This window comes from Aulonocara stuartgranti (genome assembly GCF_965226115.1).
Source record: "Aulonocara stuartgranti genome assembly, chromosome: 9".
Taxonomy (NCBI): domain Eukaryota; kingdom Metazoa; phylum Chordata; class Actinopteri; order Cichliformes; family Cichlidae; genus Aulonocara; species Aulonocara stuartgranti.
In genome coordinates this window covers 31,580,661-31,705,645 of record NC_138960.1, presented here as the reverse complement: position 1 = coordinate 31,705,645, position 124,985 = coordinate 31,580,661, and the positions used below count along the sequence as shown (strand labels likewise).

General features: G+C 41.8%; 3 protein-coding genes and 1 long non-coding RNA gene across 9 annotated transcripts; 2 read left to right on the top strand and 2 right to left on the bottom strand.

Annotated features, from left to right (window-relative positions):
• Positions 1-7,708: 7,708 nt before the first annotated feature.
• Positions 7,709-9,097, top strand: LOC309714615 (piggyBac transposable element-derived protein 4-like; the record flags this gene model as incomplete). Its single annotated transcript, XM_082547160.1, has 2 exons — positions 7,709-8,522; positions 8,612-9,097. The coding sequence occupies exons 1-2, from the start codon at positions 8,007-8,009 to the stop codon at positions 9,095-9,097; spliced, it is 1,002 nt and encodes a 333-aa protein (XP_082403286.1). The 5' UTR covers positions 7,709-8,006.
• Positions 9,098-14,181: 5,084 nt separating this feature from the next.
• LOC309713805 (uncharacterized protein) lies at positions 14,182-23,904 on the bottom strand. Its single transcript, XM_082545669.1, has 4 exons — positions 23,248-23,904; positions 21,680-21,785; positions 16,356-16,952; positions 14,182-14,880 (listed from the first exon to the last, which is right to left on the bottom strand). The coding sequence occupies exons 2-4, from the start codon at positions 21,695-21,697 to the stop codon at positions 14,305-14,307; spliced, it is 1,191 nt and encodes a 396-aa protein (XP_082401795.1). The 5' UTR covers positions 21,698-21,785; positions 23,248-23,904; the 3' UTR covers positions 14,182-14,304.
• Positions 23,905-55,102: 31,198 nt separating this feature from the next.
• On the bottom strand, positions 55,103-109,500 carry LOC309713793 (uncharacterized protein). Of its 6 annotated transcripts, XM_082545647.1 has the most exons (6): positions 109,252-109,500; positions 107,103-107,208; positions 103,789-104,385; positions 84,186-84,782; positions 58,113-58,709; positions 55,103-57,561 (listed from the first exon to the last, which is right to left on the bottom strand). In XM_082545647.1, the coding sequence occupies exons 2-6, from the start codon at positions 107,118-107,120 to the stop codon at positions 56,986-56,988; spliced, it is 2,385 nt and encodes a 794-aa protein (XP_082401773.1). In that variant the 5' UTR covers positions 107,121-107,208; positions 109,252-109,500; the 3' UTR covers positions 55,103-56,985. The 6 variants fall into 6 exon arrangements, 4 of the variants coding, with proteins under 4 accessions (XP_082401773.1, XP_082401774.1, XP_082401776.1 ...); XM_082545648.1 differs by lacking the exons at positions 84,186-84,782; positions 103,789-104,385; positions 107,103-107,208; positions 109,252-109,500 and adding exons at positions 59,715-60,311; positions 64,885-64,990; positions 66,395-66,700; XR_014278683.1 differs by lacking the exons at positions 55,103-57,561; positions 58,113-58,709; positions 109,252-109,500 and adding exons at positions 78,366-79,465; positions 82,612-83,208 and having other exon boundaries at positions 107,103-107,714.
• LOC309713820 lies at positions 86,126-86,949 on the top strand. Its single transcript, XR_014278692.1, has 2 exons — positions 86,126-86,518; positions 86,597-86,949. It is a non-coding gene; the product is annotated as an uncharacterized lncRNA (long non-coding RNA).
• Positions 109,501-124,985: the final 15,485 nt, after the last annotated feature.

Here is a 124,985-nt window from a genome sequence, read left to right as displayed (position 1 = left end):
TCCTGCTGATCAGCTGGGACACAAAACAGATCTTTGTTAGGCTCCACACTGCACTGAAGAGTCAAAGTGTCTCATATGTTCATCTGACAACACAAAGTACAAGTTTCACTCTGATTGCTTGTAGAAATCTTGTGAGACGTGTTGTGCTGCAAAGTGAGGAAACTCTCTCACTCACTTATACTTCAGGAAGAACTTTGTGACATTGGCTCTAATATTCTAAGCAGCCCTTTACTATGACAGGGCCAGAAAGTCCTATTTGAAGGTTTGGGAGAAGGACCATGTTAAAGGTGGATTGGGGTTTATACACTTTGTTATGATACAGGTAAGGCTGTAAGAGCCTGAGAAGGTGTCCTGAATGAACCTCTAAAACCAGTTTTCAGCTAACGACTCTGCTTCAGTCTGGAAAACAGCAACTACAAGTTTAAAGACTCCATCAACAATTCACACCCAGCAACAGCCTGAACAGCTCCTCCTGTGGTTTCCACAAACAGGGACAGACCTGTTACTCCCCCACCCCACACTTTCCACACCTTCAGTCCCACCACCTCCACTATTCCCCAACAACCACTGATTAAAGCTCATTGATCAAATGCTGTGATTGCAGCGACTCACTCACTGTTGTCGGGATGAAATATTATTTACTGTTACTATTCATAATCATTAGTAAAGCGCTATATAAAAATACAGGCCATTTACCATTTACAGGCCATTATTATTATTGTTGCATCATTTATGATTTATCATTATCACTTCATTGACACATTTATTGAAACTGTTGATGTTATGTTAAAGTCTGTATTTCAGGTGTTAGTATAACTACATTATAATCTTATATACACATATAAGCTCGGTCAAGTTAATTAATGGTTTGAAGCTACAGCTGGCGCGAGTTCGACTGATCTATGGAGCAAAGTTCAAGTTGAAAGAATTGCCCTACATGTTTACAGTACAATTTACCACATATTGAAGGCTGGTGTGTATGCTCAGCAGCCTGCTGCATTGAAGTTTGCCTGGTAATAGATGACTCAAACGGAGTCAGGAAGTATCCGGTTGTTCAGTCTGACGTCACTAGCCGTGTCTGGGCCTAAACTCCGCTGCAGGTCCATATATCAAATGATCACTATGGCATTACTGAGAGTTGAAAAACTGTCTAAAGTCTTTCATCTTTAATAAAATGATCAGCGTTCTGCTCTACCAGGTGTAACAATTGAGTTTAACATCCAGGCATCCATGAAAATGGAATTTATGACATTTAACGGAGTTAGAAGTTAGCAGGGACTTAGCTCGCTAGCTTCTATCTAAATACAATATAGCATGTCCTGACTGCGGGGTTTTGGAAACAAATTAAAACGTACAGCTCTGTTATCACTTCCAGCATAAATGAAGACAGAAAACTAAACAGCAGTGACGTTTGTAGGGTTACTGAAGTTGGGCTAGCTGGTATATAATGACGTGCTACGTGACCGCTAGCAACACAGCTATGTTAGCATAATATAAACAAGCTAACTTTTTTTCCACTCGATAAAAGTTAACGTGAGTGTTCTCGGTGGTCAGGAACAAATGTAATCGCATGGCAGGATGCTGTAAAAGGACCAAACTTTTTTAGAATATGTCCTCGCTGGAGTTACTGGAACATGCATCTGCGGTGACGCATATTACAAGTATAAATATCACACCCACCTATTGTTCGCGGGAGATCGAGGCTGATGTTTTGCAGAGCCCATCTTCACCACATATATGTGTTTTAATAAAATCATTTGTGTTGACCCACTATGGACTTTCAGTCGTATGTCTCTTCTCAAATTCGAACCACAACACTGAACGGTAATCATGGCCATTGATTAATGAGCTTTGATCAGTGGTTTAAGTGCTTTCCTTCCTGCTTTGACTGCAGCTGTGTTTGACACAGGAAGACATTTTTACATTCTTCATGATTATACTTTATTCTTTTTGGGGGAAGTGCAGCTTTAAACCTTCACATGATTCAAGTCAACCCAACAAATCAATCTGAACGATCACAAGTGGGAAAAACTTCTGTAGACAAAATGAAATCAAACCCAACATTCAATCCACAACATGATTAAAAACATGATTCTCCCAAATCACCAAGAGCTGCACATTAACCAACACAATATATTTTTATTCTCTGTGCTTTCAAATATGAACACTGTTTACTTTCATCTCTGTTTCATTAGTTTTTGTTAACATCTTCCTGTGCATCACTTTACAGCAGCCACACTCATTAAAATGAGACTTTGTAGGAGTTCACTTCCTCTCATGTGTTCATCCACAGCAGCTGGACTCTTCTCTCAACGTGTTCACAATAAACTGTGAACAGACACCGAGGAGAGCAGCAGAAGACCTCATTCAGGAGCTAAACTCAACATGAACTGAACTCACAGTAAAGTTAGCTCGGTGCTTACCTTTAGATGAGCCCACAAACCGAGAGAAACTCCGCGATGAAGCTGCAACTCTTTCCAAACACAGGAAACAGATCAGGGAGCAGAGACCCACGTGGTTCACGCTGATCTCAGCTACGATCCAGGAGACAAGGGTGGGCAGATCGATGCAGATATCGATCCAAACGCTGGTTTAGTTTGTTTTATCATCCAAATTCCCTACTTTACTCGCTTAGGACGAAACGGTAGCTCCGTCTGTGCAAACTGTGTACGGCATATGATCCCGGAACAGGCTTCTTCTTCTTTATATTGTTTGCACCATTTTGTTGTTTGGCGGTTGTTAAACAACAAAATGGTGCATTACCGCCACCAACTGCTGTGGAGTGGAACGTCGACACACAAATCCTCCCTAAATGTATACTCTGTTTTAAAAACTGGAATAAGACCTTAAAACGTTCACTTCTTGAACCCTTTTGCAGTAAACTTACATTTTGAACAGCAGGCGCGTCAACATTATCCCCCTATTCAGCTTCTCGGCGACTCAAAGGTTTGACAGTCACCAATACTAGTGATCAAACCAATATTTCCAAATCTTATTCCAGATATGACCACCTCCTCTCTCCTACTCGTTCCTGTGCTTCTCATTTCTCCTACCCTCCTTAAATTTCTTTCTCCCTCCCACTGTTTTTGTCATGTTTCCTTTATTTCTCGCCTTATTATACTCTTTATCTTTCTGACAGAAGTTAATAGCCAGTTCAGTTAACCCCATGTTTTGTGGCTTTCTTCACAACTCTGTCGTTTCATCTCCTCTGACTCCATAGTGAGCTGGAATCCATAAAAAGCCAACTATAAGTCCCATCATGTGTATTTCGTTAAATGTTTGCTGAACCTCTGTTAGTACATCTGCTCTACTTTCTGAGTGGCTACACTGTAAACTGGCCAATGAAGAGCTTCAGTCTGAACAAATGCCTGATTGTAACGGTCACATGTCTTCTACCCACTGAACAGCTGACAGTACTGGAAGCATTTCTCCAGTGTGTACTGACGGTCCACCATTGATCCTTTTCAGGGACCACAAATGCTACCCCGGTTTGACTGGCTGTATTCTTTGATGCCAGCCCCCAGGCCTCTGGTAGAGGACCTGAGCTTGAATGATAAACCACCTGCACGGGCGAGAGGGGAATTTATCATCTTTCTGTCTGGTTGGGGTTTTTTTTAGCATCTATTTTTTATTATTTGGTAAGAGTGAATTCTGGTCCACACTAGTTAGTGGTGGCAATGCCCCACCTCCTTATTTGCAAACCGTCAAAAAAAGTGAGCATGCACCAGGAGAGGAAGACTGTGTCCAAATTCAGGGGATTGATACTTGAAATGCCGTATTTGTAGGCAATTATGTCACAGTGATGCGATGAAGGCTTTCCAAAGTCGAAGAGTCCTCCGAATGTGGTGACGAACGTGTCCTACTTTTCCACACATTTCAAGGATGGGTCTGGTGTATCCTTTGTGGCCCACCATATCCGAGGATTCACTGCGAGTCATACAGGAGAATTTTTCCTCATAAGAATAGCAGACAAAGTAGGAGTTACTGCTGGAGAGGAATACACTATTAAATGAAGTATACGAAAATCTGGTCGTATAAAAGTTACATTTTTGTAGTGGTTGTGTTGTTAGACTTTGGGCATTTGCATATGGTTTTTTTTAAAAATTAATATAATCTTTGTAAAAACTGCTCGTAGACTCGCTTGTATGGTGGGTCCTGTGATTTTTCATGTATTGCCGCTAACACACAGCTGATTTAGATTTTTAGAATTAACCTTTTTGTGATATGCTTTGGTACCAAAGAGCAAACGGCTCAATTTATTAAAATCAGGCAATAACAATAACCTCTTCACTGGGGTGAAGAATCCAGCCACTGTGGCATGGAGGTAAAAGAATAAATCAATTTACACATCATATTGATTTGGGTACGGTTTATTAACCCTCATGCTGTACAGAACCTGTGGTGTCCAGATTGTAGATGGATTTAGGGATAGATATTTGATGGCACCTGTGTGTGAAGTCCAATAGACTTGGACATAGAGGATTGGGTCAGGGTCCGAGGATTCGTGCGATCTAAGGCAGGATCAATAACACAGTTTAAGTAACCACCCAATATTAAAAGATGGCGAAGGACCTCATTGAAAGCCACACGGGCCCGCGCTGTCTTAGCAGTGTGGTTGGTGAACACAGAAATGGTCATATTATTTATCTGAACCGTCTGCAGCTCCCTGGCCTTCTGGAGAATCCTAGCACAGTCCGCGTAATAGTGCAGCTTCACAATCATAGCGCGGGGACTGTTCCATCTCCGTAACTGTGCTTCTGAGGCCAGCGAATTCCTGCTGCATGGTCATTATGTCTGAGGAAAGGTCAGTTTTTAGTTGCTGTATGTTGGACCTGATAGACGTGAGATTCTCTGCAAATGCTGCCGTCAGTTCCTTTTTAAACAGTGCTGAAATTTCTTTACGAAGTTCAGAGAAGAGTTCAGCCTTCGTGAACGTCTCCGTATCGACGAGCAGCGTGTTGGGCGACCCAGGCAGTGGCGAAGTTTTACCATGAGGCGGGGATGCAGTGTTAGCAGCAAGCCGCAAGTTTGACTGAGAGGTGTTTGCGCTCTTATTAACCTTACGCGACATTCTAAACGCAAAAAGCAAAAACATTCTTGTCTCGGAACTATACAAAACAGTTGATATATCAAAAAAACCAAAAAAACGTCAAAATGTGCTTGGAAATACTCGATAATAACTAGACTCTGTAGGAACTACTAGGGGAGGTAGGATCTAGATTCTGTGTTTTTAACAGAGGGGTTACCTCAGCATGTTTAAAATAGGACGGAACACAGCCTTGCCTCAGTGAATTGTTGATGATGGATAGTAGTGTGGGACCATTGCTGGTGAGAGTCCCAGACAGGACAGAGGGAGGTAATATATCTAAGGAGCATGATGAGGATTTCATTTTACCTATTACTGCAATTAAGTCATTGAGTGTGTTTGGAGAAAAAGAAGTAAATGACCCGGGACAACAAGGGGCATCTTCATAAGGGGAGGCACTTGAGGAGATTTTGGATCTCAAGTCCATCAACTTATTTACAAAGTAATTGAGGAAAGTGAGGTTGATCTGATCACAACCTGGTGCACCTTGTCCCTGTGTATAAGCCCTTAGTGCACAGGGAGCCACCAGCCACCCGCACAGTGCAGAGATGGTCAGAGGAAAGCGAGGAGGCTCTTAATGACTGTTTTGAGTCTACTGTGTGGGAGGTGGTCTGTGAAACCACGGAGAGGACATCGACAGCCTGGGGACATGCATTACAACAAAACAATGTTGGCAAAGTCTGGAGAGGCCTCAGAACCATCTCAGGGTACAAACGTCAGAACTCTCTGCCTGGCAGGGATGTGAGGTGGGCAAATGAACTGCATCATTTCTTCAACAGGTTTGATTCATCCATGAGGCAGTCTCCAACATCGGCTGCAGACTCACCCACACCCACTGCTGCTGTTCCACCTCTGACACCTCAGATACTTAACACCTCCTCTACTCACCCTGGTCACTCCTCCCCACCCCCAACAACAGCATCCAATACACACTTAACACAAGGCTCCAGCCTGCCTCTCTCAACCACCCAGCTTAGGAGGGAAGTGAGGAGGATTAAAGCCAGAAAAGCTGCAGGTCTAGATGGCATCAGCTCAAGGGTTGTCATGTCCTGCGCAGACCAACTGTGTGGGGTGATGGAGCACCTCCTCAACCAGAGCCTGAGGCAGCTCTGGAAAACCTCCTGTGTTGTACCAGTGCCAAAGACCTCAACAGCTATGGGCCGGTGGCTCTGACATCCCACTTGATGAAGACCCTGGAGCGGCTGGTCCTGGCTCAGCTTCGGCGCCTGGTGAGCTCATCACTGGACCCACTTCAGTTTGCCTAGCAGCAAAAACTGGTTTGCAAAAAGGCTGCAACTTCAGTGGTGTGGCTTTGTTCCGTCAGATACACAACAAAGCACTATTTTTGGTAGCGCATGCTAGCGGGCCGTCGTTATTACCGTGTTTTTTTGGAAAATACGGCACACTTAAAATCAATCCTTTGATTTTTCTGAAAATCAACAGTGCCACTTATAATCCTGTGTGTCTTATGTATGAATTCTGGTTGTGTTTACTGACCTGGAAACGATTTTATGTAGTACACGGCGCTCGAAAAGGTTTTAGTATGACTTTTCTAAGCTACGAATCCGCACCGCTTGATGGATTGTTGGAGCATTACGGCTATCGTAGGCAGGAGCCTCGCGGGGTGATAAAAACTGTGCTTCAACATAATATTACCGTATTGTGTGTGTATAACCTCCTTTTAAGTTTTGTGGATATTCTACATGGTTATGCTGAAGATATGTTGGCCATTTTCCACTGGAAATGCCTTTTGGTTAAACTGTCAGCAAGGAATTAGCATTTGCACTGTTAATTTTTATATAACTGTAATGCACATAAAAACAGCTGCTTGTTTATGTGAAAATACATTGATGGGGTTTTTTGCACTAATAAAGTTGTAAAGTATTTTGTCTCGTGTCAATGATATCGTCAGTCACCTGGATTTTGGACTACCTCACTGACCGATCACAGTATGTGAGAACTCAGGGCTGTGTGTCGGAGAGGGTCGTCTGCAGTACGGGGGCCCCACAGGGAACCGTTCTGGCTCCGTTCCTCTTCACCATCTACACTGCAGACTTCTCCCACAACTCCACCCAGTGCTTCCTGCAGAAGTTCTCTGACGACTCTGCAATAGTCGGCCTCATCACTGATGGGGACGACAAGGAGTACAGTACAAAAGTGCATCACCCCATCACTAGGAGTCCCAGGCTTCTACCTTTCTACCTTTAAAACCCGCCTTCCAGCCAAATGAAGCTTTAGCTTCAGCCAAGTGGAAGCTAAATTGGCTAGTCATTCATATGTAAATTAGGTTGTTACCTGGGAATTCTGGAGGGAGGGGAGTGGGGGTATGTGATTGAGGGGGTGGGGGAGCTGCTAAAAGCTGTGAACTTCCTTTTGTGTTCGCTTTGATGCATTCTCAATCATCCAGGGAAATAAATCTCCAAAAGTCACCAACTTGGAGTGTTTCAGTTTGCCATCTTAGGGAGAAATCAACACACATGGGTGTATGTCCTTTGTTGCTGCGATTTATTGATAAAAACAGTACCAAAAACCAACCATTTGTACACATATTTACAAATAATAATAAAAAGTGAGTGAGTACATTTCAACATTTTCAACATTATACCAGTGGTCTGATTGATGCCACAATGGATTGCCCTGAAGAATTCTGTGGTGTACGGACCTCCTCTCCAAGGAAAGAAAATGCAGAGAAGACTCACCACTCAGCAGGCCTTGGAAATGATCCTGAGGGAAGTCGACCCTTGTGACTCGGATGGAGAAGACCTAGAAGTTCAGCCGGATTCGGACTCAGAGCTGTCTGATCAGTCTTCCGGTTAGTTTCATTTCATGTTATTTCCTAATACATTTCAAACAAGTAAGTGGATGTAGTTAGTAAGTAAGATATTTCAGACATTATTCTGATACAGAGGAGGAGGAGATCATGCAACACCTACGCTTTGATGACAAGTCCACCCGCAGTGATCGAGCAAAGACTGATAAGTTCGCTGCAATTTCCAGTGTGTGGGGATCATTTGTCACCAACAGCATCACGTGCTGCAACCCTGGTCTACATATCACTGTTGATGAACAGCTTTTCCCATCAAAGACTCAGTGCTGTTTCCTGCAGTATATTGCAAGTAAACCTGACAAGTTTGGGATCAAGTTTTGGGTGGCTTGCGACCTAAAATCCAAGTACATTTGCAATGTCTTCCCATATCTTGGCAAGGACCCCAATCGTCCCACTGGGGAGAGACTTTCTGAAAATGTAGTAATGAGGCTGATGGAACTATTCCTAGACAAGGGCAGAAATGTTACCACGCACAATTTCTTCACATCGCTTTCACTTGCGCAAAAACTTCTTAGACGGAAAACCACCATCCTCGGCACAGTCAACAAGATTCGCAGGGAAATTCCTCAATCCACTAGACAGACAGATCGCAATGAATTCACCACTCAGGTATGTTGCAGGTCTTTTGTGGTTCTATGTTTATGTGTTTCATTGTGTGTAAAAGGGCTATGGAAATAACAATTTATCTTATTTCTTAGGTGTTTTCAACCTCTGCTGCCACGCTGACGGCGTATGCGGCCAAACGGAAGAAGACAGTCTATATTCTTAGCAGCATGCACAGAGTGGTTCAGACTGATAACACTACCAAAAGGAAGCCAAACACTGTCACCCTTTACAACAAAACAAAGTGTGGCGTGGATGTGATGGACCAGATGGTTCGGGAGTACACTGTCCGCAGAGGAACACGGCGCTGGCCAGTTGCCGTGTTTTATAACATGATTGACATGGCAGCACTGAATGCACATGTGCTGTATCAAGCATGCACCGGGACGAAGGAAAGACGGGTGGACTTCCTGGTGGAGCTTGCAAGAGAGTTGGCTCACTCTCATGTAGCTGAGAAGAAGGCAAGAAAAGAACAGTTGCTTTGGACACAACCCTCCACACCTAGCCCTGGAAAAACTATCTCTATCTCTACTTTTAAGATTAGGCTTAAAACTTTCCTTTTTGCTAAAGCATATAGTTAGGGCTGGACCTGGTGACCCTGAATCCTCCCTTAGTTTATGCTGCAATAGATGTAGGCTGCCGGGGGATTCCCATGATGCATTGAGTGTTTCCTTTCCAGTCACCTTTCTCACTCACTAGTCAAAGTCAAAGTCAAAGTCAACTTTATTTGTCGATTCTGCCACATGTACAGGACATACAGAGAATAGAAATTGCGTTACTCTCAATCCCTAGATAAATAGCAAATGAACATTTAAATATATTTAAATATAAAAGTGATTAAAAATGCAAGTAAAATAATTAAAAAGTAAAAATTTAAATAAATACAATTTTACATATAACAAGAAAGCTATATAATATACAATATAATGGGTAAGTGACATTGAGTGTAAACCAGGCAGAGTAGTGCAAATAGGCAAATAGTGCAAATGGAGATTTAGTAGTGTACGGTAAGAGAAAGTGTAACAACAAAGTCTTATGAGGTAATGGCAGTCCAATGCTCCACAAAGTGACTGGTAACTGGTGCAGGCCAGTGAGTGAGTCAGAGAGTGTGTGTGTTTGTGTGTGTGTGACAGAGTTCAGTGAGACCGTGGAGGAGAGAGGGGAGAGGGGGCAGAATCGGGAGGGAGTTAAGCTTCCTGACAGCCTGATGGATGAAGCTGTCCTTCAGCCTGCTGGTCCTGGCCTGGAGACTCCGCAGTCTCCTCCCCGACGGCAGCAGCTTGAAGAAGCTTTGCATTGGGTGCGTGGGATCAGCCGCTATGCAAAGGGCTTTTTTAGTGAGACGGGTGCTGTAAATGTCCTGGAGGGAGGGGAGAGAGACACCAATGATCCTCTCTGCAGCTCTCACTATGCGTTGGAGGGTTCTATGACAGGACGCATTGCAGGCTCCAAACCACACAGTGATGCAGCTCGACAGGATGCTCTCGATGGTGCCTCTGTAGAAAGTGTACATGATGGGGGCTGGTGCTCCTGCTCTTCTTAGTTTGCGGAGAAAGAAGAGACGCTGCTGTGATTTCTTGGCCAGTGCTGTGGTGTTGTACGTCCAGGAGAGATCCTCTGTGATGTGCACACCCAAGAACTTGGTGCTGCTCACTCTCTCCACAGACGCTCCGTCAATGGTCAGAGGAGCATGTTGGGTGTGCATTCTCCTGAAGTCCACAACAATCTCCTTCGTCTTCTCCACATTCAGAGAGAGATTGTTGTCAGCACACCACGTGGCCAGGCGTCTCACCTCACTTCTGTAGTCGGTCTCATCCCTGTTGCTAATGAGACCCACCACCGTTGTGTCGTCCGCAAACTTGATGAAGAGGTTGGAGCTGTATGATGGAGTGCAGTCATGGGTCAGCAGAGTGAAGAGGAGGGGGCTCAGCACACATCCCTGCGGGGCCCCCGTGTTTAAAATGATGGTGCTGGATGTATTACTGCCAACCTGTACTGCTTGAGGTCTTCCGGTGAGGAAATCCAACAGCCAGTTGCACAGTGAGGTGTTGAGCCCCAGCTGGACCAGTTTTTGAATGAGCTGTTGGGGGATTATGGTGTTGAATGCTGAACTGAAATCTATGAACAGCATTCGAACATATGAGTCATTTTTGTCCAGGTGTGTGAGTGCCGAGTGGAGTGCAGTGGAGATGGCATCATCGGTTGAGCGGTTGGGCCGATACGCAAACTGGAAGGGATCCAGGGAGGGGGGCAGGACAGTCTTGATGTGTTGCATGACTAGTCGTTCGAAGCACTTCATCAGGATGGGAGTAAGTGCAACAGGACGGTAGTCATTAAAGCAGGAGGGAGATGACTTTTTTGGAACCGGAATGATTGTGGTGGCTTTAAAACATGTGGGGACGACAGCCTGGATGAGTGATATGTTGAAGATGTCTGTGAAGACATCAGTGAGTTCCACTGCACAGTCTCTCAGTACACGACCAGGAATGTTGTCAGGACCCGGAGCTTTACGTGCATTGATCCTGCTGAGGGATCTCCTCACGCTGTCCGGTGACAGAGTCATCACCTGGTCACCAGGAGGGGGTGGGGTCTTCTGTGCAGTGGTGCTGTTTTGGACTTCAAAGCGAGCAAAGAAAGTGTTCAGCTCGTTCAGCAGGGGGATAGTGCTATCACAGGTCTGTGGTGGGGGCTTGTAATCTGTGATGGTCTGAATGCCCCGCCACAGGCTCCGTGAGTCTCTGCTGTCTTTGAAGTGATGAGATATTTTCCTGGAGTACTGTCTCTTAGCCTCTCTGATGCCACGGGAAAGGTTGGCCCTAGCTGTCCTCAGGCTTGCCTCGTCTCCAACTCTGAAGGCAACATTCCGAGCTTTCAGCAGCCTGTAGACCTCTCCTGTCCTCTCCACTATGTATTAACAGACCTCTCTGCATTGAATCATATCTGTTATTAACCTCTGTCTCTCTTCCACAGCATGTCTTTATCCTGTCTTCCTTCTCTCACCCCAACCGGTCGCAGCAGATGGCCCCGCCCCTCCCTGAGCCTGGTTCTGCCGGAGGTTTCTTCCTGTTAAAAGGGAGTTTTTCCTTCCCACTGTCGCCAAAGTGCTTGCTCATAGGGGGTCATATGATTGTTGGGTTTTTCTCTGTATCTATGAAGCGCCTTGAGGCGACTTTTGTTGTGATTTGGCGCTATATAAATAAAATTGAATTGAATTGAAAAAGAGCCATGTGTCAGGTCAAACACAAATGCAAGAACAATCATGCCACTGTGCGATGTGTTCACTGCTACAGATACACATGTGGTAAATGCAGACTACAGATACCATGGCAGTGCCAGAATTGTGAGTGATTGCTGAAAATGTTGAAATGTACTCACTCACTTTTTATTATTATTTGTAAATATGTGTACAAATGGTTGGTTTTTGGTACTGTTTTTATCAATAAATCGCAGCAACAAAGGAAATACACCCATGTGTGTTGATTTCTCCCTAAGATGGCAAACTGAAACACTCCAAGTTGGTGACTTTTGGAGATTTATTTCCCTGGATGATTGAGAATGCATCAAAGTGAACACAAAAGGAAGTTCACAGCTTTTAGCAGCTCCCCCACCCCCTCATTCACACACCCCCACTCCCCTCCCTCCAGAATTCCCAGGTAACAACCTAATTTACATATGAATGACTAGCCTAGCTTCCACTTGGCTGAAGCTAAAGCCTAGCTAAAAGCCATTTGGCTGGTAGGAGGGTTTTAAAGGTAGAAAAGCCAACTGGCTGCTCTCTGGGGCCCTAGTGAAGGGCCCACTCCTGAAGACCTTCTATGACTCTATGGTCGCCTCAGCCATCTTTTACAGTGTGGTCTGCTGGGGCGGCAGCATCTCTGCTGGGGACAGGAAGAGACTGAACAGGTTGATCAGAAGGGCCAGCTCTGTTCTAGGATGCCCTCTGGACCCAGTGGAGGTGGTGAGTGACAGGAGAATGGTGGCTAAGCTGTCATCCCTGTTGGACAACATCTCCCACCCAATGCAGGAGACTCTGACGGCACTGAGGAGCTCCTTCAGTGGCTGCGGCACCTACGATGTGGGACGGAGAGATTTCGCAGGTCTTTCCTCCCCACTGCTGTCAGACTCCACAACAAAGACTTCAACTGACTAAGCACACACATCCACACATGTGCAATACTCTTTCTGGCATCGTTGTATTATACTCAATTGTAAATAGTATTTGTATTCTATTTTATTCAATTGCATGTAGTATTTCATTCTATTCTATTGTGTACAGTATCTCATGGATATATTATTCCAGTGTTTTTTCTTAAAATTTTCTATGCAACTTTGCACTGTCTACTGCTGTAACAAAACAAATTTCCTACGCTCGGGACTAATAAAGGTTATCTTATTTTATGCAACCAAGACTATATATCTCCCGTACTGGCATCCTTACACTGGCTGCGAGTTAGGTTTTGAATTCATTTTAAGATTTTATTATGTGTTTTTAAGGCGTTGCATAGGTTAGGACCCTCAAACCTTTCTGATCTTTTAAATTTGTTCACTCCTGTAAGATCACTGAAGTCTGTGGATCAGATGCTCTTAGCTGTCCCAAGGTCCAGATTAAACACAGAGGATAAGAAAGGTCTGGCCTCTCTTATCTGGAAACAAAATTAACAAAATTGATTGAAAAACCTGTTGCAAAAATTCCTTTTTATTTTGTTTTGTGAAGCTACAAACTGATGAACTAGATTACTGGTAGAATGATGTATAAATTAAACATGATTTGCCGTCTTATGCATATTGTATTGATGTATCATGACCAGTGATGTGCAATACCACTGATTTCCTTTCTGATCCAATACCAAGTAAAATTCAGGGTGGTATCGACGATACTGAACCAATACCTAGTAGAAAAACGTATATTTTTTTTATTGTATCTCAAATTTTAGCGTCATCATGATTACAGGACATCAGACTACTTGTTCTTATCACATAATAAAGCTGAATTCATCATGGCTCCTTTAAGTTCAGTAATTACTATGTCCTCTGCCTCATGTAATTAGGAGCTGGTGTGTAGGAGCCATTTTTCTTATTTCCCTGTCTTTAACACTACTAGAAGGTTGTATTTCATTTTATGTACTGGTTATGGCAGAGGTAGGTACGGGGTTATTTAAGGTCAAGGGTAATTCTGTCCAGGTGTTGCTGATGAGAAGGGGAAAACCATTTCCTACTGTGCTTAGTCCAGTTACTTGTCTGTGTTTAAATGGATGTTGCAAAGGAAATAAAAGTCCCCTTAGGCCCCCTCCTTGATTCAGTCTTTCCCTTTTGACGTAAATGGTCTCCTTGACTCTGGTCTCAAACCGGCGTTCCTCCCTGTCCAGGATGTGTACTTGTGTTCCTGGAGGACAGGCGGGTCCATGGACCAGTCCACAGCTGGACACCGTACTTGGGTTCAACTTCCAGTGAAACTGAGGCCACAGCTCAGGACAATAGAAGATTGAAAAATGCTGCCTGGTCTAATGGGTCTCAATCTCTGCAACGTTCAGCTTTCAGAATTTGTCTTAAACAGCATAAAAGCATGGATCCATCCCACCTTGCATCAGGAAAACATTGATGAACTTTGAGCAAATGAAACCACAACTTTAAAAAATGAATTCACAAAATTAATTGTTTCGACATCTTAAACACAAAATCATAAGTTTTAATACCTACAGCAAGTTTAAGGAAAAATAAATTTTTTTTAAAGATCTTTCAACCTTTTTTCTCAAATATAAAACAGCTGATGACACTGACATGCATCTTACTATGATGGGAGTGATTTCAGCCCTGAGTGATCACGCTGATGTTTGCACAGAGCAGACAATGAAGTGAATGTTTTGGCACATTGGTAACAGTGAAAGAGTTTATTAGTAACGTGGGATCGTTTGTGGTCGGAGTATGAACTGAGATTCCTGAAGCTCTTGTCACACTGGTCACAGCTGTAGTTTCCTTCCATGTGTGTACGTTCATGCTTGTTTTGATTACCTGATTGTGAGAAGCTTTTGTCACAGTGTCTGCACTTGTATGGTTTCTCTCCTGTGTGGACTCGTTTGTGTCTTTTAAGGTCGACTGCAGTAATGAAAGATGACCCACACTGATCACAGAGGTGCTTTTTTGTCCCACTGTGAATCCGTTCATGTTGTTTTAATCCACTTAATGTGGGGAAGCTTCTCCCACATTCTTTGCAGTATTTCAGTTCCTCTCCAGTGTGTCTACGTTGATGTGTTTTTAGGGTGTATTGGTGACTGAAAGTTTTTCCACAAAGGTCACAACGAAAGTCTTTCCCACCACCACAGTGATGACAGGGTTGAGAACTGGATCCATCTGTGTCGCTCTGCTTCTAAACAAAGACACAAAGACGGTGTAAGTCAGTCCTTCAACACTTTTATCCTGAACGTCGCCTGAAATAAAGAGCAAATAAAAAACAAACAAAATCATAACTGAAATGAAAATCTGAATAATCACTCAGAGCTGCTTTTTCATGCAGTAGAATTGCCGAAACATCAGAATCAGTGAGCTGCAAACTTTCAGCCCCGACTGTGTCCGTGCTGTCAGGTGAGAAAGGCGACAACTCACTGATTCTAATCCGCAGGTCTGCGGTTTGTGCATAATCCGTGTACCTCCTCTAGTTTACTGTTTGAGCTGTTTGGTGGTTGTCAAAATTTTGTGAGGTTTCACCTGAGATTCGGGCGTTTTGGGAAAAATAAAATTATATTAAAAAACTCAATTCAGGATTTTAATGAATTGATGTCACGTTATCCAAGCCAGACTCGATTTTAATCGGTAAATCGATTATCAAAACCCACCCCTAGCTGAGACAGTTTAACCCTTTAAGACTTACCATAGAACCAAGTCCGCCAGAGCTTATATTATATTTTTACATGCTGTGGAGCCATTTTTGGGAGCATTTCAAGTTGCTATACATCAATACAACCATTATAGCCCAGATTTTAATAATATGTATTCATTAAGTGCATAGTAATTACATAAATTGCAAAAAAGTGCAATAAACTACAAAAAAATTGAAAATCGTTTTTGATTTTTTTAACATATATTTGTAGTTAGAGAAATTTAAGAGGCTTATCCCTCAAAACTGTAAATACAAAAAAGTTGCACAAAATAGTTTCCCACCACAGGAAATTTATTTTGAGTGTCTTCATAGTTTTATTTTTGAAATACACCAATTTTTATACACTGCAGGAAAAACGAAAATAAATATTATACTGCAAATTTGCAAAAAAGCAGCATATGCATCAAAATAAACTATTTCCAGCAGTGCAATATGAGTCCTAAGCATCCCAGAAACGACACAGAAAGTCATAAAGTCAAAGATAACTTTTAAAAAAAGCAGTATAGGCCCTGAGGCCCTGATCGCAAAAAAGACTACATTTCCGCGAAAATGATGTCACTTCCGGTTTCGGCCAGGTAATGGCGGAAATGCAAAAGTTCGCGCTGACGTCTATTCCAACGTAGGAAGTGTTTTGAACAGCTGATCGGACCGGCAAAGCGTGTTTCTGGAATATTATGTTTTTGTTCCTGCAAGCGCTTTTTATGCAGTTTTTGCAAAGCTTTATGTGGAAGGAAACCGTGACCTAGGACAAGCTGATGGCATCAGATGTAAGTACAACTCCTCCGGTTTCATATGCAAAAAAATTTTTTGCGCTAGCTTACGTGGTTGCAGTGCTACCGGGATTTAAAAATAGTTACGCATAACAGAGCGTTCCCGCTCCGATCGGCTCTAAAGGGTTAATGAGCAGAGTTCTTCCAAACAGTCAGGCTAAAATGACAAGATAAAAATATAATATAAAAACATACCTCACAGTAACTGCACTTGGAGAGTCTCTTTCTGGTGTGGATCTGTTGGTGTCGTCTCAGGTGATATGGAGTTTTAAAAGTCTTCTCACACAGGTCACATTTATAAGGTCTCTCCTCAGTGTGGGTAAACATGTGTTGTTGTAACTGCGTGTTGGTTATAAACTGTTTGCCACACTGTTCACAGCAGTACACATCATGTCTGGTGTGAATGCATAGGTGTGTATTTCTGCTCTCAATCCGGCTGAAAGTTTTCCCACAGATGTCACAGCTGTATGCCTTAATTCCAGAGTGGGTAACTAGATGACTCTGTAAGTGGCTACTGTGAGTAAAAGCTCTGCCACACTGATCACAGCTGTACGCTTTAACTCCACTGTGGATGAGTTGGTGTGCTTTTAGGGAAAGCTTCCAGGAAAAAGACTTTCCACACAAGTCACAGGTGAACGGTCTCTCTCCAGTGTGGATGACCTGATGATATTTTAGTGACTCCTTCAGAGTAAACTTCTTCCCACACTTGTCACAGCTGTATGTTTTCTCTCCCTTTCTTCTGTGAGGTTTGTCGGCCTCCTGAGAGCGCTGACTTCTCGCTCCATGTTGGTCCTGCAGTGACAGAGATACAAACAGAGGCAGTGAGTGAAATGCAGTCGTGGAACAAACTCAACCTTCAAACTCCCTCCATTAACACTAGTTTTAAACCTGAAGGTGGAGTGTGGCACCAAACACATTAAAGGTCTCTTATCCCCACCTGCTGGTAGTTCTAACACATTACATCCAACCTGCTGTTAAAAATAATTCATGACTGTTCAAACACTCTAAAATATTTTTCCTTTTTTTCCTTACTTTTACTCCCCACAGAAAAAAAAGACTTTCTACTCATTACATTTTCAAAACAGACTTTTTACTTTTGGTTTGAGGAATTTGAGGGGAGTTATTTCATCACTAAGGGCATCAAACATCAAACCGATTTGAGCCTGAAAAGTAACACATGAAAGACAATCCTGATCGTGTACTAATCACCAGGGTATGAAACATAAAAAGAGATGAAAGAGGCAAAACTGTGAGTCATAGTCAGGAGTTAAAGTGAGACGTTGTTCTTCTTTCTTTTTTGCATAGCACCTGAACAAACAGGTAATTTCAAATGCAGCGTTTCTATCAACAAACATCAGCAAACACACAAACTGTTTGTGTGCAGTTTGTCTCACAGTGTGTTGCTGGCTAAAGGTCCAGCTGCTGTACATCACAGGGAGAGAAAAGAAAGAGAGCTAACTTCACTCAGAGATGGAGAAAGATAAGACACACAGGACAGGAGAGGAAGAAGAGAGGTTAGATTTAAAGGGAAGGACTGCTCAGTGGGATTTGATCAACTGGAGATTAAAGCTTACATGCAAGTCCTCATGTGTTGAAATCAGATATTGGGTCTGTACATGTGACATTGTGTTTTTCCAGATAGTGAAAGATGCTGCAAAACAATCTGAGGCAGATTAACTGTGTTATTTAAAGACTGCATGAAGATCCTCTGCAGGTTAGTGCAGGATAAACAGGTTAGTTTGCTGAACTGTGATGGATTTAAAGTAAAGAACAGTGTGTGACTGGTGCACAGTGACTGTGGTGCTCATGTCACAGTTAGATTACATCAAGTGTAGCAGAGATTCATTTAAACTGAAGCTCATGATGCTGACATTCATTCACTGAGTTCCACCTTCATACCAACAGTATAGTGTCTAATATAAAGACAGTGTACTGTCAGTGTAGAGGATGGAAATCAGCCAGGACAGCTCATGAAACATCTGCTGACATCTGGTTGAATTCAGTTGTGTACATCCACAGAGAGCAGCAGCCTGTACTTTAACAGGGCTCTAGAGTGTGACCAATTTGGTCGCAAATGCGACCAAATTTTTCAGTGGTGCGACTAAAAAAAAAAAAAATTTGGTTGCACCTGTGCGACCAACTGTTCGGGTAACAAAAATAAAATAAAAATCTCTGCAACCTTCCCTGTGGTCAACAACAGACACATTATGCCCCTATCGTGGACTAAACCAATCAGAGATAGTAAGGGGCGGGACCTCTCTGATTGGCCATGGTCCAGTTGAAAGTGCAGGTGGAAGTGGGAGGTGAGTAGCTTGAATAAAGCGATATCAATTCATTAAATCCTGAATCGACTTTTAAATATAACTGTGTTTTGCCAGAAACACCAGATTCTCAGATTAAAGCTCACAAAACAATTTCAACAACAACCAAACAGCAAATGAGAGCAGGTACACGGATTCCACACAAAGACGTAAACACAGAGCGGACCGACGCATCAGAATCAGCTTTGTCTTTCTCGGCTTTCTCACCCGACGACCCGTAGACGGACACGCTGTCAGAGCTCTGTGTTTACGTCTTTTGCGCCGATTCTGAGCTGCAGGTTTTGTCTCTCTCCAACCAAAATTCACCGAGCCAGCAGCAAAAGAAGCAGCAAACTGCGCTTCACATTTGATCAATGTCGTCATGAATTTTGCTGTTTTGCTTCCACGACTAGGGATGGGTATTGATAAGATTTTAACGATTCCGATTCCATTTTCGATTCTGTTTAACGATTCGATTCCTTATCGATTCTTTTTTTTTAAAAAGGAGAACACTAAAGTCGATTAGCTTAGAACTGTGTTTTATATCTTCTCTTTGAACAAGATAGAAATTTAGGAGTAACATGGCCTTACAAACCCAACAGTGAGATCTTAAGAGATCCACAGCCTACGGCTCTTCAATGGGGTGTCACAGGGTCCCCAGGAAAAAAAATGTATATGTAAAATAATAAAATAAATATTCTCCTGTAGCAATAACAAAGTTTAACATAAATTATTCTGTAGCAATTACACAAGAATATCCAGTAATGTCCTGCCTACAATTAAACACATTCACTTACCAAAGTGAAATCGGGGGCATCTGCTGTGGCAAATGGGTGCAAGCCTTTGACCACAAACTTAGTCACTGCTCGGTGACATTCGTCTATCCTGGCCTGAAAGGAGACGCTACCGGTAGACTGCAGCGAGAACTGCCAGCATCTGAGCCAGACTCTGTCTCTCTCATAATGGTTATCTAGATGCACAGTAATAGCAGGTTTTGTAATAAGGTAAATCGCGCTAACATAATATGCAATGCTAATTGATTAGTTACCTGCAGTATTAACGGGAGAGGACGTGGAAACGCTACCGCTGCTGCTGGGTTGAGCTTCGCTAGTCCGGAGCGGATCAAAAACACGACATTCGTTGAACGCAATCGCGTGTTTTTTGAGCAAATGCTTTTGCATGTTCGTAGTGTTTCCTCCCTTTGATGAAATCTCTACTTTGCAAGTATTGCACGTTGCCCTGTTGTCATCCTTTCTCATAAAGTGTAACCAAACTTTTGAGCGTTTGTGCCGCTCAGGCGCCGTGTTTCCTACTGGGTAAAAGACGCTACTCAACGTGATGACGTCATTCGGGGCGACTGGAATCGATAAGGGAATCGTTTATAAAAGTGGCGAACGATTCCAAGGAATTGAAACAGTGGGAACCGGTTCTCAACAAGAACCGGTTTTCGATACCCATCCCTATCCACGACTATTAAAATCACACTTCATGCACAGCTCTCTCTCTCTCTGTACTTCAAGAACAGTTTCCCGTCTCCAATCTCTGTTTTCTGTATTATTCATTCGTTTATTACCCAGCAGTCTACCGTTGTTTACAGCGCTGTCTTTTTCTTTTTTTTCACTTAAATGACCTCGGACAAGAAAGCCTATTTTTCTGTTGTTCAATACTGAAGTAATTTAAACTTTATAGGCAGAATATTGCAGAATGTTTTTAAGGTTATCTGCTATAAAAAGCCAGACCAGAAAAATCTCCTTCATGTTTTTCTGTGTTTTATTCTCAGTTACTTTGACACAAAGGCATCTGCTGTGATGTTCACAATTCTGATGAAGTCTCACATGTATCAGTACTGATAAATGATCAGAATTATAATATTTCTGACTGTCTGAGGCTAAGTTGAACCGAATCGGGACTTTGAAAACCGGAATCGAATGGATTATAGAAATCAGTGATGATACCCAGCCATAGTGAGCAGCCTAGGCACGACAGAAGTGGATGTAGCTGTAATAGGAAAAGAAGTATTGATAACTTTTCTGTTAAGTTAAGGCCTGATCCTTCTGAAATTCATAGCCAGTGCTCTGACACGGTGTCATCAATCTTTGAAAGCTGAAAAAGCACAGTGTATCCAGAAAAACACATTATATTATGTCAATTATTATATAATTTGTGTGCGCCTAACTTTTGTGCCGGTACGCCTAACTTTTTAAAGTTAGGCGTACCGGTACGCCCATGGCAAAAAGTTAGTCTAGAGCCTGTACTTTAAGAAAATCTACTGGAGCTCTCAACAGAAATTATTGTGAGCTGTGATTCTTTTCCCCACGCTGAGCCACTACAGCTGATTTTAGGGTTCCCACCTGCTCAATCCCACTTTAACCTCTTCCCTGCTCATGTTCCTGTTTAGAGGCAAAGTCACGCTCTACAGTGTAGGCAACAGAAAATACACATATGTTTTATTTTCCTTCATTTTCTACTTAACTGATTCAAACAGAGAACCTTTATTAGAAATAAATAGTTCTTATTTCATTTACTAATCTTATTTTATTATTACATTAATAAAGCACAAGGTTCAGTTAACTTTGGATAAAAACATGTGGTTAAAATGTTCTTCAAGGAGCAATTTTACTTTTTTACTCTGATTACATTTCAGAGCCTGTACTTTTTCACTGTTACTTAAGTAAAGAAGGTGAATGAATACTTTTACTGAAGTATTTATAACACTAATATCTGTACTTCTACTTAAGTATAGAGTAAATGTACTTTTGCCTCCTCTGATCATTTCTATAATATTATTTATATCAGTGATGGCCAAATGAAGCTTTCTGAAACACTGAAGCTTGTATTGAAAAAGGTTCATTACTCGAAGCTTTTCAACAGTCCTCTTTGGTGACATCTGCTGGCCAAAAATATGAAGAGCAGCTTGAATCTACAAATGATAATATAGAGTTTCATTATAATTGCCCACTCTACAGAGCTCAGCTGACAGCTTCTGTCTGATATCGAGCTGCTGTTATGGTGCTTTGAACGTGTATTTTTGGGGATGATGAAAAAAATGTTTTGTCTATTTGATTATTAATAATTTTGATGAATAAACCTTCCTGATTTTAACATGTGCTGTGGTCTCTAAAAAACAACATAATATACAACACAGTCATATAACAGGTTGGGAGGATGAGAGTTTTAGACGTGACTGATTATTTGGTGAAACTGTGATATTTTCCTCACCTCCTGTGTTGAGCTCATTGTTTCCTCTGTAGTGACTCAGCTGAGTCCAGATGGCTGAAAATGTTCCTCTGCTGCTCCGTCAGACTCTTCTCCTCCTGCTGATCAGCTGGGACACAAAACAGATCTTTGTTAGGCTCCACACTGCACTGAAGAGTCAAAGTGTCTCATATGTTCATCTGACAACACAAAGTACAAATTTCACTCTGATTGCTTGTAGAAATCTTGTGAGACGTGTTGTGCTGCAAAGTGAGGAAACTCTCTCACTCACTTATACTTCAGGAGGAACTTTGTGACATTGGCTCTAATATTCTAAGCAGCCCTTTACTATGACAGGGCCAGAAAGTCCTATTTGAAGGTTTGGGAGAAGGACCATGTTAAAGGTGGATTGGGGTTTATACACTTTGTTATGATACAGGTAAGGCTGTAAGAGCCTGAGAAGGTGTCCTGAATGAACCTCTAAAACCAGTTTTCAGCTAACGACTCTGCTTCAGTCTGGAAAACAGCAACTACAAGTTTAAAGACTCCATCAACAATTCACACCCAGCAACAGCCTGAACAGCTCCTCCTGTGGTTTCCACAAACAGGGACAGACCTGTTACTCCCCCACCCCACACTTTCAACTCCTTCAGCCCCCCAGTCCCACCACCTCCACCATTCCCCAAACTTTGATTCTGTTCATCTTGACGTAGCTTTTGCAGTAGGAAAAACGTTTCGGCCCTCATCCAAGTGACTTCTTCAGTCTCAGTTGACTGCAGCTTTCCCCAATCTTCAACAGTGCATTTGCATAATGACTGAAACGAGCACCACTGAAGGAACAATGGGCTGGGAGGTCAGTTATTGAGCATTAATATGCAAATTCTCATGATCATTGATCAACAACCACTGATCAAATGCTGTGATTGCAGCGACTCCCCAACTCTCTGAATGGTACTCATGGCCACTGATCAGCGGTCTTTGATTAATGAGCTTTGATCAGTGGTTTCAGTGCTTTCCTTCCTGCTTTGACTGCAGCTGTGTTTGACACAGGAAGACATTATTACATTCTTCACACTCTCCTGCACATTAACCACCACAATATATTTTATTCTCTGTGCTTTCAAATATGAACACTGTTTACTTTCATCTCTGTTTCATTAGTTTTTGTTAACATCTTCCTGTGCATCACTTTACAGCAGCCAGACTCATTAAAATGAGACTTTGTAGGAGTTCATTTCCTCTCATGTGTTCATCCACAGCAGCTGGACAATAAAGTTTATTGTGACCCTGATACTGCAGCAGATCGCTCTCATCCATTTCCTGTTATCACTTCAAATAGAAACGAGGCTGTAGAGGTTTGGTGCAGGCAGAAAAACAGCTGCAGGGACAATGAAAAGACTTTTCTGCTCCAACTTCTCCCAGCATGCTGAGCTAATGGTTAGTTGGTGTTTTTCTCCAAACACTCTCTCACTCTTCTCTCAACGTGTTCACAATAAACTGTGAACAGACACCGAGGAGAGCAGCAGAAGACCTCATTCAGGAGCTAAACTCAACATGAACTGAACTCACAGTAAAGTTAGCTCGGTGCTTACCTTTAGATGAGCCCACAAACCGAGAGAAACTCCGCGATGAAGCTGCAACTCTTTCCAAACACAGGAAACAGATCAGGGAGCAGAGACCCACGTGGTTCACGCTGATCTCAGCTACGATCCAGGAGACAAGGGTGGGCAGATCGATGCAGATATCGATCCAAACGCTGGTTTAGTTTGTTTTATCATCCAAATTCACTCTTTTACTCGCTTAGGAAGAAACGGTAGCTCCGTCTGAGTTATCACTACCCGATCCGTACCGGAAACCCGATCGGTAGTGATGGGACGTTCTGTATCGAGGCTTCGGAGCGTGTGTCGAGTAATGGAGGGGGCGTTTCCGTGATGCGCGTATCGAGGCTTGCTTCATTTATGGGAGGAGCTGAAAATGATGACGTCCGAAGCCTCGCTGCCCGGCTGTACCACGTGACTGGTTCATGAAGTGGTTCGAACTTTGCCGCGAGATATGACAGCGATATAAACCCCTCAGACTTCAATCAAAATGTGGGTGTTTGATGGAGAGTTGCGGTTAGTGAGAGTTTGGAGACAGTTTGGAGGTTTATGAGAGTGAGGAGAGAAAGTCAGGAGAGAATGGAGCCAGCTAAGAAGAGGAGGATGTCCTCCCCTGTGTGGGAACATTTTGATCTTATTCCTCCCAACAAGGTATGTAAATTTCTACAGAAGACGTATTGTCATGATACTGATGGTGCAATACAATTTATGTTAAGCTGTCTTTACTTTTGTACAAGGTGAAGTGTTTGCTATGTGCCAGGGAGCTGGGATATAACAACAACACCTCATCCATGCTTAGGCACTACAGAGCTTTGCATGAGAATAAGGGGAACACCGATTGTGGAGCAAGACCAGGTGAGCCATCAAATGCAATGATAATATAGGATGCAGTAATGTTACTAAATGATATAACAATATTATACAACTGTTATAAGTTACGTATGTGATATTTATATATGTGCTTTATCTTTATTGTCTTTCCTCAGGAGAACAATCTCAAATAGATGAAGACCTGGTTAGCATGGTGATTGAGGACTCCCAGCCATTTAGCATTGTGGAGGACAAAGGATTTAAAAGATTTGTTAAATCATTAAATCCCAGCTATGTTCTCCCCACTAAAAAGGCCATAAAAGCAGTGAAAATTTAGTTTTTACAGAATAAAATGTGAACAGGCAGTGTGTAGCTGTCCATACCTCAACATTACAAAAGCACAACTACTGTCCACACCCCAACCACACCTCACCTCACAGTAAATGATCGTTTCCATTTCAAGCATTTCCAAATAATCATTTCCCATACTGCCACTATAAATATACACAGTATACTGCATCACTACAATATACATGTTTTACACACTCCTTTTGTTGTTGACATTTACAGGCTGTGTGCAAAATGCCACACTCTTCAAATTCATGCCAGCTATTATTTTTACGTCCAGTAGGTGTCCTACTAGAGCAAATGAAGCTTCATGAAGCTTCGCGTTGGGGTGAACCAATTGGATGAAAAGCTTCAGTGCTTCATGGGGCTTCATCTGCCCATCACTACCGATCGGTACCCCGCATGCGCGAAAGGTGTCTACTTCCGGTCGAAGCGTTTTACGATAGTTACGGGTCAGAGTATCTTTTTTTTAAAACTTTATTTAACAAACAATGAGTATACAACATACGAACAGATGAAGTATACAAAACAACAGAACATGAACACACAAAGCCAGGGGTAAAAGACGAAGGTAACAATTATAAGAATACACGCAAAAATTCACATACATATATTGTTTTGAGAGCCTTTTTGTTGGTGGAGTCTGATATTGATTGTATGTACAGTTCCACATCCTTAAAATAATGACAGAAATATGGTGTTTTGTTAGTAAACTTACATTTATGGATAAAGAATTTCGCTAAAGGTATTAACAAATTTATCATAAAAAAAACATTTATCATACTTCTTGGGGAACTTAAAGAAACAGAATAAAACATTTTCCCATCGTAAAGAAAACTCCCTTAAAATATGGACAATAACAAAGCTGCTAAATTCCTTCCAGAATCTCTGTGTAAAAGAACAGTACCAAAAAAGATGTGTCACAGTTTCTGGATGATCCCCACAGAAGTACAATTAGTATTTATGTCCCTTTTAAATTTTACCATGTAGTGACTGGCTGGATAACATTTATGTAGAATTTTAAATGAGACTTCTTTCACCTTATTTACAATCAAATATTTATGGGGGACCATCCAGACTGTCTTCCACTTGATATCTGGAACAAATCGGTTCCAATAAGATATTATATATGGGAGAGAGACGATATCTTCTTGGAATAAACTACGTATTCTCTTATTGCTGTTACCAAGTTCCTGTGAAAAGCAGATTTTTCCTATTGGTGACTCAGCTGGATCAGGGAGAGTGACTGAGGTAGAGATCGAGCTGTCAGTGTTTTTATATAACATTAAAGTCCCTGAGGGTATGGCACCAAGCACCATTGAGAATTCCTGAACACTGATTGGAAAATTATATAGTGCAAGAAAGTCGTCGTATGTAAGTAGTTGTCCCTCTTTACTAACCAGCTGAGCCACCAATAGGATCCCATTTTGGATCCAAGTTTCCAGGAAAAGTGATTTATTTTTCTATAAAATATCTCTGTTGTTCCAGATGAGGTATTTGTGAGGTGAGAAGTTGTGTTTATAAATGAGGGTCCACGCTAAGAGGACCTGCTTATGGAAGGATGAAAGCTTTACAGGGAGTTTCTCAACATTGTAATTACAATTTAAAATAAAATTAAAGCCACCAAAACGAGAGAAAATATGATATGGTATAAAGTTCCAGATAGAGATAGGGTTTTTAAGAAAATGTTTAGCCCAGTTAATTTTGAAAGTGTTATTTAAAGTAGAAAAGTCTAAGACGTTAAGCCCACCTGATTCGTACGTATTCATCACAACAGTTTTTCTAATATAGTGCGTACGGTTTTTCCATATAAAATTAAAGAGCATACGGTCAATATCTTTACTAATTTTCTTATCCAGATGTAAGGAGAGAGCAGCATATGTTAATCGGGATATCCCTTCAGCTTTAGTAAGTAACACTCTACCTTTCAAAGACAAGTCCCTTTGCAGCCACTGGTTGAACCTTTTTAGGGTTAATTGGAGTGAAGTTTGACGAGCATCTTGATTTTTGGTCTTTGGATATTAACAGTCCCAAGTATGTGACTTCTTGTTTAACAGAGATATTACAGATAGTATTTGCAGGACAGTCTTTAATTGCTAGTAACTCACACTTTTTAAGATTTAGGCATAAACCAGAGGCCTCAGAGAAATCACTAATCACAGTAAGAGCTGGAGGGATTTGGTTTGCATTCTTCAAGAAGAGTGTGGTGTCATCGGCTAACTGGCTGATGACGAGCTCCTTATCAGCTATGGTGATTCCTTGTACAACACTGTTTGAAATATTAGTTGCAAGAATTTGTGTACAAAGTAAAAATAAATATGGTGAAATAGGACATCCTTGGCGAATACCACGTTTCAGGTCAAATCTCGGGGTGGAGCCGTTAATCATTTTAATAGAACTATTGCCATTTGTGTATAAGGTTTTGACAGCTTTACAGAAAAACTTGCCGAAGCCAAATTTTTCCAAAGAGTGGAAAATAAATTGATGTTCAATTGTATCAAAAGCCTTATAAAAATCCAGGAAGAGAATGAAGCTATTGTCAGGTACCAAATCAGAGTAATCAAGTAAATCCAAAACCAGTCTAATGTTATTAGAAATGTGTCTGTTTCTCATAAAGCCTGATTGTGTCTCATCAATAATTGTGTCCAAAAACTCTTTAATTCTGTTAGCAAGTATTAAAGCCATAACCTTATTAACCTTGTCATTATTAAGCAGGGAGATGGGTCTCCAATTATCAATAAAGAGTAAGTCTTTGTTTGGTTTTGGAATAAGTGTTATGAGACCCTGAGTAAGAGAAGGAGGGACGATGTTATTCTCTATACTTTCTGTAAAAACCTGCAGTAAAAATGGAGCCAGGAGATTAGAAAATGATTTATAAAACTCTGCAGTCAAACCATCTGTGCCGGGAGATTTATTGGCCTTAAGTGCAGAAATGGAATTACAAACTTCCTCCACAGTCAGAGGGCTGTCACAATAACTTCTATCTTCCACAACAATAGATTTTAGGTTTTTAATATTATTGAAAAATCCTGTTGAGACAGCCTCATTATATTTTGAGTCGTATAGTTTAGTATAGAATTTGGCACAGAAATGTGAAATTTCTCTAGGATTGTCAGAGACAATGCCATTAATATTTAGTTGATGAATAGAGTTTGTTTTTGATCTGTATTTTTCAAGTCTGAAAAAGTAAGCAGAATTTTGTTCGCCCTCCTCCAGCCACCTCTTCCTGGATCTTATGAAAGCACCCTCAGCCTTGCGTCGATATAAACCGTCCAGTTTATTTTGAAGTTCTAGTAAACTTAATTTATCTTCCTCTGAGATTTCTTCTGGGGACTTCTAGTAATAAGAGGCAATTCTGCTTATTACTTCTTGTTCTTCAGCTTTCCTTAATTTAGCAATTTGACTCCCATATCTTCTCAAGAATTTGCATGCTTCAAATTTAAAAAGTTCCCAATTGGTACAAAAGGACTTCTCTCTGTTAGCTTTGTTCCAATAATAAACAATTACTTTATTAATCTGCATGTTAACTATTTTATCTTTTAGTAAAGAATTATTTAGCTTCCAGTAAGAGAATTTATGAGGTATAGTATCCAGTGTAAACATTTGGACGTTAATGTGAATTGGTCTATGATCAGTGAGGGGGGTGGCAAGTATATTAACAGTAATATTATCTTTATCAATACAGTCAGAAACAAGCCAAAAGTCAACACGTGATTGCCTGGATCCTGTCTTATTGCTCCAAGTAAAGAGTCTATCATCTGGAAATTTTTCTCTCCAAATATCCACAAGATTAAAGTTTGCACTGTATGAAGACTGCTGCCCTGGAGGCCACCTATCAACCGTATTGTCTAAAGCAATGTTAAAGTCTCCACCAATTAAGAGGACTGAATTTGGGTATTTGGAGAGCCAGAAATTAATTCTTTCTTCTAAGGAGTCAAGTAATTTATCATTTTCAGTTTTATTATTGTAACCATATATATTTACTGCAATGAAAGTACTGTTATTGTGTCTGATTAGTGAGCAGAGGTAGTGTCCTAAGGTGTCACAGTCAGAGTGTAACACATCTCCAGAAAAATAATTTTTAAGCGTGGCAACTCCAGCAGAACGCTCAGAGCCATGGGACAACCAGACTTCATTACCCCATTGTGATTTCCAAAAATTTGTATCAGCAGGTGTGGAATGACTCTTGGAAAAAGCAAAAATCTGTTTTAAATTGTTTGGCAAATAAAAACAAAGCTTTGCGTTTACATGTTTGTCTTAAACCCCTGGTATTAAGAGAAACAAATGAAAAAGACAAAGTTATTAGAAAAAAGAAAGAGAAAAAGTAAGTTCTAAACTTCTACAGCTAAGAACAGATCTATAGGATAAGGGGACCGGGTGCTGCACAATTTAGGTAGTAGAACAGTAAAAACCCTGAGTGACTAAGCTTATAAAAACACAGTATTTAACTATCTACTGTACTATGGTTTAAATATAGCATTTTATAGATAAACACACTCTTCAACACAAAATAAAGCTTTAACCTGAGGGTGAAAATATCAAGTTCACCATGTAAACAAGCTTACAGAAATGTCATTTCGGAGACTGAATAAGCGTCTCTATGAAGGAGGGAAAACTTCTGATCCACTGATGAATCCTCGGCCTCCCACGAAATAAGCCGGCTTACCCTCCTTACGAGCTTTGTCTATCATCGGCCACAGTTTGTCACGACGTTCTCTGTCCTCCCTGGACAGATCTTCAGCGAACCTCAAATGATTGTCCTGCAGGTAGGAGGATGTCTTGGCTGCTTTCCATACAGCATCTCTGTAGATTCGGGAGGTGAACTGCACGATGATGCCTCTAGGTCTGGTGCTACCTTGTCGCTTGGCTCCGAGTCGGTGTACGGTGTCGATGACGTCAGGCAGCCTATGATTTTGTTCTGGCAGAACAGACTGGCATATCACAGTCACCTTTCCCCTTACGTCTTCTTTCTCAGCCTGCCAACTGTGGCACGCGTGCCTAGGGTTGCCGACCCCTGGTGTACAGTATCTTATGGATATATTACTCCAGTGTTTTTTCTCAAAGTTTTCTATGAAACTTTGCTGTTGAGGAGTACTTGGTGAGGGCTAGTTCTTTTAGGTTCAGCAGCTAACAAGATGGTGTATCGGTCAGGATACAGGAGGACAACAGGCTTCCACTTTGCTGGATTGTCACCGCCAGCTGTTTTATTCCCACACAATATTGCAGAACATAGACATAAAACCCCAGAGCCTTTTATACATTTGCACTGTCTACTGCTGTAACAAAACAAATTTCCCACGCTCGGGACTAATAAAGGTTATCTTATCTTATGCAACCGAGTCTCCCATACTGGCATCCTTACACTGGCTGCGAGTTAGGTTTTGAATTCATTTTAAGATTTTATTATGTGTTTTTAAGGCGTTGCATGGGTTAGGACCCTCAAACCTTTCTGATCTTTTAAATTGGTTCGCTCCTGCAAGATCACTGAAGTCTGTGGTTTAAAAGCTCTTAGCTGTCCCAACGTCCAGATTAAACACAGAGGATAAGAAAGGTCTGGCCTCTCTTATCTGGAAACAAAATTAACAAAATTGATTGAAAAACCTGTTGCAAAAATTCCTTTTTGTTTAGTTTTGTGAAGCTACTAACTGATGAACTAGATTACTGGTAGAATGATGTATAAATTAAACATGGTTTGCCCTCTTATGCATATTGTATTGATGTATCATGACTAGTGATGTGCAATACCACTGATTTACTTTCGGATCCGATACCAAGTAAACTTATTTTATTTATTGTATCTCAAATTTTAGTGTCATCATGATAACAGGACATCAGACTACTTGTTCTTATCACATAATAAAGCTGAATTCATCATGGCACCTTTAAGTTCAAGAATTGCTATAATCTCTGCAACGTTCAGCTTTCAGAATTTGTCTTAAACAGCATAAAAGCATGGATCCATCACACCTTGTATCAGGAAAACGTTGATGAACTCTGAACAAATGAAACCACAACTTTAAAAAAATGAGCTCCCAAAATTAATTGTTTCGACATCTTAAACACAAAATCATAAGTTTTAATACCTACAGCAAGTTTAAGGAAAAATAAAAGATTTTAAAGATGTTTCAAATTTTTCTCAAATATAAAACAGCAGATGGAACTTACATGCATCTTCTATGGGATTGTCTAAAAATATCTAAATTCTGGCTGTGCATCAACAAGAAAATGAACTTGATACTAAACTTTAAGATATATAAACATCCGGGTCAATTCTTACCACAGTTGCTGCCTCTGAATAAAAATCTGGACAAAAAGGGATCCACATTATTAAATAAGCTTATGTTTAATGTCAGGAGATGTGTTATTGAACTGGATTATGGAGCAGCCCCCCTACTGTAACTCAGTGTTACAAGGAAACTTCATAACTTTCAGGTCAGATTTTTAATAAGCTGCAGGAACCCTGTTCAGTGTGAGTGGAGAACAGCCAAGTCTCCTCCTCTGATAAACCTCCATCTGTGCCACTGAAAATAGTTCATCTGACTTTGACTGTAAACATGTTTCCATTTGTCACTTCAGCCTTTACTCTGAAATACAGGAAATGAAATCACAGCTCAAACTTCTTCATCCAACTGCTGGAACAAAGCGAACCACTCGACATGAACACTGAAGCAGAACAGTTTAGAAAGCTTAAAATGAGACTAGGGAACCATTTTCATTCATAGTTGCCTCATCAGATCTTTATAGGAGATTCACTCTGAACTCTGTGGAGTCTGATCTCAAGGGTTTTGAGTCTGACCCTGAAACCAGAAGAGGATCTTTCTGTCTCTTCATATTCACTGTGATGGGAGTGATTTCAGCCCTGAGTGATCACGCTGATGTTTGCACAGAGCAGATAATTTAGTGAATGTTTTGGGACATTGGTAACAGTGAAACAGTTTTTTAGTAACGTGGGATCGTTTGTGTTTGGAGTATGAACTGAGATTCCTGAAGCTCTTGTCACACTGGTCACAGCTGTAGTTTCCTTCCATGTGTGCACATTCATGCTTGTTACGATTAGCTGATTGTGAGAATCTTTTGTCACAGTGTCTGCACTTGTATGGTTTCTCCCCTGTGTGGACTCGTTTGTGTCTTTTAAGCTCACCTGCAGTAATGAAAGATGACCCACACTGATCACAGAGGTGCTTTTTTGTCCCACTGTGAATGAGTTCATGTCGTTTTAATCCCCTTAATGTGGTGAAGCTTCTCCCACATTCTTTGCAGTATTTCAGTTCTTCTCCAGTGTGTCTACGTTGATGTGTTTTTAGGTCAGCTTTCCAACTGAAAGTTTTTCCAGAGAGGTCACAATGAAAGTCTTTCCCACCACCACAGTGATGACAGGGTTGAGAACTGGATCCATCTGTGTCGCTCTGCTTCTAAACAAAGACACAAAGACAGTGTAAGTCAGTCCTTCACCATTTTTATCCTGAATGTCGCCTGAAATAAAGAGCAAATAAAAAACAAACAAAATCATAACTGAAATCAAAATCTGAATAATCACTCAGAGCTGCTGAGATTCGGGCATTTCGAGCAAAATAAAATTATATTAAAAAACTCGATTCAGGATTTTAATGAATTGATGTCATGTTATCCAAGCCAGAATCGATTTTAATCGTAAATCGATTATCAAAACCCACCCCTAGCTGAGACAATTTAATGAGCAGAGTTGTTCCAAACAGTCAGGCTAAAATGACAAGACAACAATATAAATACATACCTCACAGTAACTGCACTTGTTGAGTCTCTTTCTGGTGTGGATCTGTTGGTGTCGTCTCAGGTAACGTGGAGATTTAAAAGTCTTCTCACACAGGTCACATTTATAAGGTCTCTCCTCAGTGTGGGTAAACATGTGTTGTTGTAAGTCTCTGTCTGTGACAAACTGTTTGCCACACTGATCACAGCAGTACACATCATGTCCGGTGTGAATGCGTAGGTGTGTATTTCGGTTCCCTAACCGGCTGAAGGTTTTCCCACAGATGTCACAGCTGTATGCCTTAATTCCAGAGTGGGTAACTAGATGATTCTGTAAGCTGCTACTGTGAGTAAAAGCTTTGTCACACTGATCACAGCTGTACGCTTTAACTCCACTGTGGATGAGTTGGTGTGTTTTTAGGGAACGCTTCCAGGAAAAAGTCTTTTCACACAAGTCACAGCTGTACGGTTTCTCTCCAGTGTGGATGACCTGATGACATTTTAGTGTAGACTTAGCAGGAAAATCCTTCCCACAATCATCACAGGTGTGTGTTTTCTCTCCCTTTCTTGGTTGAGGTTTGTCGGCCTCCTGAGAGCGCTGACTTCTCGCTCCATGTTGGTCCTGCAGTGACAGAGATACAAACAGAGGCAGTGAGTGAAATGCAGTCGTGGAACAAACTCAACCTTCAAACTCCCTCCATTAACACTAGTTTTAAACCTGAAGGTGGAGTGTGGCACTGAACACCTTAAAGGTCTCTTATCCCCACCTGCTGGTAGTTCTGACACATTACATTCAACCTGGTGTTAAAAATAATTCATGACTTTTCAAACACTCTAAAATATTTTTTCCTTATTTTCCTTACTTTTACTCCCCACACAAAAAGGACTTTCTACTCATTGTATTTTCAAAACAGACTTTTTTACTTTTGGTTTGAGAAATTTGAGGGGAGTTATTTCATCGCTAAGGGCATCAAACATCAAACCAATTTGAGCCTGAAAAGTAACACATGAAAGACAATCCTGATCGTGTACTAATCACCAGGGTATGAAACAGAAAAAGAGATGAAAGAGGCAAAACTGTGAGTCATAGTCAGGAGTTAAAGTGAGACGTTAGGGCTGCACAATTAATCGTTAGAAAATCGCGATCTCAATTCATACTTATGTGCGATCTCATTTACAAATGACAACGATTAAAAAAAAAGAAGAAACAAAAGATGACGATTGTACCGCATTTTGATCCGGGACATGAAAACAAGCGCTCACTCTTCCTGCTCAACAAATGACAAGGGCGGAGCCTTATACCACGTGATACAGAAGCCAGCTTGCTGATGCAGGGGAAAAAACAACGGAGAGCATGTGAGAGATGACGAAGCTGTAAAGGTCAAGAAAGTGACAGGAGAAAATCCGTCCCGGTCAACCACCCAAACACCAATAACGGGAACCTTATACAGCGCTGTCGAACTCCCGCAGGCACAAAGAAATTATGGAGGCTTTCACTTATCACCTGGCTAAAGATATGGCTCCCATCAACACTGTGCAAAACGAGGGATTTAGGAAAATGATCAACACCCTAGACCAGGGGTCGGCAACCTGCGGCTCCGGAGCCGCATGTGGCTCTTTAGTCCTTACAGTGCGGCTCCGCGTGGTTTGGGAAATAAATTAGAAGTATTTAGCTGAAGTGTATTTTATTTATGTTAGTTCTTTGTTAACTTGTAGTTCTAAATTGGAAGATTATTGTGATTGAAATATAAAATAAAATTATATTCTATTTTTTTTCCCCGCTCAAAATAAGCGTCACACTGGCGGAAGCCGATATACCCCCCGAAACGCCGTGCAATTTATCGAGACTTTCAACCCCATGTAGGACAATTATGGATCTTCGGATCCACATTATGTCAGCAGCTGTTCTCCACCGTGAACTATGTTAAAAACAAACACCGCTCATGCCTCACAGATGACAGCTTATAGTCCTGCGAGAAGATGAAAGTGACTTCGTACAACCCCGATCTGCAGATGCTGTGCGCAGAGGTTCAGGAGCAGAAGTCCCATTGTAAACATATCAGGGCAGACCCGATGATGTTTGTACACTCAACAAAAATATAAACGCAACACTTTTGTCTTTGCTCCCATTCCCCATGGGATGGACGTAGAGACCTAAAATTCATTCCAGATACACAATATAACCATCCCTCCCAAACAGTGGTCAAAAATCAGTCCAAATATGTGGTAGTGGGCACATCTGCCATATTGAGATAATCCATCCCACCTCACAGGTGTGCCACATCAGGATGCTGATCTGACATCATGAGTAGCGCACAGGTGTACCTCAGACTGCCCACAACAAAAGGCCACCCTGGAATGTGCAGTTCTTTGCGCTATTGGGGGTCTGGGGACCCAGAACCGGTCAGTCTCTGGTGTGACCACCATTTGCCTCATGCAGTGCAACACATCGTCGCATGGAGTCTATCAGATTGTCAATTGTGGCCTGTGGAATGTTGGTCCACTCCACTTCAATGGCTGTGCGAGGTTGTTGGATATTCGTGGGAACTGGTACACGCTGTCGTATACGCCGGTCAAGCACATCCCGAACATGCTCAATGGGTGACATGTCCGGTGAGTATGCTGGCCATGCAAGAACTGGGACATTCTCAGCTGCCATCTGCCCTGAACAATGTGAACCATGATTCATCCGTGAAGCGCACACCTCTCCAACGTGCCAGACGCCATCGGATGTGAGCATTTGCCCACACAAGTCTGTTACGGCGACGAGCTGGAGTCAGGTCAAGACCCCGATGAGGACGACGGGCATGCAGTTGAGCGTCCCTGAGACGGTTTCTGACAGTTTGTGCAGAAATTGTTTGGTTGTGCAAACCAATTGTTCCAGCAGCTGTCTGGGTGGCTGGTCTCAGACGATCTTGGAGGTGAACCTGCTGGATGTGGAGGTCCTGGGCTGGTGTGGTTACACGAGGTCTGCGGTTGTGAGGCCGGTTGGATGTGCTGCCATATTCTCTGAAACGCCTGTGGAGACGGCTTATGGTTGAGAAATGAACATTCAATGCACGGGCGACAGATCTGGTTGACATTCCTGCTGTCAGCATGCCAATTGCACGCTCCCTCATTGCTTGTGGCATCTGTGGCATTTTGCTGTGAGACAAAACTGCACATTCCAGGGTGGCCTTTTGTTGTGGGCAGTCTGAGGTACACCTGTGCACTACTCATGATGTCAGATCAGCATCCTGATGTGGCACACCTGTGAGGTGGGATGGATTATCTCAATATAGCAGATGTGCCCACTACCACACATTTGGACTGATTTGTGACCACTGTTTGGGAGGGATGGTTATATTGTGTATCTGGAATGAATTTTAGGTCTCTACGTCCATCCCATGGGGAATGGGAGCAGTAACAAAGGTGTTGCGTTTATATTTTTGTTCAGTGTATGAACATACTTTTCAGCATCTCTTTATTGACCACTTTTCACACACGGTTGCTGTACGTATACAGCCGGCTGTAGCTTTTCAGCTCACAGCCCGACACACACCAACACAACAGCATAGAGAGCACAGACTTTAAGGCGGCGAGGCGTGATTGCGGGTCCCGCTCAGATGCATCTGCCTCCCCTGCAGCAGCGCTGCAGACCACGCCCCGCCACACACATTAACCAGGTAAAATACATATTTAGGCAGAATTTTGCAAATATCTATTTTTCATCTTTTAGCAGCATAGTGCTTTTTTCCAGTTATTTTTTTTTAAAGTCAGGTCAAGGCTCCAAAAGCCCAAAGGCGATATAAGGGTGGCGGCTCACAACAGTTTTTCTTTGCTACATGGATCATTTTAGTTCAGCTGGGTGTCTTTCCTTTTGTTATATTTCTTTAAGAGTTCAAAATGTGTTAATTACAGAAATAAAATGTAATTTTCTCTGTAGCACTTCATGGACTTCATAAGCAACACACCTTAGTTGTTCACACAAAGCATAAAGGTAAAAACAATATATACAGTGTTATCTTCATTTGAGATGTCAAAAAGTATTTGCGCCCCCATCGTTTTCTTTTGCGTGGAACCCGGGTCCAAATGGCTCTTTGGGTGTTAAAGGTTGCTGACCCCTACCCTAGACAAACGCTACACAGTGGCATCCTGCAACTATTTTTCAAATGTTGCACTACCTGCTGTATACACGCAGTGTCGAGCAACGGTGGAGACGAAATTGTTCTTATGTTCAGTCTCAACTATTACGAAGTTGATGTGCAGTTAATAAGTGTAATAAATATTTATATTAGAAAAGAAAATCGTGAGAGAATCGTGATCTCAATTCTAAGCAAAAAAATTGTGATTCTCATTTTATACAACATCGTGCAGCCCTATGAGACGTTGTTCTTCTTTCTTTTTTGCACAGCACCTGAACAAACAGGTAATTTCAAATGCAGCGTTTCTATCAACAAACATCAGCAAACACACAAACTGTTTGTGTGCAGTTTGTCTCACAGTGTGTTGCTGGCTAAAGGTCCAGCTGCTGTACATCACATCAAAGAAAGAGAGCTAACTTCACTCAGAGATGGAGAAAGATAAGACACACAGGACAGGAGAGGAAGAAGAGAGGTTAGATTTAAAGGGAAGGACTGCTCAGTGGGATTCGATCAACTGGAGATTAAAGCTTACATGTAAGTCCTCATGTGTTGAAATCAGATATTGGGTCTGTACTAGAGATGGCACGATACCACTTTGTTATGTCCGATACCAATATCATAAATTTGGATATCTGCCAATACCAATATGAATCTGATACTGTGTGTTTTTAATCAATAAAACTGACCACCACTGGTGGTGGTCAGAGGGCCCGGTGGCGCCAGTGTCCGGCAGCCTCGCCTCTGTCAGTGCGCCCCAGGGTGGCTGTGGCTACAATGTAGCTGCCATCGCCAGTGTGTGAATGTGTGTGTGAATGGCTGAATGTAGTGTAAAGCGCTTTGGGGTCCTATGGACTAGAAAAGCGCTATACAAATACAGACCATTTACCATTTACATTTTTTAATATCATGCTCAAGTAAAAAAAAACCCCAAAAAAAAACACTAAATGTATTCTGTTATACCTGTATGCAAAAAATACACTGCACCCAAAATATTTCATAGTTCAGCAATACTGACCAATCTAATGAATGTAAACCTACTCCATCCTCCCTATTCTGGTATTTTAAAGAGTAAGCAACTTAACTAATAGGGCTCTAAAACTCCCAGCAAAAAAAAACAAAAACAAAAGGCAACCACCCACCCTCCACCTCATGATACTTGCAAGGAAATCAATTATTTTTCAAGAACATTTAAATAGATTCAACATCTTCAACAGATTTGCAGACTGCACAGATGGGACCTTCCCAAAGGAAAAAGTGCTATAGCTTACTAGGGTATATTAGACTTAACAGTTACTATATACAGTAATGAACTTCTATACATTTTACATCAGATTAAAACTTTGGGTGTAAGCTTCGTATAATTATTTATTAAAAGATAGACATTTTAAATGAGAATAAGAAAGAAAAGCATGTAAGTCCTCATGTGTTGAAATCAGATCTTGGGTCTGTACATGTGTCATTATGTCTTTTTTTTCAGATTATGAAACATGCTGCAAAACAATCTGAGGCAGATTAACTGTGCCGCCTCAGATGCAGCCTTTTCCAGGCAGTAGAATTGCTAACATGCTAACACAGTTTAATGAGCAGAGTTGTTCCAAACAGTCAGGCTAAAATGACAAGATAACAATATAAATACATACCTCACAGTAACTGCACTTGTAGAGTCTCTTTCTGGTGTGGATCTGTTGGTGTAGTCTCAGGTAATGTGGAGATTTAAAAGTCTTCTCACACAGGTCACATTTATAAGGTCTCTCCTCGGTGTGGGTAAACATGTGTTGTTGTAACTGTGAGCCTGTTGTAAACTGTTTGCCACACTGATCACAGCAGTACACATCTTCTCTGGTGTGAATGCGTAGGTGTATATTTCGGTACCCTTTCCGGCTGAAAGTTTTCCCACAGATGTCACAGCTGTATGCCTTAATTCCAGAGTGGGTAACTAGATGATTCTGTAAGCTGCTACTGTGAGTAAAAGCTCTGCCACACTGATCACAGCTGTACGCTTTAACTCCACTGTGGATGAGTTGGTGTCTTTTTAGAGCAACCTTCCAGGAAAAAGTCTTTCCACACAAGTCACAGCTGAACGGTTTCTCTCCAGTGTGGATGACCTGATGATATTTTAGTGACTCCTTCAGAGTAAACTTCTTCCCACACTCGTCACAGCTGTATGTTTTCTCTCTCTTTCTTCTGTGAGGTTTGTCGGCCTCCTGAGAGCGCTGACTTCTCGCTCCATGTTGGTCCTGCAGTGACAGAGATACAAACAGAGGCAGTGAGTGAAATGCAGTCGTGGAACAAACTCAACCTTCAAACTCCCTCCATTAACACTAGTTTTAAACCTGAAGGTGGAGTGTGGCACCAAACACATTAAAGGTCTCTTATCCCCACCTGCTGGTAGTAGAAACACATTACATCCAACCTGGTGTTAAAAATAATTCATGACTGTTCAAACAGTAAAATAATTTTTTCCTTACTTTTACTCCCCACATTAAAAAAAAAAAAAGGACATTCTACTCATTGTATTTTCAAAACAGTCTTTTTACTTTTGGTTGGAGGAATTTGAGGAGAGTTATTTCAGAATCAGAATCAGAATACTTTATTTATCCCTGGGGGAAATTATTTTTTGTTACAGTGCTCCATTATAAACCAACATTAAGACAAGACAGACAATATGCTAACTAAGAATAGTACAATATATACATACATAAGTCACTCATAAATAAATAGCTGGAAAAGAAGCGTGTAGTTGTAGCAGTAACCAGTGTGTTAAGTGGATGCGTTGTACAGGGAGATGGCCACAGGCAGGAAAGATTTCCTGTGTCGTTCAGTGGTGCTTTTCGGTAATCTCAGTCTCTCACTGAACGAGCTCCTGTGACTGACCAGCATGTCATGGAGTGGGTGGGAGGTGTTATCCAACATTGTCTTTATCTTGGACAGCATCCGCCTCTCCGACACCACCTTGAGGGAGTCCAGCTCCATCCCCACAACATTGCTGGCCTTACGGATTAGTTTATTAAGTCTGTTGGCATCTGCGACCCTCAGCCTGCTCCCCCAGCATGCAACAGCATAGAGGATCGCACTGGCCACAACAGACTCATAGAAAATCCTCAGCATTTTCTGGCAGATGTTGAAGGACCTCAGTCGCCTCAAAAAACTAGAGACGACTCTGGCCCTTCCTGTAAAGTGCTGTGGTGTTTTTAGCCCAGTCCAGTTTATTGTCAATGTTTACTCCAAGGTATTTATAGTCCTCCACAATGTCAACACTGACCCCCTGGATTGAAACAGGGGTCAAGTGTTTCCTGGTCTTCCTGAAGTCCACGATCAGTTCCTTGGTCTTTGCCACGTTGAGCTGCAGATGATTCTGCTCACACCACGTGACAAAGGAGTCGATCACAGCCCGGTACTCTGTCTCATCATCCCTGCTGATGCATCCAACCACCGCAGAGTCATCAGAAGACTTCTGAAGATGGCAGGTCTCTGTGCAGTGGCTGAAGTCTGTGGTGTAGAGGGTGAAGAGGAAGGGGGAGAGGACAGTCCCCTGTGGTGCCCCTGTGTTGCTGATCACCTTGTCAGACACACACTGTGGGAGACGTACATATTGTGGTCTTCCTGTCAGGTAATCAACAATCCAGGACACCAGAGAAGCATCCATTTAATCACTAACTGTGTTATTTAAAGACTGCATGAAGATCCTCTGCAGGTTAGTGCAGGATAAACAGGTTCGTTTGCTGAACTGTGATGGATTTAAAGTAAAGAACAGTGTGTGACTGGTGCACAGTGACTGTGGTGCTCATGTCACAGTTAGATTACATCAAGTGTAGCAGAGATTCATTTAAACTGAAGCTCATGATGCTGACATTCATTCACTGAGTTCCACCTTCATACCAACAGTATAGTGTCTAATATAAAGACAGTGTACTGTCAGTGTAGAGGATGGAAATCAGCCAGGACAGCTCATGAAACATCTGCTGACATCTGGTTGAATTCAGTTGTGTACATCCACAGAGAGCAGCAGGTCAGCTGATCACAGCCTGTACTTTAAGAAAATCTACTGGAGCTCTCAACAGAAATTATTGTGAGCTGTGATTCTTTTCCCCACGCTGAGCCACTACAGCTGATTTTAGGGTTCCCACCTGCTCAATCCCACTTTAACCTCTTCCCTGCTCATGTTCCTGTTTAGAGGCAAAGTCACGCTCTACAGTGTAGGCAACAGAAAATACACATGTGTTTTATTTTCCTTCATTTTCTAATTAACTGATTCAAACAGAGAACCTTTATTAGAAATAAATAGTTTGTATTTGATCTACTAATATTATTTTATTATTACATTAACAAAGCACAAGGTTCAGTTAACTTTGGATAAAAACATGTGGTTAAAAAGTTCTTCAAGGAGCTACTTTTACTTTTTTACTCTGATTACATTTCAGAGCATTTTTTCTTTTTCACTGTTACTTAAGTAAAGAAGGTGAATGAATATTTTTACTGAAGTATTTTTAACACTAATATCTGTACTTCTACTTAAGTATAGAGTAAATGTACGTTTGCCTCCTCTGATCATTTCTATAATATTATTTATATCAGTGATGGCCAAATGAAGCTTTCTGAAACACTGAAGCTTGTATTGAAAAAGGTTCATTACTCGAAGCTTTTCAACACAGTCCTCTTTGGTGACATCTGCTGGCCAAAAATATGAAGAGCAGCTTGAATCTACAAATTATAATGAAGCTTCATTATAATTGCCCACTCTACAGAGCTCAGCTGAGAGCTTCTGTCTGATATCGGGCTGCTGTTGTGGTGCTTTGAACGTGTATTTTTTGGGGTGATGAAAAAACTGTTAGGTTTAATGTATGTGTTGTAGGTTGCCCTTTAAAAAGCTACACAATGCCATTTAGAAAGCTAGAATGCTTCTGTTTGCTATCTAGGTAACCCACGCATATGACTACGTGCATGACATTGATAAGGGGAACAAGCAGCCTTGAGAAGAACAGATTCTACCAACAACAATCTGGGAGAGCTGCACTCTCATCATATAACCGCACACAATGTATAATCACACTTGCACAGCACAATCACTTCGTAACCAGTTATAGTAGTTTCTCATAGGTAATACAGCAACAAGCTTTATGAATATTCATGTGTGTAACCAATAAAAACAACCTGCAGGGGGAAAAGCAAGTTGAAGTGGGTTGGAGACAACTGCTTCCCCCTCGCGAGTGAAAACTAGAGCTCTGTGTGACCTCGTTCCTGAGTGAGTTTCTGTTTATCCAGCAGTATCAGGGGTAAAACTCTGACAAATGTCCATTTGATTATTAATAATGTTGATGAATAAACCTTCCTTATTTTAACATGTGCTGTGGTCTCTAAAAAACAACATAATATACAACACAGTCATATAACAGGTTGGGAGGATGAGAGTTTTAGACGTGACTGATTATTTGGTGAAACTGTGATATTTTCCTCACCTCCTGTGTTGAGCTCATTGTTTCCTCTGTAGTGACTCAGCTGAGTCCAGATGGCTGAAAATGTTCCTCTGCTGCTCCGTCAGACTCTTCTCCTCCTGCTGATCAGCTGGGACACAAAACAGATCTTTGTTAGGCTCCACACTGCACTGAAGAGTCAAAGTGTCTCATATGTTCATCTGACAACACAAAGTACAAATTTCACTCTGATTGCTTGTAGAAATCTTGTGAGACGTGTTGTGCTGCAAAGTGAGGAAACTCTCTCACTCACTTATACTTCAGGAGGAACTTTGTGACATTGGCTCTAATATTCTAAGCAGCCCTTTACTATGACAGGGCCAGAAAGTCCTATTTGAAGGTTTGGGAGAAGGACCATGTTAAAGGTGGATTGGGGTTTATACACTTTGTTATGATACAGGTAAGGCTGTAAGAGCCTGAGAAGGTGTCCTGAATGAACCTCTAAAACCAGTTTTCAGCTAACGACTCTGCTTCAGTCTGGAAAACAGCAACTACAAGTTTAAAGACTCCATCAACAATTCACACCCAGCAACAGCCTGAACAGCTCCTCCTGTGGTTTCCACAAACAGGGACAGACCTGTTACTCCCCCACCCCACACTTTCCACACCTTCAGTCCCACCACCTCCACTATTCCCCAACAACCACTGATTAAAGCTCATTGATCAAATGCTGTGATTGCAGCGACTCACTCACTGTTGTCGGGATGAAATATTATTTACTGTTACTATTCATAATCATTAGTAAAGCGCTATATAAAAATACAGGCCATTTACCATTTACAGGCCATTATTATTATTGTTGCATCATTTATGATTTATCATTATCACTTCATTGACACATTTATTGAAACTGTTGATGTTATGTTAAAGTCTGTATTTCAGGTGTTAGTATAACTACATTATAATCTTATATACACATATAAGCTCGGTCAAGTTAATTAATGGTTTGAAGCTACAGCTGGCGCGAGTTCGACTGATCTATGGAGCAAAGTTCAAGTTGAAAGAATTGCCCTACATGTTTACAGTACAATTTACCACATATTGAAGGCTGGTGTGTATGCTCAGCAGCCTGCTGCATTGAAGTTTGCCTGGTAATAGATGACTCAAACGGAGTCAGGAAGTATCCGGTTGTTCAGTCTGACGTCACTAGCCGTGTCTGGGCCTAAACTCCGCTGCAGGTCCATATATCAAACGATCACTATGGCATTACTGAGAGTTGAAAAACTGTCTAAAGTCTTTCATCTTTAATAAAATGATCAGCGTTCTGCTCTACCAGGTGTAACAATTGAGTTTAACATCCAGGCATCCATGAAAATGGAATTTATGACATTTAACGGAGTTAGAAGTTAGCAGGGAGTTAGCTCGCTAGCTTCTATCTAAATACAATATAGCATGTCCTTACTGCGGGGTTTTGGAAACAAATTAAAACGTACAGCTCTGCTATCACTTCCAGCATAAATGAAGACAGAAAACTAAACAGCAGTGACGTTTGTAGGGTTACTGAAGTTGGGCTAGCTGGTATATAATGACGTGCTACGTGACCGCTAGCAACACAGCTATGTTAGCATAATATAAACAAGCTAACTTTTTTTCCACTCGATAAAAGTTAACGTGAGTGTTCTCGGTGGTCAGGAACAAATGTAATCGCATGGCAGGATGCTGTAAAAGGACCAAACTTCAGCCAGGAGAACAACTGAGATAATCCATCCACAATACGAGGTTAGTCATTCATATACTGCTGCATGGGCTGGGCTGTAGTTACATCCTAAGGTTTTAAAAACTGAGCTTAAATAAATGATTAGCGGTAATAAAAGCCGAGGGAGGTCAACAGGGATCACTGACTGTTTTAGGAGCTTTTTGAGATCAAATAGAAGAAAATACATAACATTAAACATGTTAAGAACACAAAAGCCATATTAAACGCAGACTACTTTAGGCCCGGAAGTAGGATTCGTCGCGTCATCACTGAACAACCGGATACTTCTAAAATGTCTTTGTTTGTTGAGTGAGGTCATGTACTGAGGTTAAAACACAGACATAAGTCGGCCTGCACACATAGTAGACTTGTGTTGCTTGTAAACGGCATGCTCATGTTCTGTTTTGAAGTGCAGAGGGAGTGGAATAACAGGCAGCATCTGGAGGAACAGAGGAAGTAGCTGTTCTTTTTTAGAATATGTCCTCGCTGGAGTTACTGGAACATGCATCTGCGGTGACGCATATTACAAGTATAAATATCACACCCACCTCTTGTTCGCGGGAGATCGAGGCTGATGTTTTGCAGAGCCCATCTTCACCACATATATGTGTTTTAATAAAATCATTTGTGTTGACCCACTATGGACTTTCAGTCGTATGTCTCTTCTCAAATTGCAGCACCAAGTTCTTGGGTGTGCACATCACAGAGGATCTCTCCTGGACGTACAACACCACAGCACTGGCCAAGAAATCACAGCAGCGTCTCTTCTTTCTCCGCAAACTAAGAAGAGCAGGAGCACTAGCCCCCATCATGTACACTTTCTACAGAGGCACCATCGAGAGCATCCTGTCGAGCTGCATCACTGTGTGGTTTGGAGCCTGCAATGCGTCCTGCCATAGAACCCTCCAACGCATAGTGAGAGCTGCAGAGAGGATCATTGGTGTCTCTCTCCCCTCCCTCCAGGACATTTACAGCACCCGTCTCACTAAAAAAGCCCTTTGCATAGCGGCTGATCCCACGCACCCAATGCAAAGCTTCTTCAAGCTGCTGCCGTCGGGGAGGAGACTGCGGAGTCTCCAGGCCAGGACCAGCAGGCTGAAGGACAGCTTCATCCATCAGGCTGTCAGGAAGCTTAACTCCCTCCCGATTCTGCCCCCTCTCCCCTCTCTCCTCCACGGTCTCACTGAACTCTGTCACACACACACAAACACACACACTCTCTGACTCACTCACTGGCCTGCACCAGTTACCAGTCACTTTGTGGAGCATTGGACTGCCATTACCTCATAAGACTTTGTTGTTACACTTTCTCTTACCGTACACTACTAAATCTCCATTTGCACTATTTGCCTATTTGCACTACTCTGCCTGGTTTACACTCAATGTCACTTACCCATTATATTGTATATTGTATAGCTTTCTTGTTATATGTAAAATTGTATTTATTTAATTTTTTACTTTTTAATTATTTTACTTGCATTTTTAATCACTTTTATATTTAAATATATTTAAATGTTCATTTGCTATTTATCTAGGGATTGAGAGTAACGCAATTTCTATTCTCTGTATGTCCTGTATATGTGGCAGAATCGACAAATAAAGTTGACTTTGACTTTTGACTTTGAAATTCGAACCACAACACTGAACGGTAATCATGGCCATTGATTAATGAGCTTTGATCAGTGGTTTAAGTGCTTTCCTTCCTGCTTTGACTGCAGCTGTGTTTGACACAGGAAGACATTTTTACATTCTTCATGATTATACTTTATTCTTTTTGGGGGAAGTGCAGCTTTAAACCTTCACATGATTCAAGTCAACCCAACAAATCAATCTGAACGATCACAAGTGGGAAAAACTTCTGTAGACAAAATGAAATCAAACCCAACATTCAATCCACAACATGATTAAAAACATGATTCTCCCAAATCACCAAGAGCTGCACATTAACCAACACAATATATTTTTATTCTCTGTGCTTTCAAATATGAACACTGTTTACTTTCATCTCTGTTTCATTAGTTTTTGTTAACATCTTCCTGTGCATCACTTTACAGCAGCCAGACTCATTAAAATGAGACTTTGTAGGAGTTCACTTCCTCTCATGTGTTCATCCACAGCAGCTGGACTCTTCTCTCAACGTGTTCACAATAAACTGTGAACAGACACCGAGGAGAGCAGCAGAAGACCTCATTCAGGAGCTAAACTCAACATGAACTGAACTCACAGTAAAGTTAGCTCGGTGCTTACCTTTAGATGAGCCCACAAACCGAGAGAAACTTCGCGATGAAGCTGCAACTCTTTCCAAACACAGGAAACAGATCAGGGAGCAGAGACCCACGTGGTTCACGCTGATCTCAGCTACGATCCAGGAGACAAGGGTGGGCAGATCGATGCAGATATCGATCCAAACGGTGGTTTAGTTTGTTTTATCATCCAAATTCCCTACTTTACTCGCTTAGGACGAAACGGTAGCTCCGTCTGTGCAAACTGTGTACGGCATATGATCCCGGAACAGGCTTCTTCTTCTTTATATTGTTTGCACCATTTTGTTGTTTGGCGGTTGTTAAACAACAAAATGGTGCATTACCGCCACCAACTGCTGTGGAGTGGAACGTCGACACACAAATCCTCCCTAAATGTATACTCTGTTTTAAAAACTGGAATAAGGCCTGACAACTTTCACTTCTTGAACCCTTTTGCAGTAAACTTACATTTTGAACAGCAGGCGCGTCAACATTATCCCCCTATTCAGCTTCTCGGCGACTCAAAGGTTTGACAGTCACCAATAGTAGTGATCAAACCAATATGTCCAAATCTTATTCCAGATATGACCACCTCCTCTCTCCTACTCGTTCCTGTGCTTCTCATTTCTCCTACCCTCCTTAAATTTCTTTCTCCCTCCCACTGTTTTTGTCATGTTTCCTTTATTTCTCGCCTTATTATACTCGTTATCTCTGTCTGACAGAAGTTAATAGCCAGTTCAGTTAACCCCATGTTTTGTGGCTTTCTTCACAACTCTGTCGTTTCATTTCCTCTGACTCCATAGTGAGCTGGATCCATAAAAAGCCAACTATAAGTCCCATCATGTGTATTTCGTTAAATGTTTGCTGAACCTCTGTTAGTACATCTGCTCTACTTTCTGAGTGGCTACACTGTAAACTGGCCAATGAAGAGCTTCAGTCTGAACAAATGCCTGATTGTAACGGTCACATGTCTTCTACCCACTGAACAGCTGACAGTACTGGAAGCATTTCTCCAGTGTGTACTGACAGTCCACCATTGATCCTTTTCAGGGACTACAAATGCTACCCCGGTTTGACTGGCTGTATTCTTTGATGCCAGCCCCCAGGCCTCTGGTAGAGGACCTGAGCTTGAATGATAAACCACCTGCACGGGCGAGAGGGGAATTTATCATCTTTCTGTCTGGTTGGGGTTTGTTTTAGCATCTATTTTTTATTATTTGGTAAGAGTGAATTCTGGTCCACACTAGTTAGTGGTGGCAATGCCCCACCTCCTTATTTGCAAACCATCAAAAAAAGTGAGCATGCACCAGGAGAGGAAGACTGTGTCCAAATTCAGGGGACTGATACTTGAAATGCCGTATTTGTAGGCAATTATGTCACAGTGATGCGATGAAGGCTTTCCAAAGTCGAAGAGTCCTCCGAATGTGGTGACGAACGTGTCCTACTTTTCCACACATTTCAAGGATGGGTCTGGTGTATCCTTTGTGGCCCACCATATCCCAGGATTCACTGCGAGTCATACAGGAGAATTTTTCCTCATAAGAATAGCAGACAAAGTAGGAGTTACTGCTGGAGAGGAATACACTATTAAATGAAGTATACGAAAATCTGGTCGTATAAAAGTTACATTTTTGTAGCGGTTGTGTTGTTAGACTTTGGGCATTTGCATATGGTTTTTTTAAAAAATTAATATAATCTTTGTAAAAACTGCTCGTAGACTCGCTTGTATGGTGGGTCCTGTGATTTTTCATGTATTGCCGCTAACACACAGCTGATTTAGATTTTTAGAATTAACCTTTTTGTGATATGCTTTGGTACCAAAGAGCAAACGGCTCAATTTATTAAAATCAGGCAATAACAATAACCTCTTCACTGGGGTGAAGAATCCAGCCACTGTGGCATGGAGGTACAAGAATAAATCAATTTACACATCATATTGATTTGGGTACGGTTTATTAACCCTCATGCTGTACAGAACCTGTGGTGTCCAGATTGTAGATGGATTTAGGGATAGATATTTGATGGCACCTGTGTGTGAAGTCCAATAGACTTGGACATAGAGGATTGGGTCAGGGTCCGAGGATTCGTGCGATCTAAGGCAGGATCAATAACACAGTTTAAGTAACCACCCAATATTAAAAGATGGCGAAGGACCTCATTGAAAGCCACACGGGCCCGCGCTGTCTTAGCAGTGTGGTTGGTGAACACAGAAATGGTCATATTATTTATCTGAACCGTCTGCAGCTCCCTGGCCTTCTGGAGAATCCTAGCACAGTCCGCGTAATAGTGCAGCTTCACAATCATAGCGCGGGGACTGTTCCATCTCCGTAACTGTGCTTCTGAGGCCAGCGAATTCCTGCTGCATGGTCATTATGTCTGAGGAAAGGTCAGTTTTTAGTTGCTGTATGTTGGACCTGATAGACGTGAGATTCTCTGCAAATGCTGCCGTCAGTTCCTTTTTAAACAGTGCTGAAATTTCTTTACGAAGTTCAGAGAAGAGTTCAGCCTTCGTGAACGTCTCCGTATCGACGAGCAGCGTGTTGGGCGACCCAGGCAGTGGCGAAGTTTTACCATGAGGCGGGGATGCAGTGTTAGCAGCAAGCCGCAAGTTTGACTGAGAGGTGTTTGCGCTCTTATTAACCTTACGCGACATTCTAAACGCAAAAAGCAAAAACATTCTTGTCTCGGAACTATACAAAACAGTTGATATATCAAAAAAAACCCAAAAAAACGTCAAAATGTGCTTGGAAATACTCGATAATAACTAGACTCTGTAGGAACTACTAGGGGAGGTAGGATCTAGATTCTGTGTTTTTAACAGAGGGGTTACCTCAGCATGTTTAAAATAGGACGGAACACAGCCTTGCCTCAGTGAATTGTTGATGATGGATAGTAGTGTGGGACCATTGCTGGTGAGAGTCCCAGACAGGACAGAGGGAGGTAATATATCTAAGGAGCATGATGAGGATTTCATTTTACCTATTACTGCAATTAAGTCATTGAGTGTGTTTGGAGAAAAAGAAGTAAATGACCCGGGACAACAAGGGGCATCTTCATAAGGGGAGGCACTTGAGGAGATTTTGGATCTCAAGTCCATCAACTTATTTACAAAGTAATTGAGGAAAGTGAGGTTGATCTGATCACAACCTGGTGCACCTTGTCCCTGTGTATAAGCCCTTAGTGCACAGGGAGCCACCAGCCACCCGCACAGTGCAGAGATGGTCAGAGGAAAGCGAGGAGGCTCTTAATGACTGTTTTGAGTCTACTGTGTGGGAGGTGGTCTGTGAAACCACGGAGAGGACATCGACAGCCTGGGGACATGCATTACAACAAAACAATGTTGGCAAAGTCTGGAGAGGCCTCAGAACCATCTCAGGGTACAAACGTCAGAACTCTCTGCCTGGCAGGGATGTGAGGTGGGCAAATGAACTGCATCATTTCTTCAACAGGTTTGATTCATCCATGAGGCAGTCTCCAACATCGGCTGCAGACTCACCCACACCCACTGCTGCTGTTCCACCTCTGACACCTCAGATACTTAACACCTCCTCTACTCACCCTGGTCACTCCTCCCCACCCCCAACAACAGCATCCAATACACACTTAACACAAGGCTCCAGCCTGCCTCTCTCAACCACCCAGCTTAGGAGGGAAGTGAGGAGGATTAAAGCCAGGAAAGCTGCAGGTCTAGATGGCATCAGCTCAAGGGTTGTCATGTCCTGCGCAGACCAACTGTGTGGGGTGATGGAGCACCTCCTCAACCAGAGCCTGAGGCAGCTCTGGAAAACCTCCTGTGTTGTACCAGTGCCAAAGACCTCAACAGCTATGGGCCGGTGGCTCTGACATCCCACTTGATGAAGACCCTGGAGCGGCTGGTCCTGGCTCAGCTTCGGCGCCTGGTGAGCTCATCACTGGACCCACTTCAGTTTGCCTAGCAGCAAAAACTGGTTTGCAAAAAGGCTGCAACTTCAGTGGTGTGGCTTTGTTCCGTCAGATACACAACAAAGCACTATTTTTGGTAGCACATGCTAGCGGGCCGTCGTTATTACCGTGTTTTTTTGGAAAATACGGCACACTTAAAATCAATCCTTTGATTTTTCTGAAAATCAACAGTGCCACTTATAATCCTGTGTGTCTTATGTATGAATTCTGGTTGTGTTTACTGACCTGGAAACGATTTTATGTAGTACACGGCGCTCGAAAAGGTTTTAGTATGACTTTTCTAAGCTACGAATCCGCACCGCTTGATGGATTGTTGGAGCATTACGGCTATCGTAGGCGGAGCCTCGCGGGGTGATAAAAACTGTGCTTCAACATAATATTACCGTATTGTGTGTGTATAACCTCCTTTTAAGTTTTGTGGATATTCTACATGGTTATGCTGAAGATATGTTGGCCATTTTCCACTGGAAATGCCTTTTGGTTAAACTGTCAGCAAGGAATTTGCATTTGCACTGTTAATTTTTATATAACTGTAATGCACATAAAAACAGCTGCTTGTTTATGTGAAAATACATTGATGGGGTTTTTTGCACTAATAAAGTTGTAAAGTATTTTGTCTCGTGTCAATGATATCGTCAGTCACCTGGATTTTGGACTACCTCACTGACCGACCACAGTATGTGAGAACTCAGGGCTGTGTGTCGGAGAGGGTCGTCTGCAGTACGGGGGCCCCACAGGGAACCGTTCTGGCTCTGTTCCTCTTCACCATCTACACTGCAGACTTCTCCCACAACTCCACCCAGTGCTTCCTGCAGAAGTTCTCTGACGACTCTGCAATAGTCGGCCTCATCACTGATGGGGACGACAAGGAGTACAGTACAAAAGTGCATCACCCCATCACTAGGAGTCCCAGGCTTCTACCTTTCTACCTTTAAAACCCGCCTTCCAGCCAAATGGCTGGTAGGCTTTTAGCTAAGCTTTAGCTTCAGCCAAGTGGAAGCTAAATTGGCTAGTCATTCATATGTAAATTAGGTTGTTACCTGGGAATTCTGGAGGGAGGGGAGTGGGGGTGTGTGATTGAGGGGGTGGGGGAGCTGCTAAAAGCTGTGAACTTCCTTTTGTGTTCACTTTGATGCATTCTCAATCATCCAGGGAAATAAATCTCCAAAAGTCACCAACTTGGAGTGTTTCAGTTTGCCATCTTAGGGAGAAATCAACACACATGGGTGTATGTCCTTTGTTGCTGAGATTTATTGATAAAAACAGTACAGAAAACCAACCATTTATACACATATTTACAAATAATAATAAAAAGTGAGTGAGTACATTTCAACATTTTCAACATTATACCAGTGGTCTGATTGATGCCACAATGGATTGCCCTGAAGAATTCTGTGGTGTACGGACCTCCTCTCCAAGGAAAGAAAATGCAGAGAAGACTCACCACTCAGCAGGCCTTGGAAATGATCCTGAGGGAAGTCGACCCTTGTGACTCGGATGGAGAAGACCTAGAAGTTCAGTCGGATTCGGACTCAGAGCTGTCTGATCAGTCTTCCGGTTAGTTTCATTTCATGTTATTTCCTAATACATTTCAAACAAGTAAGTGGATGTAGTTAGTAAGTAAGATATTTCAGACATTATTCTGATACAGAGGAGGAGGAGATACTGGAATTATAATTAGTATCTATTAGGGATGGGTATCGAAAACCGGTTCTTGTTGAGAACCGGTTCCCACTGTTTCAATTCCTTGGAATTGTTTGCCATTTTTGCAAACGATTCCCTTATCGATTCCAGTCGCCCCGAATGACGTCACCACGTTGCGGAGCGTCATTTACCTGGCAGGAAACATGGCGGCTCAAACGCTAAAAAGTTTGATTATACTTTACGAGAACGGATGACAACAGGGCAACTTGCAATACTTGCAAAGTAGATATTTCATTTAAGGGAGGAAACACTACGAATATGCAAAAGCATTTCCTCACAAAACACGCGATGACCTTAAATGAATGTCGTGTTTTTAATTCCGCTCCGGACTCGTGAATCTCAACCCAGCAGCAGCGGTAACGTTTGCACGTCCTCTCCCGTTAATGCGGCAGGTAAATAATCAACTAACAGTGCATATTATGTTAGCGCGATCTGCCTTATTACAAAACCTGCCATTACTGTGCATTTAGGTGACCGTGATGAGAGAGACAGACAGAGTCTGGCTGGCTCAGATGCTGGCAGTTCTCGCTGCAGTCTACCGGTAGCGTCTCCTTTCAGGCCAGGATAGACGAATGTCACCAAGCAGTGACTAAGTTTGTGGTAAAAGGCTTGCACCCATTTGCCACAGCAGATGCCCCCGATTAACGGTAAGTGAATGTGTTTAATTGTAGGCAGGGACATTACTGGATATTCTTGTGTAATTGCCACAGAACAATTTATGTTATACTTTGTTATTGCTGCAGACGAATATTTATTTTATTATTTTACATTTACAATTTTTTTTCCTGGGGACCCTGTGACACCCCATTGAAGAGCCGTAGGCTGGATCTCTTAAGATCTCACTGTTGGGTTTGTAAGGCCATGTTACTCCTAAATGTCTACCTTGTTCAAAGAGAAGATATAAAACAAAGTTCTAAGCTAATCGACCTTAGTGTTCTCCTTTTTTTTTTTTTTTTTTAAAAAGAATCGATAAGAGAATCGATAAAGAATCGAATCGTTAAACAGAATCGAAAATGGAATCGGAATTGTGAAAATCTTATCAATACCCATCCCTAGTATCTATGCATGCATTTGTGATTTTGTTTGACCTTCCCATTGCTCACAATTTGAATTTGTTCACACTGCAGATGAGGAGACTGCTTCTCCACCTAAAAAGAGAGCTTGTTTGGGGACTGAGACAGCGAAACATGGCACAGTGTGGCGTGAAGAACAGGTGGGGACCTGTCTCCCTTTCACCCCAATAGAAGCGTACGCTGCAGATGGAGAGCCAACGGCTAAGGCCAGGAGAAGTATCTCGAGTCGCCTTCAGAGCTTCCTGTGTTTCATCACTCTTGACATGCTTCATAGCATTCAAGAATGGACTATTCAACATGCACAGCAAACGGAGCATGTTCATTGGTTCATGGACCTCCCTGAACTAATGGCATTTATTGCAATTGTCATCTTGCGGGGGGTTAACAGGGTTCCATCTCTACGTGACTGCTGGTCAGCAAACCTGGGAAACCCACAGATAATTGGAACTATGGCACGAAACCACTTCCAAGACATCATGCAACACCTACGCTTTGATGACAAGTCCACCCGCAGTGATCGAGCAAAGACTGATAAGTTCGCTGCAATTTCCAGTGTGTGGGGATCATTTGTCACCAACAGCATCACGTGCTACAACCCTGGTCTACATATCACCGTTGATGAACAGCTTTTCCCATCAAAGACTCGGTGCTGTTTCCTGTAGTATATTGCAAGTAAACCTGACAAGTTTGGGATCAAGTTTTGGGTGGCTTGCGACCTAAAATCCAAGTACATTTGCAATGTCTTCCCATATCTTGGCAAGGACCCCAATCGTCCCACTGGGGAGAGACTTTCTGAAAATGTAGTAATGAGGCTGATGGAACCATTCCTAGACAAGGGCAGAAATGTTACCACGGACAATTTTTTCACATCGCTTTCACTTGCGCAAAAACTTCTTAGACGGAAAACCACCATCCTCGGCACAGTCAACAAGATTCGCAGGGAAATTCCTCAATCCACTAGACAGACAGATCGCAATGAATTTACCACTCAGGTATGTTGCAGGTCTTTTGTGGTTCTATGTTTATGTGTTTCATTGTGTGTAAAAGGGCTATGGAAATAACAATTTATCTTATTTCTTAGGTGTTTTCAACCTCTGCTGCCACGCTGACGGCGTATGCGGCCAAACGGAAGAAGACAGTCTATATTCTTAGCAGCATGCACAGCGTGGTTCAGACTGATAACACTACCAAAAGGAAGCCAAACACTGTCACCCTTTACAACAAAACAAAGTGTGGCGTGGATGTGATGGACCAGATGGTTCGGGAGTACACTGTCCGCAGAGGAACACGGCGCTGGCCAGTTGCCGTGTTTTATAACATGATTGACATGGCAGCACTGAATGCACATGTGCTGTATCAAGCATGCACCGGGACGAAGGAAAGACGGGTGGACTTCCTGGTGGAGCTTGCAAGAGAGTTGGCTCACTCTCATGTAGCTGAGAAGAAGGCAAGAAAAGAACAGTTGCTTTGGACACAACCCTCCACACCTAGCCCTGGAAAAACTATCTCTATCTCTATCTCTATCTCTACTTTTAAGATTAGGCTTAAAACTTTCCTTTTTGCTAAAGCATATAGTTAGGGCTGGACCTGGTGACCCTGAATCCTCCCTTAGTTATGCTGCAATAGATGTAGGCTGCCGGGGGATTCCCATGATGCATTGAGTGTTTCCTTTCCAGTCACCTTTCTCACTCATTATGTATTAACAGACCTCTCTGCATTGAATCATATCTGTTATTAACCTCTGTCTCTCTTCCACAGCATGTCTTTATCCTGTCTTCCTTCTCTCACCCCAACCGGTCGCAGCAGATGGCCCCGCCCCTCCCTGAGCCTGGTTCTGCCGGAGGTTTCTTCCTGTTAAAAGGGAGTTTTTCCTTCCCACTGTCGCCAAAGTGCTTGCTCATAGGGGGTCATATGATTGTTGGGTTTTTCTCTGTATCTATGAAGCGCCTTGAGGCGACTTTTGTTGTGATTTGGCGCTATATAAATAAAATTGAATTGAATTGAAAAAGAGCCATGTGTCAGGTCAAACACAAATGCAAGAACAGTCATGCCACTGTGCGATGTGTTCACTGCTACAGATACACATGTGGTAAATGCAGACTACAGATACCATGGCAGTGCCAGAATTGTGAGTGATTGCTGAAAATGTTGAAATGTACTCACTCACTTTTTATTATTATTTGTAAATATGTGTACAAATGGTTGGTTTTTGGTACTGTTTTTATCAATAAATCGCAGCAACAAAGGAAATACACCCATGTGTGTTGATTTCTCCCTAAGATGGCAAACTGAAACACTCCAAGTTGGTGACTTTTGGAGATTTATTTACCTGGATGATTGAGAATGCATCAAAGTGAACACAAAAGGAAGTTCACAGCTTTTAGCAGCTCCCCCACCCCCTCATTCACACACCCCCACTCCCCTCCCTCCAGAATTCCCAGGTAACAACCTAATTTACATATGAATGACTAGCCAATTTAGCTTCCACTTGGCTGAAGCTAAAGCCTAGCTAAAAGCCATTTGGCTGGTAGGAGGGTTTTAAAGGTAGAAAAGCCAACTGGCTGCTCTCTGGGGCCCTAGTGAAGGGCCCACTCCTGAAGACCTTCTATGACTCTATGGTCGCCTCAGCCATCTTTTACAGTGTGGTCTGCTGGGGCGGCAGCATCTCTGCTGGGGACAGGAAGAGACTGGTTGATCAGAAGGGCCAGCTCTGTTCTAGGATGCCCTCTGGACCCAGTGGAGGTGGTGAGTGACAGGAGAATGGTGGCTAAGCTGTCATCCCTGTTGGACAACATCTCCCACCCAATGCAGGAGACTCTGACGGCACTGAGGAGCTCCTTCAGTGGCTGCGGCACCTACGATGTGGGACGGAGAGATTTCGCAGGTCTTTCCTCCCCACTGCTGTCAGACTCCACAACAAAGACTTCAACTGACTAAGCACACACATCCACACATGTGCAATACTCTTTCTGGCATCGTTGTATTATACTCAATTGTAAATAGTATTTGTATTCTATTTTATTCAATTGCATGTATTATTTCATTCTATTCTATTGTGTACAGTATCTCATGGATATATTATTCCAGTGTTTTTTCTTAAAATTTTCTATGCAACTTTGCACTGTCCACTGCTGTAACAAAACAAATTTCCTACGTGTGGGACTAATAAAGGTTATCTTATTTTATGCAACCAAGACTACATATCTCCCGTACTGGCATCCTTACACTGGCTGCGAGTTAGGTTTTGAATTCATTTTAAGATTTTATTATGCGTTTTTAAGGCGTTGCATAGGTTAGGACCCTCAAACCTTTCTGATCTTTTAAATTTGTTCACTCCTATAAGATCACTGAAGTCTGTGGATCAGATGCTCTTAGCTGTCCCAAGGTCCAGATTAAACACAGAGGATAAGAAATCTCTGGCCTCTCTTATCTGGAAACAAAATTAACAAAATTGATTGAAAAACCTGTTGCAAAAATTCCTTTTTATTTTGTTTTGTGAAGCTACAAACTGATGAACTAGATTACTGGTAGAATGATGTATAAATTAAACATGATTTGCCGTCTTATGCATATTGTATTGATGTATCATGACCAGTGATGTGCAATACCACTGATTTCCTTTCTGATCCAATACCAAGTAAAATTCAGGGTGGTATCGACGATACTGAACCAATACCTAGTAGAAAAACGTATATATTTTTTTATTGTATCTCAAATTTTAGCGTCATCATGATTACAGGACATCAGACTACTTGTTCTTATCACATAATAAAGCTGAATTCATCATGGCTCCTTTAAGTTCAGTAATTACTATGTCCTCTGCCTCATGTAATTAGGAGTTGGTGTGTAGGAGCCATTTTTCTTATTTCCCTGTCTTTAACACTACTAGAAGGTTGTATTTCATTTTATGTACTGGTTATGGCAGAGGTAGGTACGGGGTTATTTAAGGTCAAGGGTAATTCTGTCCAGGTGTTGCTGATGAGAAGGGGAAAACCATTTCCTACTGTGCTTAGTCTAGTTACTTGTTGTCTGTGTTTAAATGGAACTTTAAATGGACGTTGCAAAGGAAATAAAAGTCCCCTTAGGCCCCCTCCTTGATTCAGAGTCTTTCCCTTTTGACGTAAATGGTCTCCTTGACTCTGGTCTCAAACCGGCGTTCCTCCCTGTCCAGGATGTGTACCTGTGTTCCTGGAGGACAGGCGGGTCCATGGACCAGTCCACAGCTGAACACCGTACTTGGGTTAAACTTCCAGTGAAACTGAGGCCACAGCTCAGGACAATAGAAGATTGAAAAATGCTGCCTGGTCTAATGGGTCTCAATCTCTGCAACGTTCAGCTTTCAGAATTTGTCTTAAACAGCATAAAAGCATGGATCCATCCCACCTTGCATCAGGAAAACATTGATGAACTTTGAGCAAATGAAACCACAACTTTAAAAAATGAATTCCCAAAATTAATTGTTTCGACATCTTAAACACAAAATCATAAGTTTTAATACCTACAGCAAGTTTAAGAAAAAATAATTTTTTTTTAAAGATCCTTCAACCTTTTTTCTCAAATATAAAACAGCTGATGACACTGACATGCATCTTACTATGATGGGAGTGATTTCAGCCCTGAGTGATCACGCTGATGTTTGCACAGAGCAGACAATGAAGTGAATGTTTTGGCACATTGGTAACAGTGAAAGAGTTTATTAGTAACGTGGGATCGTTTGTGTTTGGAGTATGAACTGAGATTCTTGAAGCTCTTGTCACACTGGTCACAGCTGTAGTTTTCTTCCATGTGTGTATGTTCATGAAGGTTACGATTAGCTGAATGTGCAAAGCTTTTGTCACAGTATCTGCACTTGTATGGTTTCTCTCCTGTGTGGCCTCGTTTGTGTCTTTTAAGGTTGGTTGCAGTAATGAAAGATGACCCACACTGATCACAGACGTGCTTTTTAACCCCACTGTGAATCAGTTCATGTTGTTTTAATCCACTTAATGTGCTGAAGCTTCTCCCACATTCTTTGCAGTATTTCAGTTCTTCTCCAGTGTGTTTACGCTGATGTACTTTTAGACTGTCTTTTCGACTGAAATCTTTTCCACAAAGGTCACAAACAAAGTCTTTCCCACCACCACGGTGATGACAGGGTTGAGAACTGGATCCATCTGTGTCGCTCTGCTTCTAAACAAAGACACAAAGACGGTGTAAGTCAGTCCTTAAACATTTTTATCCTGAACGTCGCCTGAAATAAAGAGCAAATAAAAAACAAACAAAATCATAACTGAAATGAAAATCTGAATAATCACTCAGAGCTGCTTTTTCATGCAGTAGAATTGCCAAAACATCAGAATCAGTGAGCTGCAAGCTTTCAGCCCCGACTGTGTCCGTGCTGTCAGGTGAGAAAGGCGACATCTCACTGATTCTAATCGGCAGGTCTGCGGTTTGTGCATAATCCGTGTACCTCCTCTAGTTTACTGTTTGAGCTGTTTGGTGGTTGTCAAAATTTTGTGAGGTTTCACCTGAGATTCGGGCGTTTTGGGAAAAATAAAATTATATTAAAAAACTCGATTCAGGATTTTAATGAATTGATGTCACGTTATCCAAGCCAGACTCGATTTTAATTGGTAAATCGATTATCAAAACCCACCTCTAGCTGAGACAGTTTAATGAGCAGAGTTGTTCCAAACAGTCAGGCTAAAATGACAAGATAAAAATATAATATAAAAACATACCTCACAGTAACTGCACTTGGAGAGTCTCTTTCTGGTGTGGATCTGTTGGTGTTTTCTCAGGTCATGTGGAGATTTAAAAGTCTTCTCACACAGGTCACATTTATAAGGTCTCTCCTCAGTGTGGGCAAACATGTGTTGTTGTAACTGCGTGTTGGTTATAAACTGTTTGCCACACTGTTCACAGCAGTACACATCATGTCTGGTGTGAATGCGTAGGTGTGTATTTCTGCTCTCAATCCGGCTGAAAGTTTTTCCACAGATGTCACAGCTGTATGCCTTAATTCCAGAGTGGGTAACTAGATGCCTCTGTAAGTTGCTACTGTGAGTAAAAGCTCTGCCACACTGATCACAGCTGTACGCTTTAACTCCACTGTGGATGAGTTGGTGTGTTTTTAGGGAAAGCTTCCAGGAAAAAGACTTTCCACACAAGTCACAGCTGAACGGTCTCTCTCCAGTGTGGATGACCTGATGCTGTTTTAGTGAATCCTTCCCAATAAAACCCATCCCACACTCATCACAGGTGTGTTTTTTCTCTCTCTTTCTTCTGTGAGGTTTGTCGGCCTCCTGAGAGCGCTGACTTCTCGCTCCATGTTGGTCCTGCAGTGACAGAGATACAAACAGAGGCAGTGAGTGAAATGCAGTCGTGGAACAAACTCAACCTTCAAACTCCCTCCATTAACACTAGTTTTAAACCTGAAGGTGGAGTGTGGCACCAAACACCTTAAAGGTCTCTTATCCCCACCTGCTGGAAGTTCTAACACATTACATCCAACCTGGTTTTAAAATAATTCATGACTGTTCAAACACTCTAAAATATTTTTCCTTTTTTTCCTTACTTTTACTCCCCACAGAAAAAAAAGACTTTCTACTCATTATATTTTCAAAACAGACTTTTTACTTTTGGTTTGAGGAATTTGAGGGGAGTTATTTCATCACTAAAGGCATCAAACTGATTTGAGCCTGAAAAGTAACACATGAAAGAATCCTGATCGTGTACTAATCACCAGGGTTTGAAACATAAAAAGAGATGAAAGAGGCAAAACTGTGAGTCATAGTCAGGAGTTAAAGTGAGACGTTGTTCTTCTTTCTTTTTTGCACAGCACCTGAACAAACAGGTAATTTCAAATGCAGCGTTTCTATCAACAAACATCAGCAAACACACAAACTGTTTGTGTGCAGTTTGTCTCACAGTGTGTTGCTGGCTAAAGGTCCAGCTGCTGTACATCACAGGGAGAGAAAAGGAAGAGAGCTAACTTCACTCAGAGATGGAGAAAGATAAGACACACAGGACAGGAGAGGAAGAAGAGAGGTTAGATTTAAAGGGAAGGACTGCTCAGTGGGATTTGATCAACTGGAGATTAAAGCTTACATGTAAGTCCTCATGTGTTGAAATCAGATATTGGGTCTGTACATGTTACATTATGGTTTTTTTTTTTCAGATTATGAAACATGCTGCAAAACAATCTGAGGCAGATTAACTGTGCCGCCTCAGATGCAGCCTTTTCCATGCAGTAGAATTGCTAACATGCTAACACAGTTTAATCTGCAGAGTTGTTCCAAACAGTCAGGCTAAAATGACAAGATAAAAATATAAATACATACCTCACAGTAACTGCACTTGGAGAGTCTCTTTCTGGTGTGGATCTGTTGGTGTAGTCTCAGGTGATGTGGAGATTTAAAAGTCTTCTCACACAGGTCACATTTATAAGGTTTCTCCTCCGAGTGGGTCAACATGTGTTGTTGCAAGCTTGAGTCTGTTGTAAACTGTTTGCCACATTGATCACAGCAGTACACAAGATGTCTGGTGTGAATGCGTAGGTGTGTATTTCTGCTCTCAATCCGGCTGAAAGTTTTCCCACAGATGTCACAGCTGTATGCCTTAATTCCAGAGTGGGTAACTAGATGCCTCTGTAAGTGGCCACTTTGAGTAAAAGCTGTGCCACACTGATCACAGCTGTACGCTTTAACTCCACTGTGGATGAGTTGGTGTGCTTTTAGGCCACTCTTCCAGGAAAAAGTCTTTCCACACAAGTCACAGCTGAACGGTCTCTCTCCAGTGTGGATGACCTGATGACGTTTCAGGTGACACTTGGAAATAAAACCCATCCCACACTCGTCACAGGTGTGTGTTTTCTCTCCCTTTCTTCTGTGAGGTTTGTCGGCCTCCTGAGAGCGCTGACTTCTGGCTCCATGTTGGTCCTGCAGTGACAGAGATACAAACAGAGGCAGTGAGTGAAATGCAGTCGTGGAACAAACTCAACCTTCAAACTCCCTCCATTAACACTAGTTTTAAACCTGAAGGTGGAGTGTGGCACCAAACACCTTAAAGGTCTCTTATCCCCACCTGCTGGTAGTAGAAACAAATTACATCCAACCTGGTGTTAAAAATAATTCATGACTGTTCAAACAGTAAAATAATTTTTTCCTTACTTTTACTCCCCACATTAAAAAAAAAAGGACTTTCTACTCATTGTATTTTCAAAACAGTCTTTTTACTTTTGGTTGGAGGAATTTGAGGAGAGTTATTTTATCACTAACTGTGTTATTTAAAGACTGCATGAAGATCCTCTGCAGGTTAGTGCAGGATAAACAGGTTCGTTTGCTGAACCGTGATGGATTTAAAGTAAAGAACAGTGTGTGACTGGTGCACAGTGACTGTGGTGCTCATGTCACAGTTAGATTACATCAAGTGTAGCAGAGATTCATTTAAACTGAAGCTCATGATGCTGACATTCATTCACTGAGTTCCACCTTCATACCAACAGTATAGTGTCTAATATAAAGACAGTGTACTGTCAGTGTAGAGGATGGAAATCAGCCAGGACAGCTCATGAAACATCTGCTGACATCTGGTTGAATTCAGTTGTGTACATCCACAGAGAGCAGCAGGTCAGCTGATCACAGCCTGTACTTTAACAGGGCTCTAGAGTGCGACCAATCTGGTCGCAAATGCGACCAAATTTTTCAGTGGTGCGACTAAAAAAAATATTTGGTTGCACCTGTGCGACCAACTGTTCGGGTAACAAAAATAAAATAAAAATCTCTGCAACTCTCTGTGTGGTCAACAACAGACACACATTATGCCCCTATCGTGGACTAAACTAGAGATGGACCGATCCGATATTACGTATCGGTATCGGTCCGATACTGACCTAAATTACTGGATCGGATATCGGAGAAAAATAAAAAATGTAATCCGATCCATTAAATATCACGAAAGCACCTCACAAAACTTGCAACACGCCGTAACTCACCTCAGAACGTTAGCACGTCGGAGCAGTATGCATCACGTGATAGAGCGGCTGTGGCATGCGGGACCTGTCGGTGGTCTGGATAGCATGTGGAGCTTCGCTAGCAACCTGGCATTTCATCTCCGACAAAGTTATCCCGAGAGAAGTAAAGCAAGTGTGTAAGTCCATCTCTGAATGTTTGTAAAGCATTCCTGCGTTAAGCTTAACAAGCGACTGCCTCTCCTGCTGCTACTTCAATCGTGAAACTGCTTAACGATCAGCTGATCGGCTTTTCTGTCGCGAGTCCGTGTCTCTTGTTTGTTTTTGGCCCACTTTGCACCAGAAAGAGGAAACCAGCGGCTGAACAACAGCAGCACGTTTAAGCTTGATCAGCTGTTGTTAGAATTTATTTAATATTACTTTCTACACCAGGATCTTTTTCTACGTAGCTGACGCTGGTAACTGTGCAGGGGCGGATCTAGCAAAGTTTAGCCAGGGGGGCCGATAGGGCATTAACAGGGAAAAGGGGGCACAAAGACATACTTTTCTTTCTTATTCTCATTTAAAATGTCTAGCTTTTAATAAATAATTATCTGACACCCAAAGTTTTAATTTGATGTAAAATGAATAGAAGTCAATTACTGTATATAGTGACTATTAAGTCTAATATATATACCCTAGTAAGCTATAGTACTTTTTCCTTTGGGTTCAAGGTTCAAGGTTCTTTATTTGTCACATGCATAGTTATACAAGTATAACACACAGTGAAATGTGGGAAGGTACCATCTGTGCAGTCTGCAATTTTGTTGAAGAAAGATGTTGAATCTATTTAATATTTCTTGAAAAATTATTGATTTCTGTGCATTTTTTTTCACACTGCATCAAATTAAGGTTGATTACGTCGATTAAGCATCATGAGGTGGAGCGTGAGGGGTGGTTCCCTATTTTTTATTTATTTATTTTTGTTGTTGCTGGGAGTTGGAACCCTATTAGTTAGGTTGCTTAATATTTATGCTAAGTACTCTTTAAAATACCAGAATAGGGAGGATGGTGTAGGTTTAAGTTTATTAGATTGATCAGTATTGCTGAACTATGAAATATTTTTTTTTTGCATACAGGTATAACAGAATAGCTTTAGTGTAGTTGTTGTTTTAAACTTGAGTATGAACTTATACAAAATGCAGCAAGATATTAAAAAAAAACCCAGTTTTGTTGATTAAAAAACACTATCGGATTCATATCGGTATCGGCAGATATCCAAATTTATGATATCGGTATCGGACATAAAGTGGTATCGTGCCATCTCTAGACTAAACCAATCAGAGATAGTAAGGGCCGGGACCTCTCTGATTGGCTGTGGTCCAGTTGAAAGTGCAGGTGGAAGTGGGAGGTGAGTAGCTTGAATAAAGCGATATCGATTCATTAAATCCTGACTTTTAAATATTACTGTGTTTTGCCAGAAACGCCAGATTCTCAGATTAAAGCTCACAAAACCATTTCAACAACCACCAACCAGCAAATGAGAGCAGGTACACGGATTCCACACAAAGACGTAAACACAGACCCGACGCATCAGAATCACCTTCGTCTTTCTCGGCTTTCTCACCCGACGACCCGTAGACGGACAGGCTGTCGGAGCTCTGTGTTTACGTCTTTTTGCGCTGATTCTGAGCTGCAGGTTTTGTCTCTCCAACCAAAATTCACCGAGCCAGCAGCAAAAGAAGCAGCAAACTGCGCTTCACATTTGATCAATGTCATCATGAATTTTGCTGTTTTGCTTCCACGACTATTAAAATCACACTTCATGCACAGCTCTCTCTCTCTCTCTCTCTGTACTTCAAGAACAGTTTCACGTCTCCAATCTCTGTTTTCTGTATTAATCATTCGTTTATTACCCAGCAGTCTACCGTTGTTTACAGCGCTGTCTTTTTCTTTTTTTTCACTTAAATGACCTCGGACAAGAAAGCCTAATTTTTCTGTTGTTCAATACTGAAGTAATTTAAACTTTATATGCAGAATATTGCAGAATATTTTTAAGGTTATCTGCTATAAAAAGCCAGACCAGGAAAATCTCTTTCATGTTTTTCTGTGTTTTATTCTCAGTTACTTTGACACAAAGGCATCTGCTGTGATGTTCACAATTCTGATGAAGTCTCACATGTATCAGTACTGATAAATGATCAGAATTATAATATTTCTGACTGTCTGAGGCTAAGTTGAATCGAATCGGGACTTTGAAAACCGGAATCGAATGGATTATAGAAATCAGTGATGATACCCAGCCCTAGTGAGCAGCCTAGGCACGACAGAAGTGGATGTAGCTGTAATAGGAAAAGAAGTATTGATAACTTTTCTGCTAAGTTAAGTTTAAGGCCTGATCCTTCTGAAATTCATAGCCAGTGCTCTGACATGGTGTCATCAATCTTTGAAAGCTGAAAAAGCACAGTGTATCCAGAAAAACACATTATATTATATCAATTATTATATAATTTGTATGCGCCTAACTTTTGTGCCGGTACGCCTAACTTTTTAAAGTTAGGCGTACCGGTACGCCCATGGCAAAAAGTTAGTCTAGAGCCTGTACTTTAAGAAAATCTACTGGAGCTCTCAACAGAAATTATTGTGAGCTGTGATTCTTTTCCCCACGCTGAGCCACTACAGCTGATTTTAGGGTTCCCACCTGCTCAATCCCACTTTAACCTCTTCCCTGCTCATGTTCCTGTTTAGAGGCAAAGTCACCCTCTACAATGTAGGCAACAGAAAATACACATATGTTTTATTTTCCTTCATTTTCTACTTAACTGATTCAAACAGAGAACCTTTATTAGAAATAAATAGTTTGTACTTCATTTACTAATCTTATTTTATTATTACATTAATAAAGCACAAGGTTCAGTTAGCTTTGGATAAAAACATGTGGTTAAAAAGTTCTTCAAGGAGCTACTTTTAGTTTTTTACTCTGATTACATTTCAGAGCCTGTACTTTTTCACTGTTACTTAAGTAAAGAAGGTGAATGAATATTTTTACTGAAGTATTTATAACACTAATATCTGTACTTCTACTTAAGTATAGAGTAAATGTACTTTTGCCTCCTCTGATCATTTCTATAATATTATTTATATCAGTGATGGCCAAATGAAGCTTTCTGAAACACTGAAGCTTGTATTGAAAAAGGTTCATTACTCAAAGCTTTTCAACACAGTCCTCTTTGGTGACATCTGCTGGCCAAAAATATGAAGAGCAGCTTGAATCTACAAATTATAATATAGAGTTTCATAATAATTGCCCACTCTACAGAGCTCAGCTGAGAGCTTCTGTCTGATATCGGGCTGCTGTTGTGGTGCTTTGAACGTGTATTTTTGGGGATGATGAAAAAAATGTTTTGTCTATTTGATTATTAATAATTTTGATGAATAAACCTTCCTTATTTTAACATGTGCTGTGGTCTCTAAAAAACAACATAATATACAACACACAGGTTGGGAGGATGAGAGTTTTAGACGTGACTGATTATTTGGTGAAACTGCGATATTTTCCTCACCTCCTGTGTTGAGCTCATTGTTTCCTCTGTAGTGACTCAGCTGAGTCCAGATGGCTGAAAATGTTCCTCTGCTGCTCCGTCAGACTCTTCTCCTCCTGCTGATCAGCTGGGACACAAAACAGATCTTTGTTAGGCTCCACACTGCACTGAAGAGTCAAAGTGTCTCATATGTTCATCTGACAACACAAAGTACAAATTTCACTCTGATTGCTTGTAGAAATCTTGTGAGACGTGTTGTGCTGCAAAGTGAGGAAACTCTCTCACTCACTTATACTTCAGGAGGAACTTTGTGACATTGGCTCTAATATTCTAAGCAGCCCTTTACTATGACAGGGCCAGAAAGTCCTATTTGAAGGTTTGGGAGAAGGACCATGTTAAAGGTGGATTGGGGTTTATACACTTTGTTATGATACAGGTAAGGTTGTAAGAGCCTGAGAAGGTGTCCTGAATGAACCTCTAAAACCAGTTTTCAGCTAACGACTCTGCTTCAGTCTGGAAAACAGCAACTACAAGTTTAAAGACTCCATCAACAATTCACACCCAGCAACAGCCTGAACAGCTCCTCCTGTGGTTTCCACAAACAGGGACAGACCTGTTACTCCCCCACCCCACACTTTCAACTCCTTCAGCCCCCCAGTCCCACCACCTCCACCATTCCCCAACAACCAATGATTAAAGCTCATTGATCAAATGCTGTGATTGCAGCGACTCACTCACTGTGAATGGTAATCATGGTCATTGATCAGTGGTTTAAGTGCTTTCCTTCCTGCTTTGACTGCAGCTGTGTTTGACACAGGAAGACATTTTTACATTCTTCATGATTATACTTTATTCTTTTTGGGGGAAGTGCAGCTTTAAACCTTCACATGATTCAAGTCAACCCAACAAATCAATCTGAACGATCACAAGTGGGAAAAACTTCTGTAGACAAAATGAAATAAAACCCAACATTGAATCCACAACATGATTAAAAACATGATTCTCCCAAATCACGAAGAGCTGCACATTAACCACCACAATATATTTTATTCTCTGTGCTTTCAAATATGAACACTGTTTACTTTCATCTGTTTCATTAGTTTTTGTTAACATCTTCCTGTGCATCACTTTACAGCAGCCACACTCATTAAAATGAGACTTTGTAGGAGTTCACTTCCTCTCATGTGTTCATCCACAGCAGCTGGACAATAAAGTTTATTGTGACCCTGATACTGCAGCAGATCGCTCTCATCCATTTCCTGTTATCACTTCAAATAGAAATGAGGCTGTAGAGGTTTGGTGCAGGCAGAAAAACAGCTGCAGGGACAATGAAAAGACTTTTCTGCTCCAACTTCTCCCAGCATGCTGAGCTAATGATTAGCTGGTGTTTTTCTCCAAACACTCTCTCACTCTTCTCTCAACGTGTTCACAATAAACTGTGAACAGACACCGAGGAGAGCAGCAGAAGACCTCATTCAGGAGCTAAACTCAACATGAACTGAACTCACAGTAAAGTTAGCTCGGTGCTTACCTTTAGATGAGCCCACAAACCGAGAGAAACTCCGCGATGAAGCTGCAACTCTTTCCAAACACAGGAAACAGATCAGGGAGCAGAGACCCACGTGGTTCACGCTGATCTCAGCCACGATCCAGGAGACAAGGGTGGGCAGATCGATGCAGATATCGATCCAAACGCTGGTAGTGGTTTATGATCGATACTTTAGTTTGTTTTATCATCCAAAATCAGGATTTTACTCGCTTAGGATGAAACGGTAACTCCGTCTGCGTAAACTGTGTCCAGCATGTGATCCCGGAACAGACTTCTTCTTCTTTGTATTGGTTATTAGCGGTTGTCAAACACCAAAATGGTGCATTACCGCCACCATCTGGTGTGGAGTGAAACGTCGATACCAGAATCCTCCCTCAATGTATACTCTGTTTTAAAAACTTTCACTTCTTGAACCCTTTTGCAGTAAACTTACATTTTGAACAGCAGGCGCGTCAACATTATCCCCCTATTCAGCTTCTCGGCGACTCAAAGGTTTGACAGTCACCAATAGTAGTGATCAAACCAATATGTCCAAATCTTATTCCAGATATGACCACCTCCTCTCTCCTACTCCTTCCTGTGCTTCTCATTTCTCCTACCCTCCTTAAATTTCTTTCTCCCTCCCACTGTTTTTTTCATGTTTCCTTTATTTCTCGCCTTATTATACTCGTTATCTGTCTGACAGAAGTTAAAAGCCAGTTCAGTTAACCCATGTTTTGTGGCTTTCTTCACAACTCTGTCGTTTCATTTCCTCTGACTCCATAGTGAGCTGGAATCCATAAAAAGCCAACTATAAGTCCCATCATGTGTATTTCGTTAAATGTTTGCTGAACCTCTGTTAGTACATCTGCTCTACTTTCTGAGTGGCTACACTGTAAACTGGCCAATGAAGAGCTTCAGTCTGAACAAATGCCTGATTGTAACGGTCACATGTCTTCTACCCACTGAACAGCTGACAGTACTGGAAGCATTTCTCCAGTGTGTACTGACGGTCCACCATTGATCCTTTTCAGGGACCACAAATGCTACCCCGGTTTGACTGGCTGTATTCTTTGATGCATCTGTATATATTTGTACATAATTATAATACTGATCAATGTAAGTCTGTACTGTATGTAAGTTTAAATTAAATTCCCTATTCCTGTTCTTCTTCTCATGTAATGTGAAATCTACTGTGGCATCAGTATATTTGGCTCCAGGGGAATTTATCATCTTTCTGTCTGGTTGGGTTTTTTTTTTTTAGCATCTATTTTTTATTATTTGGTAAGAGTGAATTCTGGTCCACACTAGTTAGTGGTGGCAATGCCCCACCTCCTTATTTGCAAAACGTCAAAAAAAAAGTGAGCATGCACCAGGAGAGGAAGACTGTGTCCAAATTCAGGGGACTGATACTTGAAATGCCGTATTTGTAGGCAATTATGTCACAGCGATGCGATGAAGGCTTTCCAAAGTCGAAGAGTCCTCCGAATGTGGTGACGAACGTGTCCTACTTTTCCACACATTTCAAGGATGGGTCTGGTGTATCCTTTGTGGCCCACCATATCCGAGGATTCACTGCGAGTCATACAGGAGAATTTTTCTCATAAGAATACCAAACGAAGTAGGAGTTAATGCTGGAGAGGAATACACTATTAAATTAAGTATATGAAAATCTGGTTGTATAAAAGTTACATTTTTGTAGTGGTTGTGTTGTTAGACTTTGGGCATTTGCATATGGTTTTTACAAAATTAATATAATCTTTGTAAAAACTGCTCGTAAACTAGCTTGTATGGTGGGTCTTGTGATTTTTCATGTATTGCCGCTAACACACAGCTGATTTTGATTTTTAGAATTAACCTTTTTGTGATATGCTTTGGTACCAAAGAGCAAACGGCTCAATTTATTAAAATCAGGCAATAACAATCACCTCTTCACTGGGGTGAAGAATCCAGCCACTGTGGCATGGAGGTACAAGAATAAATCAATTTACACATCATATTGATTTGGGTACAATTTATTAACCCTCATGCTGTACAGAACCTGTGGTGTTGTTAAGGTTCAAAATTGAGGAAGGAGAGTACAAACCACCCTTGGTCCAGAAGCTCTTGGTCAAACAATGATTTTTAATTCACACGTGGGAAGATCACTAGAAACAGCAATTGATCTTCAACTTAATCAAAGCATAAACAGATATTTATACCGTCAGGGCTTAAATTTAATGACGCCCCTTCAACGTCACAGATACATTTTATACATAGATCAAATCAAAACCACAATGACTTTTGACACCGTTTAAAAGAACAATTGTCTTCTATCTTCATAACAGGTGCTTCCTGTCACTGCCGGATGCTCGCCTGTCATCCTGACACCTCAGCAGCAGTTCTGCGACAAACTGCTCTTTTTGCAACCCCAAGCAAAACATGATTAAACTTTCACCTATAAATGATTCTCTAACTGAGTGTGTGTGTGTGTGTGTGTCTGTGTGCTAACCACAATTGCACCCTGTTTCACCTCGCGACTAGCTCCTGACCTCTAACCAGACAGAGAGACAGAAGCCGCTCTGATATGTAACAACTGAAACTATGTATGTGTCCTCTACTAAATAAATGTTTTAATCAAGAACCCCTACTAAAAGCTTAATACAAGAATATGAACATATAAAAGATATTAAAATGAACTGTTGTGTAAGCATGTATTGCAATTCCTTCTATGTTCTAGTTTTCCCTCAGCATGGATCATCTAGACACTCTCACTAGGTGAAGCTTTAGACCATTAATGAACCTGAACATCAACTCAAATAAGCACAGATATGCATTGTGTATAAAATAGTTAGAACTGCACCTGGAATACAAAGTTAACATTATCATAAACATCTTAAGGCCATCTTAAAGCTATCTGTTACATTGTTAAAGCAATGATCAATTTGAATAACCTAGTAATTCAAATGGCCTCGTCTGGCCTAAACTACAGATTATATTATTAATGCAATGGTAATAATGATGATTATTTAACAATAGCAGTAAAATAATTTCCCTGCTCCACAGTGTCCAGATTGTAGATGGATTTAGGGATAGATATTTGATGGCACCTGTGTGTGCTGCTTGCCGTCAGCTGTTACCTGCTTTGTTTTTGCTAGCTTTGTTTACATCTGTTTTCTTCAAAAATGTCTGTACACTTCTGGTTTATGACTTCCAATCGCTACTAAATATCAGAGCCACTGAGGTAGAGCAATTCCGACTGGCCCAAGGACGTGAAGATTTTCATATCCCACCTGTGTTCGAGACTGTACCACTGTTCCTCCGGTGCGATCCACAATGCCATCCCACCAGGAAGAAATGTCAAAGAAGGCGAGGGCAACAGGGCAGTGTATTGGTAAAATTCAAAAATTGCATGGCTGCTTCACCAACGGCTAATCCTTACGCTCTTCTGAACAAATTTGCCCCGGAGATCAAGTTGTTCATCTACGGGCGATCCCTGGAATTGGTGCACCTATTGGAATTGGCCAGCAACCCTGTATTAGCTAGATTGACTCTGGTTAATGCGAGGTGCTAAAAAAAGATAAAACCTTTATTTTGAACGACTTCTTCACCACTCATCGCTTAAATCTTCTTCTGGTGACGGAAACTTGGCTAAACTTGGGTGAGTTAAGCTCGCTTTCGGATGTTGTCCCTCCAGGCTGTGAATATCTGAAGTCGCCATGAACTACTGGCCAGGCTGGAGGGCTCGCCATAGTTAATAAAACTATTTCAACTGTCAGCATTGGAATGCTCTTCTGCTAGATTAGGGGATACATTGTCCTCAAAAACCTAAATTTTTTGTGGGGTTCCCCAGCGGTCCATTCTTGGCACAGTTCTCTTTTCAATTTATATCCTCTCTATGCGCTCAATTTTTAAAAAAACATGGCATCTCACACCATTGTTATGCAGACAACTCACGGATTTACCTGCCACTGAAACATAAATCTGTGAGTCCTTTGAAGGGATTGCTGGATTGTTTGGAGGATGTTAAGGCGTGGATGGCTTTAAATGTTCTCAGTTTAAACGAACAGAAAACAAAGATCATTGTGTTTGGTCCCTGTGACCACTACGACTTTGGGCCCTTAGGAATTTATTTTGAAAGAGCCCTTGGGAGGAACCTAGGAGTGAGCTTTGATAGTAATCTAACATTTGATAAACATATTAATGCTGTCATCAAGACCAGTTTCTTTCATCTTCAGCTACTTGCAAAGTGAAGCCAATTCTCTGTTTTAGAGACTTTGAGATAGCTATTCATGCCTTCATTTCATCTCACCTCGACTTATGTAATAGTCTTTACTCTGGTGTTAGTCTGTCATCAGTTAGCCGACTGCAGCTAGTCCAAACGCTGCAGCACAGTTACTAACTGGCACATGGAACTACTTTGAACACCGGCGCCCCCGTGCGTGGCAGCTTGTTACAGCAGCTCCGCTCATTCTCAGCTTCTTTCTTATCTCCTCTTTACTTTTGCCATTTTTTTTTTGTATCTAAAGTTTCAGCTGTTAGATTCTGCAGTCATGGACTACCGTTTTGTGCTAGTCTTGGTTGTCTTTCTCTGTTTTTTTTTTCAACTTTTGTTGGCCGTGTTTGGGAACCCGGCACATGGATATGGATCCTTTGTTTAGTGTAGGTATCAGCTGTTACCGCTGCGTCCCGCAGCAGAGCTGCCGGTGGACAAACACGACATTCCCAGCAAGCTGAGAAGGACACAACGTGGGTGTCGTGCTGGGAGGGAGCGCTGTCGGCAGAGAAGGAGACGCTACAGACCATCTGCCCCTTCTGTAATCACTGGAAACGTAAGATCTTTACCAGGCACGTTCAGAGGGGGGGCGCAAGGGGCTTGAGCACCCGTCCCTTTCCTGATGGGAGCCCAAAGTGCCCGTTTGTTGAGGCATTTTTTTTTTATGTGTGTGTACTTGTGGAGTCCTGTCTGTGCCCCTCAAAAATAATATTTAACTATCAATCATAGTTTTTGCTAAATAAAAGGATCTGACTTGCATCAGTCACACGATCGCCATTAACCAATGATTGCCCTTGATGGCAAAACGCTCTGGTTACGAGCGTTCTGCTACATGGACCAGTTGTTGGAGAGGTATTCCAGTATAAAAATAATAATAAGCACAATTGGAATGTTTTGCTGCTGTCAGAAATTTATTATAGATTAAGTGCAGGAGTTGTTAGGTGTGGATAATTACATAATAGTTAATTGCAATAGCAAGTTGTGCCTTGTTCTCAAATGGACACCAAGTGGAGAGTGATAGATGAGATGAGGGGATGTCATATACTGGCATGAATTCAAAATTCTGCTCCTCACATACAAGGTCTTAAATAATCAGGCCCCGTCTTATCTTAATGACCTTGTAGTACCATATCACCTTATTAGAGCACTTTGCTCTCGCACTGCAGGCTTACTTGTTGTTCCTAGAGTATTTAAAAGTAGAATGGGAGGGAGAGCCTTCAGTTTTCAGGCCCCTCTTCTGTGGAACCAGCTTCCAGTTTGGATTCGGGAGACAGACACTATCTCTACTTTCAGTTCTGTTCTAGGATGCCCTCTGGACCTAGAGGTGGTGAGTGACAGGAGAATGGTGGCTAAGCTGTCATCCCTGTTGGACAACATCTCCAACCCCATGCAGGAGACTCTGACAGCTCTGAGCAGCTCCTTCAGTGGCTGCGGCACCTACGATGTGGGACGGAGAGATTTCGCAGGTCTTTCCTCCCCACTGCTGTCAGACTCCACAACAAAGACTTCAACTGACCAAGCACACACATCCACACATGTGGATTCGATTGTATGTAGTATTTTATTTCATTCTATTCTATTGTGTACAGTATCTCATGGATGTATTATTCCAGTGTTTTTTCTCAAAATTTTCTATGCAACTTTGCACTGTCCACTGATGTAACAAAACAAATTTCCCACACGTAGGATTAATAAAGGTTATCTTATTTTATGCAACCAAGACTACATATCTCCCATACTGGCATCCTTACACTGGCTGCCAGTTAGGTTTTGAATTAATTTTAAGATTTTATTATGTGTTTTTAAGGCGTTGCATGGGTTAGCACCCTCATACCTATCTGATCTTTTAAATTGGTTCACTCCTGTAAGATCACTGAAGTCTGTGGATCAGATGCTCTTAGCTGTCCCAAGGTCCAGATTAAACATAGAGGATAAGAAAGGTCTGGCCTCTCTTATCTGGAAACAAAATTAACAAAATTGATTGAAAAACCTGTTGCAAAAATTCATTTTCGTTTTGTTTTGTGAAGCTACAAACTGATGAACTAGATTACTGGTAGAATGATGTATAGAATGATTTAGAATGATGTTTTTTCTACAGTTGACAGGCTAACAAACCCTCCTGTGTCAGTGGCAGCTGAACTTCATTCGACCATGACCTGCAATGACTTTGCCAAATTCTTCACAGAAAAAATCCAAAAGATTAGACAAGCAATTGGTACATCAACAGCAGATTCAGGATATGTACTGTGTCCACTGTTTAAACACTAGAGGTGGGAATCACCATACATCCCGCGATACGATATTATCACAATACTTAACGCACGATACGATATTATTGCAATTTTTTAAAATATTTTGCGATATTCAGATTCTGTACATAAAGGTAAACTTTATCAATATTCATTTTATCTAATATCAAAGTCTCACACTCAGTCTTTCTCTCATTTCAGTCAGTTTTATTGTTGACAAACTGAACGGTTTGTATTACAGTCTAGTCCAACTTAACTGAATGCAACAATCTGGTACAATTATAGCTATTCTGAACTATGCAATTTATGAAAACTATGCAGCCCATTCAGCAACTGAAGAATTTGAAAGTAAATTAAAACAAAATATAATTTTACATTAAGTAAAAAAGTTTTAAACTTAATTAAAATAAAACATGTCTTAAATTAAAATAAGTAAACTGTCATGTTTATTGCTGCCAAAAAAAAAAGTTAAACACATTTGGACAGTGAAGGAATGTCAGGATTCTTGCTCAGAAAAAGGAGCTGATCAACATGCTCTGAAGTAAGAGCATGTTCCAGTCCACAAAAACTTTTTTTGTAACAAAATATCGATTTCTGCTGTCCCTGTATCGATACATTATTAGCAAACAAAATATCACGATGCTACACAGTATCGATTTTTCCCCCCACCCCTATTAAATACCATCAAACAGTTTCACCCTATTAACAGCAAAGACCTGGAGGACATCTTAGGTCAACTGAACTCCTCCTCCTGCTGTTTAGATGTCCTGCCAACAGGTTTTTTCAAAAAGGTCTCAAAGAGTCAGATGTGTTACAGATCGTCAACTTTTCTTTAATGTCAGGTGTGTTTCCAGAACCACTAAAAACTGCTGTAATTAAACCTATACTAAAAAAGGACAATCTTGACAAGACACAAATGAACAACTACAGGCCGATCTCAAATCTCCCATTTTTAAGTAAGATCATTGAAAAGCAGTTTCTCAACAGCTCAATTACTTCTTAAAACAGAATAACTGCTATGATGCCTTCCAGTCAGGTTTTAGACAGAACCACAGCACTGAAACCGCTCTGACCAAAGTGTTCAATGACATATGTCTGAATACAGACAGTGGAAAAATGTCAGTCTTAGTTTTACTGGATCTCAGTGCAGCATTTGATATAGTTGACCACAACATATTACTCAAACGACTGGAGAACTGGGCAGGTCTTTCAGGACTGTACTAAACTGGTTCAAAACATACTTAGAAAACAGGAAATACTTTGTATCAATAGGTAACTTCACATCTGAGCAGACAAGTATCACATGTGGAGTTCCCCAAGGTTCCCTCTTGGGACCCCTTCTGTTTAACATTTACATGCTCCCACTGGCACAGATTATAAAGCACAACAAAATAAACTGTCATAGCTATGCAGATGACACACAAATATATATCACAATGTCACCAGGAGACTGAGGCCCTGTACAGGCTCTTGGTAAATGCATTGAGGAAATTAATGACTGGTTGTGCCACAATTTTCTCCAGCTAAACAAAAACAAAAGTGAGGTAATAGTCTTTGGCGCCAAAGAAAAACGATTACAGGTCACCAGAGAACTTCAATCTATACACCTAAAAACCACAAACCAGGCGAGAAATTTGGTTGTAGTGATGGATGCAGACCTAAACTTAGAAAAACACATTAAGACAATAACAAAATCAGCTTACTATCACCTCAAGAATATTTCAAGGATAAAAGATCTAATGTCCCAACAGTGCATGGAAAAACTAGTCCATGCATTCATCTTTAGTATGCTTGATTACTGTAACAGCATCTTTACAGGTCTACCTAAAAAATTCAGTCAGACATCTACAGCTCATTCAGAACTCTGCTGCTCGAGTCCTCACTAAGACCAAAAAAGTGGACCACATCAGTCCAGCTCTGAGGTCTTTACACTGGCTGCCTGTCCGTCAGAGGATAGACTTTAAAGTTCTAATGCTGGCCTATAAAGCTCTGAATGGTTTAGGACCAAAATACATCAGTGACCTCCTGACCCAGTATGAACCTTCCAGATCCCTCAGGTCATCTGGATCCGGCTTTTTATCAGTTCCCAGAGTCAGAACCAGACACAGAGAAGCTGCATTCAGCTTTTATGCTCCATATATCTGGAACAAACTCCCAGAAAGCCTCAAATCAGCTGAAACACTCAGTTTATTTAAATCCAGGTTGAAGACTCACCTATTCTCAGCTGCATTTGAATAAAACACCAAATCCACACTTTTAAGCTTAAATTTCAATACTTACATTTTAACTACTGATTTTATCTACTGTTCTGATTTTATCGACTGTTTTTTAATCAATTTTAAATCATTCTTTTTATTTGTTTTTGTTTTTGAATGTCTCTGTAAAGCACTTTGAATCACCTTGTTGTGGAATTGTGCTATATAAATAAACTTGCCTTGCCTATAAATGAAACATGGTTTGCCCTCTTATGCATATTGTAAAGATGTATCATGACTAGTAATGTGGGATACCACTGATTTCATTTCTGATTCGATACCAAGTAAAATTCAGGCTGGTATCGATGATACTGAACCGATACTGATACTTTGTACAAAAAATTATTTTATTTATTGTATCTTCTATTGTATCTCCAATTTTAGCGTCATCATGATTACAGGACATCAGACTACTTGTTCTTATCACTTAATAATGCAGAAGTCATCATATAATAAAAAAACTTAAGTGGTGCGCTATTTGAACACTTTGCCTGCCTGCAGCATTAAAGGACTCCGCGAGAGACGTCTGTCTCGCCCTAGCAGCACCTGTCCTCTCCACTTCAGTTCGCCTCAACATACACTCATCATATCCTGCGATATGATTTACTCTCAGGTGTTTGACGAGGTTAGTGGAGCTGCCATGACACCTCACTTTCTTACCACATGAATCGCAAACCATGTCTCGGCTGTTTGTGGAGATAAAATACGTCCGCAGATGACCCCAGTTATGCTCAGCCATTGTTGTGAGTGCGCACGCCAGGCTCTGCGACACATTTATACAGCCGTATTTCAAACATGACTATGAAAGGCGGAAGAGGAAGTAGTTCCTTCCAGTGTAGACGATCCAAATGGTATTTCTTTATTTTCTTTCCACTGTGTTCCTCTTAATGATGAACTACAAATTTACCCTAAATTACTAAAATATCGATATTTTAATATGAGAATCGATTCTAGAACATAAGTTACTGGTATTTGAGGAATCAATATTTCAGTATCGATCCATGCATCACTAATAATGATTTATTATGCCTCCTTTAAGTTCAATAATTACTATGGCTGTGTCCCAATTAAGAGACTGCACGTTTGAAGTACGCGCACTACGCGCACTACGTACGGTGCGTACTATAAGTACGAGAAGTGCGGAAGTGAGAGGCTTGTGAAATGGGACGGTATACGCTTCGTCGCGCTGTTCAGGTTGCCTAGCAACCATAATACTAACCGCGAGACACGTTACATACAGCTTTGTTTGACAGAAATGAAGGAGAAAAATGTTTTGTTGGTCATTCATTTTTGTCATGACATCACTTTGATTAGTTGAGTATCTGAGGCTGAGACCACGGGACTGTAAAACATGATAGTTGGGCTTCATTTCTGTGCTGAATAGTCATTTAAGATTAGTTAGTAAATAACAATTAGCTAATGTTGTTCATGAGACTAAAGCCATCTCACTGCGGTAATGTAAATATAATATGGCCAATATTATAGTATTGTCAGATTATATATATATATATATATATATATATATATACACATATATATCACTGACTTTCAGCTTGTTGTGTTTGTGCATATATGACTGACTTTAATTATTAAACATTCGCACATAAATAAGTGACGTCATATTCAGTACTTTTGACAGTTCACTCTTCGGCCGCTCCATCTTATTAGGGAAATTCCACATACATAAATGTAAATTTCAAAACTCAACCCCATCATTTAATTTGTTTTTGATTGAAATTGAATATTACTCAAACTCTCTTAAATTAACTTCCAATAAAAAAAGTTTATCATTGATTGAAATTCATTCAGAAATGTTTAACGAATGAGCTGTCACAACTTTCAAGTACAAAGTTGTTATGAAGTCTGTCACATATCCCCCCCTTTTTTTCTTTTCTATCCTTTATTTATTTATCCTTCTTATTTCATTGTACTGTATATTGTTACTCTTATTTGCCTTGCATGTCTACTGTACAAACTGAACTGGAATGACTGACTGTTCGCTTTATGATTTCAATGAAGTTTGGAAAAAAAAAAACAACCTCTTCGGCCGCTCCCTTCTGCCGTATTTTGCGGCACACTTCTCCACACCCACCGCCGCGCTATGAATTGTGGGATATATGGGACCACGAAGCGTGCACCGGACCACGCTTGATATTTGGGGAAATCGACGGCGCATTTTGAGTATGCATTTGAAGTACACTTTGAATTGGGACAGCCGTCGTCGCGTGGCGGTGACGTAACTGCACTTAAAATGCGTACTTCAAGCGTACAGTCTCTTAATTGGGACACAGCCTATGTCCTCTGCCTCATGTAATTAGGAGCTGGTGTGTAGGAGCCATTTTTCTTGTTTCCCTGTCCTTATCACCACTAGAGGGTTGTATTTCATTTTATGTACTGGTTATGGCAGAGGTAGGTACGGGGTTATTTAAGGTCAAGGGTAATTCTGTCCAGGTGTTGCTGATGAGAAGGGGCAAACCATTTCCTACTGTGCTTAGTCTAGTTACTTGTTGTCTGTGTTTAAATGGAAATTCAAATGGATGTTGCAAAGGAAATAAAAGTCCCCTTAGGACCCTTCCTTGATTCAGTCTTTCCCTTGTCATGTAAATGGTCTCCTTGACTCTGGTCTCAAACAGGCGTTCCTCCCTGTCCAGGATGTGTACTTGTGTTCCTGGAGGACAGGCGGGTCCATGGACCAGTCCACAGCTGAACACCGTACTTGGGTTCAACTTCCAGTGAAACTGAGGCCACAGCTTAGGACAATAGAAGATTGAAAAATGCTGCCTGGTCTAATGGGTCTCAATCTCTGCAACGTTCGGCTTTCAGAATTTGTCTTAAACACCATAAAAGCATGGATCCATCCCACCTTGCATCAGGAAAACGTTGATGAACTCTGAGCAAATGAAACCACAACTTTAAAAAAATGAATTCCCAAAATTAATTGTTTCGACATCTTAAACACAAAATCATAAGTTTTAATACCTACAGCAAGTTTAAGGAAAAATACAAGATTTTAAAGATGTTTCAAATTTTTCTCAAATGTAAAACAGCAGATGGAACTTACATGCGTCTTTTATGGAATTGTCTAAAAATATCTAAATTCTGGCTCTGCATCAACAAGGAAATGAACTTGATACTAAACTGTAAGATCTGTAAAGATCCGGGTCAATTCTTACCACAGTTGCTGCCTCTGAATAAAAATCTGGACAAAAGAGATCCACATTATTAAATAAGCTTACGTTTAATGTCAGGAGATGTGTTATTGAACTGGATTACGGAGCAGCCCCCCTACTGTAACTCAGTGTTACAAGGAAATTTTTCATAACTTTCAGGTCAGATTTTTAATAAGCTGCAGGAACCCTGTTCAGTGTGAGTGGAGAACAGCCAAGTCTCCTCCTCTGATAAACCTCCATCTGTGCCACTGAAAACAGTTCATCTGACTGACTGTAAACATGTTTCCATTTGTCACTTCAGCCTTTACTCTGAAATACAGGAAATGAAATCACAGCTCAAACTTCTTCATCCAACTGCTGGAACAAAGCGAACCACTCGACATGAACACTGAAGCAGAACAGTTTAGAAAGCTTAAAATGAGACTAGGGAACCATTTTCATTCATAGTTGCCTCATCAGATCTTTACAGGAGATTCACTCTGAACTCTGTGGAGCCTGATCTCAAGGGTTTTGAGTCTGACCCTGAAAGCAGAAGAGGATCTTTCTGTCTCTTTAGATTCACTGTGATCCAGTGATGGGAGTGATTTCAGCCCTGAGTGATCACGCTGATGTTTGCACAGAGCAGACAATGAGGTGAATGTTTTGGCACATTGGTAACAGTGAAACAGTTTATTAGTAACGTGGGATCGTTTGTGTTCGGAGTATGAACTGAGATTCCTGAAGCTCTTGTCACACTGGTCACAGCTGTAGTTTCCTTCCATGTGTGCACGTTCATGATAGTTACGATTAGCTGATTGTGAGAAGCTTTTGTCACAGTATCTGCACTTGTATGGTTTCTCTCCTGTGTGGACTTGTTTGTGTGTTTTAAGCCCACTTGCAGTAATGAAAGATGACCCACACTGGTCACAGATGTGCTTTTTAACCCCGCTGTGAATGAGTTCATGGCGTTTTAATCCACTTGATGTGGTGAAGCTTCTTCCACATTCTTTGCAGTATTTCAGTTTGTCTCCAGTGTGTTTACGTTGATGTGTTTTTAGGGTGTATTGGTGACTGAAATTTTTTCCACAGAGGTCACAACGAAAATCTTTCCCACCAACACAGTGATGACAGGGTTGAGAACTGGATCCATCTGTGTCGCTCTGCTTCTAAACAAAGACACAAAGACAGTGTAAGTCAGTCCTTCACCATTTTTATCCTGAACGTCGCCTGAAATAAAGAGTGAATAAAAAACAAAATCATAACTGAAATGAAAATCTGAATAATCACTCAGAGCTGCTTTTTCAAGGCATCTTCCTTGGGGGGCTCAACCCGGGGTAGCGGTCATGTCCGGTTGGGGGCTCTGTTGGCTCTCAGGTGACTGTTTCCTCGCGGCTGCGTGCAGCGGGGCTAGGGGAGGGTCTGTGCTGACGGACGTGGGTTACTGACCTGGTGGCCTGGCTGCCCCTGGGTGGGTCCGGGATGGGCGTGAGGTTCTGGGGGCGCTCCGTCTCTGGGCTGGGGCCCTGGCCGGGCCTCGGGGGCTTGGGTCCTGGTTGGTGTTTTGCCGGGGTTGTGGGCGGGTGGGTGCATGGGGGCCCAGCCCTGGAGCAGGGTGCCGCCGGTGCGTCGAGCCACCTGGGGGGCTCTTCAACTGGAGGGGGAGATGGTCACATCTGCAGGAGCTTTCCTCTCTTCAGGGACTCTCTCTGCAGGAGGGGGAGATACAGGAGAGGTGGAGGAAGATCTCAGCCTGGGCGTTTACTGTCTTATGTAGTCTGGAAGATGAGTGGATGGTGGGGTGGGTGCAGCTTTTTCTGTGGTGGGGTTGGGTGAACTGTCCCGGGCTCTGTGGGGCCGGGAGGCGCTGCTGCACTGGGCCCCGGTCTGGATGGGCCTGGGCCCTCTTTCTCTGGCGGGTCGCGGAGTGTGGGAGTGCCTACTGGGGTCAGCGGGGGAGCTGGCCCCAGGGAGGGGTTACCTGCCCCTCCCTTCCTTCCCTCCCCATCTCCAGCTGCCTCCCTCTTCCCGCTCCACCACAACCACCCACACATGCAGGGCCTTGGAGTAGGGGTATGTCACCAGGGTGCAGAGGAGGCTACCCCCCCCTCTGTCCCCTTCCGGCTGCCTCTGCCTCAATTTTATCCCACAACTTAGACATTCACATTATTCACACTCTCATTACACATACATATAGGATCTTAGGGGTGGGCACAATCACGGAGTCCATATTACCATCAGGGTGTATACCTCACCCCTGGCGTCGTTGCCCACCTCTCAATTTTAAATACACGTAGACATTGAGGGCTATCAGGAGGGACTATGCGCTTACCTGCTGCTCTCTGGCAGGTAGCTCCATGCCCTCCTGGGTTTTAATTGCACCTTAGAACACACATGCATCAACACTACAATGAGCGGGTGGAGGGAGGTTTGGAGTCTTCTCCCACCCCCATTCTCTGCGGCCTGCTGGAGCGGGAGGGCTAGGAGGAGTTGGCCGTCCGACTGCGGTCTGGAGTGTGGGGCCTCCCTGCTGCTACGGAGTCGGGGTGGTCTGCCTCTCCCCACCGCAGGGAAAAGGGTAACACCACCTGGGTCTGGGTGCAGTTCCCCCCTCCAGGGGCAAGGGTACCTAGACCCGGTTTGTAGAGTACGCTTGGGGAGTGTGATCGTGTGTACAGCGTCTCTTTATGTCTGTCTCCACGTTGGTTGAGTGTGGAGTAAGTGCATATGAGAGCATGAGGGGGGGAATGGATGTTTGTGTCTGTGTGTGCCTGTATGTCTGTGTCTATATGTCAGGTTGGGTATCAGACACCACCTCTCTGGGGACACCTCAGGCCCTCCAAGGTTTGGAGGCATATCTCCACCCACCACCACTTCCCCTGCCAGTGGCGGACTCCCTCAGGTGTCGGTGCGTTGGTGGTTCTTTGTGTCTGGGGGTGGGCGCCCAGGTACACACCGGCTCACTCCTTGGCGGCCGCTTATCGGGGCCTGGAACCTGGGGCTCGCTTGGACCACTTCGGAGGTGGGGTGCCCCCGGCCTCTCGGCCTGGGGCTCGGTCACTCAGGCACAGCTGGCTGCCGGCGGAGCTCACGGGCGCGTCACTGCAACTCCCCCTGGCTTCTGCTCCACGGCTGCTGAGTGAGCCCTCATCTGGGACTCTCCTCAGCTCTTGCTGGGACAGTGGTGCGGCTGCCCCTCTGTTGGTCTTCCATGGTTTCTTGTGTTCTGGGGGCCTCTGGATGTCTGGAGTTTTGATCTCCTCCATACCTGCTTCACACCCTGGAGGACGGGGCTGTGGCCCCCCCCACACTCCCTAGCAGATCGTTACATGGAGAAACCTTTGGAATACAAGCACGCTGATCCACACAGGTATGCACACGGGTGTTCACTGCTCGTAGACTTAAATTACACCTTTCTTGGCTACTACTTCGAAGCACATCTGTCCTGCGTGCTGCACAACAACATTGAATATTTAGTATTTACTGCTGTTTACACTTAGCTAGATTAATGCGATGGTGTTGTGTTTAGTATGTTGCTTTGTTTTTTTTGTCTTCTATTCTTCTCTCAACAGGTGATCCAGGAGATTTTTATTTTTTTTCTCCCCCCCTTTCTCACTGTCCCTCTCCCCTTCTGTTTTTCCTTTCCTTCCTCTTTCTTTCTCCCTTTCCTATCCCTCACTGATGTCTGTCCCGTCTGTAACATCTGAAAATAAAATATAATAAATAATAAAAACAAAGATCGACCAAATGGACCAATACGGCAATGCCACGAAGATCCATTTGGCAAAGTAAATCCATTGGGTATCCTTGTTGGTCTTCAGACAACAATTCTGATGGCTAAAGAACCAAATGGGACAGGCAAAAAAAAAATAAATAAATAAATAAATAAAAGAGCTGCTTTTTCATGCAGTAGAATTGACGAAACATCAGAATCAGTGAGCTGCAAGCTTTCAGCCCCGACCGTGTCCGTGCTGTCAGGTGAGAAAGGCGACAACTCACTGATTCTGATCCGCGGGTCGGCGCTTTGTGTTTACGTCTTTGTGCAGAATCCGTGTACCTGCTCTCATTTACTGTTTGGTGGTTGTCAAAATTTTGTAAGGTTTCAACTGAGATTCGGGGCTTTTCGAGCAAAATAAAATTATATTAAAAAAATCGATTCAGGATTTTAATGAATTGATGTCACGTTATCCAAGCCAGAATTGATTTTAATCAGTAAATTGATTATCAAAACCCACCCCTAGCTGAGACAGTTTAATGAGCATAATTGTTTCAAACAGTCAGGCTAAAATGACAAGATAAAAATATAAATACATACCTCACAGTAACTGCACTTGGAGAGTCTCTTTCTAGTGTGGATCTGTTAGTGTAGTCTCAGGTGATGTGGAGCTTTAAAAGCCTTCTCACACAGGTCACATTTATAAGGTCTCTCCTCAGTGTGGGTAAACATGTGTTGTTGTAACTGCTTGTTGGTTATAAACTGTTTGCTACACTGATCACAGCAGTACACATCATGTCCGGTGTGAATGCGTAGGTGTGTATTTCGGTTCCCTAACCGGCTGAAGGTTTTCCCACAGATGTCACAGCTGTATGCCTTAATTCCAGAGTGGGTAACTAGATGACTCTGCAGGTGGCCACTTTGAGTAAAAGCTCTTCCACACTGATCACAGCTGTACGCTTTAACTCCACTGTGGATGAGTTGGTGGTTTTTTAGGGAATCCTTCCTGGAAAAAGTCTTTCCACACAAGTCACAGCTGAACGGTCTCTCTCCAGTGTGGCTGACCTGATGAAGTTTCAGGTGACATTTGGAAATAAAACACTTCCCACACTCGTCACAGGTGTATGTTTTCTCTCCCTTTCTTCTGTGAGGTTTGTCAGCCTCCTAAGAGCGCTGACTTCTCGCTCCATGTTGGTCCTGCAGTGACAGAGATACAAACAGAGGCAGTGAGTGAAATGCAGTCGTGGAACAAACTCAACCTTCAAACTCCCTCCATTAACACTAGTTTTAAACCTGAAGGTGGAGTGTGGCACCGAACACCTTAAAGGTCTCTTATCCCCACCTGCTGGTAGTAGAAACACATTACATCCAACCTGGTGTTAAAAATAATTTATGACTGTTTAAACACTCTAAAATCATTTTTTCCTTGTTTTCCTTACTTTTACTCCCCACAGAAAAAAAAGACTTTCTACTCATTATATTTTCAAAACAGTCTTTTTACTTTTGGTTTCAAACATCAAACTGATTTGAGCCTGAAAAGTAACACATGAAAGACAATCCTGATCGTGTACTAATCACCAGGGTTTGAAACATAAAAAGAGATGAAAGAGGCAAAACTGTGAGTCATAGTCAGGAGTTAAAGTGAGACGTTGTTCTTCTTTCTTTTTTGCACAGCACCTGAACAAACAGGTAATTTCAAATGCAGCGTTTCTATCAACAAACATCAGCAAACACACAAACTGTTCGTGTGCAGTTTGTCTCACAGTGTGTTGCTGGCTAAAGGTCCAGCTGCTGTACATCACAGGGAGAGAAAAGAAAGAGAGCTAACTTCACTCAGAGATGGAGAAAGATAAGACACACAGGACAGGAGAGGAAGAAGAGAGGTTAGATTTAAAGGGAAGGACTGCTCAGTGGGATTTGATCAACTGGAGATTAAAGCTTACATGTAAGTCCTCATGTGTTGAAATCAGATCTTGGGTCTGTACATGTGTCATTATGTCTTTTTTTTCAGATTATGAAACATGCTGCAAAACAATCTGAGGCAGATTAACTGTGCCGCCTCAGATGCAGCCTTTTCCAGGCAGTAGAATTGCTAACATGCTAACACAGTTTAATTTGCAGAGTTGTTCCAAACAGTCAGGCTAAAATGACAAGATAAAAATAAAAATACATACCTCACAGTAACTGCGCTTCGAGAGTCTCTTTCTGGTGTGGATCTGTTGGTGTCGTCTCAGGTAATGTGGAGATTTAAAAGTCTTCTCACACAGGTCACATTTATAAGGTCTCTCCTCCGAGTGGGTCAACATGTGGCGTTGTAACTGCGTGTTTGTTATAAACTGTTTGCCACACTGATCACAGCAGTACACAAAATGTCTGGTGTGAATGCGTAGGTGTGTATTTAGAGTTTCTTTCAGGCTGAAAGTTTTTCCACAAATGTCACAGCTGTATGCCTTAATTCCAGAGTGGGTAACTAGATGCCTCTGTAAGCTGCTACTGTCAGTAAAAGCTCTGCCACACTGATCACAGTTGTACGCTTTAACTCCACTGTGGATGAGTTGGTGAGCTTTTAGGCCACTCTTCCAGGAAAAAGTCTTTCCACACAAGTCACAGCTGAACGGTCTCTCTCCAGTGTGGATGACCTGATGACGTTTTAGTAAACACTTCTCAGTAAAATCCTTCCCACACTCGTCACAGGTGTGTTTTTTCTCTCCCTTTCTTCTGTGAGGTTTGTTGGCCTCCTGAGAGCGCTGACTTCTCGCTCCATGTTGGTCCTGCAGTGACAGAGATACAAACAGAGGCAGTGAGTGAAATGCAGTCGTGGAACAAACTCAACCTTCAAACTCCCTCCATTAACACTAGTTTTAAACCTGAAGGTGGAGTGTGGCACCAAACACCTTAAAGGTCTCTTATCCCCACCTGCTGGAAGTTCTAACACATTACATCCAACCTGGTGTTAAAATAATTAATCACTGTTTAAACACTCTAGAATATTTTTTCTTTACTTTTACTCCCCACAGAAAAAAAGACTTTCTACTCATTATATTTTCAAAACAGACTTTTTACTTTTGGTTTGAGAAATTTGAGGGGAGTTATTTCATCACTAAGGGCATCAAACTGATTTGAGCCTGAAAAGTAACACATGAAAGACAATCCTGATCGTGTACTAATCACCAGGGTATGAAACATAAAAAGAGATGAAAGAGGCAAAACTGTGAGTCATAGTCAGGAGTTAAAGTGAGACGTTGTTCTTCTTTCTTTTTTGCACAGCACCTGAACAAACAGGTAATTTCAAATGCAGCGTTTCTATCAACAAACATCAGCAAACACACAAACTGTTCGTGTGCAGTTTGTCTCACAGTGTGTTGCTGGCTAAAGGTCCAGCTGCTGTACATCACAGGGAGAGAAAAGAAAGAGAGCTAACTTCACTCAGAGATGGAGAAAGATAAGACACACAGGACAGGAGAGGAAGAAGAGAGGTTAGATTTAAAGGGAAGGACTGCTCAGTGGGATTTGATCAACTGGAGATTAAAGCTTACATGTAAGTCCTCATGTGTTGACATCAGATATTGGGTCTGTACATGTGACATTATGTTTTTTCATAAACTGAAAGATGCTGCAAAACAATCTGAGACAAACTAACTGTGTGATTGTATATATACTAAAATACAACACAGTCATATAACAGGTTGGGAGGATGAGAGTTTTAGACGTGACTGATTATTTGGTGAAACTGTGATATTTTCCTCACCTCCTGTGTTGAGCTCATTGTTTCCTCTGTAGTGACTCAGCTGAGTCCAGATGGCTGAAAATGTTCCTCTGCTGCTCCGTCAGACTCTTCTCCTCCTGCTGATCAGCTGGGACACAAAACAGATCTTTGTTAGGCTCCACACTGCACTGAAGAGTCAAAGTGTCTCATATGTTCATCTGACAACACAAAGTACAAATTTCACTCTGATTGCTTGTAGAAATCTTGTGAGACGTGTTGTGCTGCAAAGTGAGGAAACTCTCTCACTCACTTATACTTCAGGAGGAACTTTGTGACATTGGCTCTAATATTCTAAGCAGCCCTTTACTATGACAGGGCCAGAAAGTCCTATTTGATGGTGAGTTACTAGGGATGGGTATCGAAAACCGGTTCTTGTTGAGAACCGGTTCCCACTGTTTCAATTCCTTGGAATCGTTTGCCATTTTTGCAAACGATTCCCTTATCGATTCCAGTCGCCCCGAATGACGTCACCACGTTGCGGAGCGTCATTTACCTGGCAGGAAACATGGCGCCTAAGCGGCTCAAACGCTCAAAAGTTTGATTATACTTTATGAGAACCGATGACAACAGGGCAACTTGCAAAGTAGATATTTCATTTAAGGGAGGAAACACTACGAATATGCAAAAGCATTTGCTCACAAAACACGCGATGACACGCGTTTTTAATTCCGCTCCGGACTCGTGACTCTCAACCCAGCAGCAGCGCTAACGTTTGCACGTCCTCTCCCGTTAATGCGGCAGGTAAATAATCAACTAACAGTGCATATTATGTTAGCGCAATCTGCCTTATTACAAGACCTGCCATTACTGTACATGTAGGTGACCATGATGAGAGAGACAGACAGAGTCTGGCTGGCGCTCGCTGACAGTTCTCGCTGCAGTCTACCGGTAGCGTCTCCTTTCAGGCCAGGATAGACTAATGTCACCGAGCAGTGTCTAAGTTTGTGGTCAAAGGCTTGCACCCATTTGCCACAGCAGATGCCCCTGATTTTTGGTAAGTGAATGTGTTTAATTGTAGGCAGGGACATTACTGGATATTCTTGTGTAATTGCCACAGAACAATTTATGTTATACTTTGTTATTGCTACAGAAGAATGTTGCAGCTTTAAGGCAGGGATGACTCCTGGAGTTGCTTTCTCACTGCATATGCTTTATTTCACAATCAGATCGATTCGATAACAAAAACATACAGCAGCTCCTCTCCTACTCCTAGCCCTTCGCTGCGGTGGAAAAAAGAACGACTTCAATCCCCTTCAAGGAACATACGTACAAAATAGTTTTCCTGATACACCAATGGGGCGTTCAATGCCATCTTGTAAATATGAGTACTCTGGCAGAGTAACAGTTCAAATGAAAAATACACCAGAACAAACAAGCAAACAAAAAAAGAAGTGTGGGGTACCTTTGAACCAATGAACAAAGTATAACAATTTATACTTTTTAACATAACCCGACCCCGTCAATATGTGATATGTCTCACAAGAATATTTATTTTATTATTTTACATTTACAATTTTTTTTTCCTGGGGACCCTGTGACACCCCATTGAAGAGCCGTAGGCTGGATCTCTCAAGATCTCACTGTTGGGTTTGTAAGGCCATGTTACTCCTAAATTTCTATCTTGTTCAAAGAGAAGATATAAAACAAAGCTCTGAGCTAATCGACCTTAGTGTTCTCCTTTTTAAAAAAAAAAAAAAGAATTGATAAGAGAATCGATAAAGAATCGAATCGTTAAACAGAATCGAAAATGGAATCGAAATCGTTAAAATCTTATCAATACCCATCCCTATGAGTTACAGTTGTCTGCAACTCCTTTTATTGTATTGATGTTCGTTCCTCACTAACGGTTTCAACACTCTCTCATCCCCATCTGTTTCCTGTTTCTCGTTGTGAGGCCCCATGATCGTATATGACACATCCTCAGTAGGGCTGGGCCATATCATACCGTTCACGGTAATACCGGTGTAATTTTGGGCAACGATAGGAAAATGAAATATCGCGATAGAATATGGGTAAAATGCGCATGCGCAGTGCCTGTGATTACATACGCACATGGCGGCGACGCAGAATGAGAAGAGCGAAAGTGGATCGTTAAATGAAATGGATGAACCAGAATTGGTTTGTAAAAATGCTGCAACTTCAGTGGTGTGGAACTGGTTTAGCTTTCGTCCGTCAGATACACAACAAAGCACTATTTTTGGTAGCGCATGCTAGCGGGCCGCCGTTATTACAGTGTTGTTTGGAAAATACGGCACACTTAAAATCAATCCTTTGATTTTTCTGAAAATCGACAGTGTCCATTATAATCCTGTGTGCCTTATGTAGGAATTCTGGTTGTGTTTACTGACCTGGAAACGATTTTATGTACACGGTGCTCGAAAATCTGTCAAATGTTTCAGTACGACTTTGCTATGCTACGAAGCCACACCGCTTGATGGATTGTCGGAGCAATACGGCTGTCGTAGGCAGGAGCCTCGCGGAGTGATACGTACTGTGCTTCAACATAATGTTACCGTATTGTGTGTGTATAACCTCTTTTTAAGTTTTGTGGATATTATACATGGTTATGCTGAGGATATGTCGGCCAGTTTCCACTGGAAATGCCTTTTGGTTAAACTGTCAACAAGGAATTTGCACTGTTACATTTTATATAACTTTAATGCACATAAAAAAAAAAAAACAGCTGCTTGTTTAAGTGAAAATACATTGATGTTTTTTTTGCACTAATAAAGATGTGGAGTTGTAAAGCATTTTGTCTAGTGTCAATTATATTGTCAGTTATATCGTTATCGCAAATTTTCAAATGTATATCGTGATAAATATTTTTGGTCATATCGCCCTGCTCTAATCCTGAGTACATCCTGTTCTAATCTGCGCAGGCACGTATGCAGTTACAAGCAAAACACTACTTTAAATGACTTCCAGTTTAAACCTTCTATCGCCTCTTGATTAATATGGCACTTATTTAAATATTGCAACATTTATATTTCCCACAGTACTGATGGTCTTTGATTAATGAGCTTTGATCAGTGGTTTAAGTGCTTTCCTTCCTGCTTTGACTGCAGCTGTGTTTGACACAGGAAGACATTTTTACATTCTTCACGATTATACTTTATTCTTTTTGGGGGAAGTGCAGCTTTAAACCTTCACATGATTCAAGTCAACCCAACAGATCAATCTGAACGATCACAGGTGGGAAAAACTTCTGTAGACAAAATAAAATAAAACCCAACATTCAATCCACAACATGATTAAAACATGATTTCACCAAATCACCAAGAGCTGCACATTAACCACCACAATATATTTTATTCTCTGTGCTTTCAAATATGAACACTGTTTACTTTCATCTCTGTTTCATTAGTTTTTGTTAACATCTTCCTGTGCATCACTTTACAACAGCCAGACTCATTAAAATGAGACTTTGTAGGAGTTCACTTCCTCTCATGTGTTCATCCACAGCAGCTGACTAAAGACTAAATAATATTTTTTATGTTCTTGACAAATTTGTTAATTCAGTCGAAGCTGGTCTCTACTTTGGAATCAGGTTTCACGACCTTTTACTTTGAAATTAGGTGTCCGCGCATCCTGCCGTAATACTTAGAATACAAAGGAAACACAAAACATGGTGGAGGCTGACTTGACTGTAATTCTCAAACTGGAGGCTGGGTTGACACCAGTAGCATGTTGAGCTAATGGTTAGTTTGTGTTTTTCTCCAAACACTCTCTCACTCTTCTCTCAACGTGTTCACAATAAACTGTGAACAGACACCGAGGAGAGCAGCAGAAGACCTCATTCAGGAGCTAAACTCAACATGAACTGAACTCACAGTAAAGTTAGCTCGGTGCTTACCTTTAGATGAGCCCACAAACCGAGAGAAACTCCGCGATGAAGCTGCAACTCTTTCCAAACACAGGAAACAGATCAGGGAGCAGAGACCCACGTGGTTCACGCTGATCTCGGCTACGATCCAGGAGACAAGGGTGGGCAGATCGATGCAGATATCGATCCAAACGCTGGTAGTGGTTTATGATCGATACTTTAGTTTGTTTTCTCCTCTAAGTTCACTAGTTTACTCGCTTTGGATGAAAAAGTAGCTCCGTCTGTGCAAACTGCGTACGGCATGTCACCACGGAGCATGCTTCTTCTTCTTTATATTGTTGGCAAATAACAAAATGGTGCATTACCGCCACCAACTGGTATGGAGATTGAATTGAAACGTCGACTAGCAAAGCAAAGCATGTCAGGGTGGCGTAAAGCCGCAATGCCCACCCGCTCAACACAGGCAACCCAGTATATGACTGTCCCCTCCTTTCTTACTCCCACTGTTTTTGCCATCTTTTCTTGATTTCTTGCCTTATGATACTCTTTGTTTCTGTCAATAGCCAGGTCAACTACCCCATGTGTTGTGGCTTCCTTCGCAGCTCTCTCTGTTGTTTCATTTGCTCTGACTCCATAATGAGCTGGAATCCATAAAAAGGCAACTATAAGTCCCATCATGTGTATCTTGTAAAATGTTTGCTGAACCTCTGTTAGTACTTCTGCTCTACTTTCTGAGTGGTGTTACGCAGGGCTGTGCAGAGAGGTTTAAAGGGGCGGGTGCTCAAAGTTAAAAAGGGGCACATTGAACCAGGCTGAATAACAGCAACACACATTCATCAAGAATCTAATATGGGAAGGGCAGGGCTGTGTTGATCTGAGACTGTAGACATTAAAAAGTCCATAGGAGAGATGGTAGCTGATTAAACAAGTGTCATGAGATAATAACAAAATGCAAAGATTGGTGACAGCGCTTGGAACCATAAGGCAACAAAAAACTGTGAGAAATAATTTAGGCTCTGCCTGTGAATCACTCTTTGCTTCTCTTCTTCCTTCCATCCCATCATTTCATATATCACTCTCCACTTGCTATGTGAGAACAAGGCACAACTTTCTATTGCAATAAACTATAAGCTAATTATCCACACCTAACAACTCTTGCACTTAATCTATAATAAAATGATGACAGAAAAATGTTATAGCACTGCCTTTAGTAGCCTCACACAGCTCTACTGTTTCCTCCTCATGTCCTTACCAGCCATGTCTGGACAATGTTATATCATGAGTAATATTTTTTTTAAAAATCCATCAAAATAAAACACACACAGTGACATTTTAGACCTTCTTCAGAATACTGTATATACTATGGGCATCATGGTGCTGATCCAGAATCCTTACATTATTATTTATTACTAGAGCTACAATAATAAAGCAATGAGGAGGGGGAAGTAATAAATATGAAATAATGTCATTATGATGATTCCATTTGTTTCACTATCCACTCTGTGCAGAGGCAAAGCTTATTACATGTTTAAACTGTAGAGATACAATAATTTTACTGCTGTAAAATCCAACTTTTGTCTTATTTAAAATATAAATCTAATATAATCTGCTTCTTAATGTATGTTCTTTAAAATACAGCGTGTTTTTTAAAATATTATAATTATAATAATTATTATGTGGACATGCATATTAGATCGTTTTTTAGTGAAATATAATCCCTCCAGAAAGGCAGGAAAAGCCCTGTAACTTACTTTAAAACTAAATATGTTTCTTAATACTTTAAAACGAAATATGTTTCTAAATACTTTAAAACTAAATATGTTTCTAAATACTTTAAAACTAAATATGTTCCCTAAAACGGTGACAGAGCTACAGACCCATGACAGCCTTACACAGGTAGCCAGCAGCTATGACCAGCACTACTTGTGCAGTTAATAAAAGGACAGGTAATGTTTGTCGCGCTGTTGCACACACAAGCACGCTCGTTTGTTTCAGTTCGTCAGTTGCAACAAGACAACTTACCAACATGTACGTAATAAGCTAATACTCCTGGGTGCTACACACTACAGTGTGCGCTGTACACCTACTTACTGGTTTTGTCGCATCAGTTTGTGTCTCTGAGTTAACTTGTGTTTCTCCTACAGCTCCGGACCGCTAAAAATGCGCGTGCAAACTCTGTGTCTGTGTGCGTATGCACGAGCATGTGAGTGCCTGTGTGTGCACGTACCTGTGTGTATGTGTGAGTGCAAGTGAGTGAGTGTGCGTGTAGGTGTGGGTGCGTCGTAACAGTCAAAGCACTGTGTGTGTGTCTGTATCTGTGACTTCCTGCCGGTCATATGAGTAATCTCCTCAGCCAAGCTACACCAAATTCCTTTAGACAACACACAAAACACAGTTAAGATATTACATACACTGAGACCCCCACTCTGCATCCACTGGGCCATTGGCCTCTTGTTGTCTTACATTTACAGATAAGGTGGAGAGTCTCCTGCAAACCTACTTCTAAGTTTATAACAATTATGACCGTTTATTAGATTCAGGTTAAAGCATCAGATTCCGCATCCCCCACTGTAGCTTCCTGTCTCCTTTTATGACAGGCAGACCCCCAGTTTCAATAAATTCCTTTGCCTCTACAAAATTACACACACTCTCAGGCCTATAGCTAAGCCAAACTAAAACACACAGACAAATCCTTCCCTATTTCTCTGATCTACTGGTGGACACTCTCATCTAAGCAAATTTAACACATTATATTGTAATAATTGTTTTCTTGTACTCACAGTGGCTACACTGTAAACTGTCCATCATTGATCCTTTTCAGGGACAACAAATGCTACCCCGGTTTGACTGGCTGTATTCTTTGATGCATCTGTGTATATTTGTACATAATTATAATACTGATCAATGTAAGTCTGTACTTTATGTGAGTTTTGAATTAAATGCCCTATCCCTGTTATTCTTTTCATGTAATGTGAAATCTACTGTGGCATCAGTAGATTTGGCTCCAGCAGATCCCAGGAACAACATCGGAGATCTCTGCCCAAGGAGCGCAGTCCTAGGAACAGCTAGGATGTGCAGGACCCTCAAGCTCCCAGGCCTCTGGTAGAGGACCTGAGCTTGAAGGATAGACCACCCGCAGGAGCGAGAGGGGAATTTATTATCTTTTTGTTTGGTTTGGTTTTTAACATTTTTGATTATTTGATAAGCTCAAATTCTGATCCACACTCCAAGCCAGATGGTTGGTGGCAGCAAAGCACCACATCCTTGTTTGCCAAATGCCAAAAAAGATAATGATGGAGAAGAAGGGGGCGGAGCAAAGTGAGCTGCTCCAGGAGAGGAGGGCTGTGTCCAAATTCAGGGGGAATGATGCTTCAATGCACTATTTGTAGGCAATTATGTCACAGCGACGTGATGAAGGCTTTCCAAATTCATCGTCTAAATGTGGCAACAAATGCGTCCTACTTTTCCCCAGATTTGAAGGATGGGTCGGGTGTATCCTTCGTGGCCCACCATATCCCAGGATTCATTTCCAGTCATCCAGGAGAATTTTTTGTACACTTTTAAATGCAATTATATGAACATCTGGTGGTACTAATATACATTTTTGTAGTGTTTGTGTTGTTAGGGTTTGGGCATCTGCGTATGTTTATCTTTAAATTAATGTAATCTTTGTAAAAAGTGCCAGTAAACTAGCTTTCGTGTGTCTTGTGGTTTTCATGTATTGCTGCTTACATATGTCGTTGATTTTATTTCCAGATTATGACAAACAGAATTCCAATGAGTTATAGTGATATTGTTGCCAGATGCAGATGAAGTTCTTTTAGACTGTGCCATGTGTTGTGTTGTGTCATGTCAAATGTGTATTCATACCAAGTGGCAGTCCTAGCCTGTTTGGCGCGAACACTCCCTCTGCCCCCACCCCCCCCCCACACACAGACACAAAACATATTAAGGATTATACATTAACATAAAACTGTTGTCGGAACCATACTGAATTTTGCCAGAGAAACACACACACACACACAGACACACATATGAAGAGAGAGAGAGAATGCATTGTATGCAAACGGCTACCAAACAGCCATCATAATTCGTCATACAATGAGAACTGGACGAATCAACGATTGACAACGACTAATTAATATTAAAATCTGTAACATAATGTATTGTTTGGAGTTTAGTCTGTTACTGTTGATATTTTTATCATTTCTTTTTGGAGCAACTGTAACCCACACATTTCCTTAGGGATTAATAAAGTATTCTGACTCTGATTGTTTCAGGATGACCTGCCATCATCCAATCACACGTCTGCTTACCTGTATCTTTTGCTCGTTTCTCTTCTTCTTTTCTATTTTTTCTAAACTGAGCACCTGATGGCTTTGAACTTTTCTTGTACATCTTCCATTGGTTTTAATTTTGCACTAGTATGAACACAAATCCCCCAACCCGAGGATCACCACAACATAACCTAACAGACCTACACCTTAGTTCTCAGATTCCCTTTGTGTAGGCTTTATTTCTGGGATTTCACACAACCCAGGATTCAAATCATGAATACATAATGGGCTTGGATTTGCATCATTATGAATGAAATGTGCTCTATCTGGAAGCAGCCGGCCCCCCTCCCCTGTCGACAGGTTGTGTGTGAGATCATAAAACTGTAAATTATAAATTTTAAATTGTTATTGATCCCTTTACCCCTGGTCCTAAAGTGCATATTTATTTTCTTACTCTTCTTATATTTGTTGTTTGTTTACTTGCACTGCTGTAACTGGAGCCTCGTCGTCTCGTCTCTCTATATACTGGACTGTATGTAGCGGAGCTGTCAATAAAGTTTACTTTGACTTCAGCAGCAAGCAGGCGCACCGAGGGCTCTCGCGCTCACTTTTCGCCTATAGAATTTCGAAAAAACATCGGTGCAAATTATAAGTCTGTATCATAATGTCTCGTGTTTTCGTGTTTGTTGGTTTTTTTTATTGTTTTATTTTGCCAGTTGGTTATTAAATGCCGCTCTAGCCAGCCAGAGACTCCCCCGCCCTCTCCTCCCTGTGCCGCAAGCAGCAGGCGCACCTCGCAAACGGAGGGCGCCCTTACTCCCAGCAAATGGGCGATAGAAAACCGATCGGTGCCTGTGACATTCCCCATATGCGCTGTCTGATGTCGGGGCAACATGAGCACGAGCAATTTATTATTATTATTTTTTAATCCGCCCCCACCACGATGCCGCCCCGGGCAACCGCCCGTGTCGTCCGTATAAAAAACCGCTACTGTTCATGCCTCCAGTGTAGGTTGAACCTCAGTATTTGTCCAGCTCCTCCATATTTCTGTTGACCAACACTTTGGCTTGTTCCGGTGTTCCATTGAGTTTAATGAATACTTTACAGTTGGTGGTCCATGTACTCTGAATTTTTCCCTATTTCTTCAAGTAACGTGCTTTCCTGGCAATGTCCGCATTTCTTTTTATCAGATGTTCATTCATGAAGACATCGGCTCCTTTCAGTTTCTTTCCTTGTTTTAACAGTGCTGTTTTGTGTTTTCTGTTAGCAAATCTCACAATGATGGCTGGTTTGTCACCGTCATTTTTTCGGGGTAGAGGGTGGCAAGCCTCAATGTTGTTATAATTCTTTTCCACACATTTGTTTGTTTTTTTTTTTGTTTTTTTTGCCTGTCCCGTTTGGCTCTTTTGCCATCAGAATTATTGTCTAAAGGCAAAGAAAGATGCCCAACGGATTTACTTTACCAAATTGACCATCCCAGCCTTGCCATAATGGTCCATTTGATTCACCTTTTATTGTTTATTTTATTTTCACTTGCTGAATATGGGACAGACTTGACTGGAGGAAAGAAGGGGAGAAAGAAAGAGGGAAAGAGAAACAGCTGAGAAGAGGGACGACGGGGGAGAAGGGCAAAAGACAAAAACCAACAGAATGGGCAGGAAAAAAAAAAGAAAAAGAAAATGCATATATCGATCACCTGGATCACCTGTTGAGAAAGAAAAAAGAAAACAAGCAGAAGAGAACAAGAGTAATAGAATAAACAACATCACAATGATATATGGGAATATGACAGTAAATACTAAATATTAAACATTATTGTGCAGCACATAAGATCAACAGAACACAGTGTGCTTTGAGGTAGGAGCCAAAAAGGGTGTAGTTTGTGGGTGTGATCACCCGTGTGTACACCTGTGAGCATGGACGCGCTTGTTTTTTTAAAAGGTTCCTTCATGTAATGATCTGCTAGAGGGTGTGGGGGGGCCACAGCCCCGTCCTCCAGGGTATGAAGCAGGTATGGAGGAGATCAAAACTCCAGACATCCAGAGGCCCCCAGAACACAAGAGACCAAGGAAGACCAACAGAGGGGCAGCCGCGCCACTGTCCCAGAAAGAGCTGAGGAGAGTCCCAGATGAGGGCTCACTCAGCAGCCGCGGAGCAGAAGCCAGGGGGAGTTGCAGTGACGCGCCCGTGAGCTCCGCCGGCAGCCAGCTGTGCCTGAGTGACCGAGCCCCAGGCTCCAGGCCCCGATAAGCGGCCGCCAAGGAGTGAGCCGGCGTGTACCTGGACGCCCATCCCCAGACACAAAGAACCACCAACGCACCGATGTCTGAGGGAGTCGCCACTGGCAGGGGAAGTGGTGGTGGGGGGAGATAGGCCTCCAAACCTTGGAGGGCCTGAGATGTCCCCAGAGAGGTGGCGTCTGATACCCAACCTGACATATAGACACAGACATACAGGCACACACAGATACAAACATCCATTCCCACCCTCATGCTCTCATATGCACTTACTCCACACTCAACCAACGTGCAGACAGACATAAAGAGACGCTGTACACACAATCACACTCCCCAAGCGTACTCTACGAACCGGGTCTAGGTACCCTTGCCCCTGGAGGGGGGAACTGCACCCAGACCCAGGTGGTGTTACCCTTTTCCCTGCGGTGGGGAGAGGCAGACCGCCCCGACTCCGCAGCAGCAGGGAGGCCCCACACTCTAGACCGCAGTCGGACGGCCAACTCCTCCTCCTAGCCCCCCCGCTCCAGCAGGTCGCAGAGAATGGGGGTGAGAGAAGACTCCAAACCTCCCTCCACCCGCTCATTGTAGTGTTGATGCATGTGTGTTCTAAGGTGCATTTAAAACCCAGGAGGGCATGGAGCTACCTGCCAGAGAGCAGCAGGTAAGCGCATAGTCCCTCCTGCTAGCCCTCAATGTCTACGTGTATTTAAAATTGAGAGGTGGGCAATGACGCCAGGGGTGAGGTGTACACCCTGATGGTAACTTGGATTCCGTGTATCGTGCACACCCCCAAGATCCTATATGTATGTGTAATGAGAGTGTGAGTGATGTGAATGTCTAAGTTGTGGGATAAAATTGAGGCAGAGGCAGCCAGAAGGGGACAGAGGGGACAGAGGGGGGGGGGGGGGGGTTAGCCTCCTCTGCACCCTGGTGATATACCCCTACTCCAAGGCCCTGCATGTGTGGGTGGTTGTGGTGGAGCGGGAAGAGGGAGGCAGCTGGAGATGGGGAGGGAAGGAAGGGAGGGGCAAGTGACCCCTCCCTGGGGCCAGCTCCCCCGCTGACCCCAGTAGGCACCCCCATACTCCGCGACCCGCCAGGGAAATGGGGCCCAGGCCCATCCAGACCGGGGCCCAGTGCAGCAGCGCCTCCCGGCCCCACAGAGCCCGGGACAGTCCACCCAACCCCACCACAGAGAAAACTGCACCCACCCCACCATCCACTCATCTTCCAGACTACATAAGACGGTAAACGCCCAGGCTGAGATCTTCCTCCACCTCTCCTATATCTCCCCTTCCTGCAGAGAGAGTTCCTGAAGAGAGGAAAGCTCCTGCAAGATGTGACAACCTCCCCCACCAGTTGAAGAGCCCCCCAGGTGGCTCGACGCACCGGCGGCACCCTGTGCCAGGGCTGGGCCCCCATGCACCCGCCCGCCCACAACCCCGGCAACACACCAACCAGGACCCAAGCCCCCGAGGCCCGGCCAGGGCCCCAGCCCAGAGACGGAGCGCCCCCAGAACCTCACGCCCATCCCGGACCCACCCAGGGGCAGCCAGGCTACCAGGTCAGTAACCCACGTCCGTCAGCACAGACCCTCCCCTAGCCCCGCTGCATACAGCCACGAGGAAACAGTCACCTGAGAGCCAACAGAGCCCCTAACCGGACATGACCGCTACCCCGCGTTGAGCCCCCCAAGGAAGATGCCTCCGGGGAACCCCCCGACGCCCTAGGCCTGTCCCTACCCCCACACCAATCACAACAGTGAAGGCGGGACCAAACTATGACCCCCCCACCCCCACTAGGTGATGGAGCTGATCAAAGGAGCCCAGAGCAATTGATCTGATGTGGTGGCAGAGGCTGTATCAAGACTAATGTAATCTAATAGATAATTTCTATATTGGTTAGAATTAAGATTATTTTTATTTTTCCAGTTCATGAGGACTGTTTTCTTGGCTATGCATAGGGCAGTGAAAACCATATGGGCTATATTCTTTTCTGAAGTGACATTATCTAAGCTGCCCAACAAACACACTAAGGGGGAAGTTGGAATGTTACATTTCAGACACTTTGATAAGTCCTCACATATCTCGCGCCAAAACTTCTGAACTGGTGGACAGAACCAAAGAGCGTGGATATAATTGTCTGGTGTATTGTATACACCGGTTTTAAAATGTTAATGACAGGCCACTAAAACCAGAGTTATGATTAAAAAAAAATATTAGCCAAGCTTTTTCTAAATACTTTCGTCACATGTTTTTAAAAAAAGTATTTTCTAAGGACAGCAGAAAAACAGTAAAGAAAGAAAAAGGCCACCTCTTTCCTATTGGTTGAAAAATGTACTATGTCGACCAATTTTTTATAGATTTGGGATTTGGTTGTTTAGGAAGAGGGGAACATTTTGGGAGTGACACCAGAGAGACAGAGAAATTGAGTTTGTACTACGTGGTTTGAGATGTGGGAGATTTGTGACGTTTAGTGTGGAGTGTGTAGTTGGTGTGTTGTGTTGTGTAGTTTTGGCAGATGGCAATGTAAACACAGTCTGCAGGTGGAAAAGAGAAGTGATGAAGCTCCTGTTGTCAGACCTGCAAGTTTATCCCTGTGGTGTTCTCTTCTTTGTTGTGGCGGACAGACACAGATAATTTGTGGGGCATCTTATTGTGACACCAGGGGCCCGTTCTTCGTACGTCGCTTACTACATCCAAGATCAAATGACACATCCAAGACCGAATCATCGCGCTAACCGTGAGCTCGCTAATCCGGTTCTCCGAACACACCTGCTGTTGACGATTAGTACAGCTGGATGAAGTAATGTGAGATCACTGGGTGTCGTAAAAGGGGCTACGCATCGATAGTAGAAACATTGATCGGCAACCCTCTGATTGGCCGGCGAAAATGTCGAAGGAGAGCGCTCGGTATTTTTCGGCAGCAGAGCAAGAACTCTTAAGTGAGGGATTTCAGGAGTTTCAGAGTTTAATCAGAACGCAAGGGAACACTGCAAAGGCTGCAAAAGCAAGGAGAGAGGGCTGGCAGAAAGTTGCTGACAAATTAAACTCGTGATTTAATAATAACAATAATAATGGAGTGGATTGATATAGCGCTTTTCAAGGCACCCAAAGCGCTTTACAATACCACTATTCAGTCACTCTCACATTCACACACTGGTGGAGGCAGCTACAGTTGTAGCCACAGCTGCCCTGGGGCAGACTGACAGAAGCCAGGCTGCCATATCGCGCCATTGGCCCCTCTGGCCAACACCAGTAGGCGGTAGGGTAGATTTATTATATTACACTATATTATCCAATATTATATTACATTATATTATATTATGTTATATTATATCCCCTTACACATTAGAGCCACAACAGGACCCACTAGAACATGGGAACAAGTAAAAGTGAAATATAAGAATATTCTACAGAATGGTAATATTTATCACTTATATTGCTTGTAGTCTCTTGAAAAGAGACCCTGAAATAATCTGTTTGTTTGTTCATAACAGCAACCAAGAAAAGGGCAGAGCAAAAAAAAGACAGGTGGTGGTCCTGCACCCCCTCGTCAACAAGTTGGTTAAGTAAATAATACCCTCACGGGAATATCGATATCTCTCAATGAGCACACTGTCGCACTGAGCTAAAGGATCCTGACTATCCCGCAATATACGCTGAATTCTGAAAACTCTCCTTATCAATCTTGCACCTTCCGCAATGGGTGGCTCGCGTATACGGACAGGACATGGCTGCGACAGGCTTCCCAAATCCACCTTCGCTTTTATAGCCGTGGTCTCTCATCTTGATTACACAAAGTAATTTGCAATTGCTACTCTGAAATATGAATTACATCTGTAATAATCAAATACATGTAATAGAATGTTAATAGTACATTTCCCTTTTTTAGGAAATGACCTGTATGTATCTGTGTGAAATCAATAAATGGATCAGGTGCTGCACTATCTTTAGTTACATTGATGTTATTTATTTATGGTGAAACAGTGGTGGGATATCGCTGTTGCTTTCGTATAAATGAAGCGGACATACCTGCGTGGCCGCGATCTAATCCTGTTTGCTCCCGAGCAGGTTTACGCTTACGGCTCTGTTGCTATGGCAGCAAGTCCCGGATGAGCTTCGGGGAACCGAACGATCCAAGATCACGCGAAATCGTCAACAATCTAATCCAGCTAACCTACTTAGCGAGGTACGAAGAACGGGCCCCTGTTTGTTCTCTCATTTTAGTTATACTAATATTTTTAAATGGTTGTACAAAATAAAATAAAAAAAATGCCAGGTGTGCATTGGCTGCATTTTAAGATAAATAACTGTATATATTTACACAATGTGTGCATAAGTTTTAAAAGTGTACAATTTATATTTGCATTTCAAGTTCTAAAATAATTTACTGAACATGTCTGTGGTTTTTACAGTAAAAAAAAAATACTGCTAGGTTTTATGTTTTTTTTATGTGATTTCAGGAATCTTGTGTTAGTACAACAATAACTATATTTAGACACGTGAGTTTGAACTAAAAACAATGATACCAAACAAGGCAGGAAAAAAACAACCTTTCTGATCTTTTAAATTGGTACACTCCTGTAAGATCACTGAGGTCTGTGGATGCTCTCAGCTGTCCTGAGGTCCAGATTAAACACAGAGGAGACCGGGCCGTTGCTGTGACTGCTTTTAAATTGTGGAACAAACTTCACATCAGGACCTCTCCAACACTGGACACTTTTTAAACCCATCTAAAAAACCCACTTTTATTCCTTGGCTTTTAAATCAGGATGAGTTTGTACTACTTTTATCTTACTTCTTACTCAAATCTTCTAATTTTATGATTCCTTTTAACTTTTATCATGTCGTCCTATGTTTTTATCTCTTTTGATGATCTTAAATGTACAGCCCCTTGGTCAACAGTTGCTGTTTTCAATGTGCTATATAAATACATTTGACTTGACTGGACTTGACTATATAGTCAGGAGTGTTGCAATGCTATGGAGGAACTGCAGTATTTGCAGGAGTTAAGCATGCCAGCTAACATTAAATTTCTGATTCAAACTTTTTCATTTAAACTGAGAGAAAAATAGAGAACAAAGGCAAATGAGATTCTCGAGAAGAATGGCCAAAGAGCATGTTTCCCAGATATTGTTTTAGAAAGAAAGTTTCGGATAACAAATGGAGTTTCAACTGTGCAAAATGTTTATTCTGTAAACTGAATGGAGGAAAACCCAGCCAACAACAGATGGCAGACCTGCCAGAGGAAAGAGTGGTTCCAGATCTGCAACCTTTCAGAAACGTTTCAACAAAAGTTGAATTCCAACAATGGCAGCAGCTACTTAGTTGTAATATTACTCTTTCTGGGTCAGAAAATACACTTTTAAGATATTTTGAGGCGTGAATGTAGTTGTGCAAACGTCAGATATCTGCTCGGTTTACAGGACATCACATACTTGCAAAAGTGCTCCGATGTTTTCGGAGATGTATGAAACTTTTGCGAGATCCCGAGTTAGTTTTGTTCATGATCCTACACAGGTCATGAACAAAATGGGTTGTTTTTTTTCATTGTGGGCTAAAGCAGTTAATTAAAAGTAGTCTAACATGAATGTAAATGCTGTAATGTGATTATTTTAATAAACCATGTAACTTGGATAGCTTTGATGAACTCTTTGGAGCCTGATCTCAAGGGTTTTAACTCTGACACTGAAATTAGAAGAGGATCTTTCTGTCTCTGCAGATTCACAGTGATGGGAGTGATTTCAGCCCTGAGTGATCACGCTGATGTTTGCACAGAGCAGATAATTTAGTGAATGTGGTGGCACATTGGTAACAGTGAAACAGTTTATTAGTAACGTGGGATCGTTTGTGTCTGGAGTATGAACTGAGATTCCTGAAGCTCTTGTCACACTGGTCACAGCTGTAGTTTCCTTCCATGTGTGCACGTTCAGGATAGTTACGATTAGCTGATTGTGAGAAGCTTTTGTCACAGTATCTGCACTTGTACGGTTTCTCTCCTGTGTGGACTCGTTTGTGTGTTTTAAGGTTGCCTGCAGTGATGAAGGATGACCCACACTGATCACAGAGGTGCTTTTTAACCCCACTGTGAATGAGTTCATGATGTTTTAAGTCCCTTAATCTGGTGAAGCTTCTCCCACATTCTTTGCATTTTATCATTTTATCTCCAGTGTGTTTACGCTGATGTTCTTGAAGCCCGTCTTTTCGAATGTAAGTTTTTCCACAAAGGTCGCAAAAAAAGTCTTTTCCACCACCACAGTGATGACAGGGTTGAGAACTGGATCCATCTGTGTCGCTCTGCTTCTAAACAAAGACACAAAGACAGTGTAAGTCAGTCCTTCAACATTTTTATCCTGAACGTTGCCTGAACTAAAGAACATCTCTGCAGACGTCCAATTACTGTTTCAGTTAACATGCTCAGTTTACTGGGCTGCAATAACTACAATACTACCACCATAATACTACAGTAATACTTATTTCATGTTACAGTAACATCTGAGTTACACTGAAGTACTACCACACTAATATTTTCAGGGTAATTTAAAGGCTACCAACACAGTGCTAAACTACTAATGTAACACTGCAATAATACTAATTTAAAATTAAAAAAAAAAAAATTGTGTGCATGCGCCAACCAGCGCATGTTACAGTTGCTGCAAGGCCAGCAATGTTGTTGGGATGGAGCTGGACTCCCTTAGGGTAGTGTCGGAGAGGTGAATGTTATCCAGGATAAAGACAATGTTGGATTCCCATAATGCATTGCGTTTTCCCCTTCCAGTCCCCTTTCTCACTCACTATATATTAATAGACCTCTCTGCACTGAATCATATGTGTTATTAATATCTGATTAATCTAATTGAAATTGAATTGATAATTCCTCCCACCCACTCCATGACATGCTTGCTAGCCACAGGAGCACGTTCAATGAGAGACTGACATTACCAAAGAGCACCCCTGAATGGCACAGAAAGTCATTCCTGCTTGTGGCAATAGTGTGTGTGTGTGTGTATATTGTGCTATTTCTTTCTTCTTGTGTTGTCTGTTTTTGCTACTGCTTGTACTGGAGCACTGTAACCAACATAATTTCCCGTAGGATCAATAAATTCTGATTCTGACAATACTGCATTAATGACACTGTAACTGTGCATTTAAAGCACTCAGCTGACTGGGACAACAAAAACACTACTACCCCCATGACACTGCAATTATAACATTAAATTAGTATTTTAACACTAGTGTCTAAAAGTACTAAAGTTAAAAACAAGCAATGATACTACTGCTACAATATTACAAAACCGATACAACTTTGTTAACCATAATAGAAGATTACTGAATGTTTGGTTTTGTACTTATTTTCATTTGTGTTTTATTTTATTCCATGTACACCTGACAGAGGAACGAGCCGCTGTAAACAAAATGCCATCTATGCGGAAATAAAAACCATGTTATGATATACCAGGAAACGTTAAATAACACATGAATTATCAATTTTCAGCACTTTTAGTTTTTCATGATCGTGTAAACAAAAATCATAACTGAAATGTAAATTTGAATAATCACTCAGAGCTGCTTTTCCATGCAGTAGAATTGCTAACATGCTAACACAGTTTAATGAGCAGAGTTGTTCCAAACAGTCAGGCTAAAATGACAAGATAAAAATATAAATACATACCTCACAGTAACTGCACTTGGAGAGTCTCTTTCTGGTGTGGATCTGTTGGTGTCGTCTCAGGTGATGTGGAGCTTTAAAAGTCTTCTCACACAGGTCACATTTATAAGGTCTCTCCTCCGAGTGGGTCAACATGTGTTGTTGTAAATGCGTGTTGGTTATAAACTGTTTGCCACACTGATCACAGCAGTACACATCATGTCCAGTGTGAATGCGTAGGTGTATATTTCGGCTCTCTATCTGGCTGAAGGTTTTTCCACAAAAGTCACAGCTGTATGCCTTAATTCCAGAGTGGGTAACTAGATGATTCTGTAAGCTGCTACTGTGAGTAAAAGCTCTGCCACACTGATCACAGCTGTACGCTTTAACTCCACTGTGGATGAGTTGGTGATTTTTCAGGGAACGCTTCCAGGAAAAAGACTTTCCACACAACTCACAGCTGAACGGTTTCTCTCCAGTGTGGATGACCTGATGACGTTTTAGTGTAGACTTCTCAGTAAAATCCTTCCCACACTCATCACAGGTGTATGTTTTCTCTCCCTTTCTTTTGTGAGGTTTGTCGGCCTCCTGAGAGCGCTGACTTCTCGCTCCATGTTGGTCCTGCAGTGACAGAGATACAAACAGAGGCAGTGAGTGAAATGCAGTCGTGGAACAAACTCAACCTTCAAACTCCCTCCATTAACACTAGTTTTAAACCTGAAGGTGGAGCGTGGCACCAAACACCTTAAAGGTCTCTTATCCCCACCTGCTGGTAGTTCTAACACATTACATCCAACCTGGTGTTAAAAATAATTTATGAATGTTTAAACACTTTAAAATATTTTTTCCTTATTTTCCTTACTTTTACTCCCCACATTACAAAACAAATCTGTATTTTGTTGCATTTACAAAACAGATTTTTTACTTTTGTTTTTAGGAATTTGAGGGGAGTTATTTCATCACTAAGGGCATCAAATATCAAACTGATTTGAGCCTGAAAAGTAACACATGAAAGACAATCCTGATCGTGTACTAATCACCAGGGTATGAAACATAAAAAGAGATGAAAGAGGCAAAACTGTGAGTCATAGCCAGGAGTTAAAGTGAGACGTTGTTCTTCCTTCTTTTTTGCACAGCACCTGAACAAACAGGTAATTTCAAATGCAGCGTTTCTATCAACAAACATCAGCAAACACACAAACTGTTTGTGTGCAGTTTGTCTCACAGTGTGTTGCTGGCTAAAGGTCCAGCTGCTGTACATCACAGGGAGAGAAAAGAAAGAGAGCTAACTTCACTCAGAGATGGAGAAAGATAAGACACACAGGACAGGAGAGGAAGAAGAGAGGTTAGATTTAAAGGGAAGGACTGCTCAGTGGGATTTGATCAACTGCAGATTAAAGCTTACATGTAAGTCCTCATGTGTTGAAATCAGATATTGGGTCTGTACATGTGACATTATGTTTTTTCAGGTTGTGAAAGATGCTGCAAAACAATCTGAGGCAGATTAACTGTGTTATTTAAAGACTGCATGAAGATCCTCTGCAGGTTAGTGCAGGATAAACAGGTTCGTTTGCTGAACTGTGATGGATTTAAAGTAAAGAACAGTGTGTGACTGGTGCACAGTGACTGTGGTGCTCATGTCACAGTTAGATAAGATAAGATGACCTTTATTAGTCCCACAGGTGGGAAATTTGTTTCGTTACAGCAAAAGTGCAAAGTTATGTAGCAGAAATTAGAAAACACTGGAATGCAATAAAATGAAATAAAATACAATAGAATAATAGAATAGAATAAAATAGAATACAAATGCTATATACAACTGAATAAGAAAATACAAAAGTACAACTGCTGCAAATCAGCTGCAAAAGTCTTTCTTGTGGAGTCTGACAGCAGTGGGGAGGAAAGACCTGCGAAATCTCTCCGTCCCACATCGTAGGTGCCGCAGCCACTGAAGGAGCTGCTCAGTGCCGTCAGAGTCTCCTGCATGGGGTGGGAGATGTTGTCCAACAGGAATGACAGCTTAGCCACCATTCTCCTGTCACTCACCACCACTACTGGGTCCAGAGGGCATCCTAGAACAGAGCTCTGCCCTTTCCTGTAGAGGGCGTCTGAATTATGAGACCTGTCCAGTTTATTGTTCAGATGAACACCAAGGTACCCGTAGCTGTCCACAGTCTCAATGTCCATACCTTGAATGTTGAGTGGTTGCAGTGGGGGATGTTTGTGCCTGCGGAAGTCTACCACCAGCTCCTTGGTTTTACTAGTGTTGATCTGGAGGTAGTTCTGCTGGCACCAGTCAACAAAACCTTTGGTCAGTTCTCTGTACTCCTTGTCATCCCCATCAGTGATGAGACCGACTATTGCAGAGTCGTCAATAGAGCATCTGTACTTCTACTTAAGTATAGAGTAAATGTACTTTTGCCTCCTCTGATCATTTCTATAATATTATTTATATCAGTGATGGCCAAATGAAGCTTTCTGAAACACTGAAGCTTGTATTGAAAAAGGTTCATTACTCAAAGCTTTTCAACACAGTCCTCTTTGGTGACATCTGCTGGCCAAAAATATGAAGAGCAGCTTGAATCTACAAATTATAATGAAGCTTCATTATAATTGCCCACTCTACAGAGCTCAGCTGAGAGCTTCTGTCTGATATCGGGCTGCTGTTGTGGTGCTTTGAACGTGTATTTTTTGGGGTGATGAAAAAACTGTTAGGTTTAATGTATGTGTTGTAGGTTGCCCTTTAAAAAGCTACACAATGCCATTTAGAAAGCTAGAATGCTTCTGTTTGCTATCTAGGTAACCTACGCATATGACTACATGCATGACATTGATAAGGGGAACAAGCAGCCTTGAGAAGAACAGATTCTACCAACAACAATCTGGGAGAGCTGCACTCTCATCATATAACCACACACAATGTATAATCACGCTTGCACAGCACAATCACTTTGTAACCAGTTATAGTAGTTTCTCATAGGTAATACAGCAACAAGCTTTATGAATATTCATGTGTGTAACCAATAAAAACAACCTGCAGGGGGAAAGCAAGTTGAAGTGGGTTGGAGACAACTGCTTCCCCCTCGCGAGTGAAAACTTGAGCTCTGTGTGACCTCGTTCCTGAGTGAGTTTCTGTTTATCCAGCAGTATCAGGGGTAAAACTCTGACAAATGTCCATTTGATTATTAATAATGTTGATGAATAAACCTTCCTTATTTTAACATGTGCTGTGGTCTGTAAAAAACAACATAATATACAACACAGTCATATAACAGGTTGGGAGGATGAGAGTTTTAGACGTGACTGATTATTTGGTGAAACTGTGATATTTTCCTCACCTCCTGTGTTGAGCTCATTGTTTCCTCTGTAGTGACTCAGCTGAGTCCAGATGGCTGAAAATGTTCCTCTGCTGCTCCGTCAGACTCTTCTCCTCCTGCTGATCAGCTGGGACACAAAACAGATCTTTGTTAGGCTCCACACTGCACTGAAGAGTCAAAGTGTCTCATATGTTCATCTGACAACACAAAGTACAAATTTCACTCTGATTGCTTGTAGAAATCTTGTGAGACGTGTTGTGCTGCAAAGTGAGGAAACTCTCTCACTCACTTATACTTCAGGAGGAACTTTGTGACATTGGCTCTAATATTCTAAGCAGCCCTTTACTATGACAGGGCCAGAAAGTCCTATTTGAAGGTTTGGGAGAAGGACCATGTTAAAGGTGGATTGGGGTTTATACGCTTTGTTATGATACAGGTAAGGCTGTAAGAGCCTGAGAAGGTGTCCTGAATGAACCTCTAAAACCAGTTTTCAGCTAACGACTCTGCTTCAGTCTGGAAAACAGCAACTACAAGTTTAAAGACTCCATCAACAATTCACACCCAGCAACAGCCTGAACAGCTCCTCCTGTGGTTTCCACAAACAGGGACAGACCTGTTACTCCCCCACCCCACACTTTCCACACCTTCAGCCCCCCAGTCCCACCACCTCCACCATTCCCCAAAAACCACTAATTAAAGCTCATTGATCAAATGCTGTGATTGCAGTGACTCACTCTCTGTGAATGGTACTCATGGCCATTGATCAGCAGTCTTTGATTAATGAGCTTTGATCAGCGGTTTCAGTGCTTTCCTTCCTGCTTTGACTGCAGCTGTGTTTGACACAGGAAGACATTTTTACATTCTTCACGATTATACTTTATTCTTTTTGGGGGAAGTGCAGCTTTAAACCTTCACATGATTCAAGTCAACCCAACAAATCAATCTGAACGATCACAGGTGGGAAAAACTTCTGTAGACAAAATAAAACAAAACCCAACATTCAATCCACAACATGATTAAAAACATGATTCTCCCAAATCACCAAGAGCTGCACATTAACCACTGTGAGATTATTATTCTATCATATGTTATCCTATGCCTGTAATCGAAATGAGTGAATCATTATACTGCTGTAAGCAGCATCATACTTCTTATTATAGAGAGTATAATTAGTATGTAGCTGTAGTTCTAGTTTGCATTATACTGCTGAATTAAAAAGAATGTGAGAATCACTAGATTTATCAGATAGGTTTGTATTATCCTATACTGTTGATTTACTGTGAATGAGCTACACTGTCTCATGACATTTCATACTGCTGAGTTAAGAAGAGAATACCTTGTGCAGAGAGCACAAAGCACATTCCACAGGAGCTTCACCCCTTGTTGGAAGCAGATAAACAGGTCATAACTCACTGAGAGAGAGAAAGAATGTGAATGTTTAGGCTTTTACGACTTGGTGGGGGCCACTAGAGGCTATAAGAGCTTGAGTAACCCTCCACCAGTTGGAGATTTGCTGTGACCCTCTGCATGCATGTCTCCCCATCCGGATGGTTTGTGCTCAAAGGTGTTGAACTGTATGTAATAAAGTAATTGTTGATTGAGCATTTATACACCGAGTATTGTCCTTCCTTCAGCCCAAAGATCGAAAGAATTGGGAGAAATTAACACCACCACAATATATTTTTATTCTCTGTGCTTTCAAATATGAACACTGTTTACTTTCATCTCTGTTTCATTAGTTTTTGTTAACATCTTCCTGTGCATCACTTTACAGCAGCCACACTCATTAAAATGAGACTTTGTAGGAGTTCACTTCCTCTCATGTGTTCATCCACAGCAGCTGGACAATAAAGTTTATTGTGACCCTGATACTGCAGCAGATCGCTCTCATCCATTTCCTGTTATCACTTCAAATAGAAATGAGGCTGTAGAGGTTTGGTGCAGGCAGAAAAACAGCTGCAGGGACAATGAAAAGACTTTTCTGCTCCAACTTCTCCCAGCATGCTGAGCTAATGATTAGTTGGTGTTTTTCTCCAAACATTCTCTCACTCTTCTCTCAACGTGTTCACAATAAACTGTGAACAGACACCGAGGAGAGCAGCAGAAGACCTCATTCAGGAGCTAAACTCAACATGAACTGAACTCACAGTAAAGTTAGCTCGGTGCTTACCTTTAGATGAGCCCACAAACCGAGAGAAACTCCGCGATGAAGCTGCAACTCTTTCCAAACACAGGAAACAGATCAGGGAGCAGAGACCCACGTGGTTCACGCTGATCTCAGCTACGATCCAGGAGACAAGGGTGGGCAGATCGATGCAGATATCGATCCAAACGGTGGTTTAGTTTGTTTTATCATCCAAATTCACTCTTTTACTCGCTTAGGAAGAAACGGTAGCTCCGTCTGAGTTGTCACTGTCACTACCCGATTCGTACCGTTCACTTTAAAATCATTAATGAGGTTTATCCAACCAATGAATTCTTAAGACGGAAATTTAATTTAGATGTGAACGCCTGCACATTTTGTGAAAATGATATTGAAAGTCTGGATCACTTGTTTTTCAACTGTGAATCAGTGCACTCCTTCTGGACTGACATGTGGAGCTGGCTACAGTCCAGGAGAATTCAGTTACCACATTTGACGGTGACAGTAATAAAATTTGGAATACTTGCTGAGAATGCAGATTTTGACCTGTTGATTAGGACGATTTTGTTAATGGGAAAAATTTTTATTCACAAATGCAGATACTTTAAAGCTAAACCATGTATAAACAGATGGCTGAATGACTTTAGACTCTGGGCTAAATCGCTGAAACTTGTGAATAACAAGAAAGCCCATAAACTTGTTGTTTTATTTAAAGAGTTTAACCTATGTTAAAAAAAACAAAAAACTCCCTATTTTATAATCACGACTGCCCTTTTTTTGCACGTTAGTTTTTGCCTTTGGTTCGAATCCTTCAATGACTGTTCTTTATTTTTGTGCTAACTCTTTTAACTTTGTGCTTATTGTTGTTGTTTTTGGGTTTTTTTTGTTCGTTTTGTTTGTTTGTTTGTTTTGCTATAATGCTCAACCGAGGATGTAACATAATCGGATTAATGATGGTGCCTTGTATGTTAAACTGTTGTTTGTAAATAAAGTTTAATTTAAAAAACAAAAACAAAAAACAAAAAACCCGATCCGTACCGGAAACCCGATCGGTACCCCGCATGCGCAAAAGGTTTCTACTTCCGGTCGTAGCGTTTTTCGATAGTTATGGGTCAGAGTATCTGTTAAGATGTTAAGAATAACAAGTATATCTTAAAATGTTTGCAATAATGAAGCATTTCAGTACAATGTAGACAAAAACGAAAAATAAAAAGAACGTTACGGATCAGGACTCTCCGATCCTTACTGCGCATGTGTAAAGTCTGACCGTACAAATCGGGTCTACCCGATCCGTACCGCGCATGTGCAGATGTTTTCTTCTTCTTTTGTTCGTTTAATGGCAGTTTACTCCCCAGTGTACGAGGATACCGCCACCTGCTGACCGTGCGAATAAACCCTATTATAAACTGAATTATCGTCATTACAAACGTGTGTTAAATCTGATTTAGCGATAGTCGAGTGTGTTTATGCTTGTCTGTGAGGAGAGGATTGCTGGAATAGTGATGATGATGTGCGCTATCACTGTCAATTGTCAGTAAACACTTCATCTGGCTGATGAATCTACACGTGTTTTTTTTTTTCATACTTTAATTAAATTTATGCACATATTACAATCTCTCGTTGGGAGACAAAATTAGTGCAACAACATCTTGAAAAGGTTGAATAAGAAACCAAACGAAATAGGAAAAAAAAAACCCACATATATACATATACATAAATATATGAAGGCCATTTTTATGACATATAACAGTTTCCTTTCTGCGAACACTTTAACATACATGTGGCTTACTTAGTACACCAAAAACACAATCATTAAAAGGATAGAGATTGAGTCCCATTGTCGCATATCAAAGCAGCCTCTTTACATGAATCCCTCAGTAATTCTAAAGATGACAAAAAAGATTTTAATTCAATTTTCAATACAGTTAGGGAAGGTCTTTTACTTTGCCATTTGCATTTGTGTATGTGGTATTTGCCCATAATTATCACCACCTTGTGTAGCATGGACAGTTCCTTAGATGGATCACCATTATTATATAAAACTTGTGTTAGAGTCAGTGGGGTCATCCCATCTATTCTTATACTCAACCAGTCTACTAGATCTTGCCAAAAGTCAGTTGTTACTGAGCAGGAAAAAAACAAATGATCAATACTTTCCACATTTTGTGAACAAAATCCACATGGCTCTACCTCAAACCCAAACCTTTTTCTAAGCATTTCAGCTGCTGGGTAATATCCATTAATTATTTTAAATTGCATTTCTTTGACTTTGGGGGGGATAGGCCAACTTAAAACATGTGTATATTTGTTCGTTATTTTAACGTTACTCCCTTTTAATTTTGTGTTACTGTTAAAATCGTGAAATAATTCATTTTTAAATATTTTGTTTATGGTTTTATTATTACAGTTTTTATCAGTCAAAGGAATCTGATTTAGCTGTAGAGAAGGTAAACTAATTTGTCCCTTAGAGTAATATAAATAGCCTTGTATCAAACTCAACAGAGGTAAGGGGATCGCCTTACAAACCTTGTCATATTCTCTAAGGGAACACTGAATGTTAAACTTTGCATTAAAAACACCCACTGAGAGAAACTGTCCCTTTTCATCAAGTAAATCTGTTATAAAGATAATGTTTTTTTCATACCACTCTTTAATGAACAATGACTTCCTATTAATTGTAATGGTCCTGTTATTCCACAAGGTGGAGCAATGTGGTGAAAAGTTATGGGCAAAAACCTTCTTCCAATAAGACAAGACCTGCTTATGATATTCTGACAGTTTCACAGGCAACTTCAATATATCAAAATCACATTTCAGGAGAAAATCCAACCCTCCCACCTTTTTGAAATAATTTTTTGGGATATGGAACCATATGGAGTAAGGTTTCAAGAGGAAGGCTTTTATCCAGTTTATTTTAAATACTCCAACCATTAATTGAAAATCAATTGTCTTTATACCACCTTTAGCGTAATCTTTGACGAGTTGTGATTTTTTAATGTAATGTGTTTTATTGCGCCAAATGAATTGATAGATTATAGAGTTAATCTTTTTAATACTTTTCGGGGTAATGTATAATGAGTAAGCTGGATAAACCATCTTTGAGACACCCTCTGATTTGGATAATAGATTGCGTCCAAAAATTGTGAGGAACGGATTTCAGCATGAACGATCAGTTCCCCAGAGAGATCCTGGAACGACGCAGGGTCCTCTTCCCAGTCCGACGTAGTTTTATCCAGAAAGGCTCCCGGGCTGTCATCGCCGTGGACCGGCTCTACGTGGACGGACAACTCTACCGCGACCCCGGCACCACTCCATGGCTGTATTGACTGCACACCAAATAAGAATCCGCTGCACTATTCTCTTCACTCACACTCTCTTGTATTAACTTTTGCTTAACTATGTAATATCAGCTTGCTAATTTAGTATAACGTCACTCTCCGCCAATGCCTTAATTGGAATGTTTCCGTTTCTATCTCTTTTTCCCTCTCTCTCTCTTGCTCTTTGGTTTATTTGCTTCTCTTTTCTATCACTATGTCGATCACCTGTTTCCCTATCCATCCACAAACAACACTGTCTATTTCTACATGCTCACTCTGCACGATCACGCACACACATGCGTTTAAAGGCAACACATTTACAACAGCCACACAGCGCACACAGATATATGACACACGCACACATTTGCTCATTTTAGTTATTATGCACACACATAGTCAGACCTATGGAGCTTCTCGCCGCGCATTTTCTTCTCTTTATTTACAAAAAAATTATGTCTTTCCATTTTCCTCACCCGTCTAAGCGAGACACACAGCGTACATCATTAGCCACAAACACACAACTATGGGCACGCTAAGATTTGTCACATGTAATGTGCATGGAGCTGGCTCTAGGGAAAAAAGGTTAAAAATACTTAACCAACTTAAAAAATTACAGGCAGACGTTTTTTTATTACAAGAGACCCACATGCCTGTCCCAGGTTTGAATAAACTTAAAACGCCTGAGTTTCCTAATCTGTTCTCAGCCTGTTATAATTCTAGACAAAGGGGAGCAGCAATTCTAATGCATAAAAATATTAATTTCACAGTACTCGATACAGTTATAGATCCAGAGGGCAGATTCCTAATCGTCAAACTATCTATACTTAACCAAAAGCTAGGTATTGTAAGTATATATGGTCCAAATGTTGATAACCCCTCATTCTTCCACGTTTTTTTTTTTAGTACACTCTCCGAACACCTAGATTGCACACTTGTTCTTGGGGGAGACCTCAACCTGGGACTAAATGAAGACATGGATAGGCTCAATACAGCAGGAACTCAGCGTAATTGGCAGTCCACAAATATAATCAAACAGTATATGAGCGACTTTGGTCTTTGTGATGCATGGCGCTCCCTTCACCCCAACAGTAAGGAATATTCTTTCTTCTCACATGTCCATCACTCCTACTCTCGTCTGGATTATTTTCTAGTCAGCAGCTCACTGCTGAGTAACATTTCAGACACTGAGATTCGTCCTATAGCTGTCAGTGATCATGGTCCTGTATCTTTAACACTAATACAGATGAATAATACTACGCCAAGTAAAAACTGGAGATTTAATACATCACTGCTCAAAGACAAAGAGTTTATCAAATACTTTAAAAAGGAGTGGACTCTATATTTAGGCTTTAATGACATACCTGGAACATCAGCATCTGTCCTCTGGGAAGCAGGGAAAGCCGTGATGAGAGGTAAAACAATCTCTTTCTCATCACATAAGAAGAAAGAAGAAAACAAAAATATTCAGGAACTAGAAAAAAACATCAAATTCTTAGAAAAAGCCTATGTGTCACACCAAGATCAAGAAATATTAAACAAAATACGCAAGACAAAACTAGAATTAAATGAAATTATTAATAAAAAGACTAAATTCTTAGTACAAAGACTTCGCCTGCAAAATTATGAACACGGTAACAAATCCGGACAATTTCTTGCTAACCAGTTAAAAATCAATAAAGAAAAAAACACTATATGTGCCGTTAAAGATTTATCTGGGAATACAATATATGATCTTAAAAAAATAAACAAATTTTTTAGGGATTTCTATGAAACTTTATATACACCACAAATAAACCCATCTAAAAATGAAATTGATCAAGTTCTCGACAACATAACTCTTCCAAAATTATTAGACACCCAAACAATGGCACTGGACTCGCCACTGACACCAGGTGAACTCCAGGAAGCTCTGATAAGTATGCCCAATAATAAGGCTCCAGGTCCAGACGGCTTTTCAACAGATTTTTACAAAGAATTCTGGACGATTCTGGCACCAGTTTTTCACAAGATGTTGCAGGAAATCAAAGAAAATGGTAGACTACCACCAAATATGAACTCTGCAAATATCAGTCTCTTACTAAAACCAGGCAAAGACCCTGTATTTCCTTCAAGCTATCGTCCAATATCCCTTATTAATGTAGACCTTAAAATAATCTGCAAAGCTCTCTCAAAAAGATTAGAGAAAATAACCCCCCTTTTAATTCATCCTGACCAAACTGGTTTTATAAAAGGTAGGCACTCATCAACAAATACACGTAGATTACTTAATTTAATAGACTACTCATGCAGTAAAAACATTGAAACCGTAATATTTTCTTTAGATGCAGAAAAAGCATTTGACAGAGTTAACTGGAAATTTCTATTTGCAACTTTACACAAATTTGGGTTTGGATCCTCTTTCATAAACTGGTTAAAAATATTATATAATTCCCCAACAGCTTGTGTCAGAACAAATGACCAAACATCCTCCAGCTTCTGTCTCCTGAGGGGCACCAGGCAGGGATGCCCACTCTCCCCTTCACTGTTTGCTATTTTTATTGAGCCACTAGCAGCAGCAATTAGACAGGCTACAACAATTTAGGGCAGAAAATGTAAGAATGTAGAACATAAAATCAGCCTTTATGCAGATGATGTGTTACTTTTTCTCCAAAATTCACAAACCAATCTCTCTGGGGTAATTGCATTAATAAATTCTTCCTCAAGTGTCTCAGATTATTCAATTAACTGGTCAAAATCTACAGTTCTTCCGATTAATTGCTCCTTCCATAATTCCTCTCCTTCCCCACTGCAATCTGGAAATATAAAATATTTAGGTATTAATGTCTCTCCTAAGCTTTCAGAATTAACTAAATTAAACCACATCCCACTTTTAAAGACAGTAGAAGGCAATCTGGCTAGATGGAAATCTTTACCCATATTACTCATGGGAAGGGTCGCTGCTATAAAAATGATGGTCTTGCCAAAAATAAACTATTTATTTTCAATGATCCCAAATAAGCCATCACAAGATTGGTTCAGATCTCTAGACTCGTATATTTCTAAATTCCTTTGGAAAGATAAACCCCCACGTATCAGCTTAAAAACACTGAAAAAGACCAAGGATAAAGGAGGATTAGATCTGCCTAACTTTAATCACTAGTTTTTAGCCAACAGGCTTCAGTTCATCTCTAGATGGTTTAAACACACCCTCTTAGATGAACCTTGGATAGATGTAGAACACTGTAATAACCTAGAAATCTCAAACATCCAACGACATGAATGCTTCAAAAGCGTCAGCATCAGCTCTTCTCTGACAGCATGGTGGGAGTTTCTAAAAATGACAGAGTCTTCATTAATCCCATGCAAACGTACACCTATCTGGAACAATCCGGACATATTACAAAACAATAATATGATAAACTTTCCAGATTGGAGTTGCAAAGGAATTAAATACTTGGAACATATATTGGAAGGAACAGACTTCATTTCGTTTGACAGACAAAATATGGGATCAACAAGAAACGATTTTTGGATTATCAACAAATTAAACCCATAGTAAAAAAGAAATTTAATCCCAGTGAAGCTGAATTACAAACACCACCAAGTGTGGTACAATTTTTTTAGTCTAAAACCCCCCAAATTATTGTCTAAAATATACAGAACACTTTCTAAAATAGATGAATCAATATCCCTTGCTATTGCAAAATGGGAAGCAGATTTATCAATCAGCTTAGACCCAAATTTTTGGTCTCAGATATGCTTAAAAACCTTTCAATGGATCAGAAATCCCAGTTTGCAATTAATACAATACAAAATATTACACAGAGTGCACTATACTGGTCATAGGATGTTCAAGATGGGCTATACGCCTTCCAACAACTGCTTGCACTTGCACTGAGATGCACATCACATAATATGCTTAATTGGTAGTAGGCTTTCGAGCCTATACAGCTTGGAGTAAGACAACATGCATGAAGAGGATGATGTGGACAAAATACTCATTTGCCTAATAATTCTGCACTCCCTGTACATCCACGCTCTTTGGTTCTGTCCACCAGTTCAGAAGTTTTGGCGTGAGATATGTGAAGACTTATCAAAGTGTCTGAAATGTAACATTCCAGCCTCCCCTTTAGTGTGCTTGCTGGGCAACTTGGATGAGGTCACTGCAGAAATAAACACGTTGTTTTTACGGCCCTATGCATTGCAAAGAAAATGGTCCTCATTAACTGGAAAAATTAAAATAATCTTAATTGTAACCAATATAAAAACCCTCTAATAGATCACATTCGTCTTGATACAGCCTCTGCCATCACATTTGATCAATCCCTTTGGGCTCCATCACCTAGTGGGGGTGGGGTGTCATGGTTTGGTCCTGCCTTCGCTATTGTAGTTGATATGGGGGTAGGGACGGCCTTAGGACGTCTGGGGAGTCCCTAGGGACGTTTTCCCTGGAGGGCCTAACCCGGGGGATGTGGCCATGACCTGGTTAGGGGCTCTGGTGGCTCTTAGATGGTGTTTTTCTTGTGGCTGCGTACAGCGGAGATGGGGCAGGGTCTGTGCTGGTGGACGTTGGTTACTGGCCTGGTAGCCTGGCTGCCCCTGGGTGGGTCCGGGATGTGCTCTCCTGTGTTTTAAAGGCACTTTAGAACAGCACACAGCAACACTACATATGAGCGGGCGTAGGGAGGTTTTGGGGTCTTCACTCACCCCGCTTCTGTTAGCCATCAGGGCTGGGGGGCTGGGAGGAGGTGCTGGCCGTCAGATTGGGGTCTGGGATGCGGGCCCTCCCTGCTACTGCAGATAAGGAGGTGGTCCGCTTGCCTCCACCCCAGAGACAAGGGTAACATCTCCTGGGTCTAGGTGCGGCTTGCCCCTCTGGGGGCACCTGGACCTGGGATATAGAGTATGTTTGGGGAGTGTGACTGTCTGTGCAGTGTCTACTTGTGTCTGTCTACACGTTGGGTGAGTGCCGAGTATTTGGTTGTGTATATGGGGTAGGAATGCATGTTTGTGTCCGCGTGCGCCTGTTCGTCTGTGTCTATATGTCAGGTTGGGTCTTAGACTCAACCTCTCTGGGTACATCTCGGGCCCTCTAAAGGACGGAGGCCTATCTCCCCTCACCACACTCCTTGCCGGTGGATGATGCCCTCAGATGTTGGTGGTTCTTGTCGACTGGGGCTGGGCGCTCATGTATGTACCGGCTCACTCCTGGTGGCCGATTGGCGGAGCCTGGCGCCTGTGGCCCGGCTGGGCTCCTACCGGGGGGTGGGGTGCCCTCAGTCCTCTGGCCTCTGGGCCTGAAGCTCGGTCCTCTCTGGCACAGCTGGCTGCCGGCAGAGCTCGCGGGCACGCCACTGCAACCCCCTCTGGCCTCTGCTCCGTAGCTGCTGGGTGACCTCTCGTTTGGGACTCTACTCGGCTCTTCCCAGGAGGGTGGCACGGTTCCCCCCCCTTTTGGTGGTCCTCCTCGGGTCCTCGTACTCTGGGGCCTCTGGCTTGTTTTTCTTTCTTTCTTCCCCCTTTCTCACCGTCTCTTCTCCCCTTTGGTTTTCTTTCTCTCCCTCTCTTTCTTTCACTCTTTCTCCCTGTCCTATCCCCCAGTCATGCCTGTCCTGTTTGTAGCAACCGAAATTAAAATAAATACATAATTATAATAAAGGTCAATCAAATGGACCAATATGGCAAGGCCATGATGATCCACTTGGTAAAATAAATCCGCTTGGCATCTTTCTTGGCCTTAAGACAACAATTCTGATGGCTAAAGATCCAAATGGGACAAAAAAAAGAAAAAAAAAGAAAAAATTGTAATATCTCTTGTTAACCAATGATTTAGTGTTTTGGACATACCATCAATTTTGTCTTTTAGGTTTTTTGATTCTCTAGTGTTGATGTCTTTGTTTAAATAAATGCCTAGATATTTGACTTTATTTTTCACTGGAATCGTCCTCATGCTATTTTCCAAACAATCATAAAGTGGCAAAAGTTCACACTTCTTTAGATTCAGACACAAGCCTGAAGCTTTAGAAAAATTTTTTAATTACATTCAGTTTCTGGAACTTAATCTAACAATAACAGCTTGTTTTCACAACTCATTGTGGTGTTGTGATGTGACTGTTCAGAGAGTTCATGATAGAAAGACGTTTGCATAAGCAGAAATAGTAAACACTTATCAGTACAACTCAGTTGCATTTCATGACAATAAAACTTAAAAATCCTCTAACAAGTTCAATATCAAAAATATTTATTCCTTCGATGTCTGAATGGTTCACAATGAGGTAAGCCATTAATTGAGTGCAAAGAATAAATAATTTTGGAGAAATTGGGCAACCCCGTCGAATTCCACGGAATACGTCTATCCTAGGTGTTATGCCTGGATTGAGCGAAACATAACTATAAATCTGCTTGTAGAACAGTTTGATCACTTTGCAAAATTTGTTTCCAAATCCAAAAAGTTCTAAAGATCTAAATTAAAAATTATGGTCTATTGAATCAAATGCTTTAAAAAAAAAAACAGTCAATAAATAATATTAAACTTTCTGAATTAATAACGGATCGGTAGTCAATCATATCTAATATTAATCTTATGCTATTATGAATCTGCCTTCCTTTAATAAACGCTGATTGGCACTCATCAATTAATTTGTTTAAGATGCTCTTAATCCTATTTGCATATACTAAGGCTAATAATTTGTAATCATTACATAAAAGTGTTATGGGTCTCCAATTGTGTAGCACTTGTAAATTTTTGTTTGGTTTGGGCAATAAGGTTATTAATCCTGTTTTCATTGTTGGGGATAGTTCTTCATTTTTTAAACAATCCAAAAAGCCATTAAATAACAAATCTTTCATCTCTAGACTATAGAAATAAAATTTATTTTTTCCCCCATGCTCAATCCACTTGGCTTTAGGCCTTAATCAACTACACCTTATCTAGCTGGTGTTACAAAGATTGTAAGTGTTCTGACTCGTCTGCAGTCATACAAGGCTTACCACATAATACAGTAGGGCAAAAAAGTATTTAGTCAGCCACCGATTGTGCAAGTTCCCCCACTTAAAATGATGACAGAGGTCAGTAATTTGCACCAGAGGTACACTTCAACTGTGAGAGACAGAATGTGAAAAAAAATTCCATGAATCCACATTGTAGGATTTGTAAAGAATTTATTTGTAAATTAGGGTGGAAAATAAGTATTTGGTCACCTCAAACAAGGAAAATCTCTGGCTCTCACAGACCTGTAACGTCTTCTGTAAGAAGCTTTTCTGTCCCCCACTCGTTACCTGTATGAATGGCACCTGTTTGAACTCATCATCTGTATAAAAGACACCTGTCCACAGCCTCAAACAGTCAGACTCCAAACTCCGCCATGGCCAAGACCAAAGAGCTTTCGAAGGACACCAGGAAAATTATTGTAGACCTGCACCAGACTGGGAAGAGTGAATCTACAATAGGCAAGCAGCTTGGTGTGAAAAAATCAACTGTGGGAGCAATCATCAGAAAATGGAAGACATACAAGACCACTGATAATCTCCCTCGATCTGGGGCTCCACGCAAGATCTCATCCCGTGGGGTCAAAATGATCATGAGAACGGTGAGCAAAGATCCCAGAACCACACGGGGGGACCTGGTGAATGACCTGCAGAGAGCTGGGACCAAAGTAACAAAGGTCACCATCAGTAACACACTACAACGGCAGGGAATCAAATCCCGCAGTGCCAGACGTGTTCCGCTGCTGAAGCCAGTGCATGTCCAGGCCCGTCTGAAGTTTGCCAGAGAGCACATGGATGATACAGCAGAGGATTGGGAGAATGTCATGTGGTCAGATGAAACCAAAGTAGAACTTTTTGGTATAAACTCAACTCGTCGTGTTTGGAGGAAGAAGAATACTGAGTTGCATCCCAAGAACACCATACCTACTGTGAAGCATGGGGGTGGAAACATCATGCTATGGGGCTGTTTTTCTGCCAAGGGGACAGGACGACTGATCCGTGTTAAGGACAGAATGAATGGGGCCATGTATCGTGAGATTTTGAGCCAAAACCTCCTTCCATCAGTGAGAACTTTGAAGATGAAACGAGGCTGGGTCTTCCAACATGACAATGATCCAAAACACACCGCCCGGGCAACAAAGGAGTGGCTCCGTAAGAAGCATTTGAAAGTCCTGGAGTGGCCTAGCCAGTCTCCAGACCTCAACCCCATAGAAAATCTGTGGCGGGAGTTGAAAGTCCGTGTTGCAAACATCACTGCTCTCGAGAAGATCTGCATGGAGGAATGGGCCAAAATACCAGCTACTGTGTGTGCAAACCTGGTAAAGACCTATAGTAAACGTTTGACCTCTGTTATTGCCAACAAAGGTTATGTTACAAAGTGTTGAGTTGTATTTTTGTTATTGACCAAATACTTATTTTCCACCCTGATTTACGAATAAATTCTTTACAAATCCTACCATGTGGATTCATGGATTTTTTTTTCACATTCTGTCTCTCACAGTTGAAGTGTACCTCTGGTGCAAATTACTGACCTCTGTCATCATTTTAGGTGGGGGAACTTGCACAATCGGTGGCTGACTAAATACTTTTTTGCCCCAGAGAGCACATGGATGATACAGCATGTATGTATATATATGTGTATGTATATATATGTACCGTATTTTCACGACCATAAGGCGCACTTAAAAGTCTTAGATTTTCTTCAAAAAGTACGGCGCGCCCTATAGCGCAGTGCGCCCTGTGTGTTGTAATGAGGACGTAGTAGAGAACACCATGAGAACGCTAAAGGGTGAAGTGTGGCCGAGTTGGAGGAAAGACTCGAGCGGTGGATCATCGAGCAAAGAACGAGCGGGAGAAGCGTTTCGACGGTCACCATTCAGCTAAAAGCAGTTTCACTTTCACTTTTTATGAAATGGTGCCATTTTTCCATCCGGACCAGGACTACGGTAGCGCAGCAACTTCCAGCGGATTATAAGGAAAAGCTGGCCATCTTCCGCTCCTATTGCAGCAAACACATCCAGCCCAGCCACATCACTAACATGGACGAGGTCCCGCTCACTTTTGACATCCCAGTGAGTCACACTGTGGAGAAGGGGACCAGCACGGTAGCGATACGCACAACGGGGTATGAAAAGTCTTCTTTTACTGTTGTGCTTGGCACAAAGAGTGGAAGGCAGCGCCGGGCGAGTTACGCCACAATTTGCGAATGGATTGTAGATGCTTGGGCTAACATGTCTGCTGGCACTGTTGTTCGAGCTTTCGCAAAAGCCGGCATCATTTCCGAGGAGCCGCACGGCACGGAAAGTGACTCTGACAGTGAAGAAAGTGAACCTGGAATGTTTGATGGAGATTTAGCGCAGCTGTTCAATTCAGACACAGAGGATGAGGACTTCGATGGGTTTGATTGATGATAAAAATGTGAGTACCAAACTTTGTTTTGCTCCTGCTTTATTTTTAAATACGCACACTTGTATGCTTGTGTGTTGTTGATGATGATGATTACTGGTAATAAAAATGTGAGTACCGAACTCAGGTTTGCTCCCGCTTTATTTTTAAATACGCATACGGTACTTGTATGCGCCCTATGATCCAGTGCGCCTTATGTGTGTGTTAAATACAGTAACGGCACACATAACTGAGACTGCGCCTTTTAGCACAGTGCGTCTTATGGTCGTGAAAATACGGTATATATATATATATATACACTGAACAAAAATATAAACGCAACACTTTTGTTTTTGCTCCCATTCCCCATGGGATGGACGTAGAGACCTAAAATTCATTCCAGATACACAATATAACCATCCCTCCCAAACAGTGGTCACAAATCAGTCCAAATGTGTGGTAGTGGGCACATCTGCTATATTGAGATAATCCATCCCACCTCACAGGTGTGCCACATCAGGATGCTGATCTGACATCATGAGTAGTGCACAGGTGTACCTCAGACTGCCCACAACAAAAGGCCACCCTGGAATGTGCAGTTTTTTGCGCTATTGGGGGTCTGGGGACCCAGAACCGGTCAGTATCTGGTGTGACCACCATTTGCCTCATGCAGTGCAACACATCGTCGCATGGAGTCTATCAGATTGTCAATTGTGGCCTGTGGAATGTTGGTCCACTCCACTTCAATGGCTGTGTGAGGTTGTTGGATATTCGTGGGAACTGGTACACGCTGTCGTATACGCCGGTCAAGCACATCCCGAACATGCTCAATGGGTGACATGTCCGGTGAGTATGCTGGCCATGCAAGAACTGGGACATTCTCAGCTGCCATCTGCCCTGAACAATGTGAACCATGATTCATCCGTGAAGCGCACACCTCTCCAACGTGCCAGACGCCATCGAATGTGAGCATTTGCCCACACAAGTCTGTTACGGCGACGAGCTGGAGTCAGGTCAAGACCCCGATGAGGACGACGGGCATGCAGTTGAGCGTCCCTGAGACGGTTTCTGACAGTTTGTGCAGAAATTGTTTGGTTGTGCAAACCAATTGTTCCAGCAGCTGTCTGGGTGGCTGGTCTCAGACGATCTTGGAGGTGAACCTGCTGGATGTGGAGGTCCTGGGCTGGTGTGGTTACACGAGGTCTGCGGTTGTGAGGCCGGTTGGATGTGCTGCCATATTCTCTGAAACGCCTGTGGAGACGGCTTATGGTTGAGAAATGAACATTCAATGCACGGGCGACAGATCTGGTTGACATTCCTGCTGTCAGCATGCCAATTGCACGCTCCCTCATTGCTTGTGGCATCTGTGGCATTTTGCTGTGAGACAAAACTGCACATTCCAGGGTGGCCTTTTGTTGTGGGCAGTCTGAGGTACACCTGTGCACTACTCATGATGTCAGATCAGCATCCTGATGTGGCACACCTGTGAGGTGGGATGGATTATCTCAATATGGCAGATGTGCCCACTACCACACATTTGGACTGATTTGTGACCACTGTTTGGGAGGGATGGTTATATTGTGTATCTGGGATGAATTTTAGGTCTCTACGTCCATCCTATGGGGAATGGGAGCAAAAACAAAAGTGTTGCGTTTATATTTTTGTTCAGTGTATATATATGTGTGTATATATAATCACTGACTTTCAGCTTGTTGTGTTTGTGGATATATGACTGACTTTACTTATTAAACATTCGCACATAAATAAGTGACGTCATATTCAGTACTTTTGACAGTTCACTCTTCGGCCGCTCCATCTTATTAGAGAAATTCCACATACATAAATGTAAATTTCAAAACTCAACCCCATCATTTAATTTGTTTTTGATTGAAATTGAATATTACTTAAACTCTCTTAAATTAACTTCCAATAAAAAAGGTTTATCATTGATTGAAATTCATTCAGAAATGTTTAACGAATGAGCTGTCACAACTTTCAAGTACAAAGTTGTTATGAAGTCTGTCACATATCCCCCCCCTTTTTTTCTTTTCTATCCTTTATTTATTCATCCTTCTTATTTCATTGTACTGTATATTGTTACTCTTATTTGCCTTGTATGTCTACTGTACAAACTGAACTGGAATGCCTGACTGTTTGCTTTATGATTTCAATAAAGTTTGGAAATAAATAAGAAACCTCTTCGGCCGCTCCCTTCTGCCGTATTTTGCGGCACACTTCTCCACACCCACCGCCGCGCTATGAATTGTGGGATATATGGGACCACGAAGCGTGCACCGGACCACGCTTGATATTTGGGGAAATCGACGGCGCATTTGGAGCATGCATTTGAAGTATGCATTTGAAGTACACTTCAAATTGGGACAGCCGTCGTCGCGTGGCGGTGACATAACCGCACTTAAAATGCGTACTTCAAGCGTGCAGTCTCTTAATTGGGACACAGCCTATGTCCTCTGCCTCAGCCATTTTTCTTGTTTCCCTGTCCTTATCACCACTAGAGGGTTGTATTTCATTTTATGTACTGGTTATGGCAGAGGTAGGTACAGGGTTATTTAAGGTCAAGGGTAATTCTGTCCAGGTGTTGCTGATGAGAAGGGGCAAACCATTTCCTACTGTGCTTAGTCTAGTTACTTGTTGTCTGTGTTTAAATGGAAATTTAAATGGATGTTGCAAAGGAAATAAAAGTCCCCTTAGGCCCCCTCCTTGATTCAGTGTCTTTCACTTGTCATGTAAATGGTCTCCTTGACTCTGGTCTCAAACAGGCGTTCCTCCCTGTCCAGGATGTGTACCTGTGTTCCTGGAGGACAGGCGGGTCCATGGACCAGTCCACAGCTGAACACCGTACTTGGGTTCAACTTCCAGTGAAACTGAGGCCACAGCTTAGGACAATAGAAGATTGAAAAATGCTGCCTGGTCTAATGGGTCTCAATCTCTGCAACGTTCGGCTTTCAGAATTTGTCTTAAACAGCATAAAAGCATGGATCCATCCCACCTTGCATCAGGAAAACGTTGATGAACTCTGAGCAAATGAAACCACAACTTTAAAAAAATGAATTACCAAAATTAATTGTTTCG

Coding starts and splice junctions, on each gene's coding strand:
- LOC309713805 (XM_082545669.1), bottom strand. Junction 14,881..16,355: donor CCAAGTGCAGTTACTGTGAG/GTATGTTTTTAT, acceptor GTCTTTGTTTAG/AAGCAGAGCGACACAGATGG.
- LOC309713793 (XM_082545647.1), bottom strand. Junction 58,710..84,185: donor CGAAGCGCAGTTACTGTGAG/GTATGTATTTTT, acceptor CTGTCACTGCAG/GACCAACATGGAGCGAGAAG. Junction 57,562..58,112: donor CCAAGTGCAGTTACTGTGAG/GTATGTTTTTAT, acceptor GTCTTTGTTTAG/AAGCAGAGCGACACAGATGG.